General features: G+C 62.9%; 8 protein-coding genes and 1 long non-coding RNA gene across 26 annotated transcripts; 7 read left to right on the forward strand and 2 right to left on the reverse strand.

Annotated features, from left to right (window-relative positions):
• The first annotated feature begins 17,640 nt into the window (after positions 1-17,640).
• Positions 17,641-33,315, forward strand: EPPK1 (epiplakin 1). The gene is made up of 2 exons (XM_041768679.1): positions 17,641-17,694; positions 22,233-33,315. Exon 2 carries the CDS (start codon positions 22,288-22,290, stop codon positions 32,701-32,703), a length of 10,416 nt encoding a protein of 3,471 aa, XP_041624613.1. The 5' UTR covers positions 17,641-17,694; positions 22,233-22,287; the 3' UTR covers positions 32,704-33,315.
• A 2,252-nt stretch (positions 33,316-35,567) lies between these two features.
• Positions 35,568-42,976, forward strand: NRBP2 (nuclear receptor binding protein 2). 2 transcript variants are annotated; one of them, XR_005989860.1, is made up of 19 exons: positions 35,568-35,942; positions 36,335-36,457; positions 36,529-36,630; positions 36,741-36,830; positions 36,991-37,031; positions 37,115-37,209; positions 37,331-37,354; positions 37,426-37,509; positions 37,584-37,639; positions 37,735-37,830; positions 38,736-38,868; positions 38,982-39,084; positions 39,187-39,237; positions 39,312-39,447; positions 40,482-40,535; positions 40,655-40,718; positions 40,822-40,877; positions 40,963-41,166; positions 41,587-42,976. XR_005989860.1 is itself a non-coding variant. In XM_041768810.1 (18 exons), the coding sequence occupies exons 1-18, from the start codon at positions 35,820-35,822 to the stop codon at positions 41,029-41,031; spliced, it is 1,500 nt and encodes a 499-aa protein (XP_041624744.1). In that variant the 5' UTR covers positions 35,568-35,819; the 3' UTR covers positions 41,032-42,976. The 2 variants fall into 2 exon arrangements, 1 of the variants encoding a protein (XP_041624744.1); XM_041768810.1 differs by having other exon boundaries at positions 40,963-42,976.
• Positions 42,977-46,287: 3,311 nt separating this feature from the next.
• Positions 46,288-58,577, forward strand: PUF60 (poly(U) binding splicing factor 60). Of its 9 annotated transcripts, XM_041768774.1 has the most exons (13): positions 46,809-47,707; positions 48,959-49,076; positions 50,610-50,693; positions 52,953-53,048; positions 53,168-53,257; positions 54,204-54,254; positions 56,428-56,589; positions 56,667-56,759; positions 56,904-57,117; positions 57,197-57,387; positions 57,528-57,663; positions 57,832-58,067; positions 58,146-58,577. In XM_041768774.1, the coding sequence occupies exons 4-13, from the start codon at positions 52,971-52,973 to the stop codon at positions 58,443-58,445; spliced, it is 1,551 nt and encodes a 516-aa protein (XP_041624708.1). In that variant the 5' UTR covers positions 46,809-47,707; positions 48,959-49,076; positions 50,610-50,693; positions 52,953-52,970; the 3' UTR covers positions 58,446-58,577. The 9 variants fall into 9 exon arrangements, with proteins under 9 accessions (XP_041624711.1, XP_041624712.1, XP_041624706.1 ...); XM_041768777.1 differs by lacking the exons at positions 46,809-47,707; positions 48,959-49,076 and adding an exon at positions 46,288-46,445; XM_041768770.1 differs by lacking the exons at positions 46,809-47,707; positions 48,959-49,076 and adding an exon at positions 46,339-46,445 and having other exon boundaries at positions 50,613-50,693.
• Positions 58,578-59,065: 488 nt separating this feature from the next.
• On the forward strand, positions 59,066-77,959 carry SCRIB (scribble planar cell polarity protein). 5 transcript variants are annotated; one of them, XM_041768704.1, is made up of 36 exons: positions 59,066-59,558; positions 60,244-60,361; positions 60,467-60,545; positions 60,643-60,732; positions 60,827-60,883; positions 60,982-61,045; positions 61,142-61,216; positions 61,285-61,429; positions 61,731-61,849; positions 62,027-62,226; positions 63,030-63,196; positions 63,288-63,418; positions 63,510-63,635; positions 64,404-64,574; positions 64,812-65,195; positions 65,909-65,971; positions 66,317-66,406; positions 66,750-66,827; positions 67,436-67,759; positions 67,846-67,926; positions 68,010-68,264; positions 68,547-68,657; positions 68,754-69,047; positions 69,138-69,326; positions 74,305-74,415; positions 74,497-74,544; positions 75,371-75,433; positions 75,874-75,981; positions 76,065-76,224; positions 76,296-76,431; positions 76,520-76,711; positions 76,813-76,955; positions 77,030-77,067; positions 77,173-77,247; positions 77,442-77,493; positions 77,577-77,959. In XM_041768704.1, the coding sequence occupies exons 1-36, from the start codon at positions 59,400-59,402 to the stop codon at positions 77,720-77,722; spliced, it is 4,842 nt and encodes a 1,613-aa protein (XP_041624638.1). In that variant the 5' UTR covers positions 59,066-59,399; the 3' UTR covers positions 77,723-77,959. The 5 variants fall into 5 exon arrangements, with proteins under 5 accessions (XP_041624638.1, XP_041624641.1, XP_041624642.1 ...); XM_041768707.1 differs by having other exon boundaries at positions 77,173-77,308; positions 77,577-77,716; XM_041768708.1 differs by having other exon boundaries at positions 77,173-77,243; positions 77,577-77,716.
• A 254-nt stretch (positions 77,960-78,213) lies between these two features.
• On the reverse strand, positions 78,214-82,270 carry IQANK1 (IQ motif and ankyrin repeat containing 1). Its single transcript, XM_041769419.1, is given in 16 exon segments — positions 78,214-78,530; positions 78,581-78,713; positions 78,785-78,878; positions 78,971-79,079; positions 79,211-79,310; positions 79,412-79,495; positions 79,534-79,646; positions 79,977-80,102; positions 80,183-80,250; positions 80,253-80,286; positions 80,480-80,655; positions 80,658-80,735; positions 81,271-81,314; positions 81,649-81,723; positions 81,906-82,044; positions 82,204-82,270. Coding segments are annotated over 16 exon segments (1,731 nt in total). The 3' UTR covers positions 78,214-78,239.
• Positions 82,271-98,482: 16,212 nt separating this feature from the next.
• On the forward strand, positions 98,483-107,461 carry FAM83H (family with sequence similarity 83 member H). 3 transcript variants are annotated; one of them, XM_041768717.1, is made up of 6 exons: positions 98,483-98,705; positions 101,112-101,229; positions 101,413-101,874; positions 102,728-102,892; positions 102,963-103,087; positions 103,268-107,461. In XM_041768717.1, exons 2-6 carry the CDS (start codon positions 101,152-101,154, stop codon positions 105,984-105,986), a joined length of 3,549 nt encoding a protein of 1,182 aa, XP_041624651.1. In that variant the 5' UTR covers positions 98,483-98,705; positions 101,112-101,151; the 3' UTR covers positions 105,987-107,461. The 3 variants fall into 3 exon arrangements, with proteins under 3 accessions (XP_041624651.1, XP_041624652.1, XP_041624650.1); XM_041768718.1 differs by lacking the exon at positions 101,112-101,229; XM_041768716.1 differs by lacking the exons at positions 98,483-98,705; positions 101,112-101,229 and having other exon boundaries at positions 101,247-101,874.
• A 1,277-nt stretch (positions 107,462-108,738) lies between these two features.
• Positions 108,739-114,501, reverse strand: MAPK15 (mitogen-activated protein kinase 15). Of its 3 annotated transcripts, XM_041768748.1 has the most exons (14): positions 114,389-114,501; positions 113,227-113,325; positions 112,948-112,977; positions 112,747-112,837; positions 112,096-112,226; positions 111,848-112,011; positions 111,493-111,632; positions 110,688-110,745; positions 110,226-110,363; positions 109,992-110,097; positions 109,709-109,904; positions 109,483-109,613; positions 109,281-109,409; positions 108,739-109,119 (listed from the first exon to the last, which is right to left on the reverse strand). In XM_041768748.1, the coding sequence occupies exons 1-14, from the start codon at positions 114,455-114,457 to the stop codon at positions 108,931-108,933; spliced, it is 1,671 nt and encodes a 556-aa protein (XP_041624682.1). In that variant the 5' UTR covers positions 114,458-114,501; the 3' UTR covers positions 108,739-108,930. The 3 variants fall into 3 exon arrangements, with proteins under 3 accessions (XP_041624682.1, XP_041624683.1, XP_041624681.1); XM_041768749.1 differs by lacking the exon at positions 109,281-109,409; XM_041768747.1 differs by having other exon boundaries at positions 109,281-109,613.
• LOC121498736 lies at positions 112,077-114,394 on the forward strand. Its single transcript, XR_005989869.1, has 3 exons — positions 112,077-112,218; positions 112,592-112,765; positions 113,252-114,394. It is a non-coding gene; the product is annotated as an uncharacterized LOC121498736 (long non-coding RNA).
• Positions 114,502-127,926: 13,425 nt separating the features above from the next.
• On the forward strand, positions 127,927-129,348 carry CCDC166 (coiled-coil domain containing 166). Its single transcript, XM_041769421.1, has 2 exons — positions 127,927-128,373; positions 128,467-129,348. Exons 1-2 carry the CDS (start codon positions 127,927-127,929, stop codon positions 129,346-129,348), a joined length of 1,329 nt encoding a protein of 442 aa, XP_041625355.1.
• Positions 129,349-133,313: the final 3,965 nt, after the last annotated feature.

Here is a 133,313-nt window from a genome sequence, read left to right on the forward strand (position 1 = left end):
TGAGAGGAAGTGGCACCTGCATCTTCACGCCAGAGCACGTGATTGCCAGAGGTCTCTTTCCCTCAGCCAGGAAGACCAGAAATATTCCAGATAATGGTCATTTCATCAGCGAGGATCCTGAAATGAAGATGGCAGTGTCAGCCAGTTCACTTATTATGACTGAGAATAAATTTACAAAAAGGAAACGAGAAACAACTCAAGTATCCGTTGACAGATGAATGGATACACAAAATTGGGTATGCACACACAGGGACTATCATTCAGCCTTTAAACAATGAAATTCTGACATATGTCACAATTTGAAAGAACCGTAAAGTCATTATGGTCAATGTGAAGTAATCCAGACTCGAGAAAACAAACACTGCATGATTCCCCTCGTATGAGTACCTGGAGTAGTCACATAGGTAGGGACAGAATGTAGGACCGTGACCACCAGGGCCTGGGGGTGGGGCGGGGCGTGGGGAGTTATGGCTTAATGGGTCCAGAATTTCACTGTGGGATGATAAAAAAGTTCGGGAGATGAACAGTGGCAATGGCTGTACAAGAATGTGAATGAGGGCAGCTCGGGTGGCTCGGCGGTTTAGCACCTGCCTTCGGCCCAGGGCGTGATCCTGGAGACCCGGGATCGAGTCCCACGTCGGGCTCCCTGCATGGAGCCTGCTTCTTCCTCTGCTTGTGTCTGCCTCTCTCTCTGCGTCTCTCATGAATAAATAAATAAAATCTTAAAAAAAAATGAATGAATTCAATGCCACTGATCCATACACTTTAAAATGGTTAAGATGGTAAATTTTGTGTTTTACACATTTTTTAAAAATTTTTTTACATTTTATTTTTTTTTAAGATTTTATTTATTTATTCATGAGAGAGAGAGAGAGAGAGAGAGAGAGAGAGTCAGAGACACAGGCAGAGGGAGAAGCAGGCTCCATACAGGGAGCATGATGTGGGACTCGATCCTGGATCCCAGGATCATGCCCTGGGCCAAAGGCAGGTGCTCAACCGCTGAGCCACCCCGGCGTCCCTAAATTTTTTTTTAAGTTTTATTCATTTATGTAATCTCTATGCTCAATCTGGGGCTTGAACTCATGACCCCAGGACCAAGAGTTGCATGCTCCTTCCACTGAGCCAGCCAAGAGCTCCTGAAAAAAAAAATTTTTTTTTTAAATTATCAAATAGAAATTCTGGAGTTGGTTAGTATAATCACTGAGATAAAAAATTCACTCTAGGGGCTCAACATCAAATTTGAGCAGAGAAAAGAATTATTGAAGTTGAAGATGCATCAATTGAGATTATCTCGTCTTAGAAACAGAAACAGAAATTAAGAAATGTACAGCACTTCAGAGATCTGACGTGTACCCAATGTGCGGTGACTTATTCAAAGTGCTAAAAGAAAAAAAGACAACCGAGAATTCTATATCCAGCAAAACCATTCTTCAAAAATGAAGAAAAACCTAAGACATTCTTAGTAATAATAAAGAAAAGCTGGGAGAGTTTGTTGTTAGTGGACCCGACCTACAGGGAATACTGCAGGGAGTCCTTCAGGCTGAAATGGAGGGGCACTAGACAATCACTGAGTTTCACATGAAGAAATTCAAAGCCCCAGTAAAGAAGAGTGCAAAGATAAATAGAAGACACAGTGTACGTGTAGTTACTGTTTGTAACTGCCCTTTTTTCCTCCTGACCTAAAGGACAACTACACGAGCAATATAAATCTAAGTTGGTGCTCACACAATATATAGAATGGTAATTTGTGACAATAACAGCAAAAATGGTGGAATTGAGCTATATAGGAGCAGTGCTTTAGAATGCTACCGAAGGGTGGTTGGTAATAATCCAAATTAGATAGTTATCAATTACAATGATAATGATAATCCGCAGGGGTGACCACTCAGAAAATAGCTGTTTTAAAAAAGGAAAGACCTGGAGTGGATATTAATATCAGACAAAACAATATTTAAGACAAAAGTTATTACTAGAGTCAAAGAAAGACATCTATGAAATGATAAAAGTGTCAATCCCTCAGGGTGTCTGGAGGGGCTCACCATCTGACTCCTGATCTCAGCTCAGGTCTCAAGCTCAGGGTCATGAGTTCAAGCCCTCCATTGGGCTCCAGGCTGAACGTGGAGACTACTTAAAAAAAAAAAAAAAGGTGTCCATCCAGAAGACATGACATTTATAAACATATACGCACCCAACAACAGAGACTCAAAATACGTGAAGCAAAACCTGACAAAATTAAAGAAGAAACTGATAATTCAACAATAATAATTGGAAGTGTCAATACCCAAATTTTGTAATACATAGAACAATTAGATGGAAGACCAGCAAAGAGAAGACCCAAACAACAGTATAAGCCAAGTAGATCTAAAGGACATAATAGAACATCCCACCCAACAACAAAAGCACGCATAATCTTCTCAAGTGTATGTGAAACTTTCTCCAGGGAAGATCATAGGTTAGGCTATAAAATAGGTCTCAATACATTTAAAAAGATTGAAATCATGCAAAAGATATTCTCTGACCAAAATAGAATGAAAGTACAAATCAAGGGAAAACAAGAAATTTGGAACTCTCACACATCTGTGGAAATTAAACAGCACACTCCTAAAATACTAATGGTCAAAGAGGAAATTCCAAGGGAAATTAGAAAGTACATTGAAATGACTAAAAACAAAACCACAACATACCAAAGCTATGGGAAGCGGTAAAAGCAGTGCTCAGAGAAATTTATATCTTTAAACACCTATACTGGGATCCCTGGGTGGTGCAGCGGTTTGGCGCCTGCCTTTGGCCCAGGGCGCGGTCCTGGAGACCCGGGATCGAATCCCACGTCGGGCTCCCGGTGCATGGAGCCTGCTTCTCCCTCTGCCTATATCTCTGCCTCTCTCTCTCTGACTATCATAAATAAATTTAAAAAAAAATTAAAAAAAAATAAAGCCTTTAAAAAAAAAATAAAAAAAATAAACACCTATACTGAAAAGATCAAACAACTCAAATTAATAACTAACCTTTCAGCTTAAGAAACTAGAAGAGTAAACTAAATCCAAACCCAAAGCAAGCAGAAAGATGGGAATAATAAGGATGAGAGCAGAAACAGGGAAAAGGAAAACAGTAGGAGGGCAGCCCTGGTGGCTCAGCGGTTTAGCCACCCCTTCAGCCCAGAGCCTGATCCTGGGGATCCGGGAGCGAGTCCCACATCGGGCTCCCTGCATGGAGCCTCCTTCTCCCTCTGCCTGTGTCTCTGCCTCTCTCTCTCTCTGTGTCTCTCATGAATAAATAACTAAAATCTTTAAAAAATAATAAAATAAAATAAAATAAAATAAAATAAAATAAATAAAAATAAAATAAAATAAATAAAATAAAATAAAATAAAATAAAATAAAATAAAAACCTCCTACAAATCAATGGTATGGTTCTGGTATAAGGACAGACATACAGATCAGTGGAAAATAAGTAAGGCTTGATCAATTAATTTTGGACAAGGATGTGAAGATCATTCTGTGGGAAACAATAATCTTTTAACAAATGGAGCTAGGACAGCTGGAAGTCCACATGCCGAAGAATTAGCTGGACGCCCACCATACGTTATACACAGAAATTGACTCAAGATGGACCAAACACCTAAATTAAGAGCCAACCATTGAACTTTTAGAAGAAACATAGAAGTAAATTTTGGTTACCTTGAATTAAGAATTTTTTCTTACTGGGGCACCCGAGTGGCTCAGCCAGATAAATGTCCGACTCTTGGTTTCCATTCAGGTCATGTGTGATCCTGGGGTGGTGAGATCGAGCCCTGTGTCTGGCTCCGAGCTTAGCCCAGAGTCTGCTTGAGATCCTCTCTCCCTCCTGCTCCCGGCTTGCATGTGCACTCTCTGTTCCTCTAAAATAAATAAATAAAATCTTAAAAAAAAACAACACAACAATTTCTTACAAAGACACCAAATGCATAAGTAACCAGAAATGTTAGACGTCATCAAAACTAAAACTTCCTGCGCCTAAAGGTCACCATCTAGAAAGCAAGAAGACAATGCACATAATGGGAGAAAACATTTGGAAATCACTAGCTGATAGGGGACTAGTATTTAGAATCCATAAAAGGCACTTATGACTCAGCAGTAGAAAAGAAACTTTTAATTTAAAAACTTTTAAATTTTATTTAATTTTTTTATTTATTCATGAGAGACACAGAGAGAGTGGCAGTGACACAGGCAGAGGGAGAAGCAGGCTCCACGCAGGGAGCCCGATGCAGGACTCGATCCCGGGACCCCAGGATGACATCCTGGGTGGAAGGCAGGCGCTAAACCACTGGGCCACCCGGGCGTCCCAAAAGAAAACTTTTTAAATAAGCAAAGGATTTGAGTGGACATTTTCCAAAGGAGATCTACAAACGCCTAAGAAACACGTGGAAAGATGCTCAAAGTCATTAGTCAGGAGGGAAAGGCAAATCAAAACCACAGTGGGATAGGACTTGACCTTCAGAGAATGGCCAAAATTTAAAGAAACAAACAAGCAGGAAATAGCAAGTGTTGAAACTGGAATCTTCACGCTGGCGGGACCTGGTGGGAACTGGTGGGAACTGGCGGGAACGTGAAATGACCCGGCCACTTTGGAGAGTGGGGTGCAGGCAGGTCCCGCAGCTCCACTCCCCGCGGCTAGGGAGGAATTTTAAGAGAATTGAAAACCAGTGTCCAGGGCGCCGGGGTGGCTCCGTGGTAGAGCCTGTCTGCCTTGGGCTCAGGGCGTGACCCCAGGGTCCTGGGATCGAGTCCCGTGTCGGGTTCCCCACAGGGGCCCGCTTCTCCCTCTGCCTGGGTATCCACCTCTCTGTATGTGTCTCATGAATAAACAGATAAAATCTATTAATCAATCAATCAATTAATTGCTAATTAATTATTAATTAATTAATTAATTAATAGCGGTCCTTGCAGGGAACCTAGGCGACTCCGTGGGTTGACCATCCTACTCTTGGTTTTGGCTCAGGTCATGATCTTGGGCTTATGAGATCGAGCCCCACATCGGGGTCGGGGGCCCTGTAGAGTCTGCTTGAGACTCCCCCTCGCCCTCTGCCCCTCCCCTGCCCGCACTGGCTCGCAGCACACGCGCGTGCTCTCTCTCTCAAAAATAAATCTTAAAAAAAATGGAAAGATTGACCCTGCAGACAACGTGCTGCTGGATCTTGTTTGTGCTTTTTTCAAATCCAATCCAAGAGTCTCTTCTAACCGGCGAGGCCAGCGCGCGCCCACCCGCCACTGACTGCGCATCTTCTGTTTCCTGCGCTTTGTGTTTGTTCCTTTCCTCCCCCCTTGTCTGTTGCCCACAGCACGAATCTAATTTTCTTCGTTGATCTTAAAAAGAACCGTCTTTGTATTTCTGTTCTCATCTTCGCTGCTCTCTGAGTCAGTCGTGTCCCTCGTCCTTCTCTCTGTCCCCTCTCCCGCGCCACCGGCCTCTCCCAGCCCCACGGCCAGGTGGGGTCGCTGGCCTTGTCCCTGGGCTCCTGGGGCCACAATGTCTCCTTTATTGTGGGCCCGACACCCCACTCCCCCACCCTCGGTCCATTTGTTTTTTTCTTATTTCCTTCTTCCTGTTAGCTCCAAAGGGCTCCCGGGAGGGCTGTGCCTGAGAGCATTGTTGTTGTTATGATAATGGGGAGCCAGGGAGGGGGGGAGCAGGGAGGCGCAAATCCCAGCCCCCCCAGGCGTGAAGACAGCGCTCCCTTGTCTGGCCCGGGCCCTGTCACAGGCTCCCCCCGCCCCCCCACGGTTGTAGAATCTCCCTCTTGTCTCTGGACTGTTTGGTCCCACTGTTTCCCCTCCTGCTTTCCCGGTCTCTCCCTGACCCGGCCCTTGGTCCTCCACTCCGGGAAACTGAGTCCCATCGCTGCTTCAGATGCCCGGCAGGGCTTGTTCAGGCGGCGTCCGGGACCCCCTGCACCCGACGTCGGCCTCCGCCCCCGCGGCACTGGGTTTCCTTCTGTGGTTCCGTCTCCTTTTCCTGCCCAGCTGCCAGCAGGGCCCCCAGTGGCCCCTGCCATCAGGGCAGCGGAGGGACCAGGCCAGGGCGCAGTGGGCCGGAGCCTGAGGAGCTGCCCTGCACTGGCCACCCCACCCCCCGCACCCCCACCGGGTGTCCGGGGGCCCTCGGGAGGGCTGTCGGGAGCCCAGGCTCCCCTTCCTGCTTCAGGAGCTCCTCCGGGGCTGGCTCGGTGGGAGGGGCCCGCAGCCCACCCCGTGGGGGCACACACGGGTGACAGGAGGGCAGTTCTGGGCGGAGGGCTGGAAGGGTGCAGGGCTGTCGGCGGGGGGTCCGAGAGCGTGAATGTGGGGCCAGAGGGAACAGGGAGTCTGAGGCCGTGGGGCCCACTAGGGTCCCCGTGGTTGTGTCATCAGCCCTAAGCCCCAGAACCAAAGTACACGGCAGCACTTAGGGTCGCCCCAGGTCGGCATCCAACCCCCCGCCCCGGGCCCCCGCCCAGCCGCTCAGGGCACTCAGCCTCCCTGTAGGAGGGTGTCCCCGACTCCCCTGAGTCCTCTGCCCCCGCCCCCGGGCGTATAACAGGGAGATGCCTAGGCCTCAGGCTACGGGTGGGCACGGGCCCAAAGTAACATCATGCTCGGGCGTAGAGCTCCAGGTGGGCACAGGTGGGGCTAAGGGACGGGGTGGCGCAGGAGGGGCCGGGGGCACCTGTCGCCAAGCAACGCACACCGGAGCTTAAAACGACAGAAGCTCCTGCTCCTCCCAGGCCCGGAGGCCAAAGGTCCAAGCTCGGGGCGGATGGGGCGGCCCCTCCCGGAGGCTCGTGGCGTCCCAGGCCTTGCTCCGGCTGCTGGAGGGGCCGTCACCCTGGGCGCCCCGGGCTGGGGTGCCTGGCCGTCTCCACCGCCGCCGTCGTTGGGCCTCTCTGTGCGTCTCTGTCCCAGCGGGACGACCGTCCTCCCTGCGGAGGGCTCGGCCTACCGCCCCAGGGCCTCACTGCACCCAGCCAGGCCGGCTGCCGGGGGCCTGCTCCCAACCGCGCTCGGCCTGAGCTCCTGGGGCTTAGGATTCCAACATATCTGCGGGGGGGGGGGGGGGGGGGACACAGTTCAACTTATCACTTATCATCACCAACAAGTGACAAGAGTTTCGCCCCCACAAACCTGGCTGGTCAGCCCTAATGAAGAGCACATTTGTGGGTCCCTCTGCTTTTTATTTTTTTATTTTTTTTTATTTTTTAATTTTTATTATTTATGATAGTCACAGAGAGAGAGAGAGAGTGGCAGAGACACAGGCAGAGGGAGAAGCAGGCTCCATGCACCGGGAGCCTGACGTGGGATTCGATCCCGAGTTTCCAGGATCGCGCCCTGGGCCAAAGGCAGGCGCCAAACCGCTGCGCCACCCAGGGATCCCTCCCTCTGCTTTTTAAATACAAACAGAACTATGGACCTCCTCCCTGCAGTGTCCACATCCCAGTCCCTTCACCTGTGAATGAAAAACACAGACTCTGCAGACGTAAGCGGATTAAGGATCTTGTGATGAGACCTTCCTGGGTTATCCAGGCGAGCCTTACATCCAATGACAAATGTCACTGTAAGAGACACACACGGGTGAAAAGAGGCCACGTGGACGTGGCCACAAGCCAGGGGCAGCAGGAGCCCCAGCGGCTGGAAGAGGCGGGAAGCATCTTCCCCAGAACCCCCGAGGGAGCATGGCCCCGACGCCCTGATTTCAGCGTCCGGTCCCCAGACTGTGGGAGGGGAAACTTCTGTGTTTCAGGTCCCGTGTGTGTGGTCGTGGTCACAGGGGCCCAGGGCACAGTCAGCTCCGTGTCCTACACAAGCAGGAGCATTCTGTGACCCCCGGGCCTCCCTTACCTCGCAGGGCCTGCATCTGGCGTGGCTCCTCGGGGTGCCCCGCGTGGCCCCTCCTTCCCACAGCTGCGCCCCGTCTGCCGCAGGGCACAGATTGCGGCTTCCCAGGCGCGTGGGGCCGTGTCTCCTGCCCTCGCCAGCCAGGGGGTGCTGGGCCGCCCTCACCCCACCTCTCTTTAGGAGCACGGAGGTGTCTTCAGGGAAAGGCCCGGACTCGGCAGGGACCACCACGGAGCGCACTTGGCATTAGGTCAGTGCTGCCACGTGGGCGCTCACGGGACAGACCCAGCTGCAGGGGCATCTCCTTTGGCCCCGAGGCCCCCCTTCTTCCCGCTCAGGACGGCCCATCGTCTGCCGTGCCCCACCTGGAAGACCCAGGGGCCCCGCGCGGCCGGGATGCTGGAGGCCTGCTGCGTCGTGGGAGCTGGAGAACAAATCCAGGGAGGAGGGGGCCCCAGGGAGAAGGGGGCCGGACACGGCCCTAAGAGGTGGGAGGCGGGGTCAGCAGGCCCCTCCACCGCAGCCGCGGCCACGGCAGCCTGCGCACGTGCCCACCTCGAACCATGCCCTCCAGATCGGGCCCAGGGCTCGGCCGGCAGCCCAGGCTCGGAGTGGGTGCCGAGGGCGAGGTCCGGGTGGGGAGCGGGGAGAGCCTAGACACGCACCTCCCGCTCTCCCCAGTGGAACCTGGGGCAGGTCGCTTGGCCCAGGTGCCTCCAACCGGATTGGATTCATTGACTAGTTCAGGGTTACTGGTGCACCCACTGTGCGCCTGGCACGGGGATGAGCCCTGGGGACCGGGGGTTTCTGACGGGAGGGAGATGGACTTTAACTCGGACGCTGCCGAAGCGAGCGGGTCCTCGCCGGGAGGGCGGGGGGGGGGGGGGGCCGAGCCGTGGCATCCGCTGCCCGAGCTGTCCCGAGGCCGTAACTGGCTCTCCTCCGCCCACACCCTACGCTCCCGCCTCCCAGTCGAGGTGCTGGACTCGCGTGTGCGTGAGGGCCCGGATGCCCGGCAGCGTCCTAGCGGACACTGGGCCTCACACACGCCTCAGCCCCTCGGAGGCAGCGACGCAGCCTCCTGGCGAGTCTCGTCAGCCGCTCCGGACACTGCTGGTCCATCGGCATGTGGAGCCCAAAGGAACCAGGGGCGCCCAGGGGGCTAGGTTCAGGGGAACCCCAAGCTGTGTCGCCGGGAGGGAGCAGGCCTCCCCGGATCCAGGCCCCCCGGACCTGCAGCGCACGATGGGAGGCGCTGACTCACCCCCACAGGGGCCCCTGGGGCCTGCTTGCACCCTTCACGCCCAGACCCACAGAGCTCACCTGTGCGCAGAGCGGTTACGGCTCCAGACCTACACCGACCTCTGAGGACGGCGCAGCCTCGCAGGTGTAGCTCCAACCACCTTCCGGCTGCCGGGCGGGGCCGTACGGAGGACGACTGCGGGTCCCGTGGCTCCCGCCCGCTGTGTCACCTCCGTCGCCATGAAGTGACTGGTTCGGGATTGTCTTATGCAAAATCCTATGTAGGCAAATCCCTGTCGCTCTGAGGCCTGGGAGCGCGTTCCCTTCTGTAGCCATGGAGAAAGAGGACCGCGAGCCCCGGCATTGTTGTGGCACGATGACAAGGCCATTATATGTCACGACAGGGCGGCTCACACGGCTGCCCTTGTCTCAGCCCGGCCACGGGACCCCACGGTCCGGCGGTGCACGGAGCATCACGTGAGGATGTCCTGGTCGCCCAATCCCGAGAGTGGAGACGGATGGATGGACGAAGGAAACGGGGAAGCCCCCTCCGCCGGAACAGCACGCAGGGGCTGGGGCAGAGCTGGGCAGGGCCTGGCGCGACTTTAGCTAATTCAGGCCGCGAGGAGCCCCCGCGGGCCGGGCCACCAGGGCGTCTGCTGCCCCGCGGTCGGATTTCCGTCGGATTTTCTCGGCAGCGGGTCAGCAGCTCAGAGTGCCTCGCTCGCGCTGCCCTCTGCTCTCCGAGGCCACCCGAGGGTAACGGGGTCGTCCGGCCAGGGGTGCGTCAGACCCCAACACGGGTCTGCGAATGCAGCTGCTCCTCCTGCAATTTCCGTCTGTGCCCCCCCAGACTCGGACTCAGACGTGGCATGAGGCCCATGGGAGGCTGGGAGGGGATCTGTCCTCTGAGCCGCCACCACTGCCCTGCTCTGACGTGGACTGAGGCTGGTCACGCCTGCCCGGGGCGCCCGGAGGTCACTGGCCACCTCCTCCCTCCAGTCTGCCCTTGACTCCAGCAACAGCCGCAGCCCCTTTCCCCATGAGGCCCGGTCACTCGGAGCCGCTCCCTCCCCACCTCCGGGCCGCAGGACCCCGTGTGCCCCCCTCTGTGGGCAGGAAGCCAGGCCGCCCCAAGCAGCCCCAAGAGGCCACAGACTGGGAGGTTTAGAGTAACGAGGGTCCAAGGGTCCGTGCTGTCCAGTCCCGGAGGGAGAAGTCCCCTCTGAGCCTCCCCGCTGAGTCCGCCCTGCACCCCCAGCTTTGGGTGCTGGGCTGCCGGCCCTCGGGTCCAGCCTGGGGCTGCTCCACATCAAGCCCTGCCTCTGTCACCGCGCGACGCCCTCCCCGCCTGCCTGCACACGTCGTGCTCACGCGGCTCTCTCATGTGGACACCAGCCACGCTGGATGAGGGCCACCCGAATGACCTCATCTTAACTTGGTTACATCACCTGCAAAAACCCTATTTCCAAGTAAGGTCAGATTCCCAGGTGCCAGGTGAGGGTTTGGTTTCAACATATCTTTTTTGGAGACACAGTTCAACCCGTAAGAGCTGGTGACCCAATGACAGCCAATGCGATTTTTTTAGGATTTGTGGGAGTGGCAAACGGGATGAGGTGCTAGGGCTGCGCCTATGCCGCAGATGACCTAAGAAGGTAACCAAATAACAGAAGCGGGAGTCAGGGAAGGGGTGAGAACCAGCAGGATGGCCCTGCCTGATGGCCTGGGCCAAGCCCCCGCCCCCCAAGGCTCGCCTGCCTCCCTTCTGCTGCCTGTGAACCTTCTGGGAAAGTTCCCTCACTGGTGACCCCAACAATCTCCACTGATGAGAAATCAGTGCGAGGAGTGGACTCGAAGGGCTGCGGCCCCCAATGACGTGGGGTGGGGGGCACGGACGCCACCCCCGCTCAGGGACGTTGGTGACACACTCGGCCCCGGGAGGACGTAGGACGTAGAAACAAGACCCCCCACCCCACCTGGCCTGAGCCGCGAAGGACTCTGCGGGGCTCAGGGGGCAGGCGGCGCCCAGCTGGCCGGTCTCTTCCTCGCTCTTCCCTTAACCCAGCTGAGGTGGGCTTGCGGCGCCGGGGGCAAGTCTAGGGCCTTCCTGCCCTCCGCGGGGCCACAGGGCCTCCGCCTGGACCTGCCACGTGGCCGCTGTTCCCCGGCACTCGGTGCAGGTCCCTCTGGTGCCAGGATCCCCCGGACTCTGGGCTTCTCTGTCACAGAGACACATGCACTGCTAAGTGACAAACTGTGACTCTTGCCCCGCGTCTTCTCCTGGGAAGTGCTTGCATCTTGCAAAGAAAAGCCGCTTCTCGTTTGAACTCAAGCCTCCTGCCTGTGGGGACAGGGACGGAGGTGGGAAATGAGTGTTCGCCTGAGGCGTTCTTGGGGACAGCCCCTGCCTCCAGGCCTTGGAGCCCCCCCAGCCCCCCCAGGAGCCTCCGGGGGTCCCTGTTGGCGGCCCCTCCCTGACCCCTCCTGGCCATCCTAGCTCCCCACCCCAAACCCTGGAGGACTCAGGCGCTCGGCCACTAGCCCCCCTCCCTCCAGGCCGGCTCCTGCACGTGGGCTCCGGCCAGGCCCCCCCCACCCCCCGCTGCCTGCCACGCCCCCTCGGGCTCAGCACCTGGCCCAGGTGGGGAGCTGGACGCTTGGCGAGGCGGGGCCCCCGCAAGTGGTACCCGGGGAGCAGCGCAGGACGTCTTGGGAGAGGACGCGGCCGTGGCTTCAGCAAACCAATTTCTGCTGTGCGTGCAGACAGCCCAGAGGTCAGGGCGGCTCCTCGCGGCTGTGTGACCGTCGCTCAGTGTGGGACGAGGGCCACGTGGCCGACGCGGAGTCCCGCTGCGTGGCTGTGACTGTCCCTGCCCAGGAGGAGCCGGGCTCAGCCCCAGACCCCGGCCCAGGTACCCCTGGGAAAGGCCGAAGGCCACCCCACATCTGCTCTAAGGCATCCCAGGCCCCGGCCTCCGCATCCTCAGACACAGGCCTTTGGCCAGCTCTGCAGGGGTGCAAAGAGAAGTCTGACCCAGCCCTGTTTGGGGTGGGGAGCCAAACCCACAGACCGGGCTTCAGGAGCCGGGGCGCCCACTGCCCCCTCCCTACAGGAAGCCTGAGGAAGAGTGGGGAGAAGTGGGCAGGGGCCCGGAGGCCAGATGGGGCGCTGGTCCAGAAACTCCTTGGGCACGGAGAGGACACCCCAGCCCCTGGGTGGGCACAGGGGGATATCTGTGTGCCCAGGCTCCCTCCGGGGTCCACACACAAGGTGCTCTCCGGGCTGAGGGTGGAGGCGAAGAGCAGAGTTCGAAGCGCAGGGTGGGCCACGCCGTGGTGTGGGACGGGTGAGCCCCATCCACCCATGCTGTCTGCAGCCTGCCCTGGCCTGTCTGCCCGCCCACCCCACCCAACATTTTCCGATGGAAAGTTCCCAGGGCAACAGCGGCACAAACCCCACGAGGAGGACGGGCCCGGGCAAGGGCCAGTCTGAGTGGTTCCAGGCTATGGGGTGGGAGGGCCTGGGGGGGGGCTATGCTGTCAGGTAGTTGAGGGGGCCAGCCCATGCCTCCAGGCTCCCCTAAAGGCTGGGATTGGCCTGCTTGGCAGGCTGGATCTCTGGGTGCCCCTCCGCAGGCAGGGTCTGGACTCACATGGTGGTGGACACGGGAGGTCCTTGGCTTATCTGGGGGGCGTAGTGTCCGCTCTTTGGTAGCAGCCACAGCATACGGAGGAATGAATAAATGACTGGGCCCACGCGGTTGCCTCCGTGACCCCAGACAGAACACATGTTAGAAAACCAGGAGCTGGTGGTAGGGACCTGGGAGCGTGCCCTCTGAGGGGGTCGCCCCTGTGGAAGGGCCTGGGCGAAGGGCCTTCCAGGCTGGAGGAGGCGCCGGCTCCTTCCAAGCTGGTTGGGGAAGGGTGTGACCAAGGTGTGGGGTTCCTGGAAGCGAGAGCCACCAGTGGGGAGTGCCATGTCGGGAAGCCTTGGCTGGGGGGAGGCGGGTGACCAGGCCCCAAAGGAGGGAGAGGCCAGTGCGGGCCATGGGGCAGTGGGAGGAGGTGCAGCCCAGCGGGCTCCGACGCGGCTCAGGAGGGGTCCTCGTGGCTGCAGAGGAGGAGGGGAGTACAGCCACAGCCCCTGGTTGGCCTGTCCAGCAGAGGGGCTCCCCAAAGTGTGTGCCTTGCCCCCACTTCCACTGACCCGCAGGTCACACACAAGGCAGACTCAGTACCCACGACAAAGGGCCCCTCCCCAGCCCCACAGCAGTGCCGGCGGGCTGGAGGGGGCCTGGTTGGGGGTGCGAGCTCTCTGCGCCCTCCACTGCGTAAGGAACCGAGGAGGCAGTGAGAAGCTCCTGCCCTGCGGCCCCTTTGCCCAGCCTGTCCCCCACGCTCATGGCCGAGGCCCTGGGACTCTTCTCCAGCAGGGAGAGCTGGGGCTGTGCCCAGAGGGAAGGCGGGGCAGGTACACGAGGACACTCGTGGCCACGGCTCCCGGGGCTCCCGAGCAGACTGCTGGGGGCAGGGGCCTGCGTCTGCCTGGGCTGGGGCCACCGGCAGGGACCCCGACGTGGCAAGTCCACAGCGTGAGCCCAGTGCGCCTTATGCACAGTGTTATAGGGCTGCGGGCAGCCCACGTGGCCCTCCCAGCCCCACTGCCGGTCCCTCGCGCCGGAGGCTGCCCCAGGCCAGTCCACCTCGGGGAAACTGGTCTCCAGGCCGGGCTGCCTGGTGGGAGGGAAGGGTCGTGCCTGGGCCTGCCCGCGGGCCCGAGGGGCTGCTCCCAACCAGGGAGCCCCTGGGCCCGGTGGGGCCCCTGTGCCATGGACATGACACATGACACATGACCGGGGCCGTGGAGGTGGGGTCCTGGTGGGCCGGGGAGCCTGGGGTGGGGAGAAGGCTGGGGCTCCACCCAGTGGGCTCGTGGGGTGGGGCAGGTGTGCAGGCAGCCAGGTGGGGCGGGCAGGCTGCTGCACTCAAGGCTGGGCTCTCAGGGTGGCCCCTCTGTCCCCAGCTGTGTTCCAGGCAGAGGTGAAGCTTCTGGGGGTGGGAGGGGGCACTGGTCAGAGGCTCAGGAGCAGGACAGTGAACTGAAGGTCACGTGGGGGCGGGGTGAGCAGACCTGGTGGGACCCAATGGACCTGGCGGCCCGTGAGGAGGGGCCATAGCCCGAGGACAGCTGGGCTGAGCCCTGCAGGTGCCCCAGGAGCCGGGGGCGGGGGCGGGGGGACAGCTTACCCGGAGTCGCAGGGGAGGAGAGAGGCGACCCCAGACCAGCTAGACAGCCTGGGGGCTCTGCGCTGGGGCCGGGCCTGCCCACGGAAGGGGTCCCCCCAGAAGAGACCTGCCCTCCTGAGTGAGCGCGAGGACGCAGGAAGCCGGGGCAGGCAGGGTCCCCACGAGGCTTTTTGTGGCAATCTCCAGACTTGCCTGCCATCTCCTGAGCAGCCTCGTGTCGCCTCTGCCGACAGGGTCAGGGCTGGAGGCACACGCGGGCCCTGGCCGCCCACCAGGGACAGTAGCTCTGCAGACAGCACTGGGCAGACTGGAAGCCGTGCTGGGTGAGGACAGAGAGGCGCAGGGGACTCCTCCCACCTCCTCCAGCACGGAGAGCCCCCACCGAGAGCTCAGTGTCCCCAGTCCTGGCTCCCGCTGATGCGGCGACTGGGAAGACGAGTATTTGGAGCAAGAGGGAAAGAACCTTAGTTCTGAAGTCCAGGTCCGGCATCTGCCCTGGTTCACTGCCCCCTGGGGGTACGACGGGGTGGGGGGTGTCCCCCCGTGGGCCTGCTCCTCCCCGTCTGCCCCTGGCTGCAACAACACCTAGACGGGGTTCTGGAGGCTGGACGGCAAGGCCGCGGTGTCCGCAGGGCGGATCCCTTCTGAGGGATGCGAGGCCAGCGGTGTGTCCCACGTGTCGTTGGCTGCACGCGGCGTCTTCCCTGAGTGGGAGTGTCCACATCCCTCCCTTCAACGAGGACAGCAGCCAGGGTGGCAGGAGGCCTGGCACTAATCACGCCGCAACCACCTTCAGAATAAGGTCGCGTTCCGAGGGGCTCGGGGCTTAAGACTTCAACAGTGAACCTGGGGAGGGACACGATCCCGGCCGAGGCTCACAGCTGCCCCCGGGCCAGGCGCCCCCCACCCTCCTCCCGCCCTGACAGGCCCGCCTGTGTCATGAGGAAGCAGCTTGGGCACAGGGTGGGCGGCTCGGGGCGGGGGCGCCGAGGGGGACAGAGGTAGCGGGGCAGGCAGGCGACGAGGCTCCTCTGGTGACGGGCTCCCGTGGGCGCGGGGGGAGCAGCCCCGTCCGTGTCTTCGCCGTGAAGGGGCCCAGCCTTGCGGGGAGGGGCTGCCCCCGTGGGCACCAACCCAGGGCCTGCTGCTGGCGCCACCGGGCTGCCTGGCTCCAGGACCCAGGGCTTCAAGACAGAGGTCAGCCTGCCACTCTGCTCCCCACCCCCGCTGCCTCAGCACCCCTCTGGACGGTGCCCCCTGGAAGAGTCAGCGATGCCCTCCAGGGCCCCTCTGTGGACGAGCTGCTGGACCCACAGGCGGAGTCAGGCCAAGTGTGCAGGGCCAAAGCACGGCCTATGGGCCATGTGGCCACCTCCTGGACCAGGCCAGGGTCAGCACGGTAACACTGCTCTTGGGGGGCCTGGGACCCCCCTCCTTGGACCCTCTGGCCCACAGAGCCTCCAGTGGGAGCAGAGTAGCTGCTCCGCCAGGCACAGCAGCTGCAGGAGACGATGGCCACGGTAGAGCAGTGGGCAGAACTGGGCGTAGAGGGATCACCTCCCTCCTGACACCGCTGCCCCTCCCCCTAATTCCCTGAGCACCCCCCCACCACCACGGCGGAGGCAGACCTAGGCCTGGGGCTGGGGGAGCGGCCCGTGGCCCTGGGAGCCTCTGGACAGGCCCACTGGGCTGCAGCTCCTAGTCAGCTTGGGGGTCTGAGGAGGACAGTCACCCAGGCTCGCCCCCAGGTGTCCTGGGAGGGCTGACCTGAGGGCTACCACAAGAAACGGGCGATGCAGAGAGAGGACCAGGGGCACCAGGACTTGCCTGCGCCCAAGCACGTGCGAGACAAGCCTGGCCAGCCTCATACTTCCTTCTCGCAGTGAGGGCCAGGCACACACCTGGATTTCATGGCTGGGCAGCAATGCTACCTGGATGGCTTGGCCATGGGAAGGAGTGGCTCCGAGGCACTTTCTGGGCCACAGGCCACAGCCAGCATAGCCACGCTTCCCCGCAGGACATCATGAGCAGTGTCCTGGTGCCTGGTGAGCCGGGCTGGGCATGGTCGCAGGTGGCCCCACATACCTTGCTGGGACATGGGTCCACGCCAGAGCTCACTAACCTGTTGGGGTCAGGGCTCTCCAGTGGCCGGGAGCAGCCACAACATGGCAAGTGTGGGCCACATGGATGGGGCCAGCACATGGGTGGCCAGAGGGCAGCACCGGGTCGGGGAGCCTTGGGTGGGCAGGTGTGAGTGTGGGCCTGAGGCGGGGGTCAGGGAGGGCCGCCCCAGCAGTCCAGACCCCACTGCACAGGGACCTGTCAGAGGTGGCTGGGGGCCCACAGTGAGCACCTGGTCAAGAACAAAGCAGGCAAAGGTGAGGGCTAGGGGAGCAGGGAGGCCGAGCCCTCAGGGGGGACCACTGGCTGGAGGAGAGGCCTTGGGCTCTGCCCTGAGGGGCCGAGGGGCACCAGCGCTGCCCGTCCGTCCATCTGAAATCTCTGGGCAGGGGATCCCTGGGTGGCTCAGCGGTTGAGCGCCTGCCTTTGTCCAGGGTGTGGTCCTGGGGTCCCAGGATCGGGTCCCACATCCCGCTCCCCGCAGGGAGCCTGCTCCTCCCTCTGCCTGTGTCTCTGCCTCTCTCTGTGTCTCTCATGAATAAACAAATAAAATCTTAAAAAACAAAAAAATCTCTGGGCAGCGTGGAGGTGGACCAGCCAAAAGTCCCTGAGCAGGCTGGCCTCCAGGGTTCTGGGCCTCTACCCGCAGTGCAGACCCAGAAGGCGGGTGCTAGGATGGGCCCCCCAGAGGGGCCACTGCTCCTGGATGGGCAGGGGACCTCCTGGGAGCCGCACTGGACTGCTGGGGGCGGCCTGGCCCAGGGCCCCTGAGGACACCGGGGCTCAGCACGCAGTGGAGGGGCCGGCCCGGGAGCGACCCCGGCCGGCCTCGGCGCATGCGCAGCGGCCTCCAGCCCGCAGGTGTGGGGTCCCCGTGGGGGCGCTGCATCGGCTGCCCCAGCCCCTTCACCGCGCTCCCCCTGCGCCCACCTGGGTCCGCGCTCTGGGGCGGGGCCGCCGAGGACGGACCGGGACGGGGTGCGGGGGGGGGGGGGGGGGCGGAGGTCCTGCGCAGGGGTGCGGCTGCCGAGGGGCGCGCCTGGGGCGTGGGCGGCCCGCGGGGTTCCGGGTGCCGGCCCTCCGCACCCCCGCCGGGGCGGCCGGGTCACCCCAGAGCCCAGAGGAGGGCGGGGAGGGGCGGGGCGGGGCGGGCCCGGGCGCGTTTAAATCCCGGCCACGGCGCCGCAGCCCAGCAGCGAGCCAGGGAGCGCCTGCCCGGAGCGCGCCGAGCGGGCAGGTGGGACTCGCAGGCCGGGCGTGGGGGGCGTGGGGAGCGTGGGGAGCGTGGGGACGGGAGCCAACCCCAACCCCCTGCGAGCACGCGGCGCTGGGGCAGGGGAGGCGGGGGCCGGGGAGGCGGGGACCCAGGGAGCCTGGGGGTCCAGGGAGGCTGGGGGCCTGGGGAGGTGGGGACCCGGGGAGGCTGGGGGCCTGGGGAGGTGGGGCCCCGGGGAGGCTGGGGGCCCGGGGAGGTGGGGCCCCGGGGAGGCTGGGGGCCTGGGGAGGTGGGGCCCCGGGGAGGCTGGGGGCCTGGGGAGGTGGGGCCCCAGGGAGGCTGGGGGCCTGGGGAGGTGGGGACCCGGGGAGGCTGGGGGCCTGGGGAGGTGGGGCCCCAGGGAGGCTGGGGGCCTGGGGCTGGGGAGGCTGGAGTCAGGGGAGGCAGAGACCTGGGGAGCCTGGGGGTCCAGGGAGGCTGAGGACCTGGGGAGGTGGGGACCCGGGGAGACTGGGGGCCTGGGGCCCCGGGAAGCCGGGGTCCAGTGGGGCGCACGTGGGGGCGGCCTGGAGCTGTGGGCTCAGCTGTTCCTGGCTCAGCGCTGACCCCTCTACGGCCCTGGTGGGTGGCGGTGCAAGTTGTGTGGGACACCAGGGCCGCGTGGGACACCAGGGCCACATAGGACACCAGGGCCGCGTGGTCCTCCGGGGCCCTTTGCTCTCCCGCCAGGGCTGCAGCTCTGGGCAGGCCCTGCAGATCGGCTCCTCTCCAGCCCCCACCTTGTAGGTGGGGCGGCGCCCACAGAGGTGGGTGGTGCCAGGTAATTAGGCTGACAAATTGAGGGGCGGCGCTGCTCCCCCAGGCACCGGTCACTATCCAGGGTGGGTGAGCACAGGAGCACCTGCCTGCACCTGTCCAGGCCCCAGGGAGGCAGGCCCGGGGCTCTCCCGCCCCACACCCCCCTCCGGCGCGGGTCTCTGCCCCATGGAGGTGGGTGGGCCCTTCCCGCAGTTGCTCACCACCTGGGCAGCAGGCAGGATTGAGGCCCCCTCTGCCGGGCATCCGCCGGCTTCCTAGCTCTGTCCTGCCCTGGCTCGGTGCCCGGCCAGCCTGCCCTCTGCCCGGCTCGCCAAGGCTGGAGAGGGGCTGCCCTGCAGGGCGCTGACAGATGGAGGCCCACACCCAGGAATGCGGACTCACCCTCCTCAGGAATTGCCTTCCCTCCCCCTGCTGCCTGGGGGCTGCAGAGCCGGGGCCACTCCAGGGAAGCCCTCCTCCCCTCCTGGTTCCACTTTCCTTTCTGGAAAATCAGCTCAGCCTCCCTTGTCCAGCCCCAAGGCTACTAGTCCCTTGGGTCACACACAATGCCCACATCTGCTGGTGGCCACCTCTCTAGGACGCCCATCTTTTGGCTCCTGTGACATTGGGCTTGCCTGCGTCTCCCACCCGTGAAACCCTCCCTCTCCCAGCCCCCAGGCCGTGGACAGTGGTCACCAGCCTTGTTCTGTCTCTCCCAAGGTCCCCACTCCCGGGATCATCTTCATGTCCCACCTGGGCAGAGTCCAGGGAGACTGTTCCAGGCTCAAGGTCACTGCCAGCCAGACGGGGGTGTGGCCCGGCTACCTGGGGCCCAGGAGGCCTGGGACGCCCTGGCCTAGGCCTGCACTTCCTGCTCTCCCCCTCCCTCCCGCCACGAATCCCATTTGTGCAGAACACTGGAACCTCCTGTTCCCCGAGCTTATACTGGCTCTACTTCTCCTGTCGGGGCACTGCCCCCACCCCCACCCCCGCCACAGCCTGTCTGGCTCTGGGCCAGCTGCCCACGTCCAGGCCAAGGGCCACCCGACAGCCCTGCTCACGTGGCTGCTCCTGCCCCCGCCGGGGCCCAGCACCTTCCCTCCCGTGCTGGGTAGTGGGGTAGGGCTCTTCTCTCGCGACCCTGTCGCCCGCCAAGGGAAACGCAAGTTCTTCTCACTGCCCCCAGCCTGCTACCTGGCCTGACAGCCGGGCCTTGGGCGGGGCCAGGTGCTGCTGTGCGTGGTGCCCTTGGGCTCTCGGACCCTCTGAAGGCAGCCCTGGCACGAGGCACACGGTGTAAAGGAAACGTGTGAGTGTTTGGTGCAGGTGGGCAGTGAAACGTGTGTCCAGGTCGGGGGCCAGGAGCCGTGTCTGACGCTGGGGGTATTAGGGAGCGGCCAGGAGGGCCCTGTGGAAGGGGAGCTGGCCCATAATGCAGTCTCACTTCCTGTGGGAAGGAGGTCAGGGCAGTCGTGGCCGCCCCACCTGCCCCCAACGCACGTCTGCAGGGCTTGGCACTCGTCTGGGGTGTGAGCACACCCTCACCCCTGAAGTCCCCTCGGGTGGCAACACTCGTCTGTTAGCTGCCAGAACCCGTCACAGAACCCACCTCTTCCTGGGGGGCAGGTCACTCTTCTTCTGGCCTCTTGGTCTTGGACACAAGCAGTTACAGGGTCCTGGTGGCAGCCATGGCCTTCAGCTCAGTGGGACTATAGCTGTGTCCCTGGAAGGAGCCATCATCCTCTGGGACTGACCCCAGAGCTGCAGGGACAGGGACTGGGGTCAATGGGGGGGCGGGGCACATCGGCCTCTGTTGCTTGGTTCCTGGAGCCATGTGGTCCATCTACAGGGACAGGTGCATCACGTTTTAGGCGGATCCCAGGGATGGGGCCACCTGGGAGCTGGTGCTTCGGCTTGTCTGCAGCGCCCCTCTCTCGACAGCTCCCTGCCTGCCCCGCACTAGAGACCAGAGCCTCTTCACTGGTCACTGAGAAGGCCCAGGTGTCCACGTGGGCTTCAGATGCCCAGCTGGCCGCTCGCAGCCATTTGTGATCTTCTCCCAAACCCTGGTCACTGAGCAGCACCCCCACCCACTGCACCCTGTGCCTCATACTATCCCACTACGGAAGCCGTGGGCCCGGGCACCCCAGGGCCCAGCTCCCGTGGCCAGCCAGGTGGCCGTGTGCCCCTCCAGAGCCCCGCTCCGTGTCTGCCTGGCCCTGGCGCCGGCCGCCTGTGCTTCTGAGCAGCATACGAGCTGCCGGGGTCTGGGAGGCTCAGGCCCCACATCCGTGTGGGGATTTCAGCACCCCCAGAGGCTCACAGGAGGGCCCGAGGCCAGTCGAGGGACTGAGCCAGTGCAGCCCCAGGAAGGGCAAGGCAGTGGCGAGCAGAGCCTTGTCCCACGGCCTGTGTGGGGCACGGGCCGAGCTGGTTTGCCCAACGGGCCCCTGAGCAGCTGGCCAGCACCCACGGGCTGCGGGGTGTGGTTCTGCAGAAACTGGGTGTGGGTGGGGCGGGGCGCGGGCCGGGAGGGAGGCCACGGCTCCCTGGGTTGTCGAAACGATCACCATCACCTGGGCGGCTGAGAACCACAGAAACTCCTCTCACGTTGGAGGGGCCCGAGTCTGGAGCGGGTGCTTCCGCGCTGGGTGGCGGGCGGTCGTCGATGTCTCTGGGCTTCTAGCTGCAGACGCCCTTCACGGGCGGCCCCCTTCGTCTCTGCCTTCCTGTAGAGACCCCAGTCATGTCAGGGATTGGGGCCCTCCCTACCTGTGACTTCAACTCACACATGCAAAGATCCTCTTTCCAAAGAAGGCTAGAGTGGTAGGTCCTGGAGGGTAGGACTGGGACGTATCTTTTGGGGAGACATGATTGAACCCCACAGGAAGGAGATGGGCGTGGGTGAAGCAGGTTGCTGTGCAGGTGTGATAGAGGATGGAGGTAAGACACTCGTCACCGCTGCTCAGAGGATGGGGCACCCAGCGGTCTGCTGAGAGGGGACAGCCGTGAGGCTGCTGGGGCTTTGAGCCAGCTGACGGGGCCCAGCACCTGGCCATTCCTGCGGCTCCTGCAAGACCAGCGCATAAGCACCGAGTCTTTGCTCTCTCTGGCCCCCGGGGCCAGGTGTGAGCACAGAGAGGCCATTGCCCACAGAGCACCGGGGTTGGGGTGCCAGGCCGAAGCAGGAGACCCTGAGCCATTCTGCTGGAGCCCAAGGGAGGTTTGGGAAGGAAGAGGCGACAGCACAGAGGGCCAGGGCAGGGGGTGGGGTGGGGTGGAGGAGGTGACTGGGAAGGGGAAGGGTACCAGTGTCCCTGAACCTAAGGGGTGGCAGGGTGGGGGAAGAGCTTTGGGGAGCACAGGGGCGGCCTGTGAGGCTGGAGGCTGTGAATTAGAGGTGGAGGCTGAGGGTGGGTAGGGCCACAGCCCAGGTGGCACAGGGCTGAGCCCGCCGGGAGCATGCAGGCCCCTGCAGGCCCCTCCAGGCCCAGGCCCACGCCCACCGCAGGACCCTGGGAGGGAGGCTGGAGGATGGCCTCCAGGAGAGAACAGAGCCCACACCTCCTGGAGGCTCCTGGTTGGCCTGGGGTCCCTCGCGGTTCTTCCTGAGACCCCAGGGGCCAGGCAGAGGACTCACTTGGATGGCGATCCCCATCCCCCTGGAGGCTGAGTCAGGGTTTGGGACTGACCCTCTGCCTGTTTCCCTCCTGCCTGCCCCGGCCATCCCACGGTCTCTAACAGCCTTTCTGCCCCTACAGGGAGCGGACACAGTGGACCTTGGGTGAGTGAATTCTGCACGACCTGCCAGACACGATGAACGGCCATGCCTCTCCTCCTCCTGACGCCCTGGCTGCCAGCAGCACTGCGCTGACCGGCCCCAAGACCATGAAGGCCATGGCGGGAACCAGCACCCCCTCCGGGCCCCGGCCCCAGGCAGCCCTGTCGGCCCAGTCCAAGAGCATTGCCGGGGTGTACGTGGAGGCCTCCAGCCAGGCTCAGAGTCTCTATGCCACCATGAAGCAGGGCCTCCTGTCCGAGGAGCTCGGGTTGGCTCTGCTGGAGGCCCAGGCGGCCACTGGGGGCCTTGTGGACCCTACACAGGGCCAGGTACTCTGTGTGTCCGAGGCGGTGCAGCAGGGCCTGGTTGGCCTGGAGCTGAAGGGAAAGCTGCTGGCTGCTGAGCGCGCGGTCACTGGGTACCCCGACCCCTACGGCGGCGGGAGGCTGTCCCTCTTCCAGGCCATCAGGAAGGAGGTGGTAGATAGAGCACGGGGCTGGAGCTGGCTGGAGGCCCAGCTGGCCACCGGGGGCCTGGCCGATCCCATCCGGGGAGTGCGAGTGGCCCCAGAGCTGGCGTGCCAGCAGGGCCTCCTGGACCAGGAGACGTGGCACATGCTGCTGGAGTGCAAGCCCGGCTCTGGCGCCCCTGGCTTCCAGGACCCTAACACGCTGGAGTGGCTGTCCTACTGTGAGCTGCTGGGCAGGTGTGTGAGAGCCCCCGCTACAGGGCTGGCCCTGCTGCCCCTCAAGATCACTTTCCACACCCTGAGTGGGGCAGTGAGCTTGGCAGAGCTGCTGGAGGTGGGGATCCTCGATGAAGAGACTGCCCGGGGCCTTCAGGAGGGCAGGCTGGCCGTGCCAGACGTGAGCGCATGGGCCGACGTGAAGCGCTACCTGCAGGGCACCGGCGGCGTGGCAGGGGTCGTCCAGCTGCCTGCCGGCCACAAGAAGAGCATCTTCCAGGCCATCACCGAGCACCTGCTCCCGATGGGCACGGGCCTTCTGCTCCTGGAGGCTCAGGCCGCCACCTGCATGCTGGTGGACCCAGCCACCGGCCAGCAGCTAAGTGTGGATGAGGCGGTCAGGTCAGGCCTGCTCGGCCCAGAGCTCCACAGGAAGCTCCTGGTGGCAGAGCAGGCGGTGACGGGGTACCATGACCCCTTAAGCGGCACACAAGTCCCCCTCTTCCAGGCCATGAAGAAGGAGCTGGTGGACAGGCCCCTGGCGTTGCGGCTCCTGGATGCGCAGCTGGCCACAGGTGGGCTCGTGTGTCCAGCCCGCAGGCTCCGGCTGCCCCTGAAGGCTGCCCTGCGCCTCGGATGCCTGGACGAAGAGACTCAGCAGTGTCTGTCCCAGGCCGCTGGCTTCTCGGATCCCAGCACACAGGAGAGCCTTGGCTACGGGCAGCTGCTGGCCCGCTGCATCACCGACCCAGAGACGGGGCTGGCCTTCCTTCCTCTCTCCCCCGGGCCCCCTGGAGACGAGCCACAAGGATCCCCATTCATTGACCACAGCACCCGGCAGGCCTTAAGTGAGGCCACGGCCACCGTCTCCATGGGCAAGTTCCAGGGCCGGCCCGTGTCACTCTGGGAGCTGCTCTTCTCTGGGCCCGTCCCCGCAGAGCAGAGGGCAGCACTGGCCCAGCAGTACAGGGACGGCGCCATCTCAGTGGAGGAAATGGCAGCAGTGCTGACGGCCGCCCTGGAGCGGGCTGCCGCCGTGGCCAGGACCACCTTTGCTGGGCTGAGAGTGCCCGTGACACCAGATGAGCTGTTGAAAGCCGAGATCATTGAGCAGGATGTGTACGAGCGGCTGAAGCAAGGGCAAACCACAGCCCAGGAGGTGGGCAGGCTGGCCTCGGTCCAGAGGTACCTGCGGGGCACTGGCTGCATCGCCGGCGTGCTGGTGCCTGGCTCCCAGGAGCGGCTCAGTATCTACGAGGCTCGTGAGAAGGGGCTTCTCAGGCCGGGCACGGCCCTCATCCTCCTGGAGGCGCAGGCGGCCACGGGCTTCATCCTTAACCCAAAGGAAAACAAGAGCTCTTCCGTGGAGGCGGCCCTGAGGGCTGGCCTCATTGGGCCGGACGTGTTTGCAAAGCTGCTGTCGGCCGAGCGCGCTGTCACCGGCTACACCGACCCCTACACCGGCGAGCAGATCTCGCTCTTCCAGGCCATGCAGAAGGAGCTCATCGTGCGCGACCACGGCATCCGCCTGCTGGAGGCCCAGATCGCCACGGGCGGCATCATCGACCCGGTGCACAGCCACCGGCTGCCCGTGGACGTGGCCTACCAGCGCGGCTACTTCGACGAGGAGATGAACCGCGTGCTGGCCGACCCGAGCGACGACACCAAGGGCTTCTTCGACCCCAACACGCACGAGAACCTCACGTACCTGCAGCTGCTGGAGCGCTGCGTGGAGGACCCCGACACGGGGCTCTACATGCTGCCCCTCGGGAGCGCACAGACCCAGCTTGTGGACGGTGCCACCCGGCAGGCCTTCCAGAGCCTGCTGCTGTCGGTGAAGTACGGGCGGTTCCGGGGGCAGACGGTTTCTGCGTGGGAGCTGATCAACTCCGAGTGCTTCAGCGAGGACCAGAGGAGGCGGGTCCTGCAGGACTACCGGCGGCACAGGGTCTCCCTGGAGCAGGTGGCACAGCTGCTGGAGAGAGAGATGGGGAGGGGGCTGGATGTCACGCTGCCCACACTGCGGGGCCGTGTCCCTGCCCACCGGCTCCTGGAGGCCCATATCATTGACCAGGAGCTCCTGGACCGGGTGCTGGAGGGGGCGGTGAGCCCCGAGGCTGTCCTCCACATGGACCACGTCCAGAGGTACCTGCGTGGCTCCGGTGCCGTGGGCGGCGTGCTGCTGCGGCCCTCCGGCCGGCGGCTCAGCCTCTACGAGGCCATGAAGCAGAAGCTGCTGGGGCCAGGTGTGGCCCTAGCCCTGCTGGAGGCTCAAGCAGCCACCGGAGGCATCAGTGACCCCCAGAGTCTGGAGACCCTGTCGGTGGACGAGGCTGTGCGCAGGAGACTTGTGGGGCCAGAGCTGTACGGCAGGCTGAGGCAGGCTGAGGACGCCGTCACTGGGGTCCACGACCCCTTCTCAGGGAAGTCGGTATCCCTGTTCCAGGCCATGAAGAAGGGCCTGGTCCCCCTAGAGCAGGCTGCCTGCCTCCTGGATGCCCAGGTGGCCACGGGAGGGGTCATTGACCCCACAGGCCACTACCACCTCCCCCTGCCTGTGGCCACCCAGCGTGGCTACATCGACCAGGAGATGGAGATGGCCTTGTCCAGCTCCTCCGAGACCTTCCCCACACCAGATGGCCGGGGACACACCAGCTATGCCCGGCTTCTGGAGCAGTGTCTGAGGGACGAGGCTTCTGGCCTTTCCTTCCTGCCCCTGCCAGAAAATGCTCCTGCTGTCCCCACTGACGAGCAGGTCCAGGAGACCCTGCAGGGGGCTGAGGACGGCATGTCCCTCTGGGAGCTACTGGGCTCTTGCCACTTCACCGATGAGCAGCGCAAGAGCTTCTTGGAGGACTTGCGGGTGGGGAAGACCACCGTGCAGCAGCTTCACAGAGTGGTGCAGAAGCGGGTGCAGGAAGCAGAGCTCCTGGCACGGGCTCGTGTCACAGTGCCCGGCCCGAGGGGTGAGATTCCTGCCGTCTGGCTGCTGGATGCGGGCATCATCACCCAGGAGACCCTGACGGCCCTCGCTCAGGGCACGCAGTCACCTGCCGAGGTCGCTGAGCAGCCCGCTGTGAAGCGGCACCTGTGGGGTACGGGCTGTGTAGCTGGCGTGCTGTTGCAGCCGTCAGGGATCAAGGTCAGCATCAGCCAGGCCGTGAGGGACGGCCTCTTGCCTGAGGGCCTGGGGCAAAGGCTGCTGGAGGCCCAAGTAGCATCTGGCTCCCTCGTCGACCCGCTGACCAACCAGAGACTGTCAGTGGAAGGTGCCGTCCAGGCCGGCCTGGTGGCCGGGGCACTGAGCGAGCAGCTCCGGCAAGCTGAGAAGGCCGTGGCCGGGTACACCGACCCCTACTCCGGAGGCTGCCTCGCCCTGTGGCAAGCCATGGAGAAGGGGCTGGTGCCCCGAGGTGAGGGCCTCCGCCTCCTACAGGTGCAGCTGGCCACAGGGGGCACGGTGGACCCTGGCCACGGGGTGCACCTGCCTGAGGCGGTGGCCTGCAGGCTTGGTCTGCTGGACGAGCAGGTGAGCCGGGTGCTGACCTCAACAGACGAGGACAGCAAGTTCTTCTTTGACCCCAGCACAAAGGACAAGGTGACATACAGCCAGCTCAAGGAGCGCTGTGTCCTGGATGCTGACACTGGCCTGTGGCTGCTGCCGCTCGCCCAGGACACGGTGCTGGAGGTGGATGAACATACACTGCTGGCTCTGAGGGCCATGAAGGTGCCCGTCAGCACCGGGAGGTTCAAGGGTCTCAGCGTGTCGCTGTGGGACCTGCTGCACTCCGAGTACGTCGGCTCCAACAAGCGGCGAGAGCTGGTGGCCCTCTGCCAGTCCGGGAGGGCCACAGCCCTGCGGCAGGTGGCAACGGCAGTCACCGCCCTGGTTGTGGCTTCAGAGACACAGCCCTCGCAGGCCACCTTCAGAGGACTCCGGAAGCTGGTGTCGGCCAGTGACTTGTTCAGGTCCCGGTTGATTGACAAGGAGACACTGGACGAGCTGAATCAGGGGAAAAAGACGGTGCAGGAGGTGACAGAGATGGGAAGCGTGAGGCGGTACCTGGAGGGAGGCAACTTCATCGCTGGGGTCCTCGTCCAGGGCACGAAGGAGAAGATGAGCATCTCTGAGGCCCTGAGGAGGCACATCCTGCGGCCCGGCACGGCCCTGGTGCTGCTCGAGGCGCAGGCGGCCACGGGCTTCCTCATCGATCCCGTGCGCAACCAGAGGCTCACCGTGGAGGAGGCGTTCGCCGCAGGGATGTTTGGCCAAGAAACCTACCGGAAGCTGCTGTCGGCCGAGCGCGCCGTCACCGGCTACACCGACCCCTACACCGGCGAGCAGATCTCGCTCTTCCAGGCCATGCAGAAGGAGCTCATCGTGCGCGACCACGGCATCCGCCTGCTGGAGGCCCAGATCGCCACGGGCGGCATCATCGACCCGGTGCACAGCCACCGGCTGCCCGTGGATGTGGCCTACCAGCGCGGCTACTTCGACGAGGAGATGAACCGCGTGCTGGCCGACCCGAGCGACGACACCAAGGGCTTCTTCGACCCCAACACGCACGAGAACCTCACGTACCTGCAGCTGCTGGAGCGCTGTGTGCTCGACCCCGACACGGGGCTCTACATGTTACAAATTGTAAAGAAGGGAGAAACCTACATTTATACTGATGAAGCCACAAGGCAAGTTCTGCAGTCCCAAACCACGGAAATGCACGTGGGGAGGTTTGCCCATCAGAAGATCTCCTTCTGGGACCTGCTGTCCTCTGAGTACTTCACCGAGGAGAGGAAACGAGAGCTCGTCCAGGAAGTCAGAGCCCAGAACGTTCCCCTGGAGCAGCTGTTGGAGATCATCACTGCTACCGTGGAAGAGACAGAGGAGCAGTACCGAGGCATGAAGGTTGAAGCCATTGGTGGAGAGGTGACAGCTGCAGAGTTGTTCAATTCTGGAATCATTGATAAAAGGACCCTGGATGCCCTGTCCAGGGAGAAGTCTGGGGCGCAGGATCTCAGCCGCATGGCGCACGTCAGGACCTATCTGGAAGGCCGTGGCTGCATCGCAGGGGTCACCGTACCCTTGACCCAGGAGGTGATGAGCTTGTACGACGCCAGCAGGAAGGGACTCATCCCCATGGGGTTTGCAGTTCAGATGCTGGAGGCCCAGGCAGCCACTGGCTTTGTGCTGGATCCCTGTGGCCAGAGGAAGCTCGCTGTGCGACAGGCCGTGGCTGAGGGCCTGGTGGGAGAGGAGTGGCAGGCACGGCTTCTGGAGGCAGAGAAGGCCGCCCGAGGCTACACGGACCCAGCCACAGGCCACACCCTCTCGCTGTTCCAGGCCATGCAGAGGAAGATGGTCAGAAGAGAAGACGCACTGAGACTGCTCGAAGTGCAGGTGGCCACAGGGGGTGTCATCGACCCACTGCACCACCACCGGCTCCCCCTGGACGAGGCCTACAGACGGGGCTGCCTGCACCAGGACACATACCCACTCGTTTCAGATCAGAGGCACATGAGAAAAAGGTTTGTGGATCCAAACAATCAAGAGAGGGTGACATACCAACAGCTACAGGAAAGGAGCCAGAAAGAAGCAGAGACGGGCTGGGCTCTGTTCATGGTAACTGGGGACACCCAGTACTCCAACTATGACGATGAGGCCACGAGGAGGGCCCTGGAGGCAGAGCAGGTGCAGATCCAGGTGGGAAGGTACAAGGACCAGACGCTCTCAGTGTGGGAGATGCTGAACTCTGAATACGTGACCCATAAGAAGAAACTCGAGCTGTTGAGAGAATACAAAGAGCATGTGAACCGGGTCCTGGAAGAAGCAGGAAACGTCATTTTACAAATAATAGAGGAACAAGAAAAAAGCAAGAAACAATTATGGTTCCCAGGAATCCGAAAGCAAATCACCGCTGTAGAGCTCTTCAAGGCAGCCATTGTCACCAAAGAGCTGCTGGACGACCTGGCCCAGGGCACCAAGACCCCGCAGGAGGTGACCGAGATGGACTCGGTCAAGCGCTACCTGCGCGGCACGAGCTGCATCGCGGGCGTGCTGGTGCCCGCCAAGGACGAGCCCGGGCGGCAGGAGAAGATGAGCGTCTACCAGGCCATGTGGAAGGGCGTCCTGCGGCCCGGCACGGCCCTGGTGCTGCTCGAGGCGCAGGCGGCCACGGGCTTCCTCATCGACCCCGTGCGCAACCAGAGGCTCACCGTGGAGGAGGCGGTGGCCGCGGGCCTGGTGGGCGGCGAGATCCAGGACAAGCTGCTGTCGGCCGAGCGCGCCGTCACCGGCTACACCGACCCCTACACCGGCGAGCAGATCTCGCTCTTCCAGGCCATGCAGAAGGAGCTCATCGTGCGCGACCACGGCATCCGCCTGCTGGAGGCCCAGGTCGCCACGGGCGGCATCATCGACCCGGTGCACAGCCACCGGCTGCCCGTGGACGTGGCCTACCAGCGCGGCTACTTCGACGAGGAGATGAACCGCGTGCTGGCCGACCCGAGCGACGACACCAAGGGCTTCTTCGACCCCAACACGCACGAGAACCTCACGTACGTGCAGCTGCTGCGCCGCTGCGTGCTCGACCCCGACACGGGGCTCTACATGCTGCAGCTGGCCGGCGGGGGCTCCGCCGTGCACCAGCTGAGCGAGGAGCTGCGCGGCGCCCTGCGTGACGCCCGCGTGGCGCCGGGCCCGGGCGTCGCCCAGGGCCAGAGCGTCTCGGTCTGGGAGCTCCTCTTCTACCGGGAGGTGCCCGAGGGCGAGCGGCAGGACCTCCTGCGCAGGTACCGGGCGGGCTCGCTGACCGCGCACGAGGTGGGCGCCGCCCTCACGGCGCTGCTGGCCCGTGGCGACCCCGCGAGCCCGGGCGCGCGCCCCCCGGACCCCCGAGGGGCCCTGCGTGCCGCCACCATGGAGGTCAAGCTGGGCCGCCTGCGGGGGCCGGCGGTGCCCGTGTGGGACGTGCTGGCGTCCAGCTACGTGAGCGGCGCCACGCGGGAGCAGCTGCTGGCCGGGTTCGGCTCGGGCGCGCTGGGCTTGGCCGCGCTCACCCGCAGGCTGACCACCATCATCGAGGAGGTGGAGGCGGCCGGCGGGCCCGAGCGCGCCCCGGGCGACGCCGCCGGCGTCCAGCAGGAGCCGCGGCCGGCGGGGCCCGGCGGCAGCGACGGCGGCAGGGGCGCGGGACCCTCCCCCGGCGAGGCGGCGCCCACCGAGCCCGCCGGCGGCCCCCAGGAGCAGGCCCTGCGTGCCGCCACCATGGAGGTGCAGGCCGGGCCGTGGCGCGGGCAGCGGCCCTCCGTGTGGGACGTCCTCTTCTCCTCCTACCTGAGCCGGGCCCGGCGGGACGAGCTCCTGGCCCAGCACGCGGCCGGCGCCCTGGCGCTGCCGGGCCTGGTGGCCGTCCTCACCCGGGCGGTGGAGGAGGCGGAGGAGCGGCTGAGCAAGGTGACCTTCCGCGGCCTGCGGCGCCAGGTGTCGGCCTCCGAGCTGCGCTCGTCCGGGATCCTGGGCCCCGAGACCCTGCGCGACCTGGCCCAGGGCACCAAGACCCCGCAGGAGGTGACCGAGATGGACTCGGTCAAGCGCTACCTGCGCGGCACGAGCTGCATCGCGGGCGTGCTGGTGCCCGCCAAGGACGAGCCCGGGCGGCAGGAGAAGATGAGCGTCTACCAGGCCATGTGGAAGGGCGTCCTGCGGCCCGGCACGGCCCTGGTGCTGCTCGAGGCGCAGGCGGCCACGGGCTTCCTCATCGACCCCGTGCGCAACCAGAGGCTCACCGTGGAGGAGGCGGTGGCCGCGGGCCTGGTGGGCGGCGAGATCCAGGACAAGCTGCTGTCGGCCGAGCGCGCCGTCACCGGCTACACCGACCCCTACACCGGCGAGCAGATCTCGCTCTTCCAGGCCATGCAGAAGGAGCTCATCGTGCGCGACCACGGCATCCGCCTGCTGGAGGCCCAGGTCGCCACGGGCGGCATCATCGACCCGGTGCACAGCCACCGGCTGCCCGTGGACGTGGCCTACCAGCGCGGCTACTTCGACGAGGAGATGAACCGCGTGCTGGCCGACCCGAGCGACGACACCAAGGGCTTCTTCGACCCCAACACGCACGAGAACCTCACGTACGTGCAGCTGCTGCGCCGCTGCGTGCTCGACCCCGACACGGGGCTCTACATGCTGCAGCTGGCCGGCGGGGGCTCCGCCGTGCACCAGCTGAGCGAGGAGCTGCGCGGCGCCCTGCGTGACGCCCGCGTGGCGCCGGGCCCGGGCGTCGCCCAGGGCCAGAGCGTCTCGGTCTGGGAGCTCCTCTTCTACCGGGAGGTGCCCGAGGGCGAGCGGCAGGACCTCCTGCGCAGGTACCGGGCGGGCTCGCTGACCGCGCACGAGGTGGGCGCCGCCCTCACGGCGCTGCTGGCCCGTGGCGACCCCGCGAGCCCGGGCGCGCGCCCCCCGGACCCCCGAGGGGCCCTGCGTGCCGCCACCATGGAGGTCAAGCTGGGCCGCCTGCGGGGGCCGGCGGTGCCCGTGTGGGACGTGCTGGCGTCCAGCTACGTGAGCGGCGCCACGCGGGAGCAGCTGCTGGCCGGGTTCGGCTCGGGCGCGCTGGGCTTGGCCGCGCTCACCCGCAGGCTGACCACCATCATCGAGGAGGTGGAGGCGGCCGGCGGGCCCGAGCGCGCCCCGGGCGACGCCGCCGGCGTCCAGCAGGAGCCGCGGCCGGCGGGGCCCGGCGGCAGCGACGGCGGCAGGGGCGCGGGACCCTCCGCCGGCGAGGCGGCGCCCACCGAGCCCGCCGGCGGCCCCCAGGAGCAGGCCCTGCGTGCCGCCACCATGGAGGTGCAGGCCGGGCCGTGGCGCGGGCAGCGGCCCTCCGTGTGGGACGTCCTCTTCTCCTCCTACCTGAGCCGGGCCCGGCGGGACGAGCTCCTGGCCCAGCACGCGGCCGGCGCCCTGGCGCTGCCGGGCCTGGTGGCCGTCCTCACCCGGGCGGTGGAGGAGGCGGAGGAGCGGCTGAGCAAGGTGACCTTCCGCGGCCTGCGGCGCCAGGTGTCGGCCTCCGAGCTGCGCTCGTCCGGGATCCTGGGCCCCGAGACCCTGCGCGACCTGGCCCAGGGCACCAAGACCCCGCAGGAGGTGACCGAGATGGACTCGGTCAAGCGCTACCTGCGCGGCACGAGCTGCATCGCGGGCGTGCTGGTGCCCGCCAAGGACGAGCCCGGGCGGCAGGAGAAGATGAGCGTCTACCAGGCCATGTGGAAGGGCGTCCTGCGGCCCGGCACGGCCCTGGTGCTGCTCGAGGCGCAGGCGGCCACGGGCTTCCTCATCGACCCCGTGCGCAACCAGAGGCTCACCGTGGAGGAGGCGGTGGCCGCGGGCCTGGTGGGCGGCGAGATCCAGGACAAGCTGCTGTCGGCCGAGCGCGCCGTCACCGGCTACACCGACCCCTACACCGGCGAGCAGATCTCGCTCTTCCAGGCCATGCAGAAGGAGCTCATCGTGCGCGACCACGGCATCCGCCTGCTGGAGGCCCAGGTCGCCACGGGCGGCATCATCGACCCGGTGCACAGCCACCGGCTGCCCGTGGACGTGGCCTACCAGCGCGGCTACTTCGACGAGGAGATGAACCGCGTGCTGGCCGACCCGAGCGACGACACCAAGGGCTTCTTCGACCCCAACACGCACGAGAACCTCACCTACATGCAGCTTCTCCAGAGAGCTACTCTGGACTCTGAGACTGGTCTGTTATTTCTTTCTCTCACTTGAGTAGATTCACCCTTTTTGTGAATTGTGTGGGTATGTGTTTAAACGCATTACGGTGTTTCTTCCATCTTGAGAAATTCCAATTTTTTATTGTTGTTTTCTCCACCTTGTATTTTACACATCTCGTGATAATACGTTTTCATTTTCCCTTCAGTTTCTGCACCTTCCCAGTTTTGTGGAAACAGAATTATATGTTTCTTTTTATTATTTGTGTTTATGTCTCCTGGAATCTTTTTATTTTTTTGTGCTTTTGTATCTCAGGCGTGCAATTTTGTTACCTTTTCTATCAACATGTTGTACTGTGCAGCTGCGTGGCTCAGCGGTTTAGCGCCCCCTTTGGCCCTTGTTGTGATCCTGGAGTCCAGGGATCTAGTCCCCTGTTGGGTTCCCTACAGGGAGCCTGCTTCTCTCTTTTCCTGTGTCTTACACTCTCTCTGTGTCTCATGAATAAATTAATAAGATCTTTAAAAGCAAAACATGTTGCGTTTAAATTTTAGGTGTCTTTCTCTTGTTTTTTGCTTTTTTTTTTTTGGCATATGACAATGAAGTGTATACAATCACGTTTTTTTTTTTTTTTTTTTTAATTTTTTTTTTTTTTTATTTATGATAGTCACAGAGAGAGAGAGAGGCAGAGACACAGGCAGAGGGAGAAGCAGGCTCCATGCACCGGGAGCCCGACGTGGGACTCGATCCCGAGTCTCCAGGATAGCGCCCTGGGCCAAAGGCAGGCGCTAAACCGCTGCGCCACCCAGGGATCCCACAATCACGTTTTATATTCCTCTTTTCATTAAATGTTTTTGCTTCCACTTAAGCAATGTCTCCTGCCTGTGGATTACTGCATTTTGTAGCGTTCAGTGGTCTGTGGTCCCTTTGGTGGCCATGCTTCCCACTGGTGTGCTGAGTGAAGCCTAGCTGAATGTGTCTCCTGGTAGATTGAGTAACTAGCATGTTTTGGAGCTAGATCCTTTGTAATTTACAGAGAAACGTTATGTTAAGAAAGGTCTTCCCTTTTCAGATTTTTGAGCATTCAGGTGTTTTTTTTTTAATTTTTTAAAGATTTTATTCATTTATTAATGAGAGACACAGAGAGAGAGGCAGAGATGCAGGCATAGGAAGAAGCAGGCTCTATGCAGGGAGCCCCATGTGGGACTCGATCCTGGGACTCCAGGTTCATGCCTTGGTCTGAAGGCAGACGCTCAATCGCTGAGCCATCTAGGCGAAGAGACTTTGGATAGGGGATGCCTGGGTGGCTCAGTGGTTGAGTATCTGCCTTCAGCTCAGGGTATGATCCCGGGGTCCTGGGGTCGAGTCCTGCATGGTACTCCCTGCGTGGGGCCTGCTTTTCCCTCTCCCTGTGTCTCTGAGTCTGTGTGTGTCTCTTATTAATAAATAAATAAAATCTTTGAAAAGAAAAAAGAAAAAAATAAAAATAAATAAAAAAGAAAAAGAAAAATCTTTGAACCTCAGGCATTAATTAAAGCGTGTGTCTATGGGACAAGGCATCCTGGCTGATCTCCCTCTTTACTACGAGGGTGTTCTGAGCAGGTGAGGGACATTTTCCAAGTACCTCCTGGTGCTAGGTGGAAGCGAGGACACAGGGAGTGGGGTGCTGCAGTGGTCCTTGTGAGCAACACTGGTCACATAAGGACGATAGCAGTGGGGATGGTAGAAGAAGGGGTCACACGGCATATGTGGTGTCATCTGGGGAAAATAGAGGTGTCCCTATGGACTCCGATACAGCAGTGGGGCTGAGGACGTTGGAACAGAGATGCAGTGGGAGTTCAGGGCTGGGGTTGGAGTTTGAGAGAAGGTACATGTGTGTACCAGTTCTCTCCCTAGAAAGAGAGAATGAAGGATGGGTGAGACCTGAGCTGGTGTGCGACGGGGAGACCATGGGCAGGCAGTGGGGGCTGTGGGGTAAAGGGAGATTTAGAGAATTGTAGAGCATGTGTCCTGTGACATGGCCACAGGGCCCATGAGGAGCCTCCTGGAGAGAAAGGCGCTGTGCGTCAGGAGGGCCCTCTACTTTAGCCTCCCCCTCTGGGGGGTGTGGGGAGCAATCCACGGGAGGGGAAGAGGAGGGAGGAATTTGCCATTTCGGATTGTGGAATGGAGAACACCTGCAAGCGAATAGGAAGAACAGAACTACAGGTAGTGGGATGTTTGTGATCCTGAATTAAAAGCGGCTGGTCAGCCTGCTGACCATCCCTCCCCTGCCCGGCCCACGTGTTCTGGGGGGCGCGGGGGCGCCAGGAGCGGGGCCTCCCAGATGCCCACCGCAGGCCCGCCCGGACCCTCGGCGGTGCTCCACCCTGGGCCCGCTGCAGCCCGAAGCCTGGACTCGGAGCCGCCGCCGGGGGCTGGGTCTCGGGGTGTGTGGAGCAGGAGCGCGGTGCGGAAGGGGCGCACGGAGAACCTGCGGCTCCTAGAGCCGGGCCCGGGCGGCCAGGGAGGACCCGACGTGCCCGGCTGCAGGCTGGCGCCCAGGGCCCCGAGGTCGGGACCCTGGAGTCCTCTCCCCGCGGCCTGGGGGCTCAGGCTTTCCGCAGGAGCAGGAGCAGGAGCAGGTCCCCAGCGGGGGCGCAGGGGCAGGCCGAGGCGGGACAGGCGGGGCGGGCGGCCAGGGCGCCCAGGGCGGCGGGCTGGGAGCGGGGTCTGGCGGGGCGAGCCCTCGGGTGGGCGGGGCCTGACCGGTGGGCGGGGCCTCCTGTGTAGGCGGGACCTGTTCGGTGGGTGGGGCCTACCGTGTGGGCGGGGCCTCGTCGGTGGGCGGGGCCTCCCGTGTGGGCGGGACCTGCCCGGTGGGTGGGGCCTCCCGTGTGGGCGGGGCCTTCCCGGCGGGCGGGGCCCGGGCTGGGCGCGGCGCGGGCTCGGCCCTCGGCGGGGAAGCTCCATTAGGGCTCCGGCCCGAGGCGGCGGCTTCCGAGGGGCGGGCGGGCTCCACCCCCGGGCCGGGCGCCCGCGCCTCCGGATTCCGGGAGCTGGGTGGGGGCCCGAGGCGGCGGCCGGCGGCTCAGCTCCCGCTGGGCGTCTGGGCGTCTGGGCGCAGGGCCAGGGCGGGCGGGGAGCGGCGGCGGCGGCGGCTCCCTCGGAGGGCGGCGGCCTGGGCCGGACGAGCCATGGCGGCCCCGGAGCCAGCGCCCAGGCGGGGCCGGGAGCGGGAGCGGGAGGATGAGAGCGAGGACGAGAGCGACATCCTGGAGGAGAGCCCGTGCGGCCGCTGGCAGAAGCGGCGGGAGCAGGTGGGCCGGGCCGGGGGGCGGGGCGCGGGGGCGCGGGGCGCGGGGTCACGGCCCACCTCGCCGGGGCGCGGGAGGCCACGCCGGGCGGGGGGCGCCGGGCAAGGCACCTGCGCCCTGGTTAGCGGCCCTTGGACCCCTTTGGCCAGTTCCCTGAGGTCCACCTCCTCTGCGTCTGCACCCGACCGGCCGCTGGCCCCGGGAAGGCCCTCCCGAATCCCCCGGAATCTGCTCCGCGTCCCCAAGCCCAGCCCCCGGAGACCGCTGCTGCCCCAGCTTCCCGGGGGGCCAGGGCCAGCACCCAGCTCGCCCTCCCCTCCAAGGAGTGGGCAGAGACAAGCCCCCACTCTGGCGCCCGACACCCATCACAGTCACATCCATCCCCTCCCCCCCAGGTGAACCAGGGGAACATGCCCGGGGTCCAGAGCACCTTCCTGGCCATGGACACAGAGGAGGGGGTGGAGGTGGTGTGGAACGAGTTGCACTTCGCCGACAGGAAGGCCTTCGCAGCCCATGAGGTGAGGCCTGCCCACCGCTCGAGCGGCCGTGCCCCCCTCCCTTCCCCCCGTGACCCCACACCCCTTCCCAGGAGAAGATCCAGACCATGTTTGAGCAGCTGGTGCTGGTCGACCACCCCAACATTGTCAAGCTGCACAAGTACTGGCTGGATGCCTCAGAGGCCCGGGCGCGGGTGAGCCACAGGCAGTCCCAGCACCGGCACACGGAGGGTGGGGCGGGGCCCAGCTGGGGGGGGGGTGGGAGGGACCCACCTGCAGTTGGCAGAGCCCACCCGCCCCGCAGGTCATCTTCATCACGGAGTACGTGTCGTCAGGCAGCCTCAAACAATTCCTCAAAAAGACCAAGAAAAACCACAAGGCCATGAACGCTCGGGTACGGGAGTGGGCTGGGACTGCATCGGGGATGTGGGTGAGGGGCAGCTCGGGGAACGGAACGGGCTGGGGCCAGTCGGGTGGGAGGTGGGGGTGCAGGGTGGGCACCACAGGCCCAGCCGCCTCTCCGCACCCGTCCGATGAAGTCCATCCGCCACCAGGCCTGGAAGCGCTGGTGCACGCAGATCCTGTCTGCACTCAGGTGAGGGCCTGGCCTGGTCTCTGCCACCCCCCATGCCCTCCGTGCCCCCACCCTGATTACACCTGCTCTCCTTTCCCCCGCAGCTTTCTACATGCCTGCAGCCCCCCCATCATCCACGGGAACCTGACCAGCGATACTATCTTCATACAGCACAACGGCCTCATCAAGATTGGCTCCGGTGCTGGCGGGGTTGGGGGGGGGCTGGCGGGGGAGGGGGGCTGCGGGAACCCCCGGGCAGAGGACATCCAGTGCCCCATCACATTGACACCTACTCTTTCTCCCTGTGGTGGCCGGTGCAGTGTGGCACCGCATCTTCTCCAACGGTGCGTGGGGTCTCAGGGGGTTGGGGGGGCATGGAGAGGTGCAGTCTGCTCATCCTCTGCGCTGTCCACAGCACTCCCAGACGACCTCCGAAGCCCTATACGTGCAGAGCGTGAGGAACTACGGAACCTGCACTTCTTCCCCCCAGAGTACGGCGGTGAGTCCTGGGTCCAGGAGCTCCTGTGTCACCACATCTCCCCTATCCACTGTGACTTGCCCTCCCCCCTGCAGAGGTGGCCGATGGCACTGCTGTGGACATCTTCTCCTTTGGGATGTGTGCGCTGGAGGTACTGGCCCCGGGGCCTCATGGCCTCCCAGATAGCTCACCCTGCATCTCACCGTGCTGTCTCTTCTCCGTGCCTGACCTGGCTCTGCCTCCCAGATGGCTGTGCTGGAGATCCAAGCCAATGGGGACACCCGGGTCACAGAAGAGGCCATCACTCGTGCCAGGCACTCACTAAGTGACCCCAACATGCGGGTAAGCAGCTTGCCTCGCCCCTCCCAACTGGTTCTCAAGGGTTCCATGTGGGGTCATTGTGGTGTTTGGGTCAGGCCTGGAGGTGCAGCCGTCCATGCCACTGAGGGGGACGCCAGTCCCGCTGCACAAAGGCCTACCTGCGAGGAGGGCCTTTCCTCATGGTGTGTGTTGAGTTTCAGGCCTGAAGGCTCTAAGGGTCCTTCTAAGGAGGGAGAGACCAGACAGATACTCCCTCTGTGAGCATATTGTTCTGCTGGTTCTGGAGACAGGAAAGAGGCTCCAAGAGGCTCGAGCCCACATCCCTGCCTTGAACCCTCCAGGAAACCAGCTAGAAGCCACGTGACTTATGTTGGGGGCCAGAAAAGGGAGTGTGGAGTGGAAGCCGTGTCCATAGTCTCTCTAGACTATCTGGCTTGACCACAAGGCCTCTAGAGATCAGGTCAGAAGTGATGGGGCTGGGATGGGACCCGTGAGGTGCAAAGCCGGCAAGGCAGCGGAGGATGCAGATGCGTATGCGGGGCAGGGCGGGGCCCCATCAGGGTCATCCCCGGAGTTGGGCCTGAGCTGAGGTGCAATCCGGGGCTGCAGGGCAGGGGCTGGTGTCCCCCACCGGGCAGAGCAGACCTCATCTGTGAACTGCAGATGACGACACCTACTCCCTGTGGTTTTTGTGAGGGTTATGGGAAGTAGAGCATGGAAAGTTCTGGGCCTCAGGCCTGACTGTCCTACTGGTAGAACCAGGTCCTGGCCTGGCTGCTCACAGTACGTGGCTCCCTATGCCCATTCCTGGAAGACTCCCATGAGGACTGGACCCTGGGGATTTGGGGACTTCAGGGGCCTCCTCCTCACACTGTGGAGCTGGAGCAGATTCCATCCACTTGGTCCTTTCCTCTCCACGCCCCCAGGAGTTCATCCTCTCGTGCCTGGCCCGGGACCCCGCCCATCGGCCCTCTGCCCACAACCTCCTCTTCCATCGAGTGCTCTTCGAAGTGCACTCTTTGAAGCTCCTGGCAGCTCACTGCTTCATCCAGCACCAATGTGAGGGGCAGGGGGGCGGGGGGTGGGCCAAAGGCCTGGGGTAGGGCTGTGAAAGGGCCCCCTGCAGGACCTGTCTCAGGGTCCGCCACCCTGAGTGCTCCTGCGGCCTGCAGACCTCATGCCTGAGAATGTGGTGGAGGAAAAAACCAAGGCGGTGGACCTGCATGCAGTCCTGGCAGAGATCCCCCGGCCGCCCCGGCCCCCACTGCAGTGGCGGTGAGCGCCTGCTGCCCAGAGGCCCTCCCCGACCCAGTCCTGCCCCGCGCTGGCAGGGCCTGCAGGCGGGCCACCCTCATGTGCTTCTCACACCTGTGCCAGGTACTCGGAGGTCTCCTGCTTGGAGCTTGACAAATTCCTGGAGGATGTCAGGTGAGAGCTGCCGTGAGTTTGGGGAACTGGTGGCTGCCAGGCCCGAGCCCCCAGCCACCCCAGTGTATCCCCAGGAATGGGATCTACCCACTGATGAACTTTGCCGCTGCTCGGCCCCTGGGGCTGCCCCGTGTGCTGGCCCCGCCCCCTGAGGAGGCCCAGAAGGCCAAGACCCCGACGCCAGAACCTTTTGACTCGGAGACCAGAAAGGTGAGCTCCTGCTCCTGCCGCACTGTGCCAGTCCTCGGGCCTGTCCGCAGCCCAGAGGGGTCCGTTTTCGGGGGGTTTGAGTGCCCCCCAACCCAGCTCTCCTCCAGAGACCAGGTCCTGACTGACCCTGATGTGGGGGATAGGAGATGATAGGACTCATTAGGACACCCCCCTGTTCGGAGGCTCTTTGCCCACTGCAGACCCCTCCCTCTCCCATCCCTTGCTGCCTGACCCCCAACCCTGCCCCGACCCTGCTGTGCCCCAAGCAGCCTCCTTGTTGGAATCTCATCTGCCCCCAGGCTTCTCTGGTCCCCCGCCCTTGGCTTGCTGATTCCCTGACATTTGTGTCCTGGTGTCTCCTCCAAGGCCTCCCAGATGTGTTTCCCCCAGCCTCTCTTCTTGCAAGGCTCTCTCCTGGGCAGGGGCCTGCCCTGGTCAGCCTCAGCCTCTCTCCCCCTTTCCACGTCCATACCTACTGGGTTCCAGAGGCTCTGGCTTTGGCCTTGGGTGTGTCTCCGTGGTCTCCACCCTGATCTAGGCCACCCCCGTTTCCTACCTGGATGCGGAACCAGCCTCCAGCCTAGCCTGCTTCCTCCTGGCTTCCCTCCACAGCACCGGATTCACATCCTAACGGCCGGAGCTGCGCACAGAGACGGTGGGGGTCCTCAGGCTGACCCCCAGGTGTTCGGAGGCCCGGCCCTCCTGGTGTCGCGTGCCTCTGCTCCTTCCTACTCCTTCCAAGCCCTGTCCTCTACCGCTTCTCACAGCTGGCTCCTTGTTCAGCTGTTCTCCCCACCTGCGAAAGCTCTGTTGCTCCTTCAGCACCCAAACTCGGTGTCTACTCTCCTAGAAGTTTTCCTTAACTTGCCAGGCTGCTGGTAGTGAGGTGTACTTCCTAGGCTCTCCTTAGAGTTTCACCCCCATTTCTAGTTCTTCCTGTTCTTTCTGGGTCCCCTTGACATGGCATCTGCTCTTGCTGCTCAGCTGCTGAGGTCAAGCCTTTGTGGGTGACCTTGGTTCATGCCTATCCCCAGGTGGTCCAGATGCAGTGCAACCTGGAGAGGAGTGAGGACAAAGCCCGCTGGCATGTGAGCAAGGAAAGGGCTGGGGCCCACAGACCGGGGGCGGGAGGGGTGGGGGGGATGGGGAGGCAGCTGGGGGTGCTGAGTAGACTCCGGGAGCCAACCACACCCTCCTGCCTCCCCAGCTCACTCTGCTTCTGGTGCTGGAGGACCGGCTGCACCGGCAGCTCACTTACGACCTGCTCCCAAGTAGGCCAGCCAGGGACCCAGGCAGGGACAGGGTGTGGAGGGGGGCAGGTGTGGGCACAGGCAGTGGCCTCACACTTCCATCCTGCCCCTGCCCCCGCCGCAGCGGACAGTGCCCAGGACCTCGCCGCCGAGCTGGTACACTATGGCTTCGTTCATGAGGTGTGCGGGCCAGCCCAGCTGGGCTGGGAGGGGACACAGCAGAGTCTGCCCCTCTGTCGCACCATGCCTCCCTCCCACCCTGCAGGATGACCGGACCAAGCTGGCTGCCTTCCTGGAAAGCACCTTCCTCAAGTACCTTGGAGCTCAGCCATGACCTCGCACCCCAGCCCCAGGGACCAGCCGTGGCAGCCCACGTGGGGAAGCCCCGCGTGGGCCCAGGGCTCAGAGGGCCAGGGGCTGTCCTCTGCGGACATGCTGATGACCAGGGGCTGATGACCAACGCCCGCTAGTGAGGAACCTCTGCCTTCCACAGCTTTCAAGGAGGCGTTGGAGTGGGGTGGGAGGTGGTGGGCTTGGGGCCACAGGGGGCTCAGCAGGGGGTGAAGGAGCTTGGGTTGGGGGTCGGGGGTGGGTAGGTAGGCCCCACAAGTCCTTAGGATCAGGATTTCCCCACCTAGCCTGTTTCCACAACTCACAATCCCTTCCCATACCCTCCGTTGCCTGGCCAAGAGTTCTGCCCCCAGCCCAAGGTATCTGGTCAGGGACCGAGCCTTCGGCAGGGGGAGGCTGGCCTGCCAGGGAGCCCCAGCGCCGGGGGTGGAGGGTCAGTCCTGGATGGACGTCTGCCTGGGAAAATGCCCACACCCTGCTGGAACCACAGCCCCATCCCAGGAACCCCCACATTGAACCAGTGGTACCACACCTGCAGGCGTCAGGCACAAGGCCGGGCCCGGCAGGGCCACGACGTGGCAGGAGAAGCAGATGGCAGAGACACGTCGAGGAGTTCACAGCCCTCCAACCCCTGCCTGGTGCAGACCCCCCCCCCGCCCGGGGGGGGGCCTCTTCTGACTTTCTGCTGCTCTGAGACAGGGACCTGCGATGCCCTCTGCGCACTGTTCTGGCCCGATAGCCCCCCACCAAAGGGCTGTTTTCTCCCGCATTCCCCAGCCTGGAGGGGTTGGGCTCAGGCATCCTCCCTGCTCTCACTGTGCCTCCTCGCAAATTCACTACTCGCCATGTTACGGTCCTCACTCCTGTGGCAGCTGCCTCCCGAGTGCTGAGGATACAAGCCCCTGACTCCATCTCTGCCACTCAACTCCCTCCCACCCCTCATTGCTCTGGCCTCCTTTCTACTGGACCACCTCCTCTCCATCTTCAAATTGAGTTAAACATTCTTAAGCATTTTAAATTGCATGTATAAACTTAGTGCATTCAGGTCTCTTTTAAGTATTTCTATTGTCAAACCAGGAAAGCTCACCACTGTGTTACTTCTCTGTTTCTGTAAGAATTTACCACAAACTTAGTGGCTTAAAACACAGATTTATTGTAGTTCTGCAGGTCAAAAGTCTGGTACAGGTCTCATCAGACTAAACTCAAGGTGTTAGCAAGGCCGCATTCCTTTCTGGAGGCTCTAGGTGAGCCTAGAACTAATTTTTAGGTTTCCATTTCCTGCTCCCTCAGGCTGTTGGCCTGCAGGTGTCAGGCACTGGCCAGGAATTCATTTCCTTGCGGTGATAGGGCCAAGGTCCCCATTTTCTTGCCCTCTGTAAACTGAAGGTCATTCTTGGTCTCTGCAGGCTCCACCATTCCTTGGCTCATGTACCCATCCTCCATCTTCAAAGCCAGCAACAGCCGGTTGAGTCTTTCTCATGAACCATCTGTCTGGTTTTCTGCAGCCAGGAAAGCTTCATGTAATTAGGTTGGGTCCACCTGAATAATCCAGAATAATCTCCCCATTGCAAGGTCCTTAATCATATCTGCAGAATCCCTTTTGCCATATAGAGTTGACATTCACAGGTTCTGGGGGTTAGGGCATGGACACCTTGGAAAGAGGGTATCATTTTTCCACCTACTACATTATCCTAACCAAAAACCAAAATAAAAGTTACCAAGGTGTATCACAAATGTACAAACATAGTGAATCTCAAGGTGTCTTAAACATCCCAATATTCTACAACGTTACTCATATTCTCACATCTTTCAACTTAAATAAATCCACAACAACACACACATCTAGTTGGAAATCCTGATGTCATCGTCTTAAGCAATATGAGTGTCAATAACAGATTGTACCCGTGATTAAACTGAACTCAAAAGTATCAATACTATCATTGCTTCATTTAATCATGCTTATGTTAAGATTTTCATTTTATCTTTTCAAAGTCATATACATATTATTTAAAAAGTGGAATGGGTTTTCTTAAGCCAACAATAAATAATGCAGTCTCGAACTCCGATCCTTCCCAAATTTAACTTCTATTTATTCAGGCACGTAAAATCCATCTTCCACAAACCACACATGCTTTTACTGGTTTTAATTGGCTATTCTACATAAGGTGTCCCCTGCTAGTGTCCTTGGAAAAGGAGGAGGGGTCACTGGCCTCAGTTTCCTGACCCAGCATCATCCCAGTGTAGTCTATATTATTGCAGTGTCATTACTGCAGGTCTCAGCAGAGAACAAGGTGTCCTAGGGTTATATTTGCTTTCTTGCACAACTTTTTGTTTTGCCTGGAGTTAATAATTGCTTTTCTTTTTGCTTGCTTAGTTTTCTACACGTGTCGTTAATTCATTCTTAGATTCTCTTGCAGTAATGTGAACCTCTCAATACTTGAGATTCGTTGCATGATTATTTACCCAGTTTCATCTTTTCCCACAGCCCCCATTCCATCTCCCTGCCCCAGGCTGCTTATTCTTGGGCCTGGGGCCCACGTTTCAGCACAAGCTGCTCCTTCACCAGCCATCTGGAGCACCTCTTTCCTTTCACTGAATTCCTCCCTTTCCTCTTCCTTCACTCACCTTCTATTCGAGGAGGAACATCCTCCAGGTTTCCTGAGAGAGGGTGCATGGGAAGTTACGGAGCCTGCCTATTTGTTCTTAGTCTACTCTCTCTCTCTCTCACTTTTTTTTTTAAGGTTTTATTTATTCATGAGAGACAGAGAAAGACGCAGAGACATAGGCAGAGGGAGAAGCATGCTCCATACAGGAAGCCTGATGTGAGACTTGATCCCGGGACCCCGGGACCATGCCCTGAGCCGAAGGCAGCCACACTCAACTACTGAGCCACCCAGGCGTCCCATCCTTAGTCTACTCTCACGTTTGCTCGTTAGTGTAGCTAGGCAAAAAAGTTTGCCTACATTGAAAACTATTTCTTGCCAGAATTTTGAGGCTATCGTGTGATTTTCATCTAGTTCCAAGAATTCCCATGCCTTGCTGAATTCCGATCCTTGTGATTTCTCTCCCTCTCCTTCAATCCCTCCCTTCTTTTGGTCATCACAATGATGTTTCTTGATTAAAAACTTCCCTTTCAGGCAGCCCGGGTGGCCCAGCGGTTTAGCGCCGCCTTCAGCCCAGGGCGTGACCCTGGAGACCCTGGATAGAGTCCCATGTCGGGCTCCCTGCATGGAGCCTGCCTCTCCCTTTGCCTGAGCCTCTCTCTCTCTGTGTCTCTCATGAATAAATAAGTTAAAAAAATCGTTAAAAAAAAAAAAAAACTTCCCTTTCATCTATTGTTCAGAGATCCCAAGCCTTCGGTCCCGGGAATATTTGTTTGGGATTTTTGTTTGTGTTGTTATTTCTGTGTTTTGGGCGGAGTTCTTCGGTTTGCTTTTTGTTTTTGCTTATTTCCCCACCCCCTCCTTATTTTGTGGAACGTTTAGTATTTAGATATTGGAGTTTTCTTTTGAGAGGCACAATATGCAGTGGAGCCATTCATGGGCTGGAGCCATTCATGGGCTTCTTCATGTGATATTGTGCCCCTACTTCATCTGTAAAAATGGGATAATAACAGCACCCGCTCCATGGAATTGTAGAGATCACACAGGTCATGTTTGTAAGGTAATGAGAACAGTGCCCAGCACACAAGCACTCTGAATGCCTTATTATATATCACTGTCAAATTTCAAAGAGAAAGCTGCCACCAGAAAGTGGTGCTTGTGTCCCCCACCTCCCTGCAGTGGTGGCAAGTCCCAGTCCATTCACCACTTCATCCATCCTCCTCTATTATGGCCGCTGCTGAGGTACTAGGCCAGTTCTAAGCACTGGAGAACCCTGCTCACCGTGATCGATTATATTTTCTCTCCTCTACCTATCAGGTTTTGTTTTATGCATTCTGAAGATTTCAGCTGTTTCTTTCAGCCCTCTATTGAATCGTTCATTTTCCTCTCATATTTTTCACTTTTAAGCGCTCGTTCACATTGCTGAGTGTTCTTTCTTTATAGCCTCTTGCTCTCGATTCCAAGTTTTTACTTCCGGTTAGCTAACACACAGTGTTGTATTCGTTTCACGTGTACAATACCTTGATGTTTTGGCTTTGGATGCAACATCCTCTCATTAGTATCTCTGAGGACATGGCTTTAGCTTTTCTTCTTGCTTTATTGTTTCAGCTCCTCCGTATCCCTTTTCTTTTTCTGTTTTTGTTTGTTTCCTTCCTCCTTCTTAGGTGCCTGGTGATCCTGGGCTGCCCAGTTGCTTTTAAGACTGATATCTTAGTGGTGGGGCTTATTGCCTGGTGGTTTTTGAGGCCAGGGATCTAGCCTGCCCATTCCCCTGAGCACCCTCCAGCTGCCAGTCTTCCTCTGAGCCAGGAGCAGTTGCAGAGAGCAGCTGAGGCCCGTGGATGGCACATGCTGGGGGCTAGAGGGGGAGCAGGGGTGGAGGTGGGGAAAGGCCGCGAATCTCCCTCTGTCGGCACCGGACCCTACTGACAGCCCAGCCAGGGCCAGTAGGGATGGAGGGGCGTGGTCTCCTCGTTTTCTCCGACTACACGTTCACCACAACCCCTCGTACACTAACCTCCAAGCGTTGTCCGCCTCCCTCCAGCTGCAGGACTTCCGTGTTCACGGGGCTTTGCCCGTGCAAAATTCTTTCCCTGTCATTTTAGAAGGGGAAGGATTTTAAGGAGTTGCCCTGCCACGCTTAACCACCAGTGTCTGTTTTATTTCAAAGGCTCCCAGGGTGCAGAGGCGGCCGGGCCGCCCGGGGCGCACTGCGGCCTGAGGCCTGGGCTTGCAGGTGCGCGCTCACCGTCAGGGCCTCGGGGCCGACGCCTTGCTGGGCGCCCGGAGCCTGTGACAAAGGGCTGCAGGCCCTGGGGGAGCCGGGGTGCGGGCCCCCGTCGGGCTGCTGGGCCCCGAGCGCACAGCCCCGCCCGGCCCGCGGGCAGGCGCCTCCCGACCCCGGCGCGCACGCGCGGCTGCAGCCGGGGGGGCCTCCCGGGAGGGGGCACACGCACCCCGAGCTCTCCCGTAGAGCGGCGGCCGGAGCGGGGCAGGCGGGCGAGGCGAGGCGCTGAGGGACCCTCCCCGGCGACCCGAGAGCGGCGCGCGCCGCGACCCCCCCGCCCGCCCCGCCGCGGAGCCGCCACCGGCCCTCCCCGCGCCGAAGCTCTGCCGCCCCCGCCCCCGCCCCCGCCCCCGCCGAGGGCGAAGGGCCTCGTATCGCGAGACTTCCGTCCTTCCTCGGGCGCTTCCGCCGGCTCCCAGATCGCGCGAGACCGCGGAGGGAGTAGGAGCGTGTGGCGCGCGCGGCGGCCGCGACGGACGCAAGATGGCGACGGCGACCATAGCTCTCGTAAGTGGGCCGCCGCGACCGCGACCGCGGGCCGCCGCTCAGCTGGCGGGAGTGGGCCGTCGGGCCGGCCAGGGCGCCGGAGGCCTCTCGGGGGACGCGCAGTGGCTCCCGGCCCCCGCGGCTCTCGCTCGCGCGACGCGGGGGCGGGGGCGGGGGCGGGGCGGGCGCGAGGCGGGGGCCGGGCCGGGCCGGGCCGCCGCTTCCGGCTCGCGGGCGACGGCTTCCGGCGGTCGGCGTCGGCCCGGGCCCGGCCGCGGAGAGGCCTCAGGGCCTGCAGGGAGCCTGCGCTCCCCGCTGACGCTGCGCGCGGGGCCGCCCCGGCCGACGCCGCTCCGGCCCCCGAGGAAGGAGGGAGGTGCTGCTGGGGCGCGAGTTTCCGGAGCCGCGGCTGTCCCCGGCGGCCCAGTGGGGCAGGGGCCGTCCCTGCCTGGGCCGGGGTCTGCGGGCGCCCGGAGCAGGGAGCCCCTCGCTGCCCCGCTCGGCGGTCACCCGCTTTCTAGTGATGCGGAGTGAGCGGCCTGGCCGCAGAGCCTGGGACACCCGCCCTTCCGTGCTGGGGCCTCCCCTGACCCTCTTCCCTCCCCACCCGGTTCCAGGAGGGTCTGATCTAGAGCCTTCGTGGCGTCACCGCGCGTATTTACCTGCCACCAGCCCGCACGCAGAGTGCCCTGCCGAGGCCGGGCTGAGAAGGCGACTGTTCCGCATGTGGCTGGAGGCTGGGCAGATAGGGAAGACGTCTGGGGGTCAGGGAGCGTGCCTTGGCCAGGCCGGGAGCGGGGGGCTGGCACCCAGTGGGGGAGGCTGCACCGGTGTCACTGGGGCACAGACTGGCTCCCCCGGCCCCAGCTTGCGAGGGGAGCCCACTCTGGGATTCTCAGATCTGGCTAATCTTCTTCTACCACGTCCTGCTTCCCGTTGAAGCCACAGGAACAAGTGACCTTCGTGAGAGGGAGGTTAGGAACGCGATGTTGGTGGAGGACCTGGTGACGGTCCGGACAGCGGTTAGAATTGGACAGTGGAGGGGAGGGCGGCTGGGCGACAGGGACGCAGACTCCTGGGAAGGTGTGGAGGGGGAGGAGAAGCCCGTGAGAGTGAATGGCTCGTTTCCCCTGAGCATCCTAGAGCAGCAGGAACGGCAGGCCGTGGCCTTGGCGGCTGCTGGAAGCTGAAAGTGGAAGCACCCCGTTCTTCTGGAGCCCGAGGGATGCCCTGGCTCAGCTCTGCCGTGGCACAGTGCCAGACACGCGTGCATCACCGTAGAGGTGGGCATGGGCAAGAAGTCTGAGCCCCATAAGTTGAGGTTTTTAACAGGGCTGTTTGTGGCCCATTGAATTATTTTAAGAGGTTAACATGCACGGGTCAGTTGGGGTGTGGAAATTGTAGAATCCCAGGCTCACATCAAATTCCGGGAGTGACATCCAGGCTGTGGCCTGATGTGTTCCTCTCCTACCCTGTTGAGGGGACAGGTTTCTAGATAGCCCGTGTCCTTGTCTTGTCTGAGTTGGGCGTAGTGAGAGCTTGTTCTGTCCTGTGATCTGTGCCTGCTCAACAGCGCTGGTTGCTGTCTTAAGATGTGGCTTCAGGAAGGTGGGGTAGAGTGACCCGGAGCTTGGCTGACAGTCCTCTGGTAGGGAAGGACACAGGAAAACGCAGAAGTGCTTCTTGTCACTTGTGCCTTCCACCTGGTGGTTGCAGAAACAGGCCACAGCCCTTCCCAGCAGGGACACAGTCTTGTGGTGGCAGCGTGTGTCTGTGATTTACCAGTCCGTTCTTCCCTACCTTTCACAGCAGGTCTCAGTCCTGCTTGTGGCCATTACCCTGGGGTTTCATTTGGGGCCGGGGGACCAGACCCTCTCCCTTTCCTGTGGGCACCGTCGCTTTCTCCTCCTGAAGACCCTGGCCTGCGCGCTCCCTGCTAGGCCTCCCTGGCTGCTGAGGCCCAGTGTGCCTCAGTCCCCTTCTTCACATCCTGAGCTTGATTTTCTTCTCAGCGCTCATGAACCACAGAAGTCACCTTATGTAGGTGCTGCTTGGCACGTGCCTTGTTTTGTTTTTCCTGCATCCAAATTGACCAGCACAGAGGCTAGCCGTCTGGTAGGTAGCATGGCACTTCATGAAGAGGACTGAACAGACGGAAAGCATCCTGCGGCAGCTCTGCTTTGGGGATTTGACTCTGGGTGTTCCACCGATGCTGTTAATGACTAGAACGTAGGGCTTGCTTGCTGTGTGCGTGGATGACGTGGAGTGGCTTACCGAATCTTCGTGCCAGCCCCAGGACACAGACCTGAAGAGCCAGAAACCTGGAAATGTTAAATAATTACCTAACTTTTCTGGTTTTCTAGTAGGGATAATCCTCTTTATTCTGGGCTGCTGAGCAGTGGCAGTGTGGGCGTTTGGGTCCCAGGTTCATGGGGCCACGTTGCCTCCCAGAGGGGACTTCTCAGGCTTTGAGGTGCCATTGCCTGGTGCTGAGGAGCTTAGTGACCACCAACCTTTTCTACTTTCATTGCCAGGGAGTGACAGCATGTGACTGCTTGTGATGATAAAAGGCAGTTTTCTCCAAGCCTTCTTAGCATCTGCTTAGGACAGAAGCTGAAGCTCTGCGGGACGAGGAACTTGTTTTCTCTGGAGGTGATGGGATGTCCCATGTAGTATCCTCTGCTGGACTAATTGTTCCTGAGAAGGCTTTTCTGAGTTGTGTTCTCCCAGCAATGTCCTGCTTCCTGTGTTGGCTATTCCATTAGTTTGGGAGAACAGGAAGTTGTAAATGTGCCCTGGGGTCGGCTCTGTTCATGGGTCTGAGAGCTGGATTGCTTCCCCAGACCTGAAGTGATCTCTTGCTGTGAGCCTTGAGAGGGCAGTCTTTGCTCCAGATGTGCTCCTGGGGGTGCCAAGCCGTACGCTGACCTGTCCCCCAGCTGCGATACACCCACTCGGTGGGACCCATTGTCAGAAGGGCCTCCCCCATCCTTTGGCTCGTTCTCTGCGAAGTAGCAGTGGTGCTGAGTTCAGAGCAGCTCCAGCCAAGGTGCTGCTTGAGGGTTAGCCACAGCTTCTGTGCCCACTGGCCATGTCTCCAGCACACACAGGCTGGTGTTGCTGTCTCCTTTGGGGCTAGAGCCCATGAGACCCCCTCTGGCCAAGTCAGCCCAGCCTCTGGCTTTGTGCACAGGGCTCCAGGGGCAGGCATGGCTGTCCCCTGTGTTCCTAGATTTCGGTGGGTCTCGTAAGATGGGAGTGGGGTAAGTGCTCTCAGTTCCCGCCGTGCAGCCTCTGAGAAGGTGGAGTAGGTGTCAGGGCCCTTCCACCAAGTTCCCCTCCCCACAACATGTTGCCCACCACCCTTGGCCTGTCTGCTCCTGCCATCCTTTTAAGCGGAGTTGGGAGCTGTTCCTTCCGTCCGGCTGGTTCTGCATGGCAGTGGCTCCATGGCCCTTCCGGGTATGGGGTATGGCCAGGCCCTTAGCTGCCTTCCCTGGAGTTATTCAGTGCTGGACAGCTTGACTGCTGGGGGAGGAAGGCTTGTGCGTGCAGACCACCTGCCTGGCCCTGTCATTCAGAGGGCAGCCCTCTTCAGAGGTGTCTTCAGGAGGGGCTTGGGGTGTGGGCCTGACCAGAGCCTGTAGAAGGCATTGGGCCTGATTCATGCCGAGCCCGGGGGCCCAACCCAGACGTGTATGGGGTGCTCGAGAGGTGTCCTTGTCTGCCTCAGGAGGGGTGAGAGGAGATGGCCAGCTGTGCCCCTTGTCATCCTGTCTGGCCTGGCCCAGCCTGCTGGCAGGAGAGGCACTGATATTTAGGACCTCAGCTGTGGACCCAGGGGACAATGCTTTTCCTTGGCATGGGGGAAGAGCTCTCCTGTCTCCTGTCCTGTCCCTTCCTGATGGCTCCCTGTCGACTCTGGGCTACCCTAGGTCCTGCCAGGTCAGCCAGGACCTCATGCCAGGGTCCTGATCAGCTGCAGGTGTTCTGGAAGAATGGGTGGAGTGGAGTGGGGTACTGTGGGATGCACAGGGGCCAAGCCGGAGCTGGTCTCTTCCTGTGTCTGTGCTGGCTTCTCTTTGTCGTCCGTGGGCACTTAGCCCTTAGCTAGGGAAGGGGAGAGAGGGCCGGGGTGGGTGGGCCTTACGACTGTCCATTACAGCATCTCCTTCCTGCCTGCAGCAGGTCAATGGCCAGCAAGGAGGGGGGTCCGAGCCGGCGGCGGCGGCAGTGGTGGCAGCGGGAGACAAATGGAAACCTCCACAGGTACTGACCTTAAGCATCCTTGCCCTCAGGCCTGCCCGCCCGCCCGCCTGCCCGCCTGCCTGCCCGCCTACCCGCCTATGCATCCCTGGGCCCAGAGAGAGGGGGTTGGGCGGGAGGAGCCCTAGGGACTCTTCTCTGCCTTCTGGGCAGAGGCTCCTGTCTTGCTCCCTTACCTCCCAGCCTCAGGCCTGGCTCCCGCCTCCCCCCGTAGTGTCCACCCTGCTTCTGCGGTGGCTCACAACCTCGTGTGTCTTCAGGCTGTGGACAGATAGTGATGGTGGTCAGGTGGGGGCTGAACCTGAGCCAGGGTAGGTTGTTCGCCATCAGTGTCACACGAGGGAGCGGGCATGCTGTTTCAGAACAGGATGGGTATTAATAGAAACACGGGTCTTCATTTTGGATCTCAAATTTAAATAAAACAACAAAGCAGAATAATGTGTGAGCCCAAGCATGGGGGTCTGCCTGGGACTCGGGCCAGGCTTCACAGTGGGCGTGGGTAGATCTTGTCTTGCTCTGGTTGTTTCACCCTTGGGAGCTTGTCCTATAGGAGGTGGAGCCAGTCCTTGTCGCTGGGCAGTAGGGTGCTTTGTGCTTCTCCGTGGCAGCGCCTGCCTCCAGGGGGCCCTGGGGGGGCGCTCACCACGGTGGCCTGGGGGCCCTCCTGTGGGCCCCCCAGTACACTGGGGGGAGGGCTGGCTGTAGTGTGCAGCCTGGATCCTAGGAGTTCATAGGGGCTGAAGCAGATGGGCAAAGGGGCCAGGCCGTCCCTCTAGCCAGCCCTCCCCGCCCTGGCTGATGGGAGAAGGGCCTTCTGTTTACGGAGACAAAGAAGAGATTCAAAAGTTTCTGAGGGGCTGGGAGGGGGTTGGCATTGATCACCATGGTGACAGCCTGCTCGAGTCCCAGCCCCCAGCTCTCAGGGCCTCTGTCCCACTAAGGAGAACCGGGCTTGCGGCCAGCTGGGAGGCCCAAGAGGACAAGCCTCAGGGGCCAGACTGGGTCGCCAGAGTGGGGGCCTCCACGCCCCTTCTGCCCTTTGACCTTGTGTTGGAAACCCAATACTTGGGCTGGTCAGGCTGGTGGTTCTTGGGGTTTGGATCAGCTGGCCCTTTCCTGCCTCCTTTGTACCTCTTCTTTGCTCGTAACGTCCGCGTTGGGGATCTGCCTCTCTCCTCCACTGTCCCTCCTGAGGCTGCAGAACACCCCCTCTGGAGGGGGCTGGCGGTGGTCTCTCATTGCAGTTGCTGGGTAGCCCCAGGCCCTCTGAACTGGTGGGCAGGCACGTGTGATCTGACCCTGGACACACACACAGAGTCTTTGGTCTGGTGGCTGTGCTTTTCTTTTTGCTCGCACGGCTATATTCTTTCCCCTGGAAACAGCTTAGAAATGGATTTTGACAAAAGGAATGTAAACTTAATCCTATTGCATCGGCTCTGTCTGCAGCAGGCTGTGCCTGCTCCACCCCCATTCCCCCAAAACCTCTCCGGGTCCTCATGTTCGCTTGGCTAGGGTCTGGCAGGTCCACTTTTCCTCTGTGGCTGGTCTGCTCCTGGCTTCTCTTCCCAGGGGGCTCAGCACAGCCCAGGGAGGAGTCTGGTGGAGGTGGGGTGGAGCCCTGCTCCAGGCTGTTATGGACTGGGAGAGCAGCTCCAGGTTCTCCATAGAAGGCAGGGATGGGGCGGGGGTGCATGGAGGTGTGCCGGGAGGGAGGCCCTTTCCTTTCTCTGCTCCTTGAGTGGTCCCTGGAACTCCACCCAAACAGGGACGCCGAGTCTGTGACATGGCTGGGGCTGTGGGGAGGAATGGGGCAGGGGTGGATGCCACGGTAGTCTAGGAATAAGGGGTCCCTGCACATCCAGAGAACCATGGCCTCTTTTCTCACAAAGGATGGCCAGGGCCACCTCTCTTGTACAACATAATACTGAGGTTCTGGGGTCATGTTTGCTACAAGGGCTGGGCCCCTCCTTCTGCTTGCTGCCTGTCGGTAGCTCCTGAGGAGGCCTTTGTGGCCTGGGCCCTGCAGCCGCTCTGGATTATCGCAAGGCCCCCAAGGTACCTGCCTTCCTCAGTGGCATGTGTCTTGGGTGGGGCGGGCCCACATCCAGGCCAGGCAGGTGACAGTCTGCGGTAGGCCCTGCCTGTCCTGGGAGCGGCCTGGGTTGGGGGCCGTGTGCAGTTGTGCGTGGGGGGGGTGTTCCCGGGCCATTGGAGGGAGGTCTCGAGCGTGTCCTTAATGAGTCCCCTGCTCCCCACCGCCAGGGGACAGACTCCATCAAGATGGAGAACGGGCAGAGCACAGCCGCGAAGCTGGGACTGCCTCCTCTGACGCCTGAGCAGCAAGAGGCCCTCCAGAAGGTGAGAGTGTACCTCCCGGGGAGTTGTGCGCGTGGTGGTGGTGGAGGGCGGTCGGCAGAGGAAGGCGCATCTCCCCACAAGCTGGGCCCCCCAGTGCTCCTCACCACCTTCTCCCGTAGGCCAAGAAGTACGCCATGGAGCAGAGCATCAAGAGCGTGCTGGTGAAGCAGACCATCGCGCACCAGCAGCAGCAGCTCACCAACCTGCAGGTGAGCCGCCGGGCCCTACCCTCCGGCCTCGGTGCTGGCTCTGCTGGAGGCCGCCCCCCCGCCCCTCCCCACCACCTCCACCTCCTCTTCCTCCTCTTCCTCCTCCTGTGCCTGTGGCCGTCCCCACGAGGCGATGTGGTTCTGTTTCTCAAGGACTCGTTCTTGGGGCACCCGGGTTCATCCATGAGGCATGAGTGGCCCAGCCTTACCCATCTGCTGAGTGCCCATGGCCCCCTCCCTGCCCTTTCGCTGTAGCTGTGCCCCGTACCCTGAGTTGGCTCCTCCTCTCGGACTTGAAATTGTCGCCTCAGGTCACCTCTGTGCCCAGGTGACGGTGCAGCATGTAGGGGCGATCCTCCCCATCCCCATGGCCTCGGATAAGAGCGGTCAGGCCCTGACCCTTGCAGTGAGTCCAGATCACCTGAGCTGGGGTCCAGGACAGAGGACAGGCTAGGGGGCTCCTCCAGCAGGGCCCTGCTCTAGCCCTGTGGCCAGAAGCCACAATGGCTGTGGGGAAGAGGCCAGGGCGAGGCTGACAGGTGCCTGGGCCTCGAGCCCCCTGCCCCCCTGCCCAGCCCTCAGGAGATGCCCTGGCTCTTCACTGTGCTCCATCCACACATACTCCCCCTCACCACCACCTCCTCCTCCTTCTCCTCCTCCTCCTCTTCCTCCTCCTCCTCCTCCTCCTCTTCCTCCTCCCCTCCCCCCTCCTCCCCCTCCCTTCCTTCTGCCCCGCCGGCCAGGCTGTGGGGCGGGGCACCTGGGGCTCTGAGGCCCCCCTGGGCAGGTGCCGGCGGCTGGCCAGTTGGCTGGCAGTTTGGGAAGGCAGGCGGACCTCCCTGGCAGGGCGGGGACTCCGGGCCTTGCCGCTGTCTGCGTGAGGTGTGACAAGAGCGGGAGACTGCTCGGCTCCAACAGACTGAACTCTGTCTTTACTGTCTTTCAGATGGCAGCAGTGACAATGGGCTTTGGAGATCCTCTCTCACCTTTGCAATCGGTCAATAGACATGCTCACTTCTTCCGGGGCTCATGTCCTTAGTCAGGGCTAGAGGGGGGCAGTGCAGCCCGCGTGCTGGGGACCTTGCTCCCCTAGCCGGCCCTGCCCGCCAGCTCGGGACGAGCGCAGCAGAGCGCCAGGCGTGGCGGGGCCAGTGGTGTGGGCGGGCACCCACCCGAGACCGCCCCTGGGGAGGCCTCCATCTGCTCTGAGGTCCCGCCTTAAAACTAACCGGCCAGGTAACTGCGGAGGGCAGCAGGCCAGGAGGGTAGCTGCCCACGCCAGGCCCACCTGCACCCATGTCGCCTGCACGCACAAGGCGCAGCGCCTGGGCCTCCAGCTCTGCCGGTCTCCAGGCTGCACGGGCTCCTGGGTTGGGGTCAGGCCCCCGAGGAGAGAAGAGTCCTAACTCACGGCCCCATCAGACCCTGGAGGGAGGATGGATGGATGGGGTGGGGGTGGGGGGCTGGGGGGTCCCAAGCAAGCAGGAGAGGGAAGGGCAATGACTTGGTCCTCTGGGCCTGGCTGTCAGCAAGGTGTAGGGGCCATGCAGCCAGGGAGCAGGCAGGGGCTGGGCTGAGCTCAGTGGGCCAGGGAGGAGGCAGAGGCGGTAGCTGAGGCCTTGGCTGCCACGGGCGGAGGAGTCTGGGAAGGAGATGCTCCTCCATCCCCCAGAGCTGAGGAGGAGGCCAGACCCCGCTCCACGGAGTCTGAGGGGGAAACATGGCTCTTTCCTGGGGGTCTTCCCTGAATGCGCTGCTCTCACAGGGGAGATGTGGCCCTGTCTTTGAGGGCCAGACAGACCCAGTATCTTGTCTGGAAAGTGTCTGTCTGCGGGGAGATGTCAGGGAGAGGGCTCTTGGCCCACCTGCTGTGGGGAACCCCACACTGAAGAGGAGACATGCTCCTATCCTGGGGAATTTTGACCTAAGGGGCAGATACGGTTTCACGTTGGGGTACCTGGTGCAAGTGGGGACACAGTTCCACCTTTGGTGGTCCTTGGTCTCAGCGGGGGCCTGAGGCCTACTTGTCAGGAGCCCAGTTTGAGGAGGACAGTCCCATTTGGGGGGAATTCCTAGTTTGGGGGATAGGTGGACCTGATTTTTAGGCTCCTCTCTGAAGGAGGGGAAGGCTTGGCCTATATACTAGGTCAGCTGGTGTCTGAAGAGGGTCTCCAGTTGTGGGGGCCTTTAGAGGGTGAGGGAAGCCCCTGTTTATGGAGAAGCTAGAGCCAGGACCCCATCTTCTTTGCCTGTCCTGGGCCTATGGTGTCTTCCCCAGAGCTCAGCTCCTCCTGGTGGCCCGCTGCGTGTGGCTGTGGAAACCCCCCCTGCCTAGCACATCGTGTAGTGGTGGCAGGGGTGGGAACCCCATCCCTGAGGGCCTGGAGCAGTCCCTTGGCCCCAGCTCGCCCCAGTGCAAGGCATGTGTGCCCAAGCGGAGCTCTGGGCCTGCTGGGCCTGTTACCTCCCCGCTCCAGGAGCCCTGGGGCTTCTCTTTTTGGCAGTTCTGCCACCTTCTGAGGGTCCTTGGTGCTGCAGATGTGAGCTCCAGCCAGCCCTTTTTGTCAGGTGCTCAGCACATGGGGGTTTGCAGAATGCTGAGCCCCAACCTGAGTTGGCCCTGCATGAGCAGCTGCTCCTTGTTCTCTCTGCAGGGGCCCCCATCTGGGCTCCTGACCTCCTCCCCTGGGCTCTCTTCTGGGCAGCAGCTGCCCTGTCTTCTGCCCCTCTCTCGCCTCCACACTAGTGGGTCCCTCCAGCTTGGATGGCTTCCCCCCCCCTCTTCTGTCCGAGCACTTGGCCAGGACCCTGGGAGGATCTGCCACCGGCGCCTGGGGGACCTGGTCCCCAGACTGGAAGGGGGCAGGGTGGGAGGGCATGCAGCCCTGCCTCCTGACCACCCATCAGCTTTGCTGCCAGTCTGCCCAGGACCTGCATGGGCTGGGGTGCGCCCGGGTCCTACCTTTGGGCCCGGCCTTCTGTCCTGGGGGCAGGGTCCTACTGACCCCTGCCACCCTGCCTGCAGGAGCTGAGCCTGCACCGCGCTGCCGCGTGGGGAGCCCTCCCCACGGCGGAGCTGGGTAGGTGGGCCAGGAGGGGAGTGGGCTGCCCAGCCTCTTACCACCCCCTCACAAGCCAGTGGCTCTCTCTCCCCTTGTGTCCTGCTCCAGATGGCAGCTCAGCGGCAGCGGGCACTGGCCATCATGTGCCGGGTCTACGTGGGTTCCATCTACTATGAGCTCGGGGAAGACACCATCCGCCAGGCTTTTGCTCCCTTTGGACCCATCAAGAGCATTGACATGTCCTGGGACTCCGTCACCATGAAACACAAGGTGGGCTTTAGTCTGCCCCTGCCCCGCCCCTTCCCACCTTGGGCTGTGCTGGCCTGACCACATGCTCCTGTACCCAGGGCTTTGCCTTTGTGGAGTACGAGGTCCCAGAAGCGGCACAGCTTGCCTTGGAGCAGATGAACTCAGTGATGTTAGGAGGCAGGAACATCAAGGTGAGGGCCGGGGACGTGGGGCTCCGGGCTCAGGACAGTTGCACTCTGTCTTCAGTCACCCCAGCTGTGCTGAGCAGCCTCTCTGAAAGCCTGAAGAGGCCAGGCCTGTGCTGACTGGGGCTCTGTCCCCTGCCTCTCTCCCAGGTAGGGAGACCTAGCAACATAGGGCAGGCCCAGCCCATCATAGACCAGCTAGCTGAAGAGGCACGAGCCTTCAACCGCATCTACGTGGCTTCTGTGCACCAGGACCTTTCAGACGACGATATCAAGAGCGTATTTGAGGCCTTTGGCAAGATCAAGTCCTGCACGCTCGCCCGGGACCCTACAACTGGCAAGCACAAGGGTTATGGTTTCATTGGTGAGTTCGGAGAGACTGAGGTGAGGGTGGGGCCCACCTGGCACTGTGGCTAACCCTCACTGCTGCTCCTGCCCTGCAGAGTATGAGAAGGCCCAGTCGTCCCAGGATGCCGTGTCTTCCATGAACCTTTTTGATCTGGGTGGCCAGTACTTGCGGGTGGGCAAGGCTGTTACACCCCCCATGCCCCTGCTTACACCTGCCACACCTGGAGGCCTCCCGCCTGCTGCTGCTGTGGCCGCAGCTGCAGCCACAGCCAAGATCACGGCTCAGGTGAGGGCTGATCTAGTCACATACTTGATTTGTGGGTGACAGCTTCTCCCTCCTTCATCCTTTGGGGGTTGGCTCTGTGTGTGGTCTTGAGCAGAGGCAGCCAGATCAAGGACTGAGTGTGGTGGCCTTCTGGGTTGCAGGAAGCAGTGGCTGGTGCAGCGGTGCTGGGTACCCTGGCCACACCTGGACTGGTGTCCCCTGCACTGACTCTGGCCCAGCCTCTGGGGGCTTTACCCCAGGCTGTCATGGCTGCCCAGGCCCCAGGAGTCATCACAGGTGAGCCTGGGAGGGGCAAGGCTTCCCTTCTTCCCTTGCCAGTCCTCTGGGCATAGCCCTCTACACCCATGGACATTGCTCAGCTATGGCCACGTGGTGCTGGGTGCCTTCCTGGGAAGGGTGGAGATGGGGGAAGAGTAACTGCTGGACCTGGTGGGTTTGCTGTAGGTGTGACCCCAGCCCGGCCTCCCATTCCGGTCACCATCCCTTCTGTGGGAGTGGTAAACCCCATCCTGGCCAGCCCCCCAACACTGGGCCTCCTGGAGCCCAAGAAGGAGAAGGAAGAAGAGGAGCTATTTCCCGAGTCTGAGCGGCCTGAGATGCTGAGCGAGCAGGAGCACATGAGCATCTCCGGCAGCAGCGCCCGCCACATGGTGATGCAGAAGCTGCTCCGCAAGCAGGAGGTGGGCAGCGGGTGCTGGTGGGGTGGGCAGGGGGAGTGATCCAGCAGCTATAGCTTTCAGCTGTCCCTCCTCGCACAGTCCACAGTGATGGTTCTGCGCAACATGGTGGACCCCAAGGACATCGACGACGACCTGGAGGGGGAGGTGACCGAGGAGTGTGGCAAGTTTGGTGCTGTCAACCGCGTCATCATCTACCAGGAGAAGCAGGGCGAGGAGGAGGATGCGGAGATCATCGTCAAGATTTTTGTGGAGTTCTCCATAGCATCCGAGACTCACAAGGCCATCCAGGCCCTCAACGGGCGCTGGTTTGCTGGCCGCAAGGTGGTGGCTGAAGTATATGACCAGGAGCGTTTTGATAACAGTGACCTTTCTGCGTGACCTTGGCCCTGTTCCCTGGACTTGCACTTGCTCCTTGTTTCCTCTGGGTTTTATAGGGTGATTGATGTGCTGGTTGGTGTCTCAGGCCAGCAGCCCCGTGGGGATAAAGGTGCAGATGCTGTTGACCCTCAACATCCCTGTGTGGCAGTGGTCCTGTGCTTCTGGGCTCCCTGGGGCCGGCCTGGGGGAAGGGGGTGTGGCTGAAGGAAAGCGGCGGGGAGGGGCACCTTGGAGCCCTGCAAGACCCGGGTTGGGTTGGGGCGGGGGGGGGGGGGGGGGCAGCGGCCGTGCGCCGAGGCGCCCCTGCTGCCTCGCCCCGCACTCCGTATCACCTGTTCCCGCGCAGTACTGGGGGGAGGCCCGTACCTGGAGGGCGGGGGGGCGGGGGGGCGGAGGCCGAGGCCCCGGGACGCGACCCGGCTGCCCGCGGGAGCCCGTTCCTGGCGGGACTTCATGTCCCATGGTGCTCTGCGCCCGCGCACGGCTGCGGAGCTTCCCGGCGGGCGGTGCGCGGGGCCGCTACGGGTTCTCGGAGGCGCCGGCGCCGCGGGGCCTTGTGGGGGTTGCAGTTCCCGGAGGCGCTGGGCGGCGAGGGCGGGCCTCGGCTTCCCGGCGGGCTGCGCGGCGGCCGGCGGTTGTCGGCGGGGCAGTCCGGCGGGCAGCGGCGGCCGTCCTGGCTGCGGCACAGCGGCGGGCGAGCGGGCTGGGCGGGATGCGGGGCCGCCGCCGCCTCCCCGGAGTCTGAGCGCGGCCGGCCGCGCGCCCTCCCCGCCCCGGCCGCACCCCGCCCCCCAGCGCGGGCCGCCTCGGGTCGAGCGCTCCGAGCGCGGCCGGGCCCAGCGCCGCCGCCGCCGCCCCTCCCCCGCCCGCCGCCGGGCTCATGCGGACCGAGCCCCGCCCCCCGGCCGAGCCCGCCGCCCGCGCCCGCGCCTGAGCCCGCCGCCCGCCCGCACCATGCTCAAGTGCATCCCGCTGTGGCGCTGCAACCGGCACGTGGAGTCGGTGGACAAGCGGCACTGCTCGCTGCAGGCCGTGCCCGAGGAGATCTACCGCTACAGCCGCAGCCTGGAGGAGCTGCTGCTCGACGCCAACCAGCTGCGCGAGCTGCCCAAGGTGAGCGGGCGGGGGGGCTGCAGGTGGGCCCGGGCGGGGGGGCTGCAGGTGGGCCCGGCCCTGGCGCCGCCGCCCCGCCCGCCGCTGCCTCCCTGAGGCTGCCCCGGAGGAGAGGCTGGAGGAAGCGGGTCGCGGGAGGATTTCCTTTCTGGACACGGTGCCGAGTGGCCGGTGCCTGGGGGCTGCGAGCCCCCAAGGGCGTGGCGGGCGCGGAGGGCCGGCTCTGGCCCCCGACCTGCGGTCCCCCTCTGCTGCTCCCGTCGCCTTTGTTTTTTTCTGTCTCTCCGTAGGCATCGAACTCTTGCCACAGGCTTGGGCGGGGTGGCCGGGGGCCGGGGGCTCCTCCCGGGTGGGTGGAGTCTGCAGGGGAGCACACAGCCACCCAACCAGGAGGTGAACTTCTCAGCTAGGGCTCGCTCGCCTGGGGTCCATCGTGTGGCGGGAGGGTGGCAGGGACGCGTCCGAGGTGACGTGAAGGGACCAGGTACTCAAAGTTAGGAAGTTGGAAGCGTTGGCAAGAGGAGGGCACGCGTCTTTCCTTCTCTTGCTGCAGGGGGAGGTGATGGGGCAGGACCCCGGGTTCCTGCGTGGCCTGGGCCAGGCAGAGGCCCGTGGGAGCTGCGTCTGCTCCGGAGGGGCCCCCCGCCACAGTCCGTCCTCCCCTGACCCCTCTCCCTGCCCACAGCCTTTCTTCCGGCTGCTGAACCTCCGCAAGCTGGGTCTGAGTGACAACGAGATCCAGCGCTTGCCTCCTGAGGTGGCCAACTTTATGCAGCTGGTGGAGCTGGACGTGTCCCGGAACGGTGCGAGCCCAGCATGGGCTGGGGTGGAGCCCGGGGTGGCGGGAAGGGCTTTGAGTTCTCGGAGACTCCGGCTGTCACTCCAAGGTGACCTCTGTCCCGCTGCAGACATCCCCGAGATCCCCGAGAGCATCAAGTTCTGCAAGGCTCTAGAGATCGCGGACTTCAGTGGGAACCCTCTGTCTAGGTGGGTGGTGGCCACAGCAGGGGCAGTAGCGGGCGCGGGGCCTGCACAGCCCCCTCCTGGACACCTGAGGTCCCCTGGTCCCCTGCTTCTGCCGTAGGCTCCCTGAAGGCTTCACTCAGCTGCGCAGCCTGGCTCACCTGGCCCTGAATGATGTGTCCCTGCAGGCGCTGCCCGGGGACGTGGGCAAGTGAGTGTTCTCCAGGGCGGGGGGCCCGGCCCAGACCCACTCCTCTGCCCGCCGCCCCGGCTTCCATCATGCCCCACCCTGATCTCTCTTTCAGCCTCGCCAACCTGGTGACCCTGGAGCTCCGGGAGAACCTGCTCAAGTCCTTGCCCTCGTGAGTGGGCTTGGGTCTCTTGCTGGCACCGGCTCGGCCGCGGTCCTGGGGGCCCTTGGCTCACGTGGCCACAGCACAACCTGCTGTTTGTTCCGTAGGTCTCTGTCCTTCCTGGTCAAGCTGGAACAGCTGGATCTGGGAGGCAATGAGCTGGAAGTACTGGTGCGGAGAGGGCGGGGCCGTGGCGGGTGAGGCGAGGCGGGCGAACCCTGGGCTGTTACTCTGACCCCATTGCTCTGTCCTTGTCTTTTTTTGCAGCCCGACACCCTCGGGGCTCTGCCCAACCTCCGGGAACTGTGGCTGGACCGGAACCAGTTGTCGGCACTGCCCCCGGTGAGTGAGGGTGCGTCAGCCCCTGGCTCGCGCCTGGCCGTGCCCTGACCCTCCGCACCCACCCGCAGGAGCTGGGGAATCTGCGGCGCCTGGTGTGCCTGGACGTGTCGGAGAACCGGCTGGAGGAGTTGCCCGCGGAGCTCGGCGGCCTGCTGCTGCTCACTGACCTGCTGCTTTCCCAGAACCTGCTGCAGAGGCTTCCTGATGGCATCGGTCAGCGCCAGCCTGGGCACTGGGAGGGGCGTGGGTGGCCGTGAGGCCTGGCCCAGAGGAGGGTCCTGGGGGGAGGGCCTTGACTGCTTGGGCTCCGAGAGAGGCCCCGAGAAGGGGGCAGGATGCTGGGGGCGTGGGGAAGGCCGGGCGGGGAGGTCACCAGGGCATGCAGAGCCGTCCTCTCTGGGGCTGGGGAGGGCGGTGGGGAGGGTGCTGCCCTGGGCCGGAGCGGGGATCTGAGCTGTGAGCTGCTCGGGCCCTCCAACCCCTGCAGCCCGTCGCCCCTTCTCCCCAACACCAGGTCAGCTGAAGCAGCTGTCCATCCTGAAGGTGGACCAGAACCGTCTGTGCGAGGTGACTGAGGCCATCGGTGACTGCGAGAATCTCTCGGAGCTGATCCTCACTGAGAACCTGCTGACGGTACGGCCCAGCCTGGCAGGACCGGGGGAGCAGGGATAGGGCGGCGCGGCGCGGGCCCAGCCTTCTGCCTGGACGGGAGGCTGCCGGTGGGAAGCAGGTGCTGGGGCTGCCCTGAGGGGTGCTCCTCTCCTTCCTGGCGGCTTTCTGTCAACCTCTGGCCGTCCTCTTCGTGCCCAGGCTCTGCCTCGGTCTTTGGGGAAGCTGACCAAGCTGACCAACCTCAATGCAGACCGGAACCGCTTGGAGGTGCTGCCACCGGAGATTGGAGGCTGTGCGGCCCTCAGCGTTCTCTCCTTGAGGGACAACCGCCTGGCCACCCTGCCAGCCGAGCTCGCCCACACGGCTGAGTTACATGTGCTGGACGTGGCCGGGAACCGGTGAGTGCCCACACCCCCCCCCCCACCGGGCTGGCCGTGCCCACCATCCCCCGCCCCCACCGAGCTGGCCGTGCCCACCATCCCCACCACCACCGAGCTGACCGTGCCCACCGTCCCCCCCCCACTGAGCTGGCCGTGCCCACCGTCCCCACCACCATCGAGCTGACTGTGCCCACCGCCCCCCCCCCACTGAGCTGGCCGTGCCCACTGTCCCCCCCCCACCGACCTGGCCGTGTCCACTGTCCTTCCCCCCCCCCCACCGAGCTGGCCGTGCCCACCGCCCACCCCCCCCCGAGCTGGCTGTGCCCACCGTCCCCCCCCCCCACCGACCTGGCCGTGCCCACTGTCCCCCCCCCCCCACCGAGCTGGCTGTGCCCACCGTCCCCCCCCACCACCGACCTGGCCGTGCCCACTGTCCCCCCCCCCCCCCCACCGAGCTGGCCATGCTCACTGTCCCCCCCACCACCGACCTGGCCGTGCCCACTGTCCTTCCCCCCCCCACCAAGCTGGCCGTGCCCACCGCCCCCTCCCCCACCGAGCTAGCCGTGCCCACTGTCCCCCCCACCACCGACCTGGCCGTGCCCACCGTCCCCCCCCCCCCACCGACCTGGCCATGCCCACTGTCCTTCCCCCCCCCCCCAGCTGGCCGTGCCCACCGCTCCCCCCCACCGAGCTGGCTGTGCCCACCGTCCCCCCCACCACCGACCTGGCCGTGCCCACCGTACCCCCCACACACCCGAGCTGGCCGTGCCCACTGTCCGTACACCCCCCCCACTGAGCTGACCGTGCCCACTGGCCACCAGGCTGCAGAGTCTGCCGTTTGCGCTCACCCACCTCAACCTCAAGGCTCTATGGCTCGCTGAGAACCAGGCACAACCGATGCTCCGGTTCCAGACGGAGGATGATGCTCAGACCGGCGAGAAGGTGCTCACCTGTTACCTGCTGCCCCAGCAGCCCCCACCCAGCCTTGGTAGGTTGCTGACGACTGGCAGCTGGGAACTGGGGTGGGGGTGGGGTATGGTCTCAGACAAGCGGGGCTCCCTAATGTGCATTTCCCTTAGAGGAATCAGGGCAGCAGAGCAGCCCTTCGGAGAGCTGGAGCGATGCCCCGCCCAGCCGCGTCAGCGTCATCCAGTTTCTGGAGGTCCCCGTGAGCAGCGATGATGCCGAGGGAGCTGCTGCCGAGAAGCGGGTATGGCGAGGGGCTCCCTGGGTGGGCTGCTTCCTCCCTGCCCTCACCTGACCCCACCCTGCCCCACCCCGTGCCCTTGTGCACATTGCAGGGCCTGCAGCGCCGGGCCACACCTCACCCCAGCGAGCTGAAGGTGATGAAGAGGGGTGTTGAGGAGCGTCGCGGTGAAGCCTATTCCTGGAGGCCTGAGTCCAGGCCGCCCTCGCCCCTCGAGGAGGTGCCTGTGGGAACCCGCACTGTGCCCAAGGGACACCAGCCTGGCAGGCTTGCACCTCTTGGGAGCTCTGGGTGTCTTGTCATCCTGGGTGTGGGGCTCTGAGGGCTCAGGGTGGCTGGGGCGGGTGGGGGATGAGCCTGTTGGGGGGTCCAGGGCCATGTGTGCTGTGCCCTCCCTTGGAGCAGGGTCATGTCATGCGAAGGCTACTGGGGCAGCTGCAGGGGAGCGTGTGCTGTAGACGTGCGGGGCAGGAGCACGGTGGGTTGCCAGAGGTGGCATAGGGGTTGGAGCGTGAGGCCCCGGGGTCGGTGTCCTCCACAGGTTTTCACGCCACCTGCAGGGGCATCACTAGCTCTGCTGTTAAGAGCTGGGATCATAGTCCTGCAAGCCTGGTTCTGCCGCTTGAGCTTCTAGCGTCAAGGGCAAAGGGAAGCTTTAGGATCCCTAGGGGTGCAGCAGAGTGCCCGTGACACCTGGGGGATGTAGAGTGCCCCTCCCGCCCCCCCCCCCCCCCCCACAAAGCTGCTGTTCACACAGCTGTGCTCCATCAGGGCCCCTGGCTGTTCTCAGGCTGGTGTCCTCCGGGGGCTCCTCATTGTCTTGCTTTCAGGAAGAGCTCTGGGAGGTCCCCAAAAGCATCTTTGCATGTCATCCATTCGGTCTGATGGCAGCATGACTTGCCCGCGGACTGGGATGGACGGCCCCCACCGTGCCGGACTGAGCCCGCCAGGGGTGCTGTAGACTGACCCGCTGCCCCACCCGCTCCAGGACAAGAGGCTGAGCACGGAGTCCGGCCTGAGCGAGGATTCGCAGCCGTCCACAGGCACCGCCTCCCAAGGTGAACCTGAGGGGTCACCGGCAGAGACCCAGGGGCTGAGCCAGCAGGAAGCCGCCCCCAACGCCCAGGAGGAGGCTGTGGAGGAGGAGACGTACGAGGAGGTGAGGCTGGCGCCGGAGGCCAAGCAGACGTGTAGGCGGGACCCGTCAGTGTGCGGCTGGGCCTCACGGTGGGCTCTCCCCGCTGGAGCTCGGCCGGGCCTCGCCCCCCCCCCCGGGTCCGTTCCCACAAGTTCCCTTGCAGGCTCTTTCCCGGCCCTGAGTGCCGTGTCCGACGCCATGCTACTCAGAGGCCCTGGGGGGGCGACCTGCCACCATCTCACGGCTGGCTTCACACAGCCCACAGTGCGCTTTGCAGAGGACACGCTGCTGCTGCCCCCAGCGGGGGAGGATGGCGAGAGCGAGGAGGGGCAGCTGGAGGCGCCCTGGCCCCTGCCTGGCGGGAGGCAGCGTCTCATCCGCAAGGACACACCACACTACAAGAAGCACTTCAAGATCTCCAAGCTGCCCCAGCCCGAGGCCGTTGTGGCTCTGCTGCAGGGGGCGCAGCCGGACGGTGAGGGCCCGGCAGGGGCTGGGGGCTGGCACAACGGCCCCCACACGCCCTGGGCTCCACGAGCCGAGGAGGAGGCCGAGGAGGACGAGGAGGAGGAGGAGGAGGAGGAGGCGGCAGTGGCCGAGGAGGACAAGGAGGAGGCCGTGGTCTCTGCGCCCTCCATCAAGGTGGGTCTCTCCTCACAATCCCTCTCGACTCCGGGCTGCCCTGTCCCCGCAGCGTCTCCTCTGCTGCTTGTCAGCCCGCGGCCCGAGTCTGGCTGCCAGGGGAGGGCGCTCCCCAAGGGCTGCTGCTCTCCACACCCTCCTGGGCTGGGTTCAGATGGGCGCTCCGAGGCCCCATCCCCGGGGTCAGGCGGCCCTGCCATAGCTGCCCGGACTCTTGTTTCTTTTTGTGTCCTCCTCAGAGCTGGGCTTCAGGCCTGCTGGACCCTCACCCACATCCTCTCCCCGGTCCTCAGGTGGCTCTTGGGCCCGCCCAGGGTCCTGCCTGCTTCCCGGGGGCATCTCACCCCCTCAGCATGCCTGTGCTTCTGACGTCAAGGTCTCGCCTTGCACACGGGCGTGATGCCGTGGCTGCTGAGGGCCCTAGGTGGCTGGTATCCGGGACAGCCGGGCACGGCCTCAGCCTGCTGTGGGGTCCCCTGGACCAGCTGAGCCCGTCCTGTGTGATGGTGGTGGCGGTGGTGGCGGTGGTGGCGGTGGTGGCGGCCACAGTCCTGGACTAGAAAGGACCCCACGCCCAGGGAGGGGCCGGCGCTCGGGCTGCGGGAGCTTGGTGTGGTCGTGCCTCCCTTCTGCTCTTGGCGGGGCCGGGTGAGGCGGTGGCGGGGCGGGGGCGGTGGCTCACCTGCATGCCTTCGCTGGTCCCGTCCTAACAGGGGGTGTCGTTTGACCAGGCCAATAACCTGCTGATAGAGCCCGCACGCATTGAGGAGGAAGAGGTCTGTACTCGCTCTGTGCTCTGTGTCCCGGGCTGTGGCCTTGCTTCCTGGGCTGCGGGCGCTCGCTCCTCCGGCCCCCCGCACGCCTGTGCAGACCCCTGCCCCTTAAGAGCTTCTGCGTACCCCTTAGGGTTGGGGCGTGCCGGCCCCTGACACAGGCAACAGCACCAGCATGGGCCCCGGGGAAGGCAGCAGTGTCAGAGGCGGGTGTGCAGGAGGGGGCGGGGCGCGGGCCTCCAGCCAGGCTGTGCTCTGCCCTGGCAGGTGCCCGTCCCTGCGCAGACCCCCCCGCCCCCGCCAGGCCCACAGCAGCCCCCAGACAGCAAGTGTCTGTTCTGTTTCTAGCTGACGCTCACCATCGTGCGGCAGACAGGGGGCCTGGGCATCAGCATCGCCGGTGGCAAGGGCTCTACTCCCTACAAGGGGGACGACGAGGTGAGGAGCCGTGCCGCCTCGGGGACCCCTCTCCCAGCGCCCTGTTTTCCCGTGAGGCCTGTGTGGTCCTGCGGGAAGTTGTGCCGCACCTTCCGACGTCTCGGTGCACTTTGTTCCGGGCCCCTGCTCACCTCAGGGCCCCCTGCCCAGGTGCCCGACCCTGACGGCGGCCCAGGCGGGTTACTTAGCTCCCCCCTTCAGTGGCCTGCGCCGGGCTTGGGGCTGAGAGTCATCCCGGGAGGTCAGCCTGTGCCTTCCAGCTGCTAGCCCGTGGGACAGGCCGGGCCGGGCCCTCAGGGCCTCTGTGCTCTCGCTCTCCGTTCAGCTCCCGCTTCTTCCTTAGGGCATATTCATCTCACGGGTGTCCGAGGAGGGCCCCGCAGCCCGGGCAGGGGTCCGGGTGGGCGACAAGCTCCTCGAGGTGAGTTGGCGACACGTCTCAGGGTCCACGCAGCCCTGGCCATCAGGGCAGGAGCCCAGGGGTGCAGGCGCTGGCTGTGCCGGGAGCAGCGGCTGGGGAGGCGGTCAGTCCTCTAGCAGCGGGGCAGGGGCTTCCGCGGAGGCTGCGTGCGTGTGCTGACCGGGTGGGCGCGCCGGGGCGAGTCTGATGGCGGCCGGCCCTTCCTGCGGGGGCCCAGAAGGGGCAGTGGACGGGGGCCACCAGCCAGTCGCGCGTCCGCCCAGGCAGGGCTGAGGTCCCATCATAGCTTTGGGAGGAGCTGCTGTGGCCCCCTGGGTAGGGAGAGCTGAGCTGGAGGGAGGGAGCCTCACGGAGCCGGGGTCAGGGTGAGGCGCAGGGTCAGACGCCCGGTGAGCTCAGGCACCGGAGGCATCTTGCGTCTGGGGCTGCTTGGGTTGGGGACGGGCGGGGGAACCACAGGGCCCGGGTGTCCCCGTGTCCCCGTCAGCCGCTCGCATCCTTCCCCCCGGGGTCACACAGGTTGGGGGGTGGTCCGCAGCGGAAGTGTGCACAGAGCCCTCGTGCGGCCGCAGCCCCGTCCTGACACGCGTCCCGCTCCTGCTGTGCAGGTGAACGGCGTGGCCTTACACGGCGCGGAGCACCACCAGGCTGTGGAGGCGCTGCGGGGCGCAGGCACCACCGTGCAGATGCGGCTGTGGCGGGAGCGCATGGTGGAGCCCGAGAACGCGGTCACTGTCACGCCGCTGCGGCCTGAGGACGACTACAGCCCGCGGGAACGGCGGGGAGCCGGCCTGCGCCTGCCCCTGCTCCAGGCCGAGGCCGCCGGGCCCCTCCGCCAGCGGCACGTGGCCTGCCTTGTGCGCAGCGAGAAGGGCCTAGGCTTTAGCATCGCCGGCGGGAAAGGCTCCACACCTTACCGGGCTGGCGATGGGGTGAGGCAGGGGTGTGGGGGGCCGGGCGGGGAGGGGGCCGGGCAGAGACTGGGACTCAGTGCCTCCGGCCCTCCTTTCCGCCCCAGGGCATCTTCATCTCGCGCATCGCAGAGGGGGGCGCTGCCCACCGGGCAGGCACCCTGCAGGTCGGCGACCGTGTCCTCTCGGTGAGTGGGGGGCACGGGGCCTATGTACTGCCCTGTCCGCTCCGCTCCCCCACAGGGCCCCCTGACTGGCCCCCCTCTTGCAGATCAACGGGGTGGACATGACCGAGGCCAGGCACGACCACGCCGTCTCCTTGCTGACCGCCGCGTCCCCCACCATCGCCCTGCTGCTGGAGCGGGAGGCCGGGGGGCCCCTTCCCCCCAGCCCTCTGCCACACTCCCCCCCACCCCCTGTCGCAGCCCCCAGCACTGTGGTCACTGCCAGCCCTGGAGAGTCTGGGCCGCTCAGGCTGGCTCCTAGCCTGCTGGCTGCCACCTTGGAGGGGCCATACCCGGTGGAGGTAAGACCCAGGCCTCCCTTACCTGTGCCCGACTCTCCCCACGTCTCCCCACAAAGTTGTAGGTGTGGATGTTAGTTCCTCTGGGCAGGAAAGCAGGTGCTCTCGCCCTCCAGGCCCACTGCCTCACCATGTGGCCCACGTGCCTTGAGGTGCCAGGGCCCCTCGCCCCTGAGGACCTGACTGCAGCTGCTGGGGCCCATACACCCCCTATGCTGGAGAAGCTCCCCGGGCAGCTCCAGGGGGGTTGTTCAGCCAACCCCTTGTGTCCCTTGGCGTCCCCAGGAGATCTGCCTCCCGAGAGCCGGGGGCCCACTGGGGCTCAGCATCGTTGGGGGCTCTGACCACTCCAGCCACCCGTTTGGTATCCAGGAGCCTGGCGTGTTCATCTCCAAGGTAGTGCAGGCCCCACACGCTGTCTGTGTACGAGGGCCCAGCCGGCCGCGGGGCAGCAAGGCCTCCAGCCCGCTGAACGTTGTCCTCCCCTGACAGGTGCTCCCACGGGGCCTGGCCGCACGCAGTGGCCTTCGGGTTGGGGACCGCATCCTGGCAGTGAACGGTCAGGACATTCGGGAGGCCACGCACCAGGAGGCGGTTAGCGCCCTGCTCCGGCCCTGCCTGGAGCTGGTCTTGCTCGTGAGGAGGGACCCGCCACCCCCGGGCATGCGGGAGCTCTGCATCCAGAAGGCCCCCGGGGAGAAGCTGGGCATCAGCGTTCGAGGGGGCGCCAAGGGCCACGCGGGGAACCCCTGTGACCCCACGGACGAGGGCATCTTCATTTCCAAGGTGAGGGCCCCTCCTTGGCCAGACCCACCCCATGGGATTCCTTGGGGCAGGGAAGAGGCCCCCCGACGTCTGAGGCCTGGGTCTCTGCAGGTGAGCCCCACGGGAGCGGCCGGGCGCGATGGCCGGCTGCGGGTGGGGCTGCGGCTGCTGGAGGTGAACCAACAGAGCCTGCTCGGCCTGACACACGGCGAGGCCGTGCAGCTGCTGCGCAGCGTGGGCGACACCCTCACCGTGCTCGTCTGTGACGGCTTCGACACCAGCACCGTGGCCCCCGCTGAGGTCAGTGCCTGCCGCCTCGGTCCTCCGCCCCCGTGACGACTGACCGTGGGCATCTCTCCGTGTGCACGCCTCGGGGAGTGCTCAGCCTTCGGCAGGTGGAGTGCGGGTTGGGGGGTTAGTGCCAGGCCGTGGTCCAGGCACCCGCTCCCGGTGAGCAGAGGTTCAGCCCAGGGAAGACGGGGCACGAGGGCATGTGGAACGACCAGGCCCTGGGAGGGGAGACGGAGCCGCGAGCTTCCAGGCAGGCAGCACGTGCAGGTTTGGGGGGGTCTAAGCCAGGCAGGTGGCCCCTGGGGCTGTACCTGCAGACCCGGCTGGGAACCCCAGCCTCTCTGGGCGCCGTCCTCTGCTGGCAGCTCCTCAGCAGACAACTTGTTCCCAGGACTTTGAACCTCAGAGCAGAAGCTGGGGTGGGGGTATGGCACATGGGGCCCCTGCTGTCCTCCTGCCCACTCCCCCAGAGCGAGGGCCGGGGTCATGCCTGCCTGCAGCCCACCCAGGCCTCTGAGGGCTCTCACCCGCACAGGGACGGGGCAGTCACTCGGGTCGGCCTGCGAGCACTGGGTCTGTGGGGCAGCCACTTCCGGCCAGCGAGGGGTGGACGGGAACGGAGCCTGGGCTCGTGCCCCACTGGGCACCCGGGCGCCGGGCTGGGCCCCATGCCGGCCCCTCCCTGCATTTTCCTGCGGAGGCCTGGAGAAGGTGGTCCTGGAGGAGGCTCTGCTTTTACTTTTTTCCTTGTGTTAGAGTTTTCGGGTGTTTTAATTTGTACGTTTGCTGATTTTAAAGCTGTTATCAAACAGAGGAAAGTGGCTGCACAGGCCTGAACATCTGAAAGTGATGTGTCCCCGAGTTCCGGGGGGCACCCACACCTGGTGCAGGGTGCTGGCTCCCCGTGGCACGCCAGCCAGCCCGGGGTCGGGGCGGGGGGCCCTGTGTGCTGCAGCCTGGGCGCTCAGCCTCATGTGCTGATGCACGTTCTGAACATCAGCCTCCTGTTTTGTGGGATATAAACCTTTGGGTCAATTTTGCTTTTGAAGAAGGGTTTCTTTGCAGTTGTAAAATTCTAAATTTTTTTGAATTAATTTTTTTTATTCTGTGTCTTTTGGATTCAGGATTTTGTGTAGAAAAGTCTCCCCGTTTCAAAGTTCTCCCCGTCCTACGTCGTCCTACATTTCTTTTCCGTACCAGTGGAAGTTTTCAGAGGCAGGGCGGTGTGATCCTCCTGGGAGTGTTTCTGGGGGGAGTGGCTGTGTTGTGTCGGCAGTGGAGCCTGAGCGCCCAGGTCCCCGCGGGCCCGGCCATGTGGGGCCGCCCTTGTGCCGGTGTCCTCAGCCGCCGCACGGGGCCCTGGGTACGGTCACTGTCCGCTGCACCGTCATCTCTAATTGGCCACGTGACCTGTTTTTCTTACTTTAGAAGACTTCGGACTGGTTTTTGAGTGTTTGCTAACCTGGGGGTTCTGTGACGGGCGGGATGAGTAGAGGTCAGCTTGGATTTCAGAGCTCTGTCCACGCAGGAGCGTGTGTGCGCCGAGCCCGTTGGTGGATGGCCGTGGCTTCCTTGTTAGTCTGGATCTCGGCGGCAGCCCCTCGGATCTGCCCCAGGACCTCTGCCTGGGTGACAGCGGCAGCCAGTGGCCTTGCCTCATGTTGACTCGAAGGGGCTGGATGTTTGCTGCAGTTCGTGAAGCCACAGGGCGTGGGCCGGGCGTTCCCTGGGTCCTCACCCTGCCCACCCAGCTCTCCGTAAACCGCCCCCGTGCGCCTCCAGCCCTGTGGGCATCGGGGTCCTACAGGTGTCCTGTGAACCCCGCTCAGGTTCTGGAAACTGGCCTTGGTGCCACGTCCCTGTAGCTGCACTCCCCACGCGGCTGGAGGCCCCACTTCTGCAGTGGGTGCTGCGCAGCTCGTGGGCCGCTGCCCCTGCCTGCTGTGGAGCCCTGGGCAGATGCCGGGCTTTCCTCTGCCTCAGGGGCCTCGTCTGGGCGGCGTCTGCTTCTGGGCTTCCAGGGCGTGCCCACCGGCCTGCCCTCTGGTCACATCCCTCCCTGGTGGCCGGCTCACCAGCCCGCTCAGCGGCCAGCGGGCGTCTTCCAGCGGCTTTCTCGGAGAGTCCCTGGCCTGGTCCACACTCACCTGCCCCCTCCGGCCCCCTGTGCCCATCGCCCTGCCGCCTTCCGCACACGCGTCTCCCTTCCCTCTATCTGTCCGTGTCGGTGAGCGGGAGGGCGTGGGGGTGTGGGCTGCGGCCAGCGGGTCTGGAGCCTGACCAAAGCCGTGAGTTTGTCCTGTTGTCTTTGGTGTCGGTTCCTCGCCCAACATGGGGCTTGAACTCATGATCCTGAGACCTACCAAGAGTCACGGGCTCCTCCAGCTGGGACAGTGTCCTGGGACTCTTTGTTGTTGTTTTTTATTTTACTTTAATTTTTTTTTTAAGATTTTATTTATTCATGAGAGACCCAGGGAGAGAGGCAGAAACAGGCTGAGGGAGAAGCAGGCTCCATGAAGGGAGCCCGACGTGGGACTTGATCCCAGGTCTCCAAGATCAGGCCCCAGGCCGAAGGCGGCGCTAAACCGCTGAGCCACCCGAGCTGTCCTAAATTTTATTTTCTTTTTAAAAGATTTTGTTTATTCATGAGACACAGAGAGAGGCAGAGACACAGGCAGAGGGAGAAGCAGGGTCCCTGCAGGGAGCCCGACATGGGACTCGATCCCGGGACCTCGGGAGACGACCTGACCCAAAGGCAGATGCTCAACCACTGAGCCACCAGGTGTCCCAAAATACTGTGTTTTTAAGGCACTGGAAGTAGTTGTTTGTGTCGTTAGGCTCCCAGCTAGGTGTACCCCGGGCCTCCCGTGTTTTCAGGGACGGTTGTGATACCTGTGTTTCTCTCTCTGTGTGTCTCATGAATAAATCTTAAAAAAAAATGTAAATAAATACATCAAATAACTTTTAAGATTTTATTTATTCCTGAGAGACACAGAGAGAGAGACACAGGCAGAGGGAGAAGCAGGCTCCCTGCAGGGAGCCCGACGTGGGGCTCGATCACGGGTCTCCAGGATCACGCCCTGAGCTGAAGGTGGCGCTAAACCGCTGAGCCACCCGAGCTGTCCCATAAAATAATTCTAAGTTTAGAAAAAAGTGGCAGGAACAGGCCACAGAATCCCGCCCTCGCAGCCTGTGTGCCTCCCCGGCCCCCATGGTGTCCCTCGTAGCCGAGGGCTGAGTCCAGGGGCACCCGCTGGCCCACCTCGCTGACCTGACCTGGTGCAGAGCCCCGTGGCCGCTCGAGGCAGGTTGGAGTGGGTGCGTTTCTGACCAGGTTACCCCAGTGTGTGTCCCCCCCCAGCCTCCGGACGGGCGTGGATGGCTGTGCGTCCTGTCACTGGCAGCCTCCACATCGTGTCCCCAGGCTTCCCCACTCGAAGGGACTCTTTCCCCTTGGAACGTGGGGTGTACCTCGGGGACGTGAGAGTGTTGGACACCCTGCTTCTCGTCACATTTCCACCCGCCGCCCCCAGCACCCGGGGCTGCTCTTGGCGTCGGTCCCGTGGTGGTCCCAACAGGGATGTTGTAGATCCGTCCCCTGCGCCCGCCTGTTGGCCGTGGGCCGGCCGCCACGGGAGCACCCCCTTCCCCGCGTGCTGTCCCCGCGGCCTCACCGGCCTCTCGTTCCACAGGGGCAGCGTGGCCGGCGGGCGGGCTCCTGACGTGGCTCATCTGTGAGCCGCCTGCTGCCCTCCCGGCCTGCGTCACGTTCCCCCGAGGACGGAGAGTGCTGTTCCCGAGCCAGGTCTGCGCCCCGTGTGCTCCCGGCCTCGGGACCTGCTGCAGCTGGGCTCGTGGATGGGAGCGCACGTGGCCCTGGGGGGCAGTTCACGGCAGGCCTCAACCCGGAGGCTGCCCCGTCCCTCCCCGTCCCTCCCCCCTCCTTGTCCCAGCTCTGTCCCTCCCCGTCCCTCCCCGTTCCTGCCCATCCCTCTACCTGCGCCCGTCCCTCCTCCTGTGCTGTCCCTCTCTGTCCCTCCACCAGCCCCGTCCCTGCCCGTCCCTCTGCCTGCCCCTGCCCACCTGGCCTGAAGGCCCCGCCTCTCCAGGCCACCTGAGGCCTTTGGACAAGCGTCTTCCAGAAGTCGGAATGTGGGCGCCTCAGCGTGTTCTTAAATCTGCTCGTGTCAGAGTCCGTGTGCTGGTCGGGCCTCCGTCCCGCGTGTTCCCGCCGCGCCCGCATCTCTCGGGTGTTGCCCGCCGCGCCCACCTGCGTCGTGAGTGGTGCCATGTGTCCTGACGGCGTCCCTGCGGGGGCGCCTCTATCCTCACCCCCGTGGGGCTGCTGCCCTCCCCTCATCCGTGCTCTCTGCCGGCCGCCGGCGTGGGGGCTGCGCCCGCTCTGGTTCCTCCCCATGGTCAAGGCCGAGCTCCAGGCTCCATGTGGGCCTGGGGGACAGCCACCCGTGTCTCCATCCGCCTGCGTTCCCGCTCTCGCCCCCCACCCCTGCTGCCCGGCAGACAGTGGGCTCCCCTGTGCTCACAGCCGTGTTGCTCCGGCATCGTGTCCTTTATTTCAGTCTATCCCGGGCGCTCGTGCTGCAGGTTCCAGAAGCGGCGTGTGAGTGCGAGCGGGGTCTTGTGCGGGCACCCACTGCCCGCTGTCCACTGCCTGCCCCCCGCCGTGTGGTCACCCCTCTGCTTCCTGGGCTCCCCGTCCACAGTTGGCCTCCCCGGCCTCCTGTCACGTGTCCAAATGGCCGCTGGTGCCCACAACATGCATCCATGACTCGTGGCTACCCCGTGTCACAGACAGTAGCCCAGGTGGCCCACAGGGCCGGTCACGATCCCCCCACCGCCGCAAGGCTGCCATAGCCGTGTGCTCACCACCAGGTTTTCGGCTGGGGCTCTGGCCGGCCCCTGGAGGGGACCTTGGACCAGGGAGGGTGGTGGCCCTGACCTTAGCGCGCCCCTCTCGTCTCCTCAGGTGTCCCCAGGCGTCATCGCTAACCCCTTCGCGGCAGGCGTCGGCCGCCGGAACAGTCTGGAGAGCGTCTCCTCCATCGATCGGGAGCTGAGCCCTGACGGCTGTGGCAAGGTCAGAGCGCCGACAGCGGCTGCCCCCAGGCCGGAGGGCCTGAGGCTGGCCGTCCCTGACCTGTGTCCCCTCTGCCCGCAGGAGAAGGAGCCGCCGGGACCAACCCCACAGTGGGGACTGGAGGCCGTGGTGCGTGTCCGGGCGCCCCTGCCCTACACACGGGGCTTCCGTGCACGCCCAGCCCCGGCGCCCACTTCCCTGTCCCCTGCCTTGCATCCGCAGGCCCCTTGCAGCGCTGCCAACTCTGCTGCCAGGGTCGGCACCTCTGGTCCCCGCACCTGGCACTGGCAGTGTCGTGTCCAGGTCACACCCCCGGCCTGGTCACAGAGACCCGGGGGACGGGGCTTCCCGGTAGGGCCTGCAGGGGCGCACTGGCCGGGGGCACCCATGCCAGGGCCCTGCCTCCTCCTGGAGCCAGCCCTGAGGCAGTGGAGGGTGCGGGCGGCCTCCTAGGAAGCCCCCTCCCCTGACTCACCTGCGCGGGAGGTCAGCCCGGAGGGACCCCGACACCAGACATGGGGGCAGGCAGCACGGAGCTCTGGGTCTCGCCCCCTCTCCAAGAGCCATAGCGGCTGCCAGGAGGCCGTGCCCGGGAGAGAGGGCGGGGGCTGCCACGGGCTTTAGTGCAGACCTTTGTTCCTTAGGCAGGGACAACTGAGCGGGGGTGCCCGGCATCCCCTGCTCACATCCCTTCCAAGTATAGGGTAGTGGGGGTGCTCGTGGAGCAACTGCCGCCCTGCATCGGGGAGCCTGGGGCCTCCAGGCCGTGGCCTTCGGTGGGGCTCCCTCGTGCTGGCTGCACCGTGGTTTCGGCCTGGGCTGGGGTCAGCTGGGGAACCGAGGAGCAGCTTCTGGCAGCCCCCCCCCCCCCCCCCCCCCCCCCCCCGTTCCCAGCAACTCCTTGTGGGGTCTCAGCCCTGCCTGACCCTCCCCCGGCACTGCCTGATCCCTGCAGGTGCCACCTGGGACCACAGGAGGGAAGACGGCCGAGGGTCCCCGCTCCCCGAGCTGCCAGCAGGTGAGCACACGCCAGGCAGGGGTACAGGACGGTGCCCCCTCCTCCACAGAGGCGGTGCCCGGGGACAGCACCCGCCAGCCGCCCCTACCTATGCCCCGGGGCAGACATAGCTGGGGGGGGGCAAGCTGAGCCTGCTGAGGCTCCCGGGTCTACTGCATGGGGGCGGTGGACAGGGGTCAGCCCTGGCAGTGCCCTCTGGTGGGGTGGCTCCAGTGGGTCTTTTCCCCACATCCCCACTCCCTCACCTGGATCCCAGTCTGACCTGGCCCCACCCTGCCCTTCCCTGAGAAAACCCGCGTGGGCCTGGCCAGGGGCTCGGTGGGCCCAGACGTAGAGGTGATGCCCTCTGAGCGCTCTGGGCCGGGCGTGGGAGTCAGGGCTGGGGGAGGCTGCAGCCGGGACAAGGGTCCTCGCTGGCTCAGGTGCATCCCCTTCCCTAGCCCCCGTCCCCACCCTCTCCGGACGCGCTGCCCACCAACGTGAAGCAAGCCTACAGGACCTTTGCTGCTGTGCCCGGCCCTCACCCGCTGCAGGACACCCCTGCTCAGGTACGCAGCCGGGCCCCTGCTGGCACGTGTGCCTGGGGGGCGTGTGCCCCGAGGGGCCAGGTCTCAGGACCCACTTCCCACAGCCCCCCACACCTGGGCCCATGGCCTCCCCGGAGCAGCTCTCTTTCCGTGAGCGGCAGAAATACTTTGAGCTGGAGGTACGGGTGCCCCAGGCCGAGGGCCCCCCCAAGCGCGTGTCACTGGTGGGTGCTGATGACCTGCGCAAGATGCAGGAGGAGGAAGGTAGGTGTGCACGGGGGCGGGCGGGGCAGGCGGGTGGGCGTCCAGGTCTCACCCCCCAACCCCCACCTCAGCCCGAAAGTTGCAGCAGAAGAGGGCGCAGCTGATGCGGGAGGCAGAGGACGGCGCGCTGAGCCTGGACCTGGACGGGGAGGCCCCCGACGACGAGGAGCCCGAGGAGCCGCCGCCCTGGGCCGGCCCTGCTGCAGGGTGAGGGGCAGCACCTAACGTCTCCCCGGGATCCCCATGCCAGTGGCCCCCCACCCACCTGGTCCTCCTGCCTTGTCTTCCGGCCCAGGCTCAGCCCCTCGTCCCCCCAGCCTCTCGGAGGTGGCGCCCCGGTGCGCACGGCCAAAGCGGAGCGGCGCCATCAGGAGCGGCTGCGCGTGCAGAGCCCCGAGCTGTCCGCGCCCGTGCCCGACCGGGCTCTGTCCCCTGCTGAGCGCCGAGCCCTGGAGGCCGAGAAGCGCGCCCTGTGGAGGGCGGCCAGGTGAGGCCCTGGTGGCCGCGGGAGGCCTGCCCGGCCCCACTGCCCCCCCCCCCCCCGCCCCCGCGCGCCTGCCACCCAGCCCCGCCTCCCATTTGCCACAGGATGAAGTCCCTCGAGCAGGACGCCCTCCGCGCACAGATGGTTCTCAGCAAGTCGCAGGAGGGCCGGAGCCGGCGGGGGCCCCTGGAGCGGCTGGCTGAGGCCCCCTCGCCCGCGCCCACCCCCTCACCCACCCCCGTGGAAGGTCTGTGGCCAGTCTTGGGGGGGGGGCGCCCTGCAGCCCAGACCTCTGCCAATGCCTACTTCTTGTCCCCCCAGACCTCGGGCCCCAGACCAGCAACTCCCCTGGACGCCTGGTGAGGAGCCAGCAGCTGTTGGCCGCCCTGCACCCCTCCCCAGACTCCCCCTCCTCTGCCCCTCTTCACGCTCTCTGCCTTTCTCCCTCACGCTGTCCTTTCAAGGCCTTGTCTGGGAGGAAGTTTGACTACAGGGTGTTTGCAGCCCTTCCTTCTTCCAGACCTGTCTGTGAGCTGCAGGTACCAGGCCCGTCGGCAGGACAGCCACGCGCTCCTCCTGCGGCCCTGTGCCCGCCCCCAGGCCTGTCCCCCTCCCTCTGCCTGTCTTCATCCTGTTCCGTGTGCGCGGGGCTCAGCGGGGACCCCAGGCTGTCGGGGGCGGCTGCCGGCAGGCCTGGGGTGCCGTCCTGACCTAATCCTTCTCCCCTTCACAGTCCCCAGATTTTGCTGAGGAGCTGAGGTCCCTGGAACCGTCTCCCAGCCCTGGTGAGTGGCAGGCTAGGCCCAGGGGGCAGCCAGGGTGCCTGGCCCCCCATCAGCTCGCTCAGCCCCCTGCCTCTGCCCACCAGGCCTACAGGAGGAGGACGGAGAGGTGGCCATGGTGCTTCTGGGCAGGCCATCGCCGGGCACCATGGGCCCCGAGGAGGTGACACTGTGCAGCAGCCGCCGCCCAGTGCGGCCAGGACGCCGTGGCCTGGGCCCCGTGCCCTCCTAGAGGCACCAGGACCTCCCCTGGACTTGGGGTAGGGGCCCTGCCAGCTGCACCACCACCCTTGCCCTGAGTCTTTTAACCTGGGTGTTAGCATTTTAAAGAGATCCCTCAGGAGTTCTGGCCGCCGACTAACTGCCCCCTCCCCAGCTGGCACCCATTGGCAAGACTGTAACTAGTGATGTTTGTACAACCAAAGACTCTATTTTGTGGTTTAAAAGGAATAAAATTGACTACGTTTTACCTCTCGTCCGTTCATCTGTCTCACACCTCCAGCCCCCGACCCCCTGCCCCCCACCAGGCTGGGAGCCACGGGGAGGCCCTGAACTCCACAGCCCAACCCCGTGCTGGGCTCGGGTCCGGCCCAGATGGGACGGGCTGCCCACTGCCTGCGAACCAGGGTCCTCTGGCTGGGGCCCCTGCCTCGCCCCGCTCCGCTCCCCGCGTGGGCACGTGCACACAGCAGGACACGAGCCGTCCGGGGCCCGCAGTCCCACAGCCCAAGCTTTATTGGGGCCCGGCGCTAGAGGACCCCCCCGGGGAGCAGCACCCGCACAGGGAGCAGCACCTGCAGCTGCTCAGCAGGCGGCCGTCGGGCCTTGGTGACAAAGATGCGGAAGTGCCCCAGGCGCGCCGCCCGGAACTGCGCGGGGCCGTGCTCGGGCTCGTCCGCGGGCCGCAGCAGCGACAACGCTCCCGCTCCAGGAGCCCCCGGCTCCAGCTCCTGCGCCAGGCCCGGCCGCGCGGCCCCCAGCTGCTGCCGCAGCACGGGGAACAGGTCCAGCTCGTGCAGGTCGAACACCAGGGGCTTCCCCTTTCCTGCGGGGCAGGCCGGTCAGCGGGGGCCCCCTCCCGCGGCCTCACCCGAGCACCCCCAGCAGCGCCAGCCGGATCCTCGGGCTGCGGGTGGGCGGGGTTCACCGCGTCCACGTAGTTGGTGTCCTGGTAGCGCAGGAAGACGGCTGCCGGGCCCGAAGGGTCGATGACAAGGGGCCACCTAGGAGCGGCCACCAGGTCACTGTCACACCCAGCCCTCAGCTCGCGTCCCACCCAACCCAGGCCACTGACCGGCCATCAGCGTGGATGCGGTCACCCACGTCCTTCATCAGAACGTCATGCAGCTCAGAGACCTGGCATTTCAGCCCAGGCATCTCCTCCTCTTCTGTGGGGTCATAAGGGGAGGAGCCAGAGGGAGGACCCGATGCCCGGTCCCCCTCCCTGGGCCCGGGACCCCCGCCCGCCAGACCTGCCCACCCTCCTGGGTCTGCTCCCACAGCTCCAGCCTGGCCATGGCCAGCGTCTCCTCAGCTCTCTGGGCCTCCAGCTGTAGCTTGTCCACCTGGGCCCCTGCGTCCTTGATGGCCTGCGGGGGAGCCCACACTCTGCTCACGGCGGGGCTTCACCCCCTCCAATGCCACCCCGGGAGGCCGCTGCTGGAAAGTGACACCTACGGCGGGGGCAGGTGGGGGGGCACGACCCCAGAAGCTCACCCACCTGCAGGGTGAGCTCAGCCTGCCTGGCGCACCGCCCTTCACACTCGTCCTGCTCCGTGATCCTCCGGTTGAGCTCACAGTAGGCCTGCGGCAGCGGGGCAGCCCCTCGTCAGCGGTCAGCGGGCCTCCCTGCCCGGCCGCCAGCCGCCCCCCGCCCCTACTCCCCCGCCCCCCACACACACCTGGGGCGCTCACCTGGGTCTGCCGCTGCTGCTGTGCCTTAGAAAGCTGTTGCACCTTGAGGTTCAAGCTGGGGTGGGGGGGCCGGTCAGAGGCGCTCCTGGCCCTCCCCCTGCCCTCCCCCCTGCCCTCCCCCAGCCTCACCGCTTGGCCTCTGCCTCCTGCTGCCGCTCGGCCTCCATGCTCCGGAGCATGGCGTCGGTGAGGCCCAGGTCCCATGGCTGCAGCACACTGACCACGGCGTCCAGGGAGGCCACCTAGGGACCGAGCACGCCCGTGAGGAGCTCCGAGCCTCTGCTCATCGTAGATAAGAAGGGCACCAGCGGGCAGAAACGTGGCTCTCCCCGCTCGCCCTCGGGGTCCCGAAGCCTTGCCCACGGTGGTGCAGCACCCCCAAAACTGAGACGCCCAAGGCTCCTCTGGGCCTCCCTGCCGAGACCAAGCAGGGCCTGCACATCCCTTTCCCCCTCCGCTCCCTGCTCCACACCCCCACGGGCTGTCCCCGGGGCCCTGCAGGTGAGCACCCCGGGCTGAGCCCCCATCCCGCCGCTGCCGGGGAGGGGTGCTCCTAGCCGCCCCGCACACACCTGCTCTGGGATGCTACCGTCATCTGCGCACACCCGGGGGTCGGCTCCGAGCTTCAGCAGCACCTCCACGGCCTCCAGGTGCCCCCCAAAGGCTGCTCGGTACAGCGGGGTCCGGCCGAAGGCGCCCTGCGTGAGGGGCTCCTGAGCAAGACTGGGGGGTGCGGGGGGCGGCGGGCGGGCGCCCCCGGCCCCTGCCCCGGCCCGGCGCCCATCTTGCTGTTGGGGCTGGCGCCCTGCTCTGCCAGCAGCTGGATGGCACGGGCCTGGCCGCCTCCGCCACCTCCGACAGCGCCGTGTTCCCACTGAGGTCCTGGCTCTCCACGACACGCGCCCCGCCCGCCCCGGCCCCCGCCCCCCTACCCTACCCTACCCCGCCCCCCACCCGCCCCCTGATCCCGACCCCTACCCCCGGCCCCCGCCCCCCGACCTCCCACAGGAAGGACCCCCTGGAGTCACCATCAAGGGCCTCCTCCCATAGCCAGGCCCGCTGCCGCTCTGCCCGCCTCCTGCTCCCTCTGCACCAGGGCCACGGAGGCCTGCGGACACAGCCGCTCCTCCGCCCGCAGGCAGCGCCGCCGCCCCCACCCCCAGCAGCCTCCCCCGGGCCGGGTCCCGCTCACGCACCGCACCTCCCGCTGCAGCTGCTCCAGCTGCTCCAGGTAATCCCGGGGCGCCCGCCACGGCCCAGCTCCTTCCTGGCCAGGAGCCGCCGGAAGGCTCCCTGGAGGACAGTGGCCGCCCGGATCTCGGCAGCTAGCCCTGGGGGGGAGGAGGCTCAGGGGTCCTGGTCCCCCCCAAGCTGCCATCCACGCAGTCCAGGGGGGCCCGATCTGTCACCCCGTCCAACCAGCCCAGGCCCAGAAAGGTTCTAAAATCCACAAAGGCCGGACGCCGAGCCTCCCGACCTCAGGGCTGCAATGCGAGCCCCCCTGGGGTGTAGACAGCACTTAAAAACAAGATATTTAAAATCTATGAAAGAGGCCACAGTGCAGACAACTGGGGGGGGCATGAGAACCCCCGGAAGCCGCTGGAGACCACCTGGAGGAGTCAGCAGGGAACCTGGGGAAATGGCCTGGGACAGAGAGGTCCCCATGCACCCCTACGGGAGCCGCCCCGTCAACTGCACCCTGGCTCCCACATACAGAGGGGGTGGCCCGGCAGAGGCCCCTGGGGCTCAGAGGAGGCAGCTCGAGGTGCCGGGGACCGCGCGTCCCCACGTGGCCACAGTGGAAGGTCTGAGCAGACGGCCGAGCTGGGATCCCCACCTGCACCAGCCCGCGGGCCCTCTGCCTACCAGGGTTGGGTGGGTCCCCTCTCTGGGCCTCCGTGTCCCCTTCTCTGAAACAGGGCAACGGTGGCAGTCACACCCCACTGGGCTCCCCAAAGTGAGTAACTGCCCCCATGAGCTTCTGTGGCTCTTCTCCATCACTGCGGTGACCATGCTGAGCGGGGACAGCAGGATGGGGCTGGCCCAGGGCCTGGCCCTTCCGGAGGGACCAAGGAGGCCGTGTGCAGGAGGTGGGGATGGTGAGGCGGGGACCCCGCAGAAGCAGGGCCTCCGGATGGCGCACACTAGCAACGGTTTAGAGATGAAGTTCAGAAAAAGTTCCTGAAATACATCTTAAGGAGTCACAAAAATACACCAGGAAGCAAAACGACCGGCATCGCTCACATCCCAAGGGGGTGCTTGAAGCGCAGTGAGCGCATCAGCCGAGCTCCTCGGCGCCCGCGCTCTCCTGACGCCTTCCTGGCTCACGGCCACAGTAAGTCACCGTGGGCGACTGGGGGTCCACACGACCCGACAGGAAACAACAGTTCAAGAGGAGTCGAGCCGCGACCCCCCCTCGGCAGGGGCAGGTGCAAGCCGTCAGGATGCGCCAGGGGTGCGGGCGAGCGGTCCTCGCCAGGGGTGGGCTTCAACAGCAGCACCCAAGGGACGTCAGCACCCAAGGGGCGGCCGCTCCCAGGCCGGCCGAGGCGTTTGGCAGGTCACAGCGCCCGGGGGAGACACCGTGCGTGAGACCCAGCGCGCGCAGCACGGCTTCGGGCTTGTGCTTGCCAGACTTAGCTGATAAAAATACAAAACACAATTTTGGAGAAGTATGTGAGCAAAAGGGTTCGTTGTTTATCCGGAATCCAAGTTTAAACGAGGGCCCTGCGCGTTATCCGGCGGCCCCGGCGGGGACCCTGAAGGGCTCCATCGCTAAGGCCCCTGCACTTACTCAGCCTTGGCGGGACCGAGGCGGTCTGGGGCTGCCCCCGGCCGCCGTGAATCCCTCGCAGGACAAGAACATCGTCCCGAGCTTTAGCAAACCTCCAAATCTTTTTTTCCTTGAGAGACAGAGAGTGTGTGTGCGCGCAAGGGGCAGGAACGGAGAATCCCAAGCACACGCCGCACCCAGCACGGAGCCCGACGCGGCCTCGATCCCACAACCCCGAGATCGCGAGCGGAAACCAAGACTCGGATGCTCAACCGGCGGAGCCCGGGTGCCCCTCCAAAGTTCTTAACGTAGAACGCACAGCGAAATAATAATAATAATCAGCGAAATGAAGAAGCACAGCGTGACTAAGAAGACGATAAACAGCAGCAGGAGCCCCAGACAGCTGCCGAGCCGCTCCTGGACGCCGAGCTCAAGGGGCGAGTGCGGGGAATGAAGAGGCAGATCAAAAAGTCTGGGCGGGGATCCCTGGGGGGCTCAGCGGTTTAGCACCGCCTTTGGCTCAGGTTGTGACCCCGGGGTCCCGGGATCGAATCCCATGTCGGGCTCCCCGCAGGGAGCCTGCTTCTCCCTCTCCTGGGTCTCTGCCTCCCTCTCTGTCTCTCATGAATGAATGAATAAATGAATGAATGAATGAATGAATCTTAAAAAAAAAAAAAGTCTGGGCAGGAACTGGAAACAATAAAGGACCAAATGGAAGTTTGAGACTGTGAAAACACAAAACCTGAAGTTGAGAGACGGATGGGAGAGCTCTTAGCGGCGTAGCAGACGCGGCTGCACACGGACCGGTAACCTGGAGCGCCACGCGAAGGGAAGGGACATGGTCGGAGCAAAGGCGCAGGGATGGAAGGAAAGGTCTGATCACAGGGTCTCGAGGACGGGGACGAGGGAGCAACATTCAAAGAACTTTTCAAGGCTGACAGACATCCAGTCACAGCACTGACATGCGTTATAAATTCAAGCAGGTTAGTGGAAAACAAGCGGGCAACGCACACTCCGCAAAGCACCCCACGGTAACACAGCTCAAAACTAGACAGGCCGGGGAGCCTGCAGGTTAGTGGAAGGAAGGGACGCCCAGGCGGCTCCGTCGGTTGAGCATCTGAGTCTTGGTTTTGGCTCAGGCCGTGACCTCAGGGCCGTGACCTCAGGGCCGTGACGGGATGGAGCCTCCCTCAGGTTCCACGTTGGGCGTGGAGTCCGCTACGGATTCTCCCTCTCGCCCTGCCCATCCTTCCGCTCGCTCTCTCTCTAAAGTGAATAAATCAATCTTAAATAAATTAGTTAAAGGAAAAAAGATATATTACCTTTGAAGGGGTAAAAATAAATAAATGAATAAGGGCACCTGGGTGACTCAGTCCGTTAAGCATCTGCCTTCGGCTCAGGTCAGAATCTCAGGGTCCTGGGATCGAGCCCTGCATTGGGCGCTCTGCTCAGCGGGGAGTCTGCTTCTCCCTCTCCCTCAGCCCCCTCCCCCACTGATGCTCGCTCTCTCAAATAAATGTATATATTTTTTAATTTAAGGAAAAATAAACACATCTTTGGGCAAGCAGACCATAGAGGGGCCCCCTCGGCAGCTGGTCTCGCTGGGGAGACTAACGGAGGGCAGGGCAATGCCGGCAGAAGAGAGCAGCCCAGCTGGGTGTGCAGGTGCAGGCGGGGCTGTGGTTCAACAGGGAGAGCACACCTGTGAGTGAATACGCACCAAACAACACTAACGTCACAAATAAATGAGCGTTAAACAGCACGTACATGGGAGGAAGGTAGATAGAGCGGTTAAGAGTGCTCAGGGCCGGGCAATGTCAGGGCAGCGAGAGTCATGCTGGGCTTGAGCGCTCCGGAGCAGGTGCGCCCCGTGTGAGCCCCCCTCGAGCACGGTGACGTCTGTGGCTTGCTCCTAGCTGATACGGCCTGGCGAGGGCAACGTGGTACTCATGATGACGTCGTACTCCACAGGGTTTCCTCTCAGCACACTGGCCTTAGAGAAGCCGAGGCCGTGCTGGGGAACCGCGGCCTTCAGTGGGATTGAAGAGCGCCCGCGGCCAGCCGCCACCGAGAGCCAGGACTCAGGCCTGCACCACAGGACACAAACCCGCAGACAGTGCCAGAGACCTGTGCTGCGTGCCTCCCACTCGAGCCTCCGGATGAGGCTGCGGCCCCAGCGAGTGTCCAGATGGCAGCTGGAGCCCACGGGACGGTGCTGCCTTAGGTGGCTAAGCGTGTGCTCCGTCGTCGGGCAGCAACAGGAAATACAAAGCTATGCCCAGCTGCTGGCGGCAGGTAAGCTCTAAGGCAAACAGCCTCGCTGGAGCTACAGGGAACCATCCCAAGCCACACGGGAGCAGCCGGCCGAGGCAGCAGGGCTCTTACACGCTGGCGGCATCTGGTAACGGCTCCGGAGTACATCGAGGAAAACTATGAAGAGAAGCTGATAAACCTACAATCATAGCGGGGCCGTCGGCGCGCCTGTCAGTACTCGCCAGAGCCCAGCGCCCGGTAAGCCAGCGAGGACAGGGAAGGCGTCCGCGGCGCCGCCACTCCTTGGGCTGATGGGCTGAGCGCGGGAGGCAACTCTCTCCACGCGCCCCGGGAAGATGCCAAAATTGGCTACGACCTGAGCTAAAAAGCTCATTTTGATAAATATCACATGGTTGAAGTCATTTAAAAAATACACTTTCTGAATAAAGTTGAATCAAGCCTAAAATCAAATAAAAATTAAGTAGAGACACCCATGTGTTTGGAAGTTCTGAAACACGTTTTAAATAGCCCAAGTGTCAGAGGAGAAAACAGAAAGAACGTGACACAGTCTGTTGAAGCAAATGTTCACGAGCAGCCCGCGTGGGCCCCGCCGGGCGCTGCCCGAGACCCTGGCGGCTCCACCGCGGCCCCGGCCCCGCAGCGCAGCACGAGGGGAAATGAGCTTTTGTTATTTTTTCTTAAAGCTTTATTGATTTCTGGGCATCCCGGGTAGCTCAGCGGTTTAGCGCCGCCTTCGGCCCAGGGCGCGATCCTGGAGACCCGGGATCGAGTCCCACGTCGGGCTCCCTGCGGGGAGCCTGCTTCTCCCTCTGCCTGGGTCTCTGCTTCTCTCTCTGGGTCTCTCATGAATAAATAAATAATCTTAAAAAAAAAAAAAAAGATTTATTGATTTCTGTTGAGAGCGGGGAGGGCCAGTGGGAGGGGGGACCCCCAGCAGACTGCCACGGCCGGTCCCCTCCTCCGTCCCACGGACCGGGGGGACAGACGCCAGGGCGTGACGTGCACACACACGCACACACCCCGCGAGGCTCAGGAGGCCCAGGGCCCCGGCGTGACCGGCGGGGAGAGGCCCGCGGGAGGGGAGGCACCAGAGCGGCCCGGAGCACCTGCGGCCACGCACGGGAGGAGGAAGAGCAATCTGGGGGGAACCGGGCAGCAGGAACCGAAGACCCGCCCGTGGCCACGCCGCCCCGCCCCGAATGGTGAGATAGCGGAGGATTTGTCGCTGGCTCCTTTACTTCCTGGCGTAGCTGCCCACTTTTACGAGTAAAGGGATGGGGGCCTCCTTCTGAGCTGGTGGCAGCCCCCCCCCCCCCCCCCCCGCGCACACGTGCTCCTCTCCGTGCTCTCGCTGCTACAGGGTCAGGTGACAGGAACGGGCAGCTCAGAACTGCGCCGCCTCAGGAGCTGCGACAAGCGGGATACCCCTGAACTCCCAGATGGAAGCCCGAGGGGCGCTGATGGGCGGCCTGGATGTCCTCAGGGGGAAGCCAGCGCCCTGCCCCTGCGCCTCCCAGGCGCTGCACCCACTGCCCAGACTCCAGAGGATCCGCACCGGGGCCCCCAGCACGGCGACCGTCCACGGGTGAGCGTGGGGGCTTCTGTCGGGCAGGCCGCGCGGGGGTTCTGTAGACCCAGCAGGGGGACCGGCCGCCAGGAGGCAGGCGCCCGCCCCACGGCCCACAGACAAGCAGCCCCCTCCCGTGGTGGGTGAGGCCCCAGGATGAGGGGCAGCCCGGCCTCCGCCGCCGAGAGCCACTGGGCCGCAGAACCCGAGAGATGCCACCGCGGCCGCACGAGTGCGGTGTTAGCACCACCCCACGAGGAACGCGGGGGCCGCCTCCGCCACGGCCGAGACACACACGCCAGGAGCCAGGAGCAGCGGCAGGGGGGCTCCCTCGCCATCTCCCAGGGGTCTAGCCGGCCCCGGCCCCTCCTGTCCACCATCTGGAGTCTGCTGGGGGATCTCGGTTCCCAGTGGGAGCTTCCACCCGGCGACACGACAGTGGCTGGAACCGCACACCCAGGCCTCCGCCTGAGCATCTGTCCCACAGACAAGGACGGGCATTTCTGTACCACCTGCGGTGACAGGCTCTGACTGCAGGGGCAGCTCCCTGGTCCTCACGGGGACCAGGATGACCACGTCTGGGACCCAGGTATCCCCTGGGGTGCGAGAACTGACGAGGATTCCCACCGTCCACGTGCAGACCCCAGGCCTGCGGCTGCCCTGCTGAGGGCACACGGCGGGTGGAGGGCCCGTGGGGGACGGAAGTTCTGAGGAGCAGACACAGCCACGATCCAGAAACGGGGGCAGCACGGGCAGCGCGTACCTTCTCCTTTCTTGTTACACACACCTGTAAATATTAACTGGTGCCTCTTTTTACTCTATTCTCTAATTTTTAAAAAATGATTTTATTTATTTACTTTAGATGGACAGAGAGCGCACACAGGAGGGACGGGCAGGGGCAGAGGGAGAGAGAGAAACCCCAAGCAGATTCCCGCTGAGCCCGGAGCCCAACCCGGGCCGACCCCACGGCCCTGCCATCACGATCTGAGCCTAAATCAAGAGTCAGATGCTTCACCGACCGCACCACGCAGGCGCCCCTTGTTCATACATACATATACATATATATATATATAATTATTTTTTTTTAACGTAAGACTGGTGGATACTGGTAAACTTCACAATTTAGTGTTTACCTTTCAGAAAGCCCAGGTTCCAGGTGGAACACGAAGGAATGTGGGGCGCTACCCACATCACCCAGAGGTGTCCTGACACCAACCAGGCCTTTGCCTCCACTTTTCAGAAGGACATTGAGGCCGGCTTCATCCCTACCCAGGACGCGGGTCGTCAGGCAGCGGCCTCGCCAGTGCAAGTCCGTGTCCGTGAGGAGGCCGCGTGCAGAGGCCGCAGGGGAGGGCCTGGAGCCCTCACTCCGCTGCGCTCGGCCAGTGAGCGTCCTCTTGGGCCCTGCCGACCGGGGGCACAAGAGAGGGGCTGGGAGGAGGGTGAGGGCTGTCCTCCCTCCGGTCTGCTTGGTGCCCTCTCAGGGCCCTCGCATGTCCCTGCAGCTGCTTCTGTGCCAGAGGAGAGCAGCCTCTCTGCACCACGCCGCGACCTCCCCGGAGCAGGTGTGCACGAGCTGATGGGGCCAGGTGTTTGTCTGGCTTGACGATTCGAGCGGCGGCCTGCAGACGGCCTGGCTGCCCCATCCCGGGCGGACCGTCCTGGCCACCGCTCGGGCCTGCTGCCCCTCACCACGCTGACACCGTCTTGCGGCCACGTCACCTCTTCTAGAGTCTGCCCCCCGCAGAGTGTCCCCTGAGCCTCCCCAAGGGTCCTCGTCAGGTGGAGGAGGGTTTACACACCAACACGAACCATCTTTGGAAGCAGCCTAGTTCTCCCCGGAGCCGGCTTGCAGGGCCCGCGCGGCCTGTGCTGACCCTGACGCCGGGACCAGGCCGCGCCCATGGGAAAGCCGACGTCGGCCGTCACAGCCCCTCACCGCTTCCAGACCAGCGCCAAGGTCAACGACTCGCAGCTCTCAGACGGAAGCGGGAGCCAGGTGCCCCTGGACGAGGGTCCAGTCAGGCCACAGGTTCTCTCCTGACACCGGATCTCTTCCCCGTCTTTCCGCGGAGCCGTCGGGCCCGTTCGGCAGGGGGAGCTGTACTCAGGGGGAAGGGAGACACAGACTTCCCGGGGACTCTCATGCACAGGATCTAAACGGAGACCAGTTTTGCAATGTCATCGGGGTCCTGTTTATAGAATCCAGATCAAAGTCGGCCCCGTGGCTGGCGTCCACCGTCACTACGCTCGGGTCCGTGGGTCCGTCTGCGATGCTGGCACGGGGACGCTTAGCCACCGGCAGAGCCCTCGCATTGGGCCCTTGACCCGTGGGGTCATTAGAGCAGGAAGGGCCAAGTGGGGGCCCGTGTAACTGCCCCCTTCCCACCAAGATAGTGAACACGATAGAAATAGGACTTTCCTGCAGGAAGCGCCGAGATGAGGAGCAGCATCACGGAATCGAGGGACCCATTTAAATAGAGCCAACTAACCTCTACAAAGGAGTAAAGACAGTCTTTTCAACCAAAGGTGGTGGAAAAACTGGTCATCCTCACGCAATTAAAAAAAAATGAATATAGACACACACCTCACACCCTTTACAAAAATTAACCCAAAACGGATCTCAGACCAGGGGCACGTGGCAGGCTCAGTCAGCGGAGCGTGCAATTCTTGATCTCGGGGTCGTGGGTTCGTGCCCCAAGCTGGCTGTACAGATGACTTAAAAACATAAAACTTTTTCATGTGCCTCGGTGGCTCGGTCGGTTAAGTGTCTGACTCTTGGCTGTGAGCTCAGGTCATGATCTCGGGGTCCTGGGATCCAGCCCGTCGTTGGGCTCCCTGCACAGAGCGAAGGCTGCTTGACAGTCTCTCCCTCTGCCCCTCCTCCCACCTTTGCACCTGCTCTGTCTCAAGTAAATAAATAAATCTTTCAAAAAAAAAAATAGATCACAGACCTAAATGTAAAATGCAAAACTATAAAGCTCCTAGAAGGCGACATAGGAGAAAACCTAGATGACCTTGGATGTCGTGATGATTCTTAGACACAACATCAAAGACACCATCTCTGAAAGAAATAGTAGATACGCTGGGCTTTTCTGTGAAAGACACTGCCGGGGTGAGAAGCTCCCCCACAGGGGGTTGAAAATGTCTGCAAAAGACACATGTGGTAAAGACGACTTATCCAGAATATGCAGAGCTCGTGACCCTCGACGGTGAGGAAACAAGCAACGCCGTTTCAGAGTGGGCCAGAGACCCTGACGGACGCCTCAGCCAAGACGACACACAGATGGCGAAGACGCTCATGAACGATGCTCCGCATCCTGTGTCATCAGGGAAGTGCAAACGAAGACACGAGATCCCACGACACACCTGCGAGCAGAGCCAAACTCCGGAGGCGCCAGGCGCTGGTGCGGACCAGGGCCGGAGAGCAGAGGCGGCGGCGCCTCGCGGGACGGTTGGGAGATTTCTCGCAGAACTGAATGTGCTCTGACCACGTGATGCGGCACCTCGTCCCGGCGGTTACCCCGAAGCGGTGGAGACCCCATCCCCGCAGGACCCGAACGTGATGTGCGTAGCAGCTCTGTTCACGATCGCCGGGAAGCAGCCAGACGCCCGTGGGCCGGTGGACAGATGAACCGCGGGCCGACCCACGGCGCTCAGAGGACAGGAGCTCGCGCGGGGACCACGTGGGGGAGGCTCTGCACGCGTCAGGGGGTCACAGAAGCCGGCCTGTGTGACTCTGGGTCCGCGACGTTCTGGGGACGGCGACACCGTGGAGGCAGATGAGGGGTCGAGGGGCGGGGGGGGGGGCAGTCAGCGCGGAGGGTCCAGGGCCGCGAAGCCGTCTGTGTGACCCCCCAGTGCCAGGACACGTGCAGACCCACAGGGGCCCGGCCCCTGGGGGAGCCCTCGGCAAGTGGGGCGCCCGGCGGCGAGGAGGCCTCGTGGCCGTGGACCTGTAGGGTCATCGGCTGTAACGAATGCAGCGCTCTGGGGGGTTAACTGGGCCACGGGACGTGAGGAGGAAATCTCTGGATGTTCCCCTCAATTGAAGGAAACGTGAGACTACCCTGAAAAAAATAAAGCCTTAAAAAAAAAAGGCCAGGTTTGAGGAAAGTCAGAGCCGTGGTCCCCGTCATGTCTCCACGGGATCCCCGCCTTTGCAGAAAACCAGCGAGCGATGGCGGAAGAGGACGGAGCACGGAGACCTTGCACCGGTGGCACATTGGTCCGGTCGGCCGTGCGGAGCCGGTCAGCACGGGCCTGGCGCTGTGCCGTGTGACTGCCGGGGCGCGACCGCTCCCGTCCTGCGTCGCGGGGAGGACCCGGCAGGACACCTTCACTGTCAGCCCGAGACCACGGCTGCGCTCTGGCTCTCAGGGACCGGGGGACGGAGGAAGGGCCCCCAAAGGTGCCCACGTCCTGCTCCCGGAGCCTGTAGATGTGCCACGTTACCCCAGGACGGAATCAAGTTTGAAGACGGCACGGAGGCTGCTAACCGGGTGACCGCAAATAAATAAGGTGATCGTCCTGGATTGTGCGGGTAGATCCACCGTAATCACCGGGGTCCCTGCAAGTGGGAGAGCCCACAGGGAGCTGTGACGGGGAGGGTCGGACGGACGGCCTCCCGCAGGGCCAGGAGCCCGGGCCCGGGGCGCGTCCAGAAGGTGGAGAGGGACAGAGTTCCCCGCGGGAGCCTCCAGAAAGGACAGCGATTCCCAAGGCCTCTATTTTAAACCACTGGGGCCCGTGTCAGACAACGCACAGACGGCAGGACACTGGATTCGCTTTGCTGTAACGCGGCGCACGGGCACTGGTTGTTACAGCAGCTGCGGGAAGCTCACGCGGGGGCCTCGGCGGTCCAGGCGGTGGGAGGCAAAACCACAGGCGGGAGGAGCTCTCGGGGTGATGAATCCGGGCCTCCTCAGGACGTCCTACGGTGAAAAGTGGGTGGTGGTGTGTAGTAGCTCCTTGCTGAGCCGACGGGCCTGCTGGGACCTGGAGCTCGGCCCACCCCGGTGCTGACGGATCCCAGAGGCTAACGGTTCCCGCAGGCCCGGGGGCTGGGGCTGGGGCCACGCGAGCAGCAGGCCCCCCACGCTGGCTGCATCCGTGGGGAGAGGGGCGGCCGTGGAAGGTCCGGCAAGCCCCGGGGTGGGGGTGCCGCACGGACGCGGGTCCTACACCAGGCTGGGCCTCCCCCAGCGGAACAGCTCTGTCCCCCTCCAGGCCCTGCTGGAGACCGGGGGGCCAACCGCCGCAGCGGGGGACGCGCACCCAGAGGAGCCGGCCCGGCCCGCGGCCCCCGCTCCCGACTCCCGGCATCGCGTGATGGCCATGAAACGCCCAGAAGGCACGGGTCCCTCGCACGGCGCAGACGGCCGTGCCACCCCCTCCTCTCCGTACGAGGCCTCTCCTCAGCCGCAGCCACGGCGCCGCGGGGCAGGCGGGAGGGGGCCTCGGCGCGGACGCCAGACAGCTCGGCCTCGCGGCGGCCCCAGCTCACCTGCCCTGAGCCACTGCAGCTCCTCCATCGGGGCCCCGAAGGGCAGCGGTGCAGGCCACCTCCCGGGGCACCTGGCCACGTGTTCCCAGCCGAGGGGACAGGTGGAGCAGGCTGCAGGGCAAACTGCGCCCAGCGCTCTGGGGAAAGGCTTGGCGGCTTCATCGGAGCCAGAAATGAGCCAGACCAGGACAGCAGAGACACGGGAGGGGCCCACGGTGGGAGCAGGTGTAGCGGCCCCGGGCACGCGGGGCTGGCCCTGCATCTCCCTGTGGCGGCTCCAGAGGGGGCCCGCTGCAGAGGAGGCATCAGACACGGGGTGGACGTCACAACTGTCCCGTGGGAGGTGAAGGCCTGTGCACGGCGTGGCTGCGGTGACAGGGATGCTGGGGACACTCGGGCCCAGCGGCACGAGCCCCTCTCATCAAGGCCGACCCAGATCAGATACCGTCCTGCCCTACAGCCTTCTTGATACCAACTCCTATGCTCTGGCCGATGATTTGGACAGGTCACCAGGCACGGGGGTGGCGGCAGGGAGACCGGGAGAGAGCCCCTCTGCACGGACCTCTCAGAATAACCCAGAGCGTGCGAACAGTTAACCCGTGTGATGCCGACCAGGTGTCTCCACTGCAAAGAAGGCTCTGAGCTAGCAAATGGACACAAAGACTCGTTTCCAGGGCTCACAAGCGACTCGGCCACGGCAGCAGGGGGGCCCACGCACAGGCTCGTGCTTGGGGGGCGTGGCCTGCACGCAGCCGTCCCACTGGACACCCTCCCTGCGTCGGGGACACCACTGACTGTGGTTGACATGGGTTCCTACCGGCGTGGCTGCTCGCACTGCCACCTGCACAGACCTGCCAGCCCCTGGATGCTCAGTCCGAGCCCCAACCTGGCAGCAGCAGGAGGCCGGGCGGCGGGGCCCTAGAGAACCGGGGAGAGCCGCTGAGACTCGGGACTCCCGCCCTGCCGGTCAGGGGCCACTGGGGGAATTTGGTGGGAGCCCCCGGCCCACTAAAGAAACTGAAATAGGGGCAGCCCTGGTGGCGCAGCGGTTTGGGGCCGCCTGCGGCCTGGGGTGTGATCCTGGAGACCCGGGATCGAGTCCCACATCGGGCTCCCTGCAAGGAGCCTGCTTCTCCCTCTGCCTGTGTCTCTGCCTCTCTCTGTGTGTGTCTATGAATAAACAAATAAAATCTTTAAAAAAAAAAGAAAAGAAACTGAAGTAGGGGACAAACGTCTCTCTCTCCTTCCTGGCAGTGAGAGCGCGGCCTAAGTGTGGACAGCTCCCCTCCAGGAATCGGAGGCTTGAGCAAGTAACACCAGGCCAAGGGCACAAGTGCGTAGCTCTTGGGGGAGCACAGGCGCTGGCTTCCAGTGACACAGGGACATCCTACTCCGACTTCCATCCGCGGCGTGGCCTTGCCTGCGTCCTCCACTTTTACTTCGGCCTCTTTCCCAGACCAAATCACGGAATATCCTTCTAGGACATTCCATTTCAGTTTACATTGCATAGAATCTGTCCTACTGTGCATAACCCAGACCACGGTTAATACATCAGGCATATACAACTTTTGTAAGACCAGTAGGCAGGACTGTACAAACCTCGTGTGGTCCCAGCCTGTCCTCAGGACGAGGTCAGGCTCCTTGGTGTGTGGGTGGGGTGCCAACACCAGCCACACCAGACCACATGTGCCTGAGGGCTGAGACCACCCACTCTGTGGGGAACAGACCAGAAGGAAGGGGGGAGTTGAATAGACCAAGGCCAGGGCGGGAGGGGAGGGTGGGGGAAGACAGAGCACAAAGGACCATCTGTGGGCATGAGGGCTTGGGCACAGGGTCACCAGGGCGCAGTCCTGGGAGCCTGGATAGTGGACAGGAAGGGGATGAGGGCATGTGCTGGTGAGGACGCCCAGGAGAGAGCTGGGGGGTTGCAGCTCACTATGGATTCCGGGCACATGTCCGGCCTGGTGCTCTCCACTCTTCCTCTCTCTATCCCTCCCCTCTGCCCCACACCTCATAAATCAATTAATCTTGAAGAAAGAGGCCCCAGGCCCAGGCACCCAACAGTGTGCAGGAGAGGCCCAGTGGGACACTAAGGTGACGCCCTGCGCTGCCAGCCCCAGCCCCAGCAGGAGAGGCCGGCCCCCCACGACCACAGTGTCCAGGCAGGGCCTCCGGTGGAGGCCGCGCCCCAGGAGGCGGGTGCTAGGCCAACCCCACCCAGCCCTCGTGGGTCAGAGAGCAGGCCGCTGGCTCCACCAGCCCCGGGGAGGCCCACGCAGCCTCACGAGCCCCCGCGCACACTCACAGGCACACAGAGCACGCTCCCTCGGGGCAGCCCCCCTCCCGCCAGCGCGGGAGTCATGCCCATCCCCGTGGGCCCCGAGGCTCTCACCTGGGGGGGCCTCTGGGCGCTCGGGGGGCCGCGTGGCCGGCTGGCCTGCCTTCCTGGGTGGCTGGCAGGTCTGTCCTGGCTTCCCTGGGGGACAGTCAGTGCGGTGGGGGAGGCCTTCGTGGGCTACCAGGAAGGGCCCCCCGGGGCATGTGGGCCCCTGGGGTGCCAAGGGGGATGCTGGTGAGCGCGGCAGGTAGGACGCCTTGGCCCCGAAGCCGCGGCTCCCACGAGCCCAGGTGTAGTGAAGGCCCCTGGGCTCCCCCAGGACCTGCGGGCCGCTCTACCCGGTGCCCCTGTCCCTGCGTGTCCGCCGGGCGCCCCCGGTGGCGGCCTTCAGGGACCAGGGCTGAGTGGGAGGAGGACGGGGTGCCCAGGCCCGGCTGCGCTAGGCAAACCAGTCAAGCCAGTGTGGCAGCGGCGGCAGGGCCCGGGCCCTGGGCGTGGGTGTGAGTCAGCGGCCCCAGGCTGGGCAAACGCTGGGGAGGCCGCCTCCGAGGTCTCCCAGCAGGAAGCCCAGGGACGCCAGCACTGGGCCGGACTCGGCGCGGGGGTCCCAAGGCCCTTGCCTCTGGGGGCAGGACGGCGGCTCCCTGCCGCCCCATCTCAGGCCACGGGGTGCCGCGGGCCCGAGGCCGGGTCTCCCCCTCCAGCCCCCAGCAGGAGGCCGCCGGGCCGGGGGAACGGTTCTCTCATCCACAGGGCCCCCCAGGCAAGCCTGTGCCCCGGGGCTGCCGGGCCAGTTGGGGGGCAGCGCGGCCTGCTCCGGTGGTCAGTGGGGCCGGATGCAGCTCCTGGCCGCGGCCCCGGGGCCTCAGCTGCCCTGGACCCGGGGCGGGGCGGGGGTGGTGCAGGGGCCCGCCCAGGGCAGGACGGGACTCGTTGCTGCCGCAGCCGGGATCTGGCTGCCGGGAGTCGCTCCTCTAGGCTCTCGGTCTCCCTCCCCGTCTGGCCGACGAGGCCTGTGGCCCGTAAAGTCCTGCGCCCTGTGTCAGCACGTTAGTCAGCCCTCGCGCCCGGGTGAGCCACCACGCCGCCGAGTCCCTATAAACTCCCCGGCGTGGCCCAGCCCAACGAGTGGGGCCCAGAGCCGCGCACCAGGGCCCCAGGAAGGGGCAGGGCAGGAGCACGGGGCCCACCGCGGCCTCCCAGGGAGGCCCGCTGAGCCCGCCTGATCCAGGCCGGCCCGCGATGAGCCAGGGTCCCAGGGAGCAGACACTGGGTGACAGGCGCCGGCTCGGGGCCATGTCGGGGAAACGAAGTCGTGCTCGAAAACCCCGAGGCAGGAGGAGGGCGGGCAAGGCGCAGCAGGCCTCGGGTCAGCCTGGCCCTGAGGCGCAGCCCCCGCCCCCCGCCGCAGGGGGCCCCCAGGACACGGTGGGGGTGGCCCCTGTGGAGCACGTGACCAGCAACAAGCCAGCTGCCCGGGGACACCCCAGGGTGGCCAAGCCAGAGTGGCCACAAGCAGCCCAGGGGCCAGCACAGGCCAGTGCTCTGGGGTCCGAGCTGGCGTTAGCCGCCCCCGCGGACATGGAAGGCTGTGGGGCAGGGGGCCTCACCCTGGGCCTGGGGCCCGAGCTGCTGAGGCTCCACGAGGTCCAGCTGTGCCTGGCTCAGGAGCAACTGCTGCTGGAGGACCGGCGGCGGCAGGTCCAGCTGCAGATGCAGCTGTGGCAGGAGGAGCAGCTGTGGAGGGAGCAGCTGTGGCAGGAGGAGCAGCTGTGGCTGCAGCAGCTACAGGAGGAGCAGGCCTGGGTGCGCGTGGAGGGGCTGGAGCTGGCCATGGCCCTGGAACAACTCCGGAGCGAGGGCCTTGAGGTGCTGCAGACCCAAGGCCAGGTAAGGGGGCGGGGGGGGGGGGCTCCGACTGTGTGGGGGTGTGGTGACCGTGCAAGCAGGCGGCAGGTGCGGGCTGCACCGCTGTGGCAGGACGGCCAAGGGATAACCGTGGGCCCGCTTCACACTTGCAAGGGGAGGCCGGTGCCCGGCACACAGGGTGCCCTCCCAGGCGGGCTCAGGGCCTGGTAGGTAGGACTGCCCAGAGAGGACACTTGCTTGGGGAAACCGAGGCAGGCGTATTCCTACAGAGGACCCAGGCGTCGTGGCTGGGGGCGGGGGCCGGGGGCTGGAGCGGGCAGCTGCCGGAGCCCTCCGGGGCAGTGTTTGGGGCGCATGGGGTGAGGGCTGCGGCAAGGACGGAGGTCAGAAACGTGCCCCCTCCCCGCCCCCGGCCCGGCTTCCTGGCGGCCTCCGCTGTTTACTGCAGGCCCTGTTCCCGCGGCTTGAGATCACAGGGGAAGCGCGCGGCCCTGAGCCCATCATCCTCATTCCAGAAGGGCTGCTTCCTCAGACGCCGCTGGGGCTATTTTGGGAAACTAGGGTCTAACCCCGGCTTGGCATGGAAGAGGAGTCACCACCCCCAGCGGGGCGTGTGATCTGTGAGGCCCCTGGGCGCCAGGGACTTGGGGCAGCCCCCTCCAAGCAGACCCCAGTGCTGCCCTGGGTGCTGCAGGGACCCTGACAGTGTCGCAGAGAACTCACGAGTGCCACGACAGAAAAGAAATGGGACCCAGAGAAGAGAGGGACAACGGGTGGGGGTAGGTGTGAGAGGAGGCGCCCTTCTTGACCCACAGCGGGACCGAAGCAAGGGCACGCTGTCACCATTCGCCCCAGGAGTGGCTGCGGAGAGGGTGGTCTGAGACAGCAGCCGCAGGCAGGGAAAAGCAAGGGGATGGCCCAGGTGGAACAGAGGGTCAGAGTGGACCACACGCTTAGCCTGAGAATCCCCAACGTGAATTCTGAGCTCTGTCTCAGAACCTGTCCCCTGTCCCCATGGGCCTGCGTCCCATCTCCGTGTGTTCTCGTGCGGTGCCCCTCACCCCAGCCCAGGGCAGGGGCACGAGTCTCAGGGCCAGGGTCTGGAATGGACTTCTGCGCTCCGAATCCTCCGTCTACCGTACCCGAGCCCAGCTCAGAGATCCCCCGAAAGCCACTCTCCGAGGGAAGGGTCTCCTGAGCGCATCCCTGGTGGCTGCAGAGAGGGCGTCCCAAGTCCGTGCTGGAGCGGGGGTCAGACTCCCCAGCAGCGGCCCCCGGCTTGGCTCCGGGGAGGGATGTCAGCCACTTCCCTGATGCAGCTTTGGGACCTGCTTTCTTGCTGCTCATTTTCCTGGAGGCAGGTAGGAAAGGTCAAGGAGCGTGTGCTTAGAGGGGCAGAGGCAGTGGCAGTGCTCATTGCCCCCTCCCCGACCCCCAGGTTCCCGGCCCACCTGTGCCCAGCAGCTTCCGTGGGAATGCTTGGCAAGAACACCTGGCGGCAGCTCAGCCCCTTGCCCAGCTCAGCAGACCCAAGGTTCATCCATCCCTTGGCCCCAGCCCCTGACCGTGACCCCCAGGGCGGGGTGTCTGGTACCTCTGTCCCTGCTCCAAAAGACTGGGCTGCCACCTTGCCCTGCGGCGGCCTCCATGCTTCCCCACTGCCTGCAGCCCACCCAAGACCCTGACGCTTCTGTGCCCCCGGCCCCCCCTTGCTCCAGCCTTGACACAGTGGTTGTCAGGGCCGGGAAGCCATGCCTGTCTCCCTAGTCCAGGCAGCTGACCCCAAGGGTGCCTTCCCCTGGGAGGCCTCCCTTGGCCGGGGGGGGAGGGGCTGGCCGCCCCCACTGCACAGGTAAGTCCCTGCACACAGGTGTGACCCCATGCCGGTGTGCTGCCGCCTTCTGTGCTGGGGTGTCTCGGGGTGTCTGGAGAAGGAATTAATGAAACTGAGAGCAACCCTGGAAACCAAGAAAATGGGATCCTGTGGCAAGAGGGACGGGGAGGCCGATGGCCAGAGGCTGGCAGGAAGCGGTTCTGGCACCGACTGGGGCAGGAGGAGCCTCGGGCAGGGGACTTGGCTGGGACACACGGTTGACCCCAGGGCAGGCCTAAGGGGCATCTGGTGGGGAACGGGGGCTCTGAACAAGGGCCTGAAGTGTCTGGGGGACGAGGACTTCCTGGGGTCGGTGTGAGCCCGCGGGCCCTGCCATGTGGGCGTGGGCCTGTGGGGGTCCTGGTGCTGCGGCCCCGAGGGCGCCGGGGAATGGGGGCCCAGTCGGGGTGCGGGGCGGGAGCGTGGGGCGTCCGCGGGCGCGCGGGGTGTCCCGGGCGTGGCCGTGGGCTGTGCCTGGGCGGCGGGCGCAGGTCCTGGGGGCGGCGGCGCGCGAGGGGGAGGCGGGGCGGCCGCGGCGGCCGTCGTGGTGGGGGTGCCGGGGGGTGGGGGTGCCGGGGGGGCGGGGCCCGCCTCGCCGGCCCCACCTGCCCCACCTGCCTCACCTGCCCCCGCGCGGCCCGGCGGAGAGGCCCCGCCCCCCGTCGGGCTGGCCCGTTGCCTAGCGACGGAGCCGGAACTTCCGAGTCCCCCCACTTCCGGGGCGAGGGTCAGGGGTCAGGCGTAGGGACCCGGCGCTCGGCGGGCGGATGGGCGGCGGGGGCGGCGGGGGCGGCGGGGCCGGGGCCGGGCCGGGGGGCGGGGGGGCGCCCCGGGGGGGGCCCGGGGGGCGGCGGGGCCGGGCGGCGGGGGCGCGGGCGGCGGAATGCGGGCGCGCCGCGGGTGGGGCCGCCCCGCCCCCAGGTGCTGCCCGGGCAGGCCGGCGGCGGGAGCGGCGGGCGGGGCGGGGGCGGGCGCGTGAATCAGGCCGCGCGGCGGGCGGGCCGCGGCTGGGAGTGGCTGCCGGACCGCCCGGACCGCGAGGCCGCTGGGCGGCGGTCGGCTCCTGCTGCCCCAGTCCCGAGACCCCGCGCACCTGGCCAGGTAGGGCCCCCTCCCCGGCTCGGGCGGGGCGGGGCGGGGGCGCGGGACGGGAGGCCGCGGCCGGGCCCGGGGGGGGGGGGGGGAGACGCCGGCGCCCCTCGTGGCGGCCTCACCTGCGCGGCGCCCGCACCTGGGCCGGGCGGGCGGGGGCGCGGGGCCGCCGTGGACGCGAGCGCCCCCGCAGGACGCGGCGCGGGGGGCCGACGGGGAAGGGGCCCGGGGCCGGGGCCGGGGCCGGGCCGCCCGCCCGCGCCGAGCTGCGCGGCTTCCGCCCCCGCGGCCTAGTGGAGCCCGGGGGGGTGCGGGCCCGGCCTGGACGCCTGCCCTCCGCCCGGGGTCCGGGCTGCCTGGACCGCGGTGGCCGAGGCGCGGCCCGTGGCGCGGCGGAGCGGGAGGCCGCGGGCGGGCGCGGGGCGCGCCGAGGACCTGGGCTCCAGCCTCCAGCCTCCCCCCTCCCGGCCTCCCTGCGCCAACCTGCAGCACCTGTCCAGGGCAGGGCCGCCTCGCCTGGTGCTTGGCCCCGGGCCTTCCCTCCTCCCCGGCCCCTAGAAAGCCCCGTCCTAGGAGCCGGAAGGAGCCAAGCCTGAAGGTCCCGGGTTAGGGGCCCACTAGAGCCCCGAGGGCCCTGCGGGATTTGTCAGGGGTCAGAGGTCAGCAGCACAGGAGCAGATTCCTGCTGAGTCATTGGCCTGGGTGGGAGAAGTGCCCCTCCCTCCCTTGGGGCAGCCCTTTGGGAGGCAGGTGTGCGGAGGCGCTGTCCTTCCCGTCAGAGCTGGACCGTGGCCACTGCCCAGGTCACAGTGCAGGGCTGTGCCGTGGGTCCTGGGGGGCCACCTGCTCTGGGCTCTCAGGATGGGCACCCCCTTCCTGACGGGTCCGTCTGCTGAGGTGGCTCCTGGGCACCACGGCTGCCCCCCACCCCCACGGCCAGCAGCCGGGGCAGTTTTCATGGACTCCCCTTCCCAATGCCGAGCAGGGCACAGGGTCCCTTCTGCTGCAGTTCCCAACGTGGGAAGCGCTCAGTCCCAAACGCAGTGAGCAGGATCGGCCACTGACCCCACACAGCTGGGTTCCTTGCTGTCTCCCCCCCACCCCCATGACGACCGGGTGCCTGGGGAGGCCCCGCTGCAGCCAGACCTGCTCCGCGAACCCAGCGTGGCCCGCCCCCGAGAACAGCGGGGGCATCCAGTGTGTAACTGGAGGTGGGGCCCTGACGGAGGAGGAAGGGCGGAGCGGCTCTCCCTCAGCCTCTCCCACCTCCGCAGCCCGTCCAGTCACCCCCCAGGGGTAGTGGGCAGAAAGGTCCCTCAGCTCGCCAAACGCAAAGCCCCATCCAGTTCCCAGCTGCCCCTGACTGGCCAGTCTGCAGCAACCAGCTGCCCCTGCAGAGTGGGGCGCACCAGGGGCCTGGCAGGACCAAATTCAGGGAGCAGTGAGCTAGGCAGGGTGCAAATCCAGCTCAGTCCCAGACCCGAGGAGCGGGTGGGGTGGGGTGGGCAGTGCCTGGGGCTCTCCCAGGGCAGCAGCAGGCCAGGTATCCGGGCAGCTCAGGGACTGTAGGTGGATGCTCCCTGGGAATCCAAGAGGCCCCCATGCGGCCTTCCAGAGCTAATGGCAGCTCCTCCCAGCCGCTGGGAAGCAGGTGGACCAGGGTGGACCCAGCAGGGCTTCGGCATCAGCATGAAGTTGGGACAAGGGGAGAAGATGGGGAGGCACATTTGGAGCCCAGACTGAGGCCGGCAAAGGGTGCTGGCCTCCTCCCAAGTGCAGTGGGGACCAGGCCACAACCAGAGACTTGAGGACAGCACCACCGGCACAGGGCTGGGCTCAGCCGGGCAGCCGCTGCCCAGATCTGCCGGGGGGTGCGGCTCGGGGAGGTTTTATCTAAGGTGGCATGGCAGCGGCTAGGAAGGTGGAGGGATGGGCCAAGGGGAAGGGAGTGGTCCTGGTGCACAAGGACAAAGGGCAGGGATCAGGGTATGGAGGACTGTGAAGGCCATGCATGGGTTGTGGGGCTCTGTGTGACCCCATAGGACGAGCACAGGTATGGCCAGGGCTGTGGATTTAATGCTAAGTCCTGGGACAGAAGAAGTGACAAGTTTTGTAAGCCAAGCTCACGTGGGGCCATGTATGGTATCGGGCGAACCCTGACGGCTGCATTTTACAGTGGAGATAACGGGCCAGAGAGGGCCAGAGAGCGGCCCTGGGTCCCCCTCACCCCCCTGGACTGCCGACATGCACAGCCAGGGAGCCACCTGACTTGCTCAGTACACACAATTTCATTCTGGGTCCATAAAAATGCATTAATACCAAGATCAGAAGAAAGTAAATATAATAAAGAATCTCGCCTGGATTATATTTTCTTTATACCAATAATCTAAAAGAATTGGTTTTCTTCCTGTGAAGGAACAGGCCCACAAAGAAGTGCCTGGGTCGTGGGGGCCACATGGTGCCCCCGAGCAGGGGCTTCGTGCAGCCAGCACCCCTGCCTGGAAACCAGGGTGCAGGCACTGCTGAGGTCCCGGTGAGCGTAGGGGCCCAGCGGGCACAGTCTGCGTCCCCAGTACGGGCACCCCAGGGTCCAGGCATGGCCTGCACTCCCCCGCCCTTTCTACACTGTGTCTATACCCAGTGGAGGGGAAGGGGGGTGTGTCGGGAGTGGCCCCTGTGCCCTTCCCCAGTAATGTGTCTCCCTGCCTCTTCCCAGGCCCCTGGCCCCGACATGGCCCGCCGCTCCCAGAGCTCCTCGCAGGGGGACAACCCACTGGCACCTGGGTACCTGCCACCTCACTACAAAGAGTACTACCGCCTGGCGGTAGACGCCCTGGCCGAGGGAGGCCCGGAGGCCTACAGCCGCTTCCTGGCGTCCGAGGGGGCGCCTGCCTTCCTGTGCCCCGAGGAGGTGGAGCACGTGAGCCGCCACTTGCGGCCCCCGCAGCATGTTGCTCGCGAGCCGCCTGATGGCAGCCCTCCCAACGTGGACATGGATGGCTCCTCAGGCACCTACTGGCCCATGAACTCAGACCAGGCGGTGCCTGAGCTTGACCTAGGCTGGCCCCTGACCTTCGGCTTCCAGGGCACCGAGGTTACCACACTGGTGCAGCCACCACCGCCCGACAGCCCCAGCATCAAGGATGAGGCCCGGAGGATGATCCGCTCTGCCCAGCAGGTGTGCTGTCGCGGGCCGGGTGGACAGCGGGGGCAGCCCTCCGAGCAGGAGTGTGAGCAGGCGGGCGCAGGGAAAGAAAAATACCAGCACTTCCAGCTTGGGGGGCAGGGGTGAGCCCTGGGCCAGCTGGCCACGCGTCTCCAGCTTTCAAGCTACAGCGCAGGCTCCCTGGCAGCGCACTTTAGGGTCCCGGACTGTTTGGTGACTGCACGCTGCCCGGCTTTGCGTGCCCTTGGCTGTGGCCAGTGCCCAGAAGCCCCAGGACTCTGGGGTGGCTGGGCCCCCCTCCTGGTTGGGGTGTATTGTTCAGAGAATTCTCTCCAGTCTCCTTTGACCCAACTGAGGGCTTCCCCCCACCGAGCAGGTGGCAGACAGCGAAGGGAGGCTGAGGCAGCAGGTCCAGGAGCCAAAGACCCGCAACTGCCGCCTGCGCCCTCCGCAGCAGTCTCTCAGGGGCAGAGCTAGAGCTTTGGCTCAGCTACCTGTAGGCTGGGGCCTGGGCGCTGCTATCTGTAGGGCGACCTGGGGCCCGGCCTTGCCATCTGAGGGCAGGGCCGTGTGAGGTGTGTCGCAGGCGCTTCATTTGCCTTGTGCCTTGCCCGGCGGGAGGTAGGCCCTGTGCGTAGGGCTCCATCATGGGCCACCGGCCCGCCAGCAGCCCCACAGCCCCTCTGGAGGACTTTCCTCCAGACTCCCCCTTCCTGGCAGGGCCCCCTCTCCCCTGGGAGGGGCTAGAGGGTGATCTGCAGCGTTTGTGGGTGGTCCCGGGGCCTGTCCGGGCCATGCGGGTACAGCTAAGAATGGTGGGGACAGCAGAGGGGTCTGTCCTCTGTCCCTAACCCGCCCCCTGCAGGTGGTGGCCGTGGTGATGGACATGTTCACCGACGTGGACCTGCTGGGTGAAGTGCTGGAGGCAGCCGCCCGCCGAGTCCCGGTCTACATCCTCCTGGATGAGATGAACGCCCAGCACTTCCTGGACATGGCGGACAAGTGCCGCGTCAACCTGCACCACGTGGACGTGAGTGCCGGGCAGGGCGGGCAGGGGTGGAGGGCTGCCCCGCGGAGACCTCACGCCTCTGCCTCCCCAGTTCCTGCGCGTGCGCACTGTGGCAGGCCCCACGTACTACTGCCGGACGGGGAAGTCCTTCAAGGGCCACGTGAAGGAGAAGTTCCTGCTGGTGGACTGCGCGGTGGTGATGAGCGGGAGCTACAGGTGCGCCCCGCGCGGTGGCCCCGTGGCCCCTGCGGCTCCCCACCCGGGGTCCAGTGGCCCCGACACAGCACCCCCATCCCCACCCGGGTCCTTGCAGACTCGGCACTTCAGAACCCCAGGGCCCTTCCGCGGAGCCCCGTCCCCGCCTCGGCTCTGATCTTGACACTACCCGCCCCGCAGCTTCATGTGGTCCTTCGAGAAGATCCACCGGAGCCTGGCGCACGTGTTCCAGGGCGAGCTGGTCTCCAGCTTCGATGAGGAGTTCCGCATCCTGTTCGCGCAGTCCGAGCCTCTGGTGCCCTCGGCCGGGGCGCTGGCCCGCATGGACGCTTACGCCCTGGCCCCGTACTCGGGAGCGGGGCCCCTTATGGGCGCGCCGACCCCCTTCTCCTTCCCCAAACGGGCGCACCTCCTGTTCCCACCGCCCCGGGAGGAGGGCCTGGGCTTCCCCTCCTTCGTCGACCCCGACCGCCACTTCCTGTCCGCCTTCCGCCGGGAGGAGCCCATGCGGATGCCCGGCGGAGCCCTGGAGCCGCACGCGGGGCTGCGGCCTCTGGCGCGGCGGCTGGACGCCGAGGCGGGCGCGGGGGGCGAGCTGGCCGGCCCGCGGGCCTTCTTCCAGGCCCGGCACCTGGAGATGGACGCCTTCAAGCGGCACAGCTTCGCGGCCGCCGACGGCTCGGGCGCCGTGGAGAACTTCGCGGCCGCGCGGCAGGTGTCGCGGCAGACGTTCCTCAGCCACGGCGACGACCTGCGCTTCCAGACCAGCCACTTCCAGCGAGACCAGCTGTACCAGCAGCACTACCAGTGGGAGCCGCAGCTCGCGCCCGCGCGCCCGCAGGGCCTGTTCGAGAAGCTGCGCGCCGGCCGCCCGGGCTTCACCGAGCACGACGACCTGGCCCTGGGGCTCGGGCCGCGCTTCCCCGAGCTCGGCCCCGACGGGCACCAGCGGCTCGACTACGTGCCGTCCAGCGCCTCGCGCGAGGTGCGCCACGGCTCGGACCCCGCCCCGGGCCCCGCGCCCCGCGGCCTGGAGCCCAGCGGGGCCCTGCGCGCCAACCTGGGCCAGCGCTTCCCGTGCCAGGCGGCGGCGAGGCCGGGCCCCGAGGCGGCGCCCGACGCGGAGCAGGAGCGCAGGGGCGGGCCCGAGGGGCGGGCGGGGCTGCGGCACTGGCGTCTCGCCTCCTACCTGAGCGGCTGCCATGGCGACGACGCGGGCGACGAGGGCCTGCCCGCGCCCATGGACGCCGAGGCCTACGAGGACGACGTGCTGGGCTGCGCCGGCCGGCCGGGCCCCGGGGACCTGCTGCCCTCGGCCGCCCGCGTGCCCGCGGCCTTCCCGGCCAAGGGCCTGGCGCCCTGCCCCGGCCGCGGGGACAGCCCCGAGCGCGAGGCGCTGGAGGAGGCCGCGCCGGCCAAGCAGGACTCCTTCCGCTCGCGCCTGAACCCGCTGATCCAGCGCAGCTCGCGCCTGCGCTCCTCCCTGATCTTCAGCGCCTCGCAGGCCGAGGGCGCGGGTGGGGCTCCGGCCGCCGCCACCGAGAGGGCGCAGCTGCTGCACAAGGAGCAGGCGGTCAGCGAGACGCTGGGGCCCGGGGGCGAGGCCACGCGCTCCGCCACTTCCACCAAGGTGGCCGAGCTCCTGGAGAAGTACAAGGGCCCCGCGCGGGATGCGGGAGCGGCGGGGGCCGCGGTCGCGGTCGCCAGCCACAGCAAGGCTGTTGTGTCCCAGGCGTGGCGGGAGGAGGTGGTGGCGCCGGGCGGGGGAAGCGAGCGCCGCAGCCTGGAGAGCTGCCTGCTGGACCTGCGCGACTCCTTCGCCCAGCGGCTGCACCAGGAGGCCGAGCGGCAGCCGGGGGCCGCCACGCTGACTGCCACGCAGCTGCTGGACACGCTGGGCCGCGGCGGCACCGACCGGCTGCCCTCCCGCTTCCTCTCCGCCCAGGGCCGCCCCGGCTCCCCACAAGGGCGGGACAGCCCCCCGCTGGAGGGGCCGCGCCAGGCACCGCACCCTGAGCCCAGGGGGAGCCCCGCCTCTGCCTACCCCGAGCGGAAAGGGAGCCCCACCTCGGCCTTCCCCGAGCGCCGGGCCAGCCCGGTGCCCCCCGTGCCCGAGCGCCGGGCCAGCCCGGTGCCCCCCGTGCCCGAGCGCCGGGCCAGCCTCACCCTTTCCTTCGCCGAGGAGTCCGCCAAGACCGGCCCCGCGGAGGAGTCGGCGGGCGGCCCCATGGAGGTGCTGCGCAAGGGCTCCCTGCGCCTCCGCCAGCTGCTGAGCCCCAAGGGGGAGCGGCGCGCAGAGGAAGACGGCGGCTTCCCGGCGCCGCAGGAGAACGGGCAGCCCGAGAGCCCCCGGCGGCCGTCGCTGGGCCGGGCCGACAGCACCGAGGCTGCCGCCGCTGCGGACGAGCGGGGCCCGCGGGCGCGCACGGCCTCCGCCACAGCCAACGCCTTGTACAGCAGCAACCTGCGGGACGACACGAAAGCCATTCTGGAGCAGATCAGCGCCCACGGCCAGAAACACCGCGCGGCCCCGGCCCCCGCCCCGGGCCTGGCTCACAGCAGCCCCGAACTGGGCCGATCCCCCACCGCTGGCGGCCTGGCCCCTGACATGTCCGACAAGGACAAATGCTCTGCCATCTTCCGCTCGGACAGCCTGGGCACGCAGGGGAGGCTGAGCCGCACCCTGCCCGCCAGCGCCGAGGACCGCGACCGGCTGCTGCGCCGCATGGAGAGTATGCGCAAGGAGAAGCGCGTCTACAGCCGCTTCGAGGTCTTCTGCAAAAAGGAAGAGGCCGGAGGCCCGGGGGCAGGGGAGGGCCCAGCAGAGGACGACACCAGGGACAGCAAGGTGGGCAAGTTCATGCCCAAGATCCTGGGCACCTTCAAAAGCAAGAAGTGAGCCTCCTGGCCCCACAGCCCCGGCCCAGGTGCCTGCCTCACTGCCACCCACCGGGCGGGCACCTGCCCTCACACCAGGCAGCGGAACCGCTGAGCCAGCCAGCTCGGCTCCACCTGGGGCTCAGCCAGGGGCTGGCCTGCCCTTTGCCCCGGCCTCTCCCCGCGGGGGCCCCAGCACCTCACTGCCCCGCGCAGTACCCCTCCGGCTCCATCCCTCCCTGTGCCCTGAGCCTCCCCCTCCTGCACCTCTGCCTCCCCGTCGCTTCGGGTGTCAGGTCCCCTTTAGCCCTTCACTCACCTCAGGGCCCATCTTTGTGCCTTAGGCCCCGTCTGTGGGGCCCCATGTCTCAGGGCTTCCGTATCTCAGGGCTCTCCTCCGCTCACTGCCTCCTGCCTCACCGCTGCCTCTCCCGCGTCCTGGCAGCCCCAGCCTCCCTCCCTGGGCCTCTGCCTCTGCCTCCCGGCCCGGGTCTCCCCCTCCACCTCAGGTGCTCAGGCTCCCTTCCTGCCCCGCTGGCAGCCCTCCTCTCTGCCTCCGGCACCCCCCTTAGCGGCCCAGCCTGTCACTGTGGGGAGGCAGAGCTGCTCGCAGGCCATCCCGGACGGAGTTGGGTCAGACCCAAAGGTGGTTGGTCTCAGGAAGCGCTGTCCCCTGGGCTCCTGGCAGAGGGGTGGGGGCCCCCAAGACACTGCCCTGCCAGGAGAACTGGGGCAGACAGACCTGGCCGCTTCCTGCAGGGCGCCAGCAAGCGGTGAGCCGCCAGGTTTTGCAGCACAATAAAACCGGGTCTGGATGGATGCTGGGCCCCAGCCACGCCGGGGAAGGGCTGGACCGGACCGCTAGTACTTGAACAGGTGAGGGTGGGGTCGGGCGTGGTGGTGCCTGGGTCCTCTCCCACCTCGCTTCAGTGCCCAGCAGGCCCTGACTCCACCCTCTTCTGGATCCTTCCCTCTTTGTCACCAACCTGTGAGATCTAATTCCGCCCCCCACCTACCTTTCCTGTATCTGACACCTCTGGAGAGTGACTTTGATTTGGAATAACACAGTTTGACACCAAATGCTTAGGAAGGCCCCCATTCTAAGTGCTAGCATTATGAAATTAGTATTTCTGCCAGTTTTGGGTTTTTTTTTTTTTTTTTTTTTAAGTATCAAATTGCAGTCACTCAGGCTGGGAAGGGAAACAAGGCCACTGAGCAAAGGCAGCAGTTCTGACGACAGCTGGAGAAGGGAGTCAGGGAGGCTCGGGGATACTTTCATTCAGGTGGAAGGGCCACCGAGGAGCCAGATGTGCTGGAATGTTCCTTGGCCTCAATGTGCTTGCTGACCACTTTGCTTTTGTGTGGCTTGGTGCGGCCCCGTTGCCCTGGGGGGCCCTTGCAGCCTGTCGGCACCCTCCACGTGTGCTGAATAACACATCTCAAATGTGACCTCTGCACATTCTGGTGTTAACAATAAAACACAACAAGATACTCCAACACATTCCTAAACATATATATTAACCACCCTTCTTGTTAAGTCTTGTGATCTCCAATTTCCCTCCAGACAGCACCACGAATCCTCGTGGGCTCCCCTCACACACAGACACATCTGTCCTGCCAACTCCTCCAGCCAGTCTAACCCAGAGACTCCTTCCACCTCAGTCCCTTCCCACGACCAGCTCCCTTTCACAGCCCAACTGAGTTCACGACTCTCCACTGGCACCAGCCCTCTGTGTAGACACACCTGGTGTCTTGCCTGGGGGCTGCTGCTCACCAAGCCCAGCAGACAGCTCCCACCTTACCCGGCTCCTCCCCCACACAGGGGGCCCCTCCGCCCCTCCTGGCCCCGATTCCCAAGGGTGGCTTCTGGGGGGGGCCCTCCCTCCGCTTTGCTGGGCTGGGACATTCCTTCACACTCATCCGACGCCCTGTCCATCACCTGGCCCCCAGCAGCCCAGTTGTCTCCAAGCCAAGCCTGGGCCATATGGCCTGGCCTCCTTTCTTGGCCTCCCCGGAGTCCTGTTGTGCTTGTGGCCGCATGGTCCGGGCGCACCCTCTGGCCAGCTGTCCCTGCCCTTCCCACCTGTGCCTCCCGCAGCAGCTTTCACAGGTGAGCGGAGCTCCCAGCTGCCCAGCCCCCACCCTGGCACAGGCCACACCCTTTAAACGGTGACTCCTCCTGTGTTCCAGCCCCTGCCCCGGGTCAGGTGAGGTGGAAGCAGTCCTGGAACCAGGAGTCAGTTCGGTGAGCACTAGGCCCCTTGCATCTCTGGCTCCCGCCCCCTGGGCCCACCCCCTGGATAAACCAGCTGCCAGTCACTTGGTGACAGTGGAGCTCCGGGAAGAGCACAATGACCACGCTCAGGGGCTGTGCCCAAGGGCCCTGCCCCGTCATCTCTTCCACCCTTACTCTGGGCCAGGGATGCAAATACTGTCACGTGATGGCGTGCACCGAGGCAACAGGTGCACCCTGGGGACAGCCCTGTCCCTCTGATGGTGCTCTGGCACCAGGCCGACCTCTGGCATTTGTGCAAAGAGGACAGAAAGCTGGCCCCAAGGAGGACCCCAGGCCAGTCTCTGGTGCCGAGGGCTCAGAGGGAAAGTGCAGGGCATTGGGCAGGCAGGAACCACACAGCGGCAGCAGAAGGTGCCCCCGGAGCTTCTCATGGGCTCTGCACTGGACGGGGGTCCTCGGAAGGGGGTGGGCTCCAGGAAAGGGGCGGTGTGGCCTCAGAGCGAGTCCCTCACTGAGAAGAGAAGCTAGGCAGGCAGGCTGCGGATGGATCAGACTTTATTGGAGGGAGCGACTGGGGATGGGTGGGAAGCTCAACTCCCCCCCAGGAGGCCCGGACAAGCTCCAGGGATCCCAAGAATGCGGCCAGGCAAAAGGGGGGGCGGGGAGCACCGGGACCTAGGGGCAAATCCGGGGCTGCGCAGAAGAGCCGGGTGGGAGCTGGAGGGGCGGCCTAGGCGCGGGGCCCGGGGAGCAGGGGCAGGCGGCCCAGCGCCGAGCGGCAGACGGTGCCGTAGGCTTGAGAGTAGCCCCCGAGCGCCGCCCTGGCCGCGCCCTGAGCGCCCTGCGAGGCCGAGGCGCTGAACATCCTCCGGCCCGGCCGGGGCTCGCGCGGGGCATCCGCGGGGAGCGCGCGCGGGACCTGCGCACAGCGGGGGGGGGGGTCAGGGGCGGGGCCTGTGGTGGGGCGGGGCCGGGAGGGGGCGGGAGGGACGCCCCGGGGCGGAGGGGCGGGGGGCCGGGAGGGTGGGGGCGGGGCCGGGAGGGACGCCCGGGGCGGGGGCCGGGTCTGGCCGCGCTCACCCGCCGCGCGCCGGCCGCCCTCCCCCCGCGGCGCGGGTGCCAGTCGCTCCGGATCAGGGCCTGGACGGCCACCTGGGCGGCGGCCTGCGAGGCCAGGGAGGGCGCCGCCCCCTTCCCGCTGGGCTCCACCTGGGAAGGGGCGCGTCACGGGGGGGCCGCCAGCCCGCGGGCAGCACCGGGGACACCCTCCCGGCCGACCTACCCACGAGGGGGCCGCCGCCGCCCCCGCCGCCCCAGGGGGCCTGTCTCCTCTCCCGGGACCTCCTGGCGGCGGAGGCTGCAGCAGGGGGGCCGAGCTCTGCCGGGGAAGGTTCTTGGCTCCGCAGGCTTCGTCTGTGGGGCCGGAAGGTCAACCCCCGGGTTAGCCGGGCGCTGCGGTCGTTGGTGGCTCCACCCAGCAGGGCCAGGGGCCGTGAGGGGTCACACACCGAGGGCGCCCTGGCGACCCGGGCCGCTCTGAGGTCTGCGTCCCGGCTTCTGTGCAGGCGAGCCCGGAGACGGCTGACGGATGGCCCTGGGTTTGAGCAGGTGCGCCCGGGGCCCGCTGGGCTCTGCCCCCCGGGGGGTGCTCCCCAGGCCCTTCTCTCCGGGGACGCGGCCGTCACCCCTGCGCTCCAGGATCATCTGCGGGAAGGAAGGCGGTGCTCAGACGTGCACGGCGCGGTGTAGACGGTTCTGGGGTCGCCCCCAGGGTGGTCGGGGCCAGAGCACCTGATAGACGCGCCTGCGATACTCGGGGGCGGAGAGCTGAACTCCCTCGAGCACTGGGAGCCGCACGGCCGAGTCCAGTGTCCACTCACGGGCCGGGCAGTGGAACCTGCGGGGAGCAGGGGCGGCGGTCAGGCCGGGCCTCTCCACCTGCTCAGATCCGCCCCCAACACCTGGCCCCCGCGGGGGAGGAGCTGGCCCTCGGGACCCGCCCCCTCCCGCCCCTCCCGCCCCTACCTCCGCACGTAGGGGTGCTGCAGGGCCTGGGCTGCGCTCAGCCGCTTGTCGGGGGCAAACACCAGGAGCCTCCCGAGGAGATCCAAGGCCTCCGGGGGCGTGTCGGGCGGCAGGAGGGTGTCCAGCGAGTGCCGCGGCCTGCGGGCGCCCGCGTACTGTCCCCTCTCCACGTCGGGGCCCCTCCCCACATCTACAGCTGTGGCAGCTGCGCTTCCAACCCCCGCGCCACCGCCACCGCTTAACTGTCCTCCCTGCTCAACACCCCCAGGCAGCCTGGGACGGTGGGGAGACCCCTGCGCAGTGCCTGTGGGCCTCCCTGCCCCTCAGGCCTGCTGGCGACGCTGGGGACTCCTCATACCGCCCGCAACCCACTGGCTGAGGCTGAGACACCATCAGAAGACGGGGGCCCAGGTCTGGGCTGGCAGGCTGGCCAGAGCCAGGCCCCTAAGCAGCCCCACTCACCGGGCCCCCAGGCAGGGCAGGATGGAGGCGCTGTAGCTTGAGCCAAGAGCCAGCAGGTCTGCAGGTGGGAGGACAAGAGGTGGAGGTGAGCGGGAGGGCCTGGTCCCATGTGTGCGGCAGCTGGGGAGCTGTAGGGCCAGCGGTTTCCTGCCCCGTGGGGCGCCCGTATCCCTGCAGGGCTTCCGCTGTCTGCTCCAACCTCAAATATCCGTCCTCCTGCCCCATGCGTGCATGTGCGCACCTGCAGTGTGCCTGCCCTTGCACACCCCTTCACTCCCACACCTGCACTGCACCTCCTCCTCCATGGAAGAGCCCCTTGCCCTCCACCCAGGAAAGCAGAGACGTGGGCGGGGGACAACAGGGTTCCTCTCACCTGGTCCTTCCCCTCTCTTTGGCCCTGCTCCCTCCCACAGGGACTAGGAAGGACTCTGAGCCTACCGACCCCCACTGCTATCCTCCTCCATCCCTACCCCCAACCCCCCACCTCCCAGCAAAGGTGCTGGACCTGCCCCTGCCATCCCTCAGCTCTTGTCCTGCTCTTGTCCTGACCCAGCTGGACCCTTGGTGGACACAGCTTGGTCCTCGAGGACCGGTGGCCAGGCCCTCAAGGCTTGTAGCTCCTCCCTGGGCCTACCATGTGCAGGGCCTGCCCTTTCCATCCTCCTGAGGCTCTGGATCCTTCCCCTCCTCCTCTTCCCCAGCCTACTCCCTACCAGTCCTGACCTTTCAGGTGCTGTCCCCCTACAGTTGTGTGCTCTGAACCTCGGGCTCCCCATGCCGACCAGAGTCCTGCACACATCCTCACCCTCCTTGGATGGTGGAGGGATGGTTTCCAGGATCAGCTCCAGCTGGTGGAGTGTGGATGTGCCAGGGAACAGGGGCCTCCCCCGAAGCATCTCCCCCAGGATGCAGCCTAGACTCCACATGTCCACCCCAGGGGTATACCTGGGGCAGGAAGGGGTGGAGGCCTGGGCTGGGGGTGGGGGAGGGACCCAGGAGGCAGAGGCGGGGTGAGGAGGAGAGGCATTCAAGGGGGCAGGGTCTGGGGTGCAAGGAGGGAGCCAGTGAGGAGGGGGGGGCGGGGCTTGGCTGGACAAGAGGATATGGGGGGTGCTGGTGGGGGAGGTGAGGGCAGGGTTGGGGGAGGGTGATGCTGTTACCAGCTCGAGGACAGCAGCACCTCTGGAGCCCGGTACCAGCGCGTGGCCACATAATCTGTCAGGGCCTGGCCCGCAGGCTCCTCAGGGAGGCCGCTGAGGGGGCGCGCAAGCCCGAAGTCGCAGAGCTTCACCACGCAGCTGGAGTCCAGGAGGATGTTGGACGGCTGCGGGAGAGGAGGCGCCGAGGCTGTCAGGGGTGTGTGCACACAGTGGGAGGACAGGCCCCGCTAATGGAGCATGGATGGCACCTTCTGGTCCCGGTGGATGACGCGTCCCGAGTGGATGTACTTGGTGGCCCGCAGAAGCTGGTAGAAGATGTAGCGCTTGTGGACGTCCCTCAGCAGCCTGCCCTTACAGATGACGGCGTTCAGGTCAGTGTCTAGGGGAGCGGGCGGGTCAGTCTAGGGGGCCTGGGGAGCGTGGACAGGTCTGTCCCACTTTGGACCCTGGTAGGGGGGTCAGCCCTCCCACGGCTGCAGTCCCCAAGTCCCACTGGCTTGGCCACCCTCGAAGCCCTGTCCCTGGCCCCGTCCTGGGCACAGCCACTTCCCATGGTTCCAGCAGGCTTCTCGGGGCCTGCTCGCTGCCTTAGTTGGTACAACAATAACAGTCTGTGGGATTATTTTTAATGCTTTATTTCATGTTGCCATGTTTTATAAAATGGGTAGAAAAAGGGAAATACAGAGCCGCAAAAGGGGAGAAAGCAGGAGCCTGTGCAGGTGGGCTCAAGGTGGTCACTGGCAGGCCCAGGTGCAGATTCAGCCAGCTGCTTGTCCTTGTGCACTGAGAAACTGCCCTGGCTGAGAGCTGGACACTGGTGACCCGAGCGGCAGAGGGACATACAAAGAGAGACCGGCCACTGGAGGGTCCTGGACCAGACCGAGCAAGGCCTCACTCACCCATAGACTCAAACACCAGGTAAATGTCCCTGTCATTCTCCGCCCGGATCACGTCCAGGAGGCGGATGATGTTGGGATGGTCCCCAAGTTCCTAAGGAGAGAGCCAGGGGCTGTGTGCTTTGCTGGGCGAGGGTCTGGGCTTCCCCCCTTGTTTGGAGAAACCGCACCTGGGGAAACGGTCAGATGGCCCTGGCCACTCACCCGGAGCAGCGTGATTTCCCGGAACGTTCTCTGGAATGATATAGGAACATGAGTGTGGGTACGGACGAAGAAGGAAGTGCACTTCTTGAAAGGATCCCAAGGGACTCATGGTCATCACCCACACCAGACCTTAGGGTCAGAGGGCAGATGGTGCTCTGAGCAGAACCTGCTGTGAACGGGCTTCAAAATAATCCTGGAGCTTCCAGGCACCACGGGAGCAAGGAGTCACCCCCACACCCCTGCCCCTGTCCCTCCCACACCTCTTCCCCATTCACTTACCTGGGCATCCGTCTTGTCTCTAAAGGCATCGAAGATTTTCTTGATGGCCACGACCTCTCCAGTCCTCCTGTCCACCGCCTTCCACACAATGCCGTAGGCCTGCAAGGAGGGAGATCCGCTTGTCGGGCCAGGGGCAGCCTCCGGCCCGGCCTTCCCCTGCCCACCGGACTGCCCCTCCAGCCTGCTCTGGCTCCTGGGAGGGAATGAGGGCGTGGTGAGGGCCTGTGGCTCTGGGGAGGTCCCTGCAGCTGAAGACAACCCCGGTGTCTTCCCTGGTGGAGGAGGATGGTGGGAAGCAAGGTCACAGCTGGGAGATTCTGGGTGGGAGATAAAGCCTGTTCTGGGTACCTCTCCCTTCTCACATCCCCCATCCAGCCTGTCAGCAGATCCTGTTGGCTCCAGAATTTGTCAGAATCCAACCACTTGCCACCATCTCCACCTGGTCTGAGCCTCTACGGAGGAGGCAGGGTGAGTCTTGTAAAGTGGCATCAAAGGCTGCTACCACCCCTGTGTGCTGCCAAGTAAAAGCCCCTGCAGTTTCCCAAAACCGCAGGTGATCAGAGCCCTCCCCCGAGTCACTCCTATCCAGGTCACACCAACTCTGCTGTTTCCCCAGGGCCAGCAGGTCCTTGCCTCAGGGCCTTTGCACTTGCTGTCTGTGCTGTTTGGAACGTTCTTTCTCCCTCCCGCATTACACGCCCACACAGTCACACACCTTCTCATACACCCTTAGACACAATCCCACATGCTCTCACACGCGGTCTGGCTGTCACTGCATGCCCGTTTACCTGCCCAGGCTCTTCCTGGGCCAGGCTTAGGATCTACCCATCACCCTCAGCGACTGGACTGGGTGGGTCCGGCCTCCTTAGAGTGTCCTACAGGCACCAGGAGAGCCGGCTGGGAGTATGGGACCCTGGGTGAGGACTGGGGAGGGGATCTGTCCAGGGTCCCTCTGGCCTGAGACCGCTGTGGGCCCAGAGCCAGGCGAGGCTCCCTCGGAGTAGGCGAGTAGGCGTTGTTAGGACGCTGTTCCAGCAAACGGAGGCCCGAGGGGCTTGGTGGCTTGGCCAAGGCCACCGTCCAGTCCGTGGACCCCCGGCAGTGTCGGAACGAACAGACCTCGCACTGGACCTGCCCCCGCCCTGCAGGTGGCCGGGCTCACCCCCTTCCCCAGCCGCCGCTTGAGCAGGTATCGCTGGGCTACGTGGTCGTCCACTTCCGCGGCGCACATGCCGGGCCGGGCGCTGGGGCCTCCAGACGCCCGCAGCCCTGGAGCTGTTGAACCCGGTTGCCTTGGAGACTGCCCCCCTCCGTTGCGCTTGCGCGGTGCCGGGGTGGGGCGGAGGGTGCACCTCGAGCCCCACCCCCTCGCCCCGCCCCCGAGTGTCTCCCCTCCACCTCGCCCCAGTGGCGCCCCGCCCACTCGAACCTGGCCCCGCCCCCGGAGGAGCCCCGCCCAATTTAGCATGACCCCGCCCCCGGAGGAGCCCCGCCCACTCCAGCCTGGCCCCGCCCCCAGTGACACCCCGCCCACGCCTGCCGTGGCCCCGCCCACTCCTACCTTTCCCCCGCCCCTTGCCGCCCCTCCCCCGCTCGGCCGAGGTGGCGGCGGCGGTTAGCGCGGCGCTCGGAGCCTCCTAAGGCCCCGCGGTCTGGGGCGGGGGCTCCGCCGTCCTCCGCGCGGACGCCGGGGCTGGGGGATGCTGAGGCGCCCCGGGGGCTGGAGGCTGGGCTCCCAGGGCAGGCCGGAGGAGGCGGGAGTCTGCACACACGGTTGGTGAGAGTGTAAAGCACGTTCTTTGGAAGAAGTTGCGCAGTTTGTTGATCGTAGCTGCGCCCCGAGCCAGGCATTCTCACCTGGGGAGTTCCCCAAGAGAAAGGGGAACACAGGTCCGCTCAAAGAGTCATACGGGAACGCTCCTAGCAGCTTTGTCCCTAGCAGCCCCGAACTGGAAACCACCCAAATATTTCCTTTTTTTTTTTTTTTTTGGTAAGATTTTTATGGATTTATTCATGAGAGACACAGAGAGGCAGAGACACAGGCAGAGAGAGAAGCAGGCTCCATGCAGGGAGCCCGATGCGGGACTCGATCCCAGGACCCCGGGGTCAGGCGCTGAGCGGAAGGCAGATGCTCACCACTGAGCCTCCCGGGCGTCCCTGCTTCCAACATTTGAAACAGAGAAATGGATAAACAAAACGTGGCCTAGGAGTACCATGGCGCGTTGCTCAGCAGGAAAGGGAAAGAAACTACTGACACACACAACATGGGCTGCAGGACCATGGTGCTGGCTAAGTCAGACCCCTCCTCAAATCACCGGATGAATCCATCGGTGCTTCCTCTGGTTCAGTGATGGCCCCCGGCTCCCCGGGAGCTCAGGGAGAGACGGACTGTCCAGGGAACGTTGGGAGGTAACAGAAATGTTACACTGCAGTGATGCTTTCGAGGGTGGATACGTCTAAGTTGTTGAAATCATGCCATGTGGTTGTATCTCAATATAAAGTTGGAGGACGTGGAGAATGAACAAGGGAAAGAAACGAGGCGGGAGAGCGTGCTCTTCTGGTCCCCAGTGTCCAGTGCTGGACATGCCTTCCCCCAGTAAACAGCTGCAAAACGCGACAAAATATGTGAAACGAGTGTCTGTGAATTGGACAAGTAGTGCCAGCCCTGTGTCAGGGAAGAGTGGGAGAAAATTTCCACCATCTGAGACATGGAAACTCAAGGACTCCACAAAAATCTCCTTTTTGCTCCTTTTCCTGCTTCGATTCTTATGAGAACCGGCACTTCACAGACATTCTACACACGCCTCAGAATACAAGTAGCGTATGTGTTCCTTGTAAGGGCAGGGAGTGATTCCCCTGGAACAGATAGCGTCGAAGGAAGGCCCAGGGGAGGATGACCAGACCAGCCATCAAATGCGTATTGGAGACCACCAGCGCTGGACCCCTCCACGCCAAGGCCTGCTGGATCCGACGGATGACAGCTGGGCTCTCATCTTTGTCCTGACCAGTTCCCAGATGCCTGAGGGGGCAAGTACACCAGACCAGGCCACCATCCTCAATAAAAACCCCATTCCCCAAAGACTAGACTCATGCTTCCTTCCTTTCGGAGTCTCCCACTCTGTCTATATCTGCTCTCTCTGTATCCTCAGTAATCTCCGCTCTCACTTCCTGCTGGCTCATGTTTGATTTCTAGCCTGCAGGAAGCCAAGGAGCCTCCTGGCTGGTCCTCGGACCCAGCCTGCTGGCATGAAGTCCATGGAAAGAACAACTTGGTGGCAGGGGGTGGGGATGGTGTTGCTGAAAATTTTCCAAACTTCACTTCGGTAGGAAGGTCTTAGTGTGCCAAGCACCCAAACTGGACACCAGAGATTCAGGAGAGACTCCAGACATGTCACTTCTCAATAAAGTGACTAAGCCAGCTCTAGACCAAAGCCTACTCCACACCCGTCGTGAGTGTGGAGAACAAGCCTTAAAAGGAACAAGATGCTACAAATATAGCCTAACTGTTGGCCAAAAAACTTCACCACTCTTTAAAGGGAAACACCACAAACAGCACTCAATAACACAAAATTCAAAATCTTCAGCATCCAGGGATCCCTGGGTGGCGCAGCGGTTTGGCGCCTGCCTTTGGCCCAAGGCGCGATCCTGGAGACCCGGGATCGAATCCCACGTTGGGCTCCCGGTGCATGGAGCCTGCATCTCTCTCTGCCTGTGTCTCTGCCTCTCTCTCTCTCTATGTGTGTGACTATCATAAAAAAAAAAATCTTCAGCATCCAGAATGTAATAAAAAGTTACTAGTTTAGGGCACCTGAGTGACTCAGTAGGTTAAGCTTCCAATTCTTGATTTCAGCCCAATTCTTGATCTCAGGGTTGTGGAACCTGCTTAAAAAAAAAAAAAAAGTTACTAGATTTACCCAATTAAAAATATGGGCAAAGAATTTGAATAGATATAGCTCCAAAGAAGGTATACAGATGGTCAACAGCACATGAAGAGATGCACAACGTCATTAATCATCAGGGAAATGCAATAAAAAATACATGAGATACTGTGCGGTGACTCAATCAGGTGGAGGCTGGCGGTGTGGGCAGGGAAAGAATTCACCAAAGACAGAAGAAGGGAGATAGAAGTTTGTTGGATACACTGCAAGGCAGCAGCGGGCAGGACGGCAAAGGAGAGACTGCCAGGGGGCAGGGGGAGGGCAGTGACAGGCTTGGGGGGGCCTGTATTTATTGGAGGGGAGTGAGGACATATAGCAACATATAGAATTTTCCTTTTTGGTGCCTATGCCTGGTTGTCAGTGGCCCACTGGTCAGCTTGGGCCTATGGCTAACTTGAGGTTGGTCACCTAATGAGCCTGTTTGCATTCAGCTGCGTGGTTGCAGTGGGGCCTGTCACCTTACTCAGGTTTCTAATGAAACCTGTGGCCTAAAAGCAGCCTCTGCAGATACTACTGCACATTCACTCGGATGGCTGTAATAATAACAATAACAATAAGTCTTCACAAGGATGGAGAGAAATTGGAACTCTTGATTGCTCACGGGCATGTAGAATGATGCAGCTGCTGCAGAAGACAGTTTGGCAGTTCCTCCAACAGTTAAACATAGAATTAGCACACAACCCATCAATTCCATTCCCGGAATATACCCGAAAGAATAGAAAACAGGCATTTAAACAGATACTTGCACACAAGCGTTCACAGCATTCACAAAAGCCAAAAGCGGAAACAACCCAATGTCCACCAATTGATGAATGGAAAAACCAACTGTGGTCTCTCCATACAGTGGAATATAATTCAGCCATAGAAAGGACTAAAGTGCCTGCTACACGTGACAATGTGCTGAGCTTCAGAAACACTGTGCCCAGGCAGCCCGGGTGGCTCAGCAGTTTAGCGCCGCCTTCAGTCCAGGGCGAGATCCCGGAGTCCTGGAATCGAGTCCCACGTCGGGCTCCCTGCATGGGGCCTGCTTCCCCCTCTGCCTGTGTCTCTGCTTCTCTCTCTCTCTCTGTGTCTCTCATGAATAAATAAATAAAATCTTTTTTTTTTTTTTTAAGAAACACTGTGCCAGGTGAAAGAGGTCAGATACAAAAGACACGTATGTGATTCCACTTATATGAAATCCTCAGAGTAGGTAGGTCCATAGAGACAGAACACAGATTGATGGCTTCCAGTTCCAGCGTTGAAGGAAGGGGATGGGTCAGGACTGCTTAATGGGAACAGGGTTCCCTTTAGGGTGATGCAAATGTTTTGTAACTAGATAGAGGTAGTGGTTACATAACACTGTGAATGGACCAAATCCGCTGAGATGTATCCTCTAATGTAGTTAATTCTATGCGAATTTCACTTCAAATTCACCTTGTAAAAAAAGTTACAGGGCTTGTGAGGAAGCAGGAACACATGACCATATCCAGGAGACAAGTCAGTTGATAGAACTAGACTCATAGGGACGCCTGGGTGGCTGAGCGGTTAAGCGTCTGCCTTTGGCTCACCACGTGATCCCGGGGTCCTGGGATTGAGTCCCACGTCGGGCTCCCTGCATGGGGCCTGCTTCTCCCTCTGCCTATGTCTCTGCCTCTCTCTCTTTCTCTCTCTGTGTCTCTCATGAATAAATAAAATAAAATCTTTAAAAAAAAGTAGACCCATAAATGACAGAGATGATGTAATTGGCAATGACTTTAAGAAATAGCTGTTCTAAGTATGTTCATGGCTTTATTTTTTTTTAAGATTTTATTTTTTTATTCATGAGAGACAGACAGAGAGAGAGAGAGGCAGAGACACAGGCAGAGGGAGAAGCAGGCTCCATGCAGGGAGCCTGACATGGGACTCGATCCCGGGACTGCAGGATCATGCCCTGGGCTGAAAGCAGCTCTAAATTGCTGAGCCACCAGGGCTGCCCTGCTCATGACTTTAAAGAAAAACATGAATATGATGAGATGAGAAGTTATAAAAAAGAACCCTGTGGAATTTCTAAAGCTGAAAAATAAAATATCTGAAGTGCAAACTCATTGAATAGACTTAATGGCAGAAGAGATGGCAGTGAACATGATGACATACCAATAGGAACTATGCACATTGAAACAGGAAAAAACAAAAAACAAACAAACAAAAGAAACAAGAAAAAACAAAACTCAAGAACCTGTGGGAGAGTATCAACAAAAGAGAGCAATGAAGAGAGTATATTTGAGAGAGTAATGGCTGACGTTTTTGCAAATTTGAAGGAAAAGTAATACACTCACAAATCCAGGAATTTAAGTGAAACCTCAGGAGGAAAAACACGAAGGAAGCTATAATAAGCACATGATAACTAAATTGCTGAAAAAGTGATAAAAATAAAATTATCAAAAAAATTACAAACAGAGGAACAAAAATAACTACAACCACAGAATTCTTGTCAGAAAATAACTTCAAGCCAGAGGACAAAGCAAGGACATTATTAATGCATTAAAAACAAAAATATACAAATCAAAACAAAAACATTGCTAATCTAGAGTTATATACTCAGAGTATCATTCAAAAATGAAGACAAGGGACACCTGGGTGGCTCAGTGGTTGAGCGCCTGCCTTTGGCCCAGGGCATGATCCTGGAGTCCCGGGATCGAGTCCCACATCGGGCGACCTGCGTGGAGCCTGCTTCTCCCTCTGCCTGTGTCTCTGCCTCTCTCTGTGTCTCATAAATAAATAAAATCTTTTTTAAAAAATGAAGACAATACTTGTTCAGAGAAACAAAAGTTGAGAATATGTAACACCTGCAGACCTGCACTGCAAAAAAAAAATATTAATGAAAGTTTTCTGCGATGAAGAAAAGTGATTCTGAATGAAAATCTGGGTTGATAAAAAAATAAAAAATAAATAAATAAATAAATAAAATAAAAAAGAAAAAAAAAGAAAATCTGGGTTGACATAAAAAAAGGAAATAAAGAACTCTGGAAATGGGATATAATGGCTGAATATAAAAGACATTTATCTCATTCACTAAATTTCACTAAAAGATATGACTGCCCTAGGTCATAGGTAACCTGGTAACTCAATGATATGATCAAAAATCTATCTTAAATCCCATCATGACCATAATAAGATACCACCTCATGCCCATGAGGATGAAAACAAACGAACAAACAAACCCAAGACCCAAAACCAAAACCAAAAAAACTGAAAACAGGAAAATAAAAAGTATTGGTGAGAATGTGGGAAAATTGGAACCGTTGGACACTGTTGCCGGGATTGTAAACTGGTGTAGTCAATATGGAAAACAGTATGGTGGTTCCTAAAAAAAAATTAAAATTAGGGGATCCCTGGGTGGCGCAGCGGTTTGGCACCTACCTTTGGCCCAGGGCGCGATCCTGGAGACCCGGGATCGAATCCCACATCGGGCTCCCGGTGCATGGAGCCTGCTTCTCCCTCTGCCTGTGTCTCTGCCTCTCTCTATCTCTCTGTGACTATCATAAATAAATTAAAAAAATTTAAAAAATAAAAAAAATTAAAATTAGAATCACCATAATATCAGGGAGTGGGGCTTTAGGAGGTGCTCAGGTCATAAGAATAGATCCCCATACTAGAATGAATGATATTATAAAAGAGGCACCAGAGGGATCCCTGGGGGGCGCAGCGGTTTGGCGCCTGCCTTTGGCCCAGGGCGTGATCCTGGAGACCCGGGATCGAATCCCACGTCGGGCTCCCGGTGCATGGAGCCTGCTTCTCCCTCTGCCTGTGTTTCTGCCTCTCTCTCTGTGACTATCGTAAATAAATAAAAAAAAATAAAAATAAAAAATAAATAAATAAATAAATAAATAAATAAATAAATAAATAAAAGAGGCACCAGAGGGATCCCTGGGGGGCGCAGCGGTTTGGCGCCTGCCTTTGGCCCAGGGCGTGATCCTGGAGACCCGGGATCGAATCCCACGTCGGGCTCCCGGTGCATGGAGCCTGCTTCTCCCTCTGCCTATGTCTCTGCCTCTCTCTCTCTCTCTGTGTGTGTGACTATCGTAAATAAATAAATAAATAAATAAATAAATAAATAAATAAATAAAAAGAGGCACCAGAGAAATCCGTAACCCCTTCCACCACATGAGAACACAGAGAGGAGCTGGCTATGAGCCACAAAGAGGGCCTTCACTAGATTGCAAATATTCCCGCCCCTTGATCTTGAACTTTCATTTTAGAGTAAACTCCCCTTCCCCCCACATGGAGCTCAAACCCATGACCTTGAGATCAAAAGTTGCATGCTCCACTCACTGAGCCAGCCAGACACCTTGATCTTGGACTTCTCAGCCTCTAGAACATGAGAAATAAGTTTCTGTTGTTTATAAGCCACCCAGTCTGTGATATTTTGTTATAGGAGCCTGAATAGACTAAGACGGATAGGAAAAGATCTAACATGCAAATAGTTTTCAAAAGAAAGCTTTAGTGGCTATGTTAATACCCAACAAAGTAGACTGTAGGGCACAGACTATTACCAGGGAGAAAGAGGGACACTTCATTATGATACAAATATCAAGTCATCAAGCAGATATTCTAATCCTGGGAGTGCATGCACCTAATGGCAAATTCTCAAAATACATAAGGTAAAACCCGACAGAACTGAAAGAAGAAACCATCAAATCAGTTGGAGACACTCCTTTGTCAATAATGAGTACAACAAGCAAGTGGAAAAATAAAGATGCAGCTGTGTGACCTGAGCAGCACTGTTGTCCAGTTTGACCTAATTAACATTTATGGAACAATCCCCCACCGCCAATAGAATACACACTCTTTTCAAATGTGGAAATTTGAAGAATTTGAAGAATATGAAGGTAAATCATATTCTAGGTACCATAAAACAAAGATCAACAGATTTTTAAAGGACTGAAATATACAAAACACGTTCTCAGATCCCACAGAATTGAATTAGAATTAAATATCAGAAAGATATTTGGAAAACTCACCCCCCAAAAAAAACAAATTTGGAGATTAAACAACATATAAATAAACCAGTGGGTCAAAGAAGAAATTGCGAAGGAAATTAGAAACGATTTTGAGCTGGAAGGTCATGAAAACATGATGTGAAAACCTGCAGAGTGCAGCTAATGCAGCGGTTAGAGGGAAATTTATAGTTGCAAATGCTTATATTAGAAAAGACATGGGATCCCTGGGTGGCGCAGCGGTTTAGCGCCTGCCTTTGGCCCAGGGCGCGATCCTGGAGACCCGGGATCGAATCCCACGTCAGGCTCCCGGTGCATGGAGCCTGCTTCTCCCTCTGCCTGTGTCTCTGCCTCTCTCTCTCTCTCTCTCTGTGACTATCATAAATAAATGAAAATTAAAAAAAAATAGAAAAGACAAAAGATTTCAGTTTCCAACCTTAAATGCTAGAAAAAGAAGACAAAATTAAACCCAAAGTACATACAAGAATGAAGACTAGAGTAAAAATCATTGAAATGGCAAGTGTATAAACAGGAGGAAAAAATTCAATACAATTAAAAATTGATTCTTGGGGTGCCTGGGTGGCTCAGTTGGTTAAGCATCGACTTCAGCTCAGGTCATGATCTTAGGGTCCTGGATGTGAGCTCCACATCGAGCTGCCCGCTCAGTAAGGAGTTTGCTTCTCCCTCTCCCTCTGCCCCTCCTCTGGCTCCTGCTCTCTCTGTCTCTCTCTCAAATGAGGAAAATCCTTTTTTTTAAATATATTTTTTATTTATTTATTTATTTATTTTTAAAGATTTTATTTTTTTAATTTTTATTTATTTATGATAGTTACACAGAGAGAGAGGCAGAGACACAGGCAGAGGGAGAAGCAGGCTCCATGCACCAGGAGCCCGACGCGGGATTCGATCCTGGGTCTCCAGGATCGTGCCCTGGGCCAAAGGCAGGCACCAAACCGCTGCGCCACCCAGGGATCCCCCCTTTTTAAAAAAAAAAAAAAAGCTTTGATTCTTTGAATAAATGGGGTAAAATCGAAATAGACGATAAAACGAAGAAATTACCAGTGTCAGGAATGAAAGACAGCGCATTCCTACAGATTCTTCAAACATTAAAAAGATGACAAGAGTGTATTATGAACAACCTCACATCCGTCAATTTGATAACTTAGCTGAAATGGCCGATCTACAGAACATGTGGAGCATTCATTCCTCAAATATACTCAAGAAAAAATATAAATATGGACTGAAAAGCTATAGGGCCCCCGGGACACAGAGGAGAGGAGAAGGCGCGTGGATGGAGACGGAGGGAGGAGTGGTGGCTAGTTGGCCAGGCTGCAGGAAATGAGACCTGGGCCCACTGATGGGGAGCCCGAGGCCAGGAGGGGGCAGCAGGATCCTTGGTGACCTCGGGCAGCAAGAGCCCCTTCCCAGGAGACTGTGGAGCGGCCCAATGCACCTGCTGGGGACCGTGGGCTCCTAGAGCGCCCAAGATGTGTGACAGCCAGCAGGCCACCCCTCTTTTCCTTGCCTCCTCCCCCCAAGTTAGAGGGGGTCTTTTTTTAAATTTTTTATTTATTTATGATAGTCACACAGAGAGAGAGAGAGAGAGAGAGAGGCAGAGACACAGGCAGAGGGAGAAGCAGGTTCCATGCAGGGAGCCCGACGTGGGATTCGATCCCGGGTCTCCAGGATCGCGCCCTGGGCCAAAGGCAGGCGCCAAACTGCTGCGCCATCCAGGGATCCCTAGAGGGGGTCTTGATCCTGCCATTCTGCCACTGAGAATGGAGCAGATAAGCAAAATTATACCAGCATCAGTGAACTTCGGCAAAAAAGAACTCTGCAGAGTGAACTTCACTACATTTAATCAAGTCAATTTTTCGATGGGCGTTTGACTCATCCGTTAGTTGGTACTTTCAAAGCTGCTGTTAGGTGTTTTCTCTCGGGGCCATATGTCCATGCCGTCCAACTGTGCCCTGTCCAAATACCCTGCAGATATAAAGTTGGCCAAGAGGATTTCATTTTCTCATCAACCGTTAGCCAATAAATTTTGTTGTGAGTGATTATATCCCTCAGCTTCGTTTTGAGCACGTTATCAACAGGGGATATTTATTACACATTAGTTAAAAAGTGGACTGTGTGTTTCATTTTTAGCTGATACCTGGGGCAATCATGGTAGCTTGGGGAGGCCTTGTCCAGAAGACCCACAGTGGGTCCCACAGTGGCAGGGAGCGAGGGCAGGTGGGAGCTCCCAGGGTTAAGCGGGGCGGTCAGACCCTCCTGCTCCCTCCACGGCCAGCCTCCTTGTAACTCAGGAGACCACAGAGTCCCCAGCTCGCAGGCTGCAGACTGTCAGTCGTGTCATGGGCCCCGCCCCTTCCTGTGGGTCACAGTCCCTGGGGGGCCCCGCCCCACCGCTCGGGGTACAGGTCTGAGGACACGGCACGGTGCGCCCCACCAGCGCCTGGCGGCCTCGAGCAGAGCCTCTGCACCCCGCTGGAATGCACCTGCTACGCTCCTCCAGCGCCCGGACCTCCAAAGCCGGCCTCTCCCCTCTCCTGCTCCCGGCGGCGTGGGCTATGGACTCAGGTACTGTGGGTCTCCCAGGAAGGCACCGTGGGGGCGAGGATGCCGTCCTCTCGGAGATCACGAGGGGCCTGGAGGAGGTGTGCCCCGGGCCAGCGCCCCCTCATAGCTGTCTCTCAGGGGCACCTCTGAGCCACCCTGCAGAGGTGCGCGTGGCCATTGCCCTCGGGGCCTGCGGGGCGCTCTGGACACTGGGCATCCTTCTTTTTGTCATCCTCTTCCTCACAAACAGAGGTAGGTGAGCACCCCTGGAGACTGCGCCAGGAGGCTGACCTGCACCACGCCCCAAGCCCCAGCCTTCCTGGCTCGGCCCCCGTCAGGGAGGAGTAGGGAGCCAAGCCCACGGGCCCTGGCTCCAGCCAGGCCTGTCAAGGCTCCTGAGCCTGCCCTGATGTGGCGAAGCCTCGGGTCCCATGAAGCCCCACCTGGCCTTCCCGCGCTCCATGCACACCCCCAGGGGCTCCTGCTGGCTCCCGCCTGTCGGCCCCGAGCAGGAGCAGCGGTGGCAGCGCCGGGCCCTCACGGCACCGTGTGTCAGGGAGGGCGGAGCACTTCCTCCAGGGGCAGCCGTGGCTCTGGGAGCTGACGCACGTCGTGGCCTGGATCTGGGCATTCCACCTGGGGCTGACTGCGAACCTGGTGTGGGTCTGGCACCGGCTCCGAGGTACCTGGCCGTGAAGGGGAGGCCACTTGAGGAAGGGTCCTTGCCTACATGTCCAGCCTAGAACCGGCTCCCTGGTTTGGGGAAGTGGGGGGGGGGAGGTGGAGGCCTGCAGGCAGTACCCAACCTTGGACATAGGGGTATGGACAAGGGGACAGGTTTGGGTCCCAGCCAGGGCCCAGAGAACAGCCAGGCCTGGGCCCTCCAGGGCTTGACCCCAGCCAGAGGACACACTGGATAGACAGGCTCTCCTGGACTTCGCTCACGTTCCTGCCCATCGTCCCCTTTGCCGCGGTGGTCACCGTCAGCGCTGTGCTTCTGATCAAGGGACAAGGTACTGGGGTGGGGCTGGGCCACCCTACCACCCCCCAGGGGCCCTTCCTCCGCTCACTAGTCAGTATCTGGCTCCCGCCCAGGGCTGAGCTTCAAGAACAGGTCTTTGGTATCACCTGAACCCACCGATTCTATAGGTCCAGTTGGCCTGGCAGGTAGAAGGGTCATGGACACTAGCCATGTGCTGGCCTCGGCTGCTGTGGGGTGGGGGTTAGTAAAGGTGGCTGGCTCTGCCCCTTGCATCAGGGCACAGGGCAGAGATGGGGAAAAGACTGGGCAAGGGGTAGCAGTATACACGGGGACAGAGCCCACCAATGTCCAAGCCACAGCCCTAGGGCTTCCAGGGGTCCTTGGACAATCACCTTGTGCCTCAGTTTTTCCACCTGTGAAATGGGAGCAGAGGCTGCTAGAGGTACTCACCTGTGGGTCAAGCATAGCCTAACTCCACTGGCTACTCCTGAGGGAGGGGGCTCACCCCAAGTCTCAGGAGCTGAAGAGGGACGGCATGTGAGACAAGGGGCCAGAGAGTGGGCCCTTGGGAAGCCTGACTGGGGGTGGTGGTGTGTGTGTGGTGAGTACTCAGGAGCCTGAGGAGTAGTGTGAGCAACCGAGAACCCGTCTTGGGGGGTCCACGGCAAGAGCTGGGACAGTGCAGGGCCTCCACGGGGTGGGCGGGGGGCAGCCTTGGCAGGCTGAGCGCACTGCTCACCCCCTTCCTCCTAGTGTCTTTCCAGCTCCGCATTCGTGCGAAGAGGTGAAACAGGGTCCCCGCTTCCCCTGATCCATGCAGGTCACGATGGGGGTGGGGAGGCAGGGGGGCAGAGGCAGGCGGGGAGTGGATGGCGCGTTGGGCAGGGCTTCCCACGCAGCTGTCGCGTCTAGACTGCAGAACTGGGAAGATGCGAGTCCTGAGAAAACTGGGAGCAGAGGAGAACAAAGCGCTGGCTCAGACCTGTCCTGGGAGGAGGAATCCGGGGGCAGTAAAGCAGAGACAAGTGACCGAGAGATCCGGGAGGCTGGGAAGACTTAAAGGCCTCTCTCCACTGAGTCCCTCACTTCGCCCCAGAAATTAAAGGACGGGGCCAATCACAGCCCCGTTGTCTTGAGTGTACGTCATATTATTTTTATTTATAAGATAAATATTGTTTTACTAGGAAGAAAATGCCTCTTGTGTTCCTAATTTTAAGAGGCTCTGCCACCAGGCAGGTGTGGCGACCAGAGCGCGTCCAGAGGTGAGGGGATGCCCACAGCTCTGCAGTCGGCCTCCTAAGAGGTCCACACGAGCCTTCCTACTGATGCAGGCTTCCTTAAACCGTGTTCCTCCCAAACTGCCAGGTGCACAGTTCGTGCCTCTGCCCACGCGGCAGCAAACGTGGACACACCTGCACAGGAGAGGAACTATGTGATGACAGGCCCCACGCAGGTGTGGCTTCAAGCTGCAGGTCAAAGGCGGTAGAGACGCACGTCTTTGGGGCACCCAGCGAGGGGCGAGGGGAGGCCTGTCCGGCGCTGGCGCCCCTGGAAGCTGACCCGGGGCTGGTCAGTGGGATGAGACAGAAGGAGCTCACGTGTGGGCTCAGGAACCCAGAGGGAACCCCAGACAGAGAGGCAGTGGACAAGCGACGGCATCCGAATGGACGCGACCTTCCGGGGCCTCCAGGAGTGGAGAGAATCCCAGAGACGCGGGGTTGTGCGGCGCTCTGTCCTGGTAGGACGGGGGGGGGGGACCTTGGGGGGGGACCTTGGGGGGGGCTTGCTCACGGCTGCGGCCCAGGAACTGGGGCACACGGGGCCGACGAAAGGAGTGTCCCCTGGCGGCCAGACGGCGAGGCCAGGGCCGGCGCGAGGGGCGCGGGGCTGCTCCAGTGCGGCTGGCCCGTGGGCTCCGGGGCCGGTCCAGCGTCCTCCTCGGGAGCCACAATCCTGCGGGCCGGCGGGGCCCCCCGGGAGGGGGGAGGGGGGCGGCCGTTGCCCGGGGGATGCGCTGGCCGCGTGGCGGCGACCGAGTTCTGTCTCCACGGAGACCGTGAGCGAAGGTGAGCCCCCCCGCGACGCCGAGGCCTGGAGAGGGCCCGAGATTAAGGTGGTCGGACGGACGATGCCCTGGCCCCTGCCTGGCCCCACCCCCCGGGGGCCGCCTCCCCCCACCTCGCGGCCCGCAGGCCCCCGCCGCTAGAATATTGGGACATCCGGGCCGGGGCAAGGGGAGGCCCTCGGCGGGCCGCAGCCCATGGCGCCCAAGAAGCAGCGCGGGGCCAGCGTGGGGCGCCGGCCGGGCGCGGGCGGGGACGGGGCCGAGCCGCCGCTGTCGCTGTCGGAGCGCGCGCAGTACCTGCAGCGCGAGGACACGCGGCTCTCGGGGGAGCTGGGCGCCTGCCAGGCGCGCGTGGACCAGGTGCTGCGGGACAACGCCTCCCTGGACGCCGAGGCGCTGCGCCTGCGCGAGGAGAACCGGCTCCACGCCAGCTACGCGAGCGCGCGCGCCCGCCGCTGCCCCCGCGCCGTGGTGCGGCTGGACGAGCAGCACCGCGCGGACCTGGCGCAGCTCCAGGGGCAGCGGGCGGAGCTGGCGTCGCTCTTCCGCGGCCGCGAGGACGGGGTGCGCGCGCAGCTGCAGGAGAGGGAGGCGCGCGCGGCGCAGGTGGCGCGGCAGGTGCAGGCGCTGCAGCCCTACAAGGCCAGTGGCGCCGCCGCGGGCCCCGAGGGCGGGGTGGGCGCGCGCCGCCCCCGCTCTGACCCGCGCCCCCGCCCCCGCCCCGCCCCGCCGCAGGAGCTGCAGCTGGAGCAGGTGGCCCGCATCCGGGCGCTGGAGCGCGAGCTGCTGCACATGCGCGTGGAGCACACGCAGCTGCTTCGCCGCGTGAAAAGGCGTTTCCTGGAGGACAAGGCGGCCTTCGAGCGCGAGGCGCGTCAGCGGGTGCAGTCCCTGGCGCGACGCGCCGAGCGGGAGGCGGCCCGGGCGCTCATCGCGCACACGCAGGCCATCCGGGCGGACAACGGGCGCCTGCGGCAGGAGCTGCTGCGGCTGCTTCGCTGGGCCCAGGGGCTGCACCACACGCGGCGCCAGCTGCTGGAGCAGCGCGAGCAGCTGCGGCGCGAGCACCGGGACACTCGGGACCTGGTGCGCGTGCACGGCTGGCTGCGCCGGGGCCCCGACGGCCCTCCGCTGTGGCAGCCGCCGCCCGCCTCGCACCCCGTGTCCCGCGCCGCCTCCACGGCCCCGTCGCGCGCGGCCTCCCAGATCCTGTCGTCGCTCCCGTCGCGTGCGGACTCCTGGATCCCATCACGGGCCCCATCCCAGCCCTGCACGAACGCGGGCGCCCGGGTCCCGTCCCTGACCCTGTCCCTGACCCCGACCCGCCCGTGCTCCCTGACCCCGTCCCTGACCCCGTCCCTGACCCCGTCCCGCCCGGGCTCCCGGATCCTGTCCCTGGTCCCGTCCCTGACCCCGTCCCACAAGGGCTCCAGGGTCCCGTCCCCGACCCCGTCCCACCAGGGTGGCCGGGCCCCGTCCTTGCCCTCGTCGCGCCCGGGCTCCCAGGTCTCTTTGCGGGCCCCTTTAGCTGGGGCCTCACAGAGCAACACTCCTGCTAAGTCGGCCTCGGGATCAGGCTCCTCCTGTCCCCCAGTCCAAGGAGACCGCGGACACTGACCTGCAGCGGAAGCCGCCCGTGGAGCCGTGGAATCGCGCGGGCCGTGGGGGGCGTGTGAAGGTGAGGGCGCGAGCTCAGGTGTTCGGGCCGCAGCGTTAATAAAGGTGTGAGCCGCATGGCCCGCAGCAGGTCTGGAGGCTCGGCCCCCTCCTTCTCGCTTCGTTTCCAAACGGCAAAGCAGTCGGGTGCGCCGCTCGCCCCGCATGTCCCTGTACCCCACGACTGCCCCCAGCTGCTCCGCACGGGCAGAGGACATCGGCCACGCGGCGTGGTGCGAGCAGGGCAGGAGTCCGCTGGCGGGGGGCGCTGGGCCGGGAGGGCTAGGGTCGGGTGGGCTGCGGTCGGGAGGGCCGTGGCGTGGGGGTCCGAAGGTCATGGGAGGCTTTATGCTTAACTTGTTGGGGATTTGGGGGTAATTTTTAATTTAATATAATTTCCAGCTTGGAGAAAAGTTGCGGAGTACAGAGAACTCCCGCACGTGGTTTATCAAGAACCGCCGGCAGTGTGCGTTCTGCCCTGTGTCTGTGTCTGCATTTTGTTCCTGAGCCACTTGAGATTAGATTCAAGACCCCGGGCCCTTTTGCTTAAAGGACTTAACATCCTTTAGTGTTACTGAGCACGAGCATGTTCTCCTACTACCCCGGTACAATGACCCAAATCCAGAAGTGTGGTACAGAGAGGACAGTATTGGCTAAGCCACAGGTCACATGCCCCTGCTGTCAGCTGTCCCAACAGCGTCCTTGGTGGCTGGCTCTGCCTCTGGCAGGGCTGCACATTGCATTCAGCTATCAGTCCCAATGTGCCTAGGCTGGCCCCGACGATGTCCCGTGGTTGTGGTTTGTATTCACCCACAGCCATACCTAGGGAGGACCAGCAGCTGGGGGGGGGGGGCAGGGGGCGTAGGCCCTGCTGCTCTCATGCCCTCAATCCTGGCCCTAGGGCAGGGACTTCATCCCCAGCACAGAGGGAAGGTTCTTAAAAATTCTGGGTCTTTGGCTGCACATTGTCAGCCGGCGTCAGAGAGGCCCAAACAGGAGGTGGCCATGGCTAGAGTGGCTGGTGCCCTTCTGGAGGGAGGGTGCTCCCCAAAAACGGTGGCCTACGGACCAGGGGTCCAAGCAGCCAGTCCTGATGGCCGTTCACCTTAAAAATGAAAGGGCCAGTTATTTGACCAGCAGAAATGGGTTTGTTCAGGAACAGCAGGGAATTGCAGCCCCCAGGCAAGTCAGCTAGGGCAGGAGGCAGGTGAGCCCTGGGACAAAGAAGCTGTACAGGCTCGGGGCAGGGGGAGCTGGGAGGGGCGGCTGTAAAGAGAGCGTCCCTTGGCCTGAGCCGAGCTGGACCTGTAGCGGCTTCTCATTGGCTGGGCTGTTGGCGGGGAGGGAGGAAACCGTCCTTCCCCAGGGAGGAGACGGGGAGGGCTGCAGTGACTGGCCAGGCCCCAGCTGGCTCTGTGGGGACGGGATGCAGGGGCTGCGAGAGGTCCCCCTACTGGCTTCCCAGCAACCCCCCCCCCCCGCTCTCCTATTATTTTCACAGCTCCCGTGGAAGGGGATGGTCAGGGCAGGCGGAACCGGGACTGGCCCCGGGCGTGGTGGAGACAGGAGTTCAGATCACGGGTTTAAAATGGAGCTTTTAGTCATCAAGGGCAGTGCACACTGAGGGTGAGCCACCCCGGGGAAGTGGGCAGAAGCCCTGGCCTGCCTCACCTAGCGGTACTTGGGGTTCTGTATGCTTTGGCCACACCCCCCACCGTGAAACTTTGGTTTAAACGTTCTGGTCCTGGGTGGGCAGTGTTCCTAGGTCCCTCCCAGCAGTAAACACAAACACTCTTGGAGGAGTTCAGCATTTCCCTTTAAAAGGAACTAGGGCTCCTTTGAGATTTGGGGAAGGAAATAACACAAAATGTGTTTAGGACATCTTGTGCCAGAAAGCAAGGTTGATTCCAGAAAGAGACCTTTGCCAGAGGGACAAGGTGACAAAAGTGAAGGGCCCTGAGTGGCCAAAAAGCCAACAATTTCATCATCAAAAAGAATAATGTCTGTACTGAACAGAAACATACCAAATATATAAAATGCATAAGTTTAAAATATTATAAAAATCCATTCCATTAGCCATTTGAAAGTTGCTACTACAGTCATCCACTGTTGACAAAATTGGTAGTTGAAGAATCACATCCTTTGTGACTCTCCCCTATGAACTGCATTTCAGGACAAATTGGTGAAGGAAAGTTATGTGTAGAATTCCATCTAGTAAATGCAGAAGAAAGAGTTGGCAACGTCATAATGGCAGTAAAAGCCTATGGGTGGAAGACTGATGAAAATAATGGAAGATTCAGCTGAGCCTCTGGACCCATGAGTGACCCTAACTCTGCCAGGAGGGTATGAAGTGCCTCCTGGTATGAAGCCATGGAATCTTGCACAATGCAACCTACAGAGCTTTCCTGATGAGAAACAAACTGATCTAATCGAGCTTCTGAATGTAACTACGAGCATATACAAAATACAGGGGAAAGAGGAACATATTAAAAGATATAGTAGGGGGATCCCTGGGTGGCACAGTGGTTTGGCGCCTGCCTTTGGCCCAGGGTGCAATCCTGGAGACTCCGGATCGAATCCCACATCGGGCTCCCGGTGCATGGAGCCTGCTTCTCCCTCTGCCTGAGTCTCTGCCTCTCTCTCTCCGTGTGTGACTATCATAAATAAATTTTTTTTAAATTAAAAAAAATTAAAAGATATAGTAGGGATGTAGTTATTCAAATCTTCTATGGGGTAAATGACTTTTTTCCCCAAAAAATAAATGGGAAGGGATTTTTTAAAAAGAAGGAACAGAGTTCCTTTAGTTTTGTTATGGATTAGCAGACTTAAGATACATTTCCACTAAATGCAACATGTAGACCTTGTTCAAACCATTATTCTAATTTGAAGTGTTAAAAAAAATACTTTGAAGTGTTAAATCAGGATCCCTGGGTGGCTCAGCGGCTGAACACCTGTCTTTGGCCCAGGGTGTGATCCTGGGGTGTCTGGATAGAGTCCCACATTGGGCTCCCTGCATGGAGCCTGCTTCTCCCTCTGTCTGTGTCTCTGCCTCTCTGTGTCTCTCATGAATAAATAAAATCTTTAAAAAAATGAAGTGTTAAATCAAGATAAAGTTTACTGGGACTTATGAGGGTAATAAGCAGTAACATGTCTCACACTTTCTCTTCCCAGGTACTCCTCCTAGCAACTGATACTCTGATACTCTAGTCTTTCTTCTGCCCAGACACCCTCTGTCTTCAAGACCCTCTAGCTCATGGATTCCCATGAAATAGCTCCCTGAGAGACATCAGTCAGACTAGGCATTTGTCATTTCTCTCATTTTAGTTTTGTCATTTCTACTTTATGTATTTTAAAGCAATTATTAATTGCATATGGGTTTAGAACTCTTCCTGTAGTTTCTTCCTATAGTAAAGTCTAGCTCTCCCCTCTAAATTGAGCAGTGTTTTTCTTTTCTTTCTTTCTTTCTTCTTCTTTTTTTTTTTTTTTTTTTTTTTTTTTAGTGTTCTTCTTTATACCTCTGCCCACAGCCTGTTATTAATGTGGCTGCTTCAGCTTTCTTTTGGTTTGTCTTGCACACCCCTCTGTATGGGTGTCGATTTTATATTTTCAATGTGTCTCTAGAGGCAGTATAAGTGGTTCTTATTGTTTTAAATCCAGTCCAACAGGCGTGCCTAGTGGCTCAGTCAGTTAACCATTTGCCTTTGGCTCAAGTCATGATTCTGGGGTCCTGGGATCTAGCCACGAGACAGGCTCCCTGCTCAGTGAGGAGTCTGTTTGTCCCTCTCCCTCTGCACAACGTCCCCCCTACTGTGTGCTGTTGCTCTCTCAAGTAAATTTTAAAGATCTTTTGAATAAATGAACACAGCCCAACAATCTTTGTCCATTAACTTTCATCTCAACGTATTTGCAATATTGGTAGCAATATT

Source organism: Vulpes lagopus, chromosome 9, assembly GCF_018345385.1.
Source record: "Vulpes lagopus strain Blue_001 chromosome 9, ASM1834538v1, whole genome shotgun sequence".
In the NCBI taxonomy this organism is placed as follows: domain Eukaryota; kingdom Metazoa; phylum Chordata; class Mammalia; order Carnivora; family Canidae; genus Vulpes; species Vulpes lagopus.

Excerpts from the sequence above, each read along its gene's own strand:
- EPPK1 (XM_041768679.1), top strand. The coding sequence starts at position 22,288 with ATGAACGGCCATGCCTCTCCTCCTCCTGACGCCCTGGCTGCCAGCAGC.
- NRBP2 (XM_041768810.1), top strand. The coding sequence starts at position 35,820 with ATGGCGGCCCCGGAGCCAGCGCCCAGGCGGGGCCGGGAGCGGGAGCGG. Across the intron at positions 37,210-37,330 it reads CCTCATCAAGATTGGCTCCG|TGTGGCACCGCATCTTCTCC; the intron begins GTGCTGGCGGGG and ends TGGCCGGTGCAG. Across the intron at positions 37,355-37,425 it reads GCACCGCATCTTCTCCAACG|CACTCCCAGACGACCTCCGA; the intron begins GTGCGTGGGGTC and ends CGCTGTCCACAG.
- PUF60 (XM_041768777.1), top strand. The coding sequence starts at position 46,422 with ATGGCGACGGCGACCATAGCTCTC. Across the intron at positions 46,446-50,609 it reads CGACGGCGACCATAGCTCTC|CAGGTCAATGGCCAGCAAGG; the intron begins GTAAGTGGGCCG and ends TCCTGCCTGCAG. Across the intron at positions 57,388-57,527 it reads CAGCCAAGATCACGGCTCAG|GAAGCAGTGGCTGGTGCAGC; the intron begins GTGAGGGCTGAT and ends TCTGGGTTGCAG.
- SCRIB (XM_041768704.1), top strand. The coding sequence starts at position 59,400 with ATGCTCAAGTGCATCCCGCTGTGGCGCTGCAACCGGCACGTGGAGTCG. Across the intron at positions 60,362-60,466 it reads GCTGGACGTGTCCCGGAACG|ACATCCCCGAGATCCCCGAG; the intron begins GTGCGAGCCCAG and ends GTCCCGCTGCAG. Across the intron at positions 66,828-67,435 it reads TGGGCGACAAGCTCCTCGAG|GTGAACGGCGTGGCCTTACA; the intron begins GTGAGTTGGCGA and ends CCTGCTGTGCAG.
- FAM83H (XM_041768716.1), top strand. The coding sequence starts at position 101,293 with ATGGCCTGCACTCCCCCGCCCTTTCTACACTGTGTCTATACCCAGTGG. Across the intron at positions 102,893-102,962 it reads TCAACCTGCACCACGTGGAC|TTCCTGCGCGTGCGCACTGT; the intron begins GTGAGTGCCGGG and ends CTGCCTCCCCAG. Across the intron at positions 103,088-103,267 it reads GTGATGAGCGGGAGCTACAG|CTTCATGTGGTCCTTCGAGA; the intron begins GTGCGCCCCGCG and ends CCCGCCCCGCAG.
- MAPK15 (XM_041768747.1), bottom strand. The coding sequence starts at position 114,457 with ATGTGCGCCGCGGAAGTGGACGACCACGTAGCCCAGCGATACCTGCTC. Across the intron at positions 112,227-112,746 it reads CCTGGTGTTTGAGTCTATGG|ACACTGACCTGAACGCCGTC; the intron begins GTGAGTGAGGCC and ends CCGCTCCCCTAG. Across the intron at positions 109,614-109,708 it reads GGGTCGCCAGGGCGCCCTCG|ACGAAGCCTGCGGAGCCAAG; the intron begins GTGTGTGACCCC and ends CCGGCCCCACAG.
- CCDC166 (XM_041769421.1), top strand. The coding sequence starts at position 127,927 with ATGGCGCCCAAGAAGCAGCGCGGGGCCAGCGTGGGGCGCCGGCCGGGC. Across the intron at positions 128,374-128,466 it reads AGGCGCTGCAGCCCTACAAG|GAGCTGCAGCTGGAGCAGGT; the intron begins GCCAGTGGCGCC and ends GCCCCGCCGCAG.